We start from the raw sequence: 144179 nt of genomic DNA, 5'->3' as shown, positions 1-144179 counted from the left end.
GGAGATATGTAAGACGCTCGGACTCGGAATCGATTTAATGGCGCTACCAATTAAAAAGTGCCCTGGTGTGAGCGCATTGCAAGAATTTACATCGTCATGAAGTGCGGCGATCGGGCGCGAATTCAAACATGCTTCGATGTTACATAAAAGCGTGGTGAACTCTTCGACCGTAGGTGTGCAGGAACCAAGTATACGTCGCAAATGGTGCTTAACACTCTTAACACCTGCCTCCCACATGCCCCCAAAATGAGGGGCAGAAGGCGGAATGAAATGTCATTGAACTGGCTTTGACGCGAACTTCGCCTGCAGATCTACGTCGGCTTGAGTCTGTCGGATCGCTGTAACAAGTTCGCGATCCGCGCCTTGATAGGTAGTCGCGTTGTCGGAATAAAGATCGGATGGAATGCCGCGACGCGCTACGAACCGTTCGAAAGATGCGAGAAACGCAGCCGTGGAATAATCATGAACGAGCTCTAAGTGTATAGCTCGTGTAGCGAAACAAACAAATAGCGAGATGTATGTTTTGTGCGACTTACGTCCGCGGCCGGAAGCGTCTCGAATTGCGAAGGGGCCGGCGTAATCAAGTCCCGTATGGCAAAATGGACGGGACGGAATTACTCTAAATGTAGGAAGGTCGGCCATAAATTGTACGCCGGTTATGGCGCGATGCCGAGTACATGTCACGCAATTGCGGATACAACCTTTTACCATGCTTTGCGCCCCCAGAATCCAATATTGTTCTCGCAACGTGCGAAGCATTAATTGTACACCGCCGTGAAGTGTATCCTTATGAATTTGATCGATAATGAGCCTAGAAAGGTAATGTTTTGGAAGTAGAATCGGAAATTTACGATCATATGAAAGGTCAGACAGTTGAAGTCGACCACCCACGCGTAGGATACCGGAGGGATCCAGGAACGGATCGAGAGAATGGATGGAGCATCGAACTGATAACCTCGACTTGGCTTTGAAAGCGACGATTTCTTTTGAAAAGTATTCCGTTTGCATCTGTTTAATCCAGAATCTGTGCGCGGTTTTTATTTCATCGACTTGCAAAATAGAGAGACCTTGAGCAACATCTGGGACTCTCGTTCGAAACTTGAACCGAAGGACGTATGCGGTGACCCGTAGTAAGCGTGGCCACGTGGAGATATGATTGAAGGATTCAAAAAGTTCCGCTCGATTTGAATGATGCGAGTGGACTGCATTTAACGCTTTCAATTCGGAATCATCTTCGGTGCAACTTATCGTAGATTGAACTGGCCAATTATCCTCGTTAAATTTCAGCCATGCCGGGCCGTTCCACCAAGAACTGGAAGGCGTTAGCTGAGCTGGATTTATGCCGCGCGATGCGCAATCTGCGGGATTATCTTCTGTTGGCACATGCAGCCATGTCGCCGGAGGAAGCTTCGTTTGAATAGAAGACACTCTGTTAGCTACAAATACTTTTAAATCTGATGGAGCCTTTTGCAACCATGCTAATACGATTGTCGAGTCACTCCAGCAAAACACAGGAATGTTTTGCAATTTCATCGCGTCAATAGTAAACGAAATACAGCGTGCTAGCAGCTGAGCCGCACAGAGCTCGAGTCGTGGAATCGAAATCGTTTTAATCGGAGCAACCTTGGTTTTTGATAGAAGAAGTCGAACATGACTATCGCCAGAATTCGTGACAATTTTTGAATAGACTACCGCTGCATAGGCTTTAGATGAAGCGTCGCAAAAGCCGTGTAAATGCAAGCACTGAATGTTACGCTCGAAGCCTAACCAACGAGGAACTTGCAGAGTCGTCAAGTGTAACATCTTTTCGCAAAAAGCATTCCATTCGGTTGTTATTTCCGCAGGAAGAATATCATCCCATCCGTAGGAAAATTTCCACAGTTTTTGCAGTAGAATTTTGAGAGATATCGTGATCGGAGACACCCATCCGAGGGGATCGAATATTTTCGCTATCGTCGAAAGGATTTGTCGTTTCGAAATGTCGGTAGATGGTGGACGGAATTTTATTTTAAAGGAAAAATTATCATCGCAAGGTGTCCAATGAATACCGAGTATTTTTAATTGTTCACCTTCTTGGAAAGGCTTGGAACTTGCTAGACCGTGATTCGCAGGATTTATATCTTGTAGAATTTCAAAATCGTTGCTGGCCCATTTTCTGAGATGAATGCCTGCGCTTAGTAAACAGCCGATTAGTTGGTCGCGTTTTTTAATCGTGGATGGTTTATCATCGCCTCCGGATAGGACATCGTCAACGTATATTTCATTTTGCAAAATTGCTTGAGCTAGTGGAAAACGCGAACTCTCGTCGATTGAAAGTTGTTTGAGCACGCGTTGGGCGAGATAAGGCGCGCAGGCAGTACCATAAGTAACGGTATTTAATGAATAAGTATGGACTGGCTCGTTCGGAATCGTACGCCACAATATTAATTGATATTGGCGATCGTCTGAATGAATCTGTATTTGTCGAAACATTTGCTGAATATCAGCGGAAAAAACGTATTTGTACAAACGCCATTGAAGAATAATCGCCGGAAGATCGGCTTGCAACTTTGGACCAATCATAAGATGGTCATTCAAAGAAGTGTTATTCGAGGTATTTGCCGAGGCATTAAACACTACACGAAGTTTGGTTGTAGTATTGTCCTCGCGAATAACTGGATGATGAGGTAGAAACGTCGGTTGAAAGAAGCGTTGCACGTTTTCGATTTTTTGCATATGCCCGAGCTCTTCGTACTCGTTAAGAAAGTCGACGTATTGCCCTGAAATTTCCCGAGAATTGGCTAAACGTCGCTCTAGTTGCGCGAGTGAACGCGTAGCTACTGACCTTGACTCGCCGATTTTTATCGGAGGACCAGACTTGAAGGGTAAGCGGACAACATAGCGCCCTGAAGAATCGCGCATATGTGTCTCTTGAAAATGTAAGTTGCAACGAAGATTTTCCTCTGAGAGAGCGTGTGTCGTTGGAATTTCTTCCAGCTCCCAAAAACGTCGGATTTCGAAATCAAGATTGCCAGAAGTTGCTTGGTGAACGTGAATTCTTTGGCTATTTTTTTGGTTTGAAATAGGACCCGAAATGATCCACCCGAATATCGTTTCTTGCGCAAGTGTAGCATCGTTAGAAGCTTTCATTAAGCCACCCATCATAATTGAACCGTATAATTCGGCCCCGAGAAGTACTTCGATTGCATCATTTGAGCTTGGATTTGGATCGGCTAGATTCAATTTGGAAAGAAACGGAATCTCTTGTAATTGGAAATGAGGTGAAATGTACGCTGTAATTTTTGGAACGACCAATGCTTTGGTATGAAGAATCGTATCATTTTTATTAGTCGCACTGATAGAAATAGAGACGGCATGTTGAACGCAATTAGACGTAGTGTCACCGATGCCAGATACCTTTACGCGTGTTGAAATTAAGCGAGCTCTCAACATTTGAGCGACTCGTGACGAAACGAATGTGGCATCGGAACCTTGATCGATTAGTGCTCGCGTGTAAACATGTCGACCGTTTTCTGATCCTATACAAACACGTGCGGTAGCCAGGAGCACGGGTTTAACTCCCGCGTTCACGTGTGAATGTACGTTGGACGCGTTATCGCATTGTCCAGAGTCTGTTGTTGTCGTTAAACTTGACCTTGAATTCTCGTGTAACAAAGTATGATGTTGTCTTTTACATTTCAAGCAAGTAAAGGAATTACGACAATTCGAAACGTAATGACCTTTGGTCAAACAATTTTTGCATATATTATTTTTTTGAACAAACTCTAGTCGATGCGAAATGCTTAACGCTTGAAATTTCTCGCAATGCATTAAACGATGTGTTTCGGAACAAAGAGCGCACGTACTCGCGGTGTTTGTATGGTGAGAACGCACTATATTATTTTTTCGTGCCGCATTTGGAATCGAGCGAGCACCGGAACTCTTTTCGGATGAATTTCCGTTGGCGGACTTCGAGTTATCTCCGTCCTTGGATACAGCCTCAAGCGAACGAATTTGTGTATCTAGAAACGCGTATAGTTTTTCCATCGTAGGATATCTCCTCTCTGAACCTAAGCTGACTTCCCAATCTTTTCTCGTCAATTTGTCTAGTTTTTGTACAAGAATGTAGACTAAAATCATATCCCATTCATCTACAGAACATTTCAAGGCACGCAGAGCATTTATCGATTCCGATGAATTGGAGCGTAATTGTTTTAACCCGAACAGATCGTTAGACGAAACATTAGGAATGGTAAATAAACGTTTGAAATATGCGTCAATAATAACGCGTTGATTTTTGTAACGATTCGTGAGTTCCTTCCATGCAACATCGAAATTACTATCGGTTAGAGAAAGATGGGAAATCAACTTAGCAGCGTCGCCAGTAACCGCGGATAATAAATATTGCAATTTCTCGACTTGCGATATGGAACGGCGATTTTTAACGAGCGCAAGAAACAAATCGCGAAACGTTAGCCACTCGGTTACATTACCGGAGAAAGAAGGCAAGTTGATCTTCGGCAATCGGATCTCGTTGATGGACGTCGTTGCGGCCGCCGTTGGTACAGGAATGGAAATTGAAGCGACGTTGAATGCCTCGAGTTTTTCTTGAAAGAAGTCGTAGGCTTGCATGTACAAGACCTCCGCCTTGTCTAGCAGCTTGCTCTTGAAGAAGGGAAGCTGTGCCGCGTCTGCGTCGGTTGCTATTGCCTCAATGATAGCGGCATTCTCCTGGCATTTATTCCAGTAATTTTGCAAGAGTTGAAATCGTCCTTTAGTGATGGCATGAGTTTGATTATCAACTCCAAGCTTTTGGAAATTCGTTATTGAGTTCGTTAAATAACGTAAATTCGTATCGAACGCAAATATTGCCTTGTCCATTTCGATCTATTGTCTTGCAGAGCTCGACCTTGTAAGGTAAACACGGTGTTGAAATGGAGAACGTATGTACGTGAGTCGAAATACTTCCTTGTCGTACGGAAATTTTTACTTGGAATGTAGCGCAATTGTTGAATGGCTCACTTGAAGTAGTTGCACTGCTTGCACGTGTATCTTGTTTGAATCCATCCGTTAATTTCTCGACACAGATCCGGCTCGAAGGACCATGTTTTGTATATTTTCTCCTTTGGGTTTTATCGGAGCTATCGCCTAGTTCTCTCTTGTGGACTGCGTCGATAGGCAAGGATAGATAGCAGGAACTAGTCTCTTTATTCTAAGTAAGAATACGTAATTTTTATTCTTCGGATCACAAATGTTCTTCTCGGGTTTACCGGACGGCTCGTCGTACCAGACTCGCCTTCCGTGCCGCATCGCTCCTTTTTAAAGACGCGGAAACTCTCTCCTAATTCGGCGCTTCGCCCTTGTGGACGCAATAACAAACTGTCGATGTACACAATTACAGAGAGCTCTCAGGAGCGTATATCGAAGGCGCGCGGGGATCACGGAAATTTAATTTTTTCCCAAACAAGATTGAATAGATAATAACACTATTATTATCAAAACAGAGCAGTAGTTAGATGAGAATAAATCATATAAATCATTTATTTATTACAAAAAATTATACACTACAACTTTATAATCAATTATATTCATAAAAGATTTTTATCTATTTTTAGATTATAAATTTAATTATTTTTATTTTGGTAATGTAAATTATATTTAAAAAATTATTATATACGTGTGCATGTATGAAAGAATGTAATGTAGAAGAGAGAAAATAGACAGAGAGATCGAGACAGATAGATCGATAGATAGATAAATAGATAGCTAGATAGATAGACAGACATATAGATAGATAGATAGATAGATAGATAGATAGATAGATAGATAGATAGATAGATAGATAAATAGGTAAATCGATAGATAGTTCGATAGATAGACAGACAGATTGCTAAATAAATTGATATATATGTGTATATATACATATACAGGGTGTTCCAAAAGTATACGTTTTACAGAAAAAAGTTTCAGACAAAAATTGTAAAAAATCTATTAATTGATCTTATCAGTTTGACCTTGGATTGCGTTACCAAGGTCAGAATAAGGTCACCTTGAATTTCTTAGATGAAATCCTATATTTTTTATTACATATTCTTGTAGCTTATCTAGAGAGCATTCCAAAACACTAATAACATTATTTTTTATGGAGTATTTTTTGAGTTACAAAGGCTAACAATTTTTTGACATATAATGAAAAATATCTTTGTAAAATATTCCATTTTCGGTAATCATATCTTTTTTTGCACGGAATAATGAGACCAATGAATTAGTGTAAAAAAACACAGTTGCTTATAAAAAAAGTATGGTTGCTGCATATTGAATATTACATATTTTTTTTAACAATTATCTGTTTTTTTTATTGATCTTATTATACTGTGCAAAAAAGTAGGTATTGTTATGTATTCGGGAAAGTGTGGAAGGTAGGAAATAGAGAATTACACCCGTGCCGTAAATTCACTAATAACGATATATATATTTGTGACTCAAATATAATACTTGCGGTTCCATCGCAAGGCTAAACGCAAATGGCCAAGTCAAGTCGGCCAGACGCGCGCAGTTCGGGGGCCTGAACCTGTCCCGATTCGGCGCAGAACGGTCGACTGCGCCAATGCTAGACGCGCAAGTAGTACAAGACGGCGCATCCTTTTGAAAACTTATGAATATATCTAACACTTCCCTTCCTTAAGAGCATTCTCCTGCTTGTAAATGAGTTTGAAAGGGAAACGCGAAACGAAGAAGAAAAAGAAAAAAAAACAAAAAAAACGAACTAAAAAGGAACGCGTATTCTATGGCGTATGCTGAACAAACAAAAAAAAGAAACAGAGTGGGAAAACGGAACTTCTATTTGACTGCATAACCCCATCGCTCTGGTTCTCTCCTTTCCCTCGCTGAACGCCTAGGAGTGCCGTTCGGTGGAAAAAGGAGATCTGGCTCCGCTTGCGGTTCAGGGTCATTTGTCGGCCGTCTTGTTTTTCGTACATTCGGTACTGTGGCGTTTTCGTCGAGTGGTCCCGATTCATCGAGATTTGGCTCGCTATTCACCCGCTCTTTCCGTCTTACGGATTTGGTCGATATGTCTTTTCACTATCCTACTACAATCTAAAACAATCATGTAATGTAATATGCCTATTTTACGCTGTATGTGTCCGAAAACCCATTTTTGTTTTCCTATGTAGTTTCGACACTGGACTCTTTCTCTCTCGCGTAAAATTCGCCGTTTTATACTCGCATTTACAAAAGTTTTTGGTTGTTCGCTTGGATGTATGAGATCCAATCTTGTTTTTATTTGGCGATTAAACATTAACTGAGATGGTGACACGTTCGTTCCACTGTGTGGCATAACCCGGTATTGTAAGAATATTCTTTGTAACGCGGCATCCAAGTCCGCGTGGTTCGCGTTGTGCATTAGGTAATGCTTTCTTCAAAATTTGGACGAATCTTTCAGCTTGTCCGTTAGTTGACGGATTGTACGGTGCTGTCATTTTTTAAATAATGCCATTTTTCTTTAAATATGATTGAAATTCATTTAAAACGAACGTGCGACCATTGTCTGTGATGATGTATTTCGGTATTCCGAAATTCGCGAAAGTTTCTCTACATTTCTTTATTGTAGATGTAGCGGTTATATTGTGTAATATATATACTACCGGCCACTTCGTGTACGCGTCCACCATTACTAGGAATTGCTTACCCATGAATGGCCCAGCAAAATCCAAGTGTACTCTTTCGAATGGATATGTTGCCGGTTCCCAGACGTGGGTTTCGACTTTTGGTGGGTTGTTTCGCGTTTTGGTACATTCTTCGCAACTAGCTACTAAACGCTCAATGTCCTGGTCAATTCCGGGCCACCAACAATGCCCTCTCGTAAGACCTTTCATTTTCACCACCCCGAAATGTCCGGTATGCAACTCGTTCAGAATCTGGCGTCGTTCCGTCTGTGGCACCACAACTCGGTGTCCACGCATAATTACGCCCGTATGTAAGGTAAATTCCGACATTGGAATTTGAAAACGTCTGTTTGCAGTTACTCCTTTGCCTCTCTCCAGGGCTGTTTTAAGTTCTCTTAACGTATTATCTTTATCCGTCGCGTCCGCCAGATTCTTTGCGGTTGTCGGTAGTGTTTGAAGTACATTATCCTGGAAACTATCTATTACATCAATTTCTAATTGTTCGCCAGCTCGGATCGGGAGTCGGGACAAACAATCCGCGTTTGCATGATGCTCTGATTTTTTGTATTTAATGTCGTAAATAAATCCTTGTAGGAACAACGCGTAGTGTTGCATGCGTAGTGTACTGTACAATGGGAGGCTTTTTGCGGGTGAAAAGATTTGAACAAGTGGGCGATGATCTGTGTACAATGTAAATTTGTTCGCGTATAAACACTGGTGAAAATTCTTTACTCCAAAAATGATAGCAAACGCCTCCTTATCGATTTGAGAATACTTTTTCTGAGTTTCTGAGAGTGTTTTAGATGCGTATTGAATGACTCTCTCCGATCCGTCTGGATACACGTGTGACAGTACTGCCCCGACCTCGTACGGGCTCGCATCGGTGGCGAGTATTAACGGTAGCTTTGTATCGTAATGAACCAGGAATTTGTCGCTTTGAAAAGCCTTTTTTGCAGCATAAAAAGCGGTATCGCACTCTTTTGGCCAAATGAACGCAGTATTTTTCTGTAGAAGGCGATTTAGCGGGTACAGAAGTGAACTTAGATTTTTAATAAATCTACCGTAGTAGTTGATTAGTCCGATGAAAGCTCTGACTTCCGTTACATTTTTTGGTTTTGGCATATTGTTCATTGCTTCTATCTTTTTGTGTTCTTTATGAATTCCCGCGCGATCAATCCTGTACCCGCAGAATTCTATGCTCTCTTTAAAAAATTCGCTTTTTTTTCCGTATTTATCCGCAAATTGTAGTTTTGTAAACGTTCGAACACTTTCTCTAGACGCTCTAAATGTATCTCGTCCGTAGGTCCGCTGACCTTTATATCGTCCAGGAATACACTGACCCCGGGGATATCTCGTAAGATATTCTCGATTTCTCTCTGCCAAATCGCGGGGGCCGACGCGATACCGTACATCAAACGCGTCGGACGATACAGTCCTTTCGGAGTGTTTAAAGTCAACGCTGGTCTATCTTCCAGATTTACTTCTAATTGTAAATAAGCTTGTTGCAAATCAATCTTTGAAAAGGTAACCCTCCCCCCCCTCCCCGCCAAGGTTGAGAACAACTCATCGACGGTTGGTAAGGGGTGCTCATCCACTACTAGTTGCGGATTTACTGTAACGCTGTAATCGCCGCAAATGCGGACTCAATTATTCTTTTTGAGTACCGGAACAATCGGTGTTGCCCATTCCGATGAATTTACTTTTTCGAAAACTCCGTTTTCGACTAACTCGTTTAATTCTCGCTCTATTAGCGGTAGAAGTTTAAAGGGAACGCTTTGCGACTTTAAAAAAATCGGTTTTGTATCTGGCTTGAAAGACAGGCGGGCCTGTAATCCCGTAATCCTCGAAAGTCCCGGGGTAAGCGTATTCTGGTATTTGCTCAAAATTTCCTGTAATTTATTTTGACGCACTGTTGCTAGGGAATGTACCGTATTTGTATTCGCCTCTCAAAGGAATGTACTCAATGGACGTTTACCCAAAAATTTACGTAACCATTCTCGCCCTAACAACGGTTCTTTGGTTAATTTTGTTAAGTAAATATTTAACGCGTAACAAACACCTCGATAGTGTACTGAAACCGTAATATAACCTTCTATTTTTACCTTCTGTTTAGAGTACGTACTCAATTGAATGTCTGTTTTATGCACGGCAACTTTAGTAAAAAGGCGTATCGCTTGTTCGTAATTCATGATCGTTACGGCTGCCCCCGAGTCTACCTCGAACGTAACCCGGATGCCGTTTACCTTTACTGTCGTGTAAAATTTTTTACGGTTCTCGGTGTGTTCCAAAGACAGGATCTCATTTAACTGATTTGCCTCACGGTTACAGAAACAGACGGCCTATAAATGTCCCTTTATTCCGCAACCCTTGCACTCAATATCCCGGCTGAGCGTGCATTTGGTGGCCAGACGTCCTTTTCCACACCTGTAACAATTTACATTTGTATTTGAGTTAGCGCGTACATTTGGTGCCTTAGGTTTATTGAAGTTTTTCCTTGTATTTGTGTCCTTCGTTGCCGGCTTCTGCGATCTCGCCCAAGGTCCTCTTTGTTTTGATGCTTTGTTGTTGACGTAGTTCACCGCGACCTCGGTCCTGGAATGTAGTTGGTCGGTGTCTCGTTCCGATAATTCCATGCCGGTGGCAACGAACACTGCCTTATCGAAGGTGAGGTCCTTCGTCTCCAAAAGCCGAGATTGTATTCGTTTACTTAATAAACCGAACACAAATTGATTCCGCAACGCAGTTTGCAAGTAGTCCCCGAAATTGCAGTTGATGCTGAGCTTATGCAGTGCGGCGACGTACTGTTGTATCGTCTCCTCGTCCGCCTGCTTTTGTTGGTGGAAACGGAAGTTTTCTGTAATCTCGAGAGGAACCGGCGTGTACACGTCCGCCAATAATCGCTTCAATTCGTTGTACGTTTTTGTGTATGGATCGCCTGGCTCTACTTTATTGCTCACTATGTCAAACGCCGTCGGACCAATGTAATGTAAGAGGTACGGCACTCGAGATGCTTCCGGAATCCGGAAAAGCGTGAACGCCTCTTCCAATCGTTGTAGCCATCGACGCCACGCGCCTTGTTTCGGATCAAAAGACTCGATGGTGAAATTTGCCTGTACCATCGGCTGTATTGCCGTCGGCGGGTGCGTCATCGTACTTAACGTTCAGAACTTGGTACTGTTCCACGCTCTTCCGCCGCAAAAAAAAAAGAGATGTACGTACGTGGCACGTGATCGGTTTGCGTCCGAGATTTATTCAGTCTTCACTGGCTTCGCACACTCAATCCCATCCTCGTCGCCAAAATTGTTATGTATTCGGAACAGTGTGGAAGGTAGGAAATAGAGAATTACACCCGTGCCGTAAATTCACTAATAACGATATATATATTTGTGACTCAAATATACTTGCGGTTCCATCGCAAGGCTAAACGCAAATGGCCAAGTCAAGTCGGCCAGACGCGCGCAGTTCGGGGGCCTGAACCTGGCCCGATTCGGCGCAGAACGGTCGACTGCGCCAATGCTAGACGCGCAAGTAGTACAAGACGGCGCGTCCTTTTGAAAACTTATGAATATATCTAACAGGTATGATTACCGAAAATGGAATATTTTACAAAGATATTTAACATTTTATGTCAAAAAATTGTTAGCTTCTAACCTTTATAATTCAAAGAGCACTTAATGAAAAATAATTTTATTATAGTGTTTTGAAAAGCTCTCGAGATAAGCTACAAGAATATGTAATAAAAAATATAAGATTTCATCTAAGAAATTTGAGGTGACCTTATTCTGACCTTGCTAACGCCGTCCAAGGTCAAATTGATAAGATTAGTAAATAGATTTTTTTCCCTACAATTTTTGTCTGAAACTTTTTTCTGTAAAACATATACTTTTCGAGATTGTTCAGTATTCCGATCTTTTTGGGGCACCCTGTATATATATATATATATATATATATATTTATATTTATATTAGAATATCGCAAAAAATATATAGGTGGAGAAAATATTGAGAATTTCAAAATTATCTTTATTTTTAGAATGATCTCAAGAATACAAAATTTCACTGTAGACATCAGTTGCAGGACACCCTGTATATATGTACATACATACATACATAATATATATATATATATATATATATATATATATATATATATATTGTATATATGTATATATAAATGAAGAGTTTAACAAGACTCTATCATATAAATATATATTTAAAGTATAAGACAGGCGATAAGAGCCGATCGCGGAAGACAGTGCGTTATCCCAACGAAACTAAATTTTTCGTTAGAATTAAATATCTGTGCACAAGGCACCAAATTTTACTTGGTCACTGCCAAGATTTTAAAATATGAAATAATCTCATATTTGAGATTTAATTTCAATAATCCTTTAACCCCCCTACGGAAATAAATAAATGCAAGAGAAAAATATAGATTCGAAAGTCGCTGAATCGAGAATCGAACCCGAGACCTTTTGCTTGCCGGGCGACTGCTCTTCCATCTGAGCTATTCAGATCCTTTTGATTCTACACTTTTCTCTGATATATATAATAATGTTGATAAACAAACGCCTTTAAGCCAGCGTGTATAAGTTAAGAGTTTAACAAGGCTCTGTCATATAAACATATATTTAAAGTATAAGACAGGCGATAAGAGCCGATCGCGGAAGACAGTGCGTTATCCCAACGAAACTAAATTTTTACTTGGCAGTGACCAAGTAAAATTTGGTGCCTTGTGCACAGATATTTAATTCTAACAAAAAATTTAGTTTTGTTGGGATAACGCACTGTCTTCCGCGATCGGCTCTTATCGCCTGTCTTATACTTTAAATATATATTTATATATAAATGTATGTATTATATATATGTATGTATGTATAAAGGTGTCCTGCAACTGATGTCTACAGTGAAACTTAGATTTGTATTCTTGAGATCATTCTAAAAATAAACATGATTTTGAAATTTTCAAGATTTTCTCCATCTATAAATTTTTTGCGATATTCTAATGATACCCCTTTCATTCTTATTCAACATTTATGGGGTTCAATTTTTATAAAATTTTTTTACATAAATAAATATATATATATATAATTTCGAAAAATAACAATTTCTGAATAATAAAGCAGTCACTTGCTTATTTTATACTAGCTTTTCGGACCGCGCTTCGCGCGGTCCTCATATAGCCTATATTAATTCCGTTTTAACAAAAAATTAATTCTTTTTTTGTAATACCGCGAACTACTTCCACATTTGTTATCCGACTTTCACGAAATTTATACCAAAATAAATATTTAAATTTTTTTGTGGATGACTACTATATTATCTATTTCTTTCTCCCAGATATTTTATTTTACACCGCGTTTTGCTGTTCGAAAATCGAACGTCTAACGCAAGCTGAAAAGGCTTAAAACATTATTGCGTTAAAATTCATGCAGTCTTTTCATTCACATGCAACATGCAGCATGCTTAATTTTATATTAATATTATTTCAAATAGCGCTCGGCCGCACAGGTATACGTATACCCCGCGCCTGCGAAAAGGAAGCGCTTACGTCAAATCACCGATAATGGTAAACACCGCGGTCGCGCGAGAGGAGATACAATTTAGTCCCGATAATAACAAAACGACTATTTTTCTGAAAGTAAATAATTACACTAAACGCTCTTTCGACCTCAGCCGAACGATAGAATAAAGAGAATTGTTCTCGACTGTTCTAGAAACACGGGCCTATAAAAACCTCCTCTCTCGTGATCGCGGGGCTCTTTTCCGATTGCTTGTCGCGTCAAGAGTGTGCTTCTACTGTACGAAAAAGATCGCTTGTCTTTTTCGTTTTTTCACATCTAATTACCGTTGCTTGCGGAACATTTAGTTATTAATTACCGACTCGGCTATTTCTTTTGGTTTATTCTTATTAGTTAATTCTCGGGCAATTTCTGTGCGGTTTAAATAATTGTAATTTTTGTTGTTCGTAGTTTAAATATAATTTTTGTTCACGTTACGCGTGTGTTGAGTGCAGTGCTTCGCTGTCTTTTCGCTTCCGACCTTCCTATCCTGCCTTCCGTCGTGCACATTATTTGGTCCTTCGAGCCGGATCCTCAGGAACCTCCTTTGAATCCGGTGCCACGGAAGCAATAGTGAATCAGTCGGTGACCAGTGCTTCTGGAAAAAAGAAACAGTTTTAGAGATGACAGACACTAAGGCAATCATTGCCACAGCCACAGTGCTATACGGCAAGATCTCGCGCGCGTACGAGAACCTTCGGAAGCTCGGCGAGGCCAATATCACCCTCGGCGCGGTGGAGGCCCGGCTTCAAAATCTCGAGAAGCTGTGGGAGAAATTTGACGCGATTAACGATACGTTAGCCGATCGTGTGGACGAAATACGACATGAGGTTTACGCCAAACAAGATATCCCTTCGTTGGGCGAGGAGGTTTACCTGCAGAACAAGGGCCTCATGCTCGATCTGAAGAGCGCTCTTCAACGACAAGAGCATACATCCAGATCAATTTCGGCAGCGACACCGGCCGCCGCTTCTCGGACCGCATTGCCTAAAATTCAGCCGCCGACCTTCGCCGGGAAGTACGAAGACTGGCCTTCCTTCCGAGACCTCTTTCAGTCCATCATTGGCAGGAACCAGGCAGCCAGACCTGTTGAGAAATTGCACTATCTCAAACTCTGTGTCAAGGGTGATGCGGAGCTACTAATACGCAACCTGAACACTACAGAGGAAAATTACGAAATCGCCTGGAAGACGCTGAGCGATTTTTACGAAAACACAAAGTTGTTAACCCGAAACTACCTCAACAACTTCCTGGCGCTTTCTAAGATGAAAAGCGAATCCGCAGTTGAACTGGGGCGACTCTTCCACGGCGTAAAAACAACAATCAGCTCGCTGAAGAGCATCGATCGGCCCATCGATCGCACGGAGGACCTCTTTGTGCATCTGGTCGTTGAGCTCCTCGACAATCGTTCTCGTCGAGAATGGGAGAGCGTCATCAGTCACACGACCAACCCGCCTACCTACGCCGAGCTGGAAGCCTTCATCGAGCGACGACTTCATACTTTGGAGGCACTGTTTCCAGTCAAGAACGACAGCCGCAACCACAGCAGTGCAAAATCAACCCGGAGCCATCACGTGAAGAAAGCTGAACCGAAGGATAGGTCCAGAAGTCGGTGCGCAGATTGCCAGGACGATCACTTTATAATGTTTTGTGGCAATTACAAGGAGAAAACGGCTATGGCCCGCAGGCAGTTTGTCAACGATCAAAATCTCTGTTCAAACTGCCTGGGTCGACACCAGCTTACGGAATGCGCGTCAAAAAAGACTTGCACTACGTGCGGCAGTCGGCATCACTCCTCGCTGCACGACGCCTTCTGCAACGCCCAGATCGCCACGACATCACACTTAGCGCAAGGATCGCACCCTGCCTCTGTCACGGTGTTGCTCGCCACAGCTCGAGTCCGCGTCCTCGATTGCCACGGATCCTGGCATTCCGCCCGAGCGCTGATCGACCAGGGCTCAGAGTCGTCCATCATATCGGAGCGATTAGTTCAACGACTGCGACTGCCTCGCCTGCCCGCCGCCGTCAGCGTCTATGGACTCGGCGAGAAAAGGACGGGAGTTGCCAAAGGCAAGGTTCAGCTTACCTTTCGAGCGCACAACGGTGACCAGTCCAACTCCGTCGCCGCCTTGATCTTGCCGAAGCTCACTCTCTTCGCCGGAGGATGCCGCCAAAGTCTGCAATCCTGGACCCATCTTAAGGACCTAGAGCTCGCCGATCCAGAATTCCGTTCCGCGGATCCAGTAGACCTTCTGCTGGGCGCCGACGTCTACGTAGTAATCATCCGCGAGGGCCTAAAAAAGGGGGGTCATCAGAAACCGGTGGCACAGCAGACCTCTCTAGGATGGATACTCTCAGGCACCATCAATGAGAATGCACGCGGCCAGCGTGTTTCTACTCACCATTGCCAAATCGAGGAGGACGAGGACATCACCTGCTTGGTGCGGCGGTTCTGGGAGCAGGAGGAAGTTCGTCGGCCATCTCCGATCCTCACCAAGGCCGAACTTGAGTGCAAAGAGCACTATCGCCGACATCATACTCGCTCTCCAGACGGCCGGTATATCGTGCGCCTGCCCACGATTGACTCTCTGCCGGACCTCTCAGGAACAATCCGCGCCGCCCGCCGAGCTCTGCAACACACTGAGAAAAAATTTGAGAGAGACAGCAAATTTTAAACCATGTACGTGGAATTCATGCAACAATATTTGAACCTGCGACACATGAGGCCTGCTCCGTCGTCAACTAAATCGCATCCAGGGGCTTGCTACCTGCCCCATCACGGGGTATTGCGTCCGGACAGCTTATCAACCAAACTGAGGGTCGTCTTCAACGGTTCGAGCTCCTTGCCAAACGGAGACTCCCTTAATAAATATCTCGCAACTGGTCCGAATCTGCTGCCTTCGCTAGCCGACATCCTGCTGCGCTGGCGACGTCATCGCTACGTCTTCGCGACTGACATCGAAAAGATGTATAGGCAGATACTGGTGCACCCCGACGATCAAAACCTGCAAAGGATATTGTGGAGAGAGAACGCCAACGACGAAATCAAGGAGTACTGGCTAGGTACCGTTACTTACGGTCTATCCTGTGCTCCTTATCTGGCGATCCGCACTTTACGCCAACTGGCCGAGGACGAAGGACATCGCTACCCGAAAGGAGCCCTCATCCTGCTGAGCGACGTCTACATGGACGACATCCTGGCCGGTGCGGAGACCATGGAGGAAGCCGAAGTAATGCTGCAACAGCTGATTGATATCTGCAAGGCGGGCGGCTTCTCACTTAAAAAGTGGTCGGCAAACCACTCGCTACTGCTGAACGAAGTGGAGCCCGACGACCGTCTTCAACGAGAGGCCAGATGGTGGCTGCCCGGCGAGAGTCACTCCACTCTCGGTTTACGCTGGCAACCACGTGACAATCGCTTCGCTTTCGCAACCAAACTGACCACGCTATCAACCTTCACCAAAAGGTCGGTACTATCTTTGACGGCGAAATTGTTTGATCCACTCGGCTGGTTGTCTCCAACTACCGTGCTGGCCAAGATCAACATTCAAACATTCTGGCTGCTGGGCCTTGACTGGAACGCGTCTCTACCAAGCGAGGAAGCGAGGAAATGGCTGCGGTTCCAGGACGAGCTAGCTGCAGTGGAAAACCTGGGCGTGCCTCGATGGTTAGGCAGCGTGGCAGACTTCCATAAGGAAATTCACGGGTTTGCCGATGCCTCCGAACGTGCCTACTCCGCCGTCCTCTACCTGCAAACCAAAACAAATGGAAGTAGCAGAGTGACGCTGTTGGCTGCGAAGACCAAGGTGGCTCCATTGAAGCAGGTATCCTTACCTCGTTTAGAATTATCGGCCGCCAATCTTCTCGCTCGACTGGTCGCCCACGTTGTCCCTCTTATTGGCGCAGAGAAGGCACCTCTACACCTGTGGTCGGATTCCACTGTGACTCTCGGTTGGATTCGGGGTCACCCCTCGTCGTGGGTCACTTACGTGGCTAACCGAGTAAGCGAGATCCAGACGCTGATCCCGGACGCCCACTGGCATCACGTACCAGGTCGAAAGAACCCAGCGGACTGTGCTTCCCGGGGACTCTATCCGAGCGAACTGGTTGACCACCCGCTCTGGTGGCAAGGTCCCGCATGGCTGACAGAGGCGAGCGGTCCTTGGACGACAAACAGCAAGGAAATGTCAGCGGAGGACCTCCTAGAGAGACGAGTCCGGACCCACGTCGCCACCGTTACCGAGCTGACGTTCGAGTCGGAATTGCTGCTGCGCTACTCCTTGCTGAAGCGATTGCTGCGGATTACGGCTTGGTGCCGTCGCTGGTTGCTGATTCACCGTCAGCTCCGCCACGCGCAAAGCCAGCCTGGCGTGATCAGCTCCGACGAACTGACGGAAGCCCGCCTCTCCTGGGTAAGGTTGATCCAGGCTAGAATATTTACAAAAGAAATCAGAAGGCTGCAAAATGGAACGCCTCTGCCGTCGCGAAGCTTCCTGCAGAAACTGACTCCATTCTTGGACAGCGAGGGACTTCTACGAGTCGGCGGGCGCCTCAGAAACGCTAACCTGCAGTACAATGCCACTCATCCGCCAATACTGCCCAGCGAGTCGACATTCACCCTCCTCGTCGTAGATGACCACCACCAGCGAACTTTACACGGCGGTACTCAGATGACCGTGTGCTCCCTGCGCCGGGAGTATTGGGTCCCTCGAGGTCGGTCTTTGGTGAAAAGACACATCAGCCGATGTATAAGGTGCACTAGATGGCGAACCGCCATCCCACAGCCTCTCATGGGCGATCTCCAATCCAAGGGTCACACCAAGCAGGCCGTTTCTCCACACCGGCGTCGACTACGCCGGTCCGGTTTGGCTGAGAACCTCGAAGAGCCGCGGACACAAAGCAACTAAAGGGTTCATTGTAATTTTTGTGTGTTTAGCCTCTCGAGCCGTTCACCTCGACGTAGCCTCGGACTACTCCGCCGACGCCTTCATCGCAGCCTTGCGCCGGTTCATCTCAAGGCGAGGGGTCTGCATCACCTTATACAGTGACTGCGGTACCAACTGCGTGGGTGCTGATAGGCAGCTAAGCGCTCTCTTCTCCGCCGCCAGTGCCGACGGACGCCGCATCGCCTCATTCGCCGCACAGGAAAAGATCCAGTGGCATTTCAATCCACCGGCGGCACCGAACTTCGGCGGCTTGTGGGAAGCCGCGGTTAAATCGATGAAGCACCATCTGCAACGAGTCATAGGTGATGCGACCCTCACCTATGAGAAGCTGGCGACGCTACTTTCGCAGATAGAGGCTTGCCTCAATTCTCGACCGCTGCAGCCCTTGTCCGACGACCCTGAGGACGTAGCAGCTCTCACCGGGGCACTTCTTGATCGGTTCCGCTCTCTCCACAGTACCGGAACCGTCACTCGAACGAGAGCCGTCGGCCCGACTATCACGCTGGCAGCTCCTGCAACAGATGAGGGACCATTTCTGGTCCCGGTGGTCCAGCGAATACTTACACACGCTGGCCCATCGTCCAAAATGGTCCCGAGTTAACCAGGAAGCTCGCGTCGGTCGACTGTGTTTACTCCGCAGCGAGAACACTCTACCAACACGGTGGCCGCTCGCGCGCATCACGCGATTGCACCCCGGATCCGACGGCCACGTGCGCGTAGTCGAAATCCGTACCGCGAGTACTAATTTAACGCGCCCCGTCAGTAAACTTGTTTTCCTGGGGGTTGACAACGAAACTGCACGATAATCAGGCGTCAAGTGGCTCACATCCTTCTTTTCTTTCTTTCACATATCTTCATCGTTCTTCTCTCATCAATTGCACGCTCACTTTCACTTCACCAGCATACTGTCACATCAATCATCACTACATTCCTTTCATTGCTACACCCCTCTCATCGCTGCACTATTCTCATCACCAAACTATTCGCCTCATCATAAATCACGATTGACTCATTTATCTAAAATGCCCGGTCTTCGCGACACAAGAACCGACACGCGGCTATACTGTTACGCTCGCAATAAACAGCTGACCGATTCAGCATTCCTTTCGCGATCTAAGTTGGAGCACGTGAACTCCACGTGTCCGGAACTCGCGAGCGCGTGAACAGGCGCGCGCCCCCTCTCTCGCACTACTTAGTCGATTGCAGGTATACGGCAAGGCGGGCGGAATGTTCGAAAATCGAACGTCTAACGCAAGCTGAAAAGGCTTAAAACATTATTGCGTTAAAATTCATGCAATCTTTTCATTCACATGCAACATGCAGCATGCTTAATTTTATATTAATATTATTTCAAATAGCGCTCGGCCGCACAGGTATACGTATACCCCGCGCCTGCGAAAAGGAAGCGTTTACGTCGAATCATCGATAATGGTAAACACCGCGGTCGCGCGAGAGGAGATACAATTTAGTCCCGATAATAACAAAACGACTATTTTTCTAAAAGTAAATAATTACACTAAACGCTCTTTCGACCTCAGCCGAACGATAGAATAAAGAGAATTGTTCTCGACTGTTCTAGAAACACGGGCCTATAAAAACCTCCTCTCTCGTGATCGCGGGGCTCTTTTCCGATTGCTTGTCGCGTCAAGAGTGTGCTTCTACTGTACGAAAAAGATCGCTTGTCTTTTTCGTTTTTTCACGTCTAATTACCGTTGCTTGCGGAACATTTAGTTATTAATTACCGACTCGGCTATTTCTTTTGGTTTATTCTTATCAGTTAATTCTCGGGCAATTTCTGTGCGGTTTAAACAATTGTAATTTTTAAAAATAAAATCTCAACGGCAATCGGAGCCTGTGCGGACGACATGCACAAAATTAATAAATTAAAATGAGATCTCAAATCAAACTCATTTATCAAATTCTAAACGTTTCGACCCACTTCGGGTCTTCTTCAGTAGCTGCAAAATACAAAGAAACAAAAATAAAAGATAATCGGTACAAACAGAAAATTATAAAACTCATATACATACAATCCGCAAATAAATTAAATATCATTCTCCTCCCTATTCAAACCGTCCGGCCGTCGGAGCGTCTCCCTAACGGTGACCATCGTCAGGAAGGAAGCAGAGCAGTGACTCCCTTACCAACACTAATCAACATAGTATAGATTAAACGTAGAAAAATCCACAAAAATTAAAAATTAAAAACCGGGAAGTACACTCACCCCGACAGTAAAAACAGAGAGAAGACGATGCTACACGTGACACATCACTCTAACGACTGTGCGGTATTCTACCTAGACCCAGTTGATACATATATACGCAAAAAACAAATATAAAAAAATAAAAATAAAATATGAAAATAAAAATAAAAACAACTAAAACTTATCGGCACTCATGTCAAAGGTCTAATAAAAAAACCGGCTATGTATAATCACAAAGCTAGATTTTGGTAAATTTTTCTATTAACAGATCAAAATTCTCGTTTAATTTATCAGTGTCGCTATGTAAATTTAAACTATTCCTCTGCCGTTTTATGTGGATCATTTCGGATATCAAACGTTTACCTAAAAAAGGCTCCTCGTCTAAAACTTTTACATCCTCCCAATTAAATTCATGGTTCAATAATCTATGTTCCGATATGACTGATAATTGTGACGCGTTTCTTTTTATGTTGTTGCGATGTTCTTTCATCCTAGTTTTCAACAATCTACCCGTCTGCCCTACGTACGACGCATCACAATCCATACAATCAATTTTATAAACTACATTGTTATGGAGTTCCCTTGGTAACTTATCCTTGTGTACTTTAATGAATTTACGGAGACTGTTAATTGCTGTATAGGATGGAATGACATCCAAATCACGTGTAATGTCCTCAATTCTCTTCGATACATTATTAATATACGGAATATTAAAGTACGAAACTTTTTTCTGCGTAAGGATCTTGTCATTGCATATATTTGCTCTATTGTTATGCAACTTATTATTGTAGCGGAAGAACAACTTTTTTAACCGCGCTTGTAATGTTTGAAATATCAAATTGAGAGGATAATTATTAGACAAAAGAACTCCAATCATAGACTCAAAGTTACCTTTATGGAATTTCGGATGAGATAGCCAAAAAACTCTATCAATGAGGCTGATAATGGTGCCTTTTTTATGACAGAGAGGATGCTGCGATTCAAAATTTAAATATCTGCCTGAATACGTCGGCTTATGAAACAAATCAAACTCAATGCTCCCATTATTTATAATAATGGTGACGTCTAAAAAATTCAATCGGTTGTCAACCCCCTCCTCCATGGTGAACTGCAATCTAGGATGGAAAGAATTGAAAGTGTTTAAAACAATTTTAAGCATGGAGGGTGGGGCCGCCAACGCGATATCGTCAACATATCTAAAATAAAATGGAAATGACATTGGAATCGCAGCAATCGCTCTACTCTCCAAATCTTGCAACGTGATATCCGCAATGATCGGTGAGAGGGGGGAACCCATAGGCGTGCCAAAAGTCTGTTGATAACATACATTATTAAACATAAAATAAGTCGAATTCATAATAAAACGAATTGCCAATAAAAATTCATCTCGTGGAATAATACACTCTTTTTCAATATACCCCCATCTGTTAATTAAACTATCAATAGCCATATCCAATGGTACATTGGTGAACAATGATGCAACATCTAGTGAAACTAGCTTCACATCACTATCCACACATAAACCATTTAATTTGTTCACTAATTGGAAACTATCAGAAATAGCCAAATCAGGTTTCGGAATTGCCTTATATATTATCTTATGTAAAAATTTTGCCAAGTAATAAAGAGGTGTATTCCTAGATGACACGATGACACGTAAAGGGCAATTCGGTTTATGCACCTTCGGCAGACCATACGCTCTCGGTAGAACCCCGTCCGTGCAGTTCAGGGATTTATATGTTGTTGAAGAAATGTAATTCTTCATTTTCCATCTCATTAAAATTCCGTGTAATTGATTAATTAGGTTCCTAGTCGGATCTTTTTTAACAACAGTATAAGTATCCCGGTCAGCCAGCAAATCACACATTTTGTCCATGTACATATCTCTGTTCATCGCAACCGTGATGTTACCTTTATCCGCCTTCATAAATAAAATATCGGGATTGTCTTGGATGAATTTACCCGTCAATTTGTAAGCCTTACAAAAACTATTTTTTGTGTGAGCTTTTTCAGACATGGAAATATGGAATTTATTTATTATGGGAAAGGCTCTATTTCTGACTGCAGATCGTTTTTCCACAGGGAGTTTAAAAATATTTTGTTCTACATTCTTCAACAACTCTATGGTGGTTTTATCTTTGTCAAATACTGGCAGACAGAAGTTCTCTCCTAACCGCAACAAATCTCGAATTTCAACCGGTATCGATACGGATGATAAATTTAAAAACCATTTATCTCTTTTGTCAGCAACATCAGGATTTAAAGAAACAAAGGAAGTCGGGTTCAAGGAAACGCTGAGAGACTGAGACGGCCCTGACTCACATGGCCTTGAAGAAAATTCTTTCGTACATGTGTAATAATATTGGATAGGACGAATATTTCTATTATTGAATTTATTTTGTTTATCTAAGAGCCATCTAAATTTATCATCCAGTCGAACCCGCTCCTTATTATAAAAATAATGTAATGATCTGCTTTGCTCACCGAAAAACCCATCGCAATAACACACTGGGAGATCTATCATGATGTAACGAACGATTTCATAAATATCTAATCTAACTTTGTGCCTCTGTCTATGAGCATCATAAATTTCATTTCTTAAAATGTCTTTAATAGTACGTTTAATAATAAATTTGTGTTTCAATGCAGACTTATAATGATATAAATTATTAACATAACGAGAAAGAAATATAAGATGAGACGGTGTAACATTCTGATTTAAACAATCTTTTAAAAAAAGATATTAGATTTTTTATTAGATATTAGATTTAGATATGTTGACGATATCGCGTTGGCGGCCCCACCCTCCATGCTTAAAATTGTTTTAAACACTTTCAATTCTTTCCATCCCAGATTGCAGTTCACCATGGAGGAGTGGGTTGACAACCGATTAAATTTTTTAGACGTCACCATTATTATAAATAATGGGAGCATTGAGTTTGATTTGTTTCATAAGCCGACGTATTCAGGCAGATATTTAAATTTTGAATCGCAGCATCCTCTCTGTCATAAAAAAGGCACCATTATCAGCCTCATTGATAGAGTTTTTTGGCTATCTCATCCGAAATTCCATAAAGGTAACTTTGAGTCTATGATTGGAGTTCTTTTGTCTAATAATTATCCTCTCAATTTGATATTTCAAACATTACAAGCGCGGTTAAAAAAGTTGTTCTTCCGCTACAATAATAAGTTGCATAACAATAGAGCAAATATATGCAATGATCCTTACGCAGAAAAAAGTTTCGTACTTTAATATTCCGTATATTAATAATGTATCGAAGAGAATTGAGGACATTACACGTGATTTGGATGTCATTCCATCCTATACAGCAATTAACAGTCTCCGTAAATTCATTAAAGTACACAAGGATAAGTTACCAAGGGAACTCCATAACAATGTAGTTTATAAAATTGATTGTATGGATTGTGATGCGTCGTACGTAGGGCAGACGGGTAGATTGTTGAAAACTAGGATGAAAGAACATCGCAACAACATAAAAAGAAACGCGTCACAATTATCAGTCATATCGGAACATAGATTATTGAACCATGAATTTAATTGGGAGGATGTAAAAGTTTTAGACGAGGAGCCTTTTTTAGGTAAACGTTTGATATCCGAAATGATCCACATAAAACGGCAGAGGAATAGTTTAAATTTACATAGCGACACTGATAAATTAAACGAGAATTTTGATCTGTTAATAGAAAAATTTACCAAAATCTAGCTTTGTGATTATACATAGCCGGTTTTTTTATTAGACCTTTGACATGAGTGCCGATAAGTTTTAGTTGTTTTTATTTTTATTTTCATATTTTATTTTTATATTTTTATATTTGTTTTTTGCGTATATATGTATCGACTGGGTCGAGGTAGAATACCGCACAGTCGTTAGAGTGATGTGTCACGTGTAGCATCGTCTTCTCTCTGTTTTTACTGTCGGGGTGAGTGTACTTCCCGGTTTTTAATTTTTAATTTTTGTGGATTTTTCTACGTTTAATCTATACTATGTTGATTAGTTTTGGTAAGGGAGTCACTGCTCTGCTTCCTTCCTGACGATGGTCACCGTTAGGGAGACGCTCCGACGGCCGGACGGTTTGAATAGGGAGGAGAATGATATTTAATTTATTTGCGGATTGTATGTATATGAGTTTTATAATTTTCTGTTTGTACCGATTATCTTTTATTTTTGTTTCTTTGTATTTTGCAGCTACTGAAGAAGACCCGAAGTAGGGTCGAAACGTTTAGAATTTGATAAATGAGTTTGATTTGAGATCTCATTTTAATTTATTAATTTTGTGCATGTCGTCCGCACAGGCTCCGATTGCCGTTGAGATTTTATTTTTATTGTAACACAATAATTCGAGCCGAGATTAACTGTTTTTAAATTGTAATTTTTGTTGTTCGTAGTTTAAATATAATTTTTGTTCACTGTTACGCGTGTGTTGAGTGCAGTGCTTCGCTGTCTTTTCGTTTCCGACCTTTCTATCCTGCCTTCCGTCGCGCACATTTGCATATATTTAAATATTTATTATATTAGGAGACGCGGTAGTGTTTCCGGCCATGTTCAAACCCTAAAAGACCTTAAAAGACACTACAAGTCTCCTTATCCTGCACCATCAAAGTCCATTTTTTGGGGGTGTAGAACTACTAAAATATAAAAAATTTTGAATTGCACGTAATATAACCTGAAAGGCGGCATCGCCACGAGTAATTTGAGCCAAGAAAAAATAAAATCGGTCAAGCCGTCCTGGAGATACAAGCGGTCAAAAAGTGACGTTTTTCATGAAAAATGAAGTAACGTCGTTTTCTTCTTCTTCTTCTTCTTCTTCTTTTTCTTCTTCTTCTTCTCTGTCCGCGTCCGCTGACGTCATCAGGATTATATATATATATATATAAATCTCTTCTCACCTTTCACTCACACCTCCCTCAACTTCCACCCACCCCTTTCCCTCCCACATCCCGCCCCGCCCCCACTTCCACCCCCACTCCCACCCCTCTTTCCCTCTTCGCCTCTTTCACCCTCTTTCGTCCTCTCTCACCCTCTTTCGTCCTCTCTCACCCTCTTTCGTCCTCTCTCACCCTCTTTCACCCTCTTTCGTCCTCTTTCACCCTCTTTCGTCCTCTTTCACCCTCTTTCGCCCTCTTTCATCCTCTTTCGTCCTCTTTCACCCTCTTTCGCCCTCTTTCACCCTCTTTCGTCCTCTTTCACCATCTTTCGCCTCTTTCACCCTCTTTCGTCCTCTCTCACTCTCTTTCATTCTCTCTCACCCTCTTTCACCCTGTTTCGTCTTCTTTCACCCTCTTCATTCCCTCTCACCCTCTTTCGTCCTCTTTCACCCTCTTTCGTCCTCTTTCACTCTCTTTTGTCCTCTCTCACCCTCTTTCATTCTTTCTCACCCTCTTTCATTCTTTCTCACCCTCTTTCATTCTTTCTCACCCTCTTTCGCCCTCTCTCATCCTCTTTCGATCTCTTTCACACTCTTTTGTCCTCGCTCACCCTCTTTCGTCCTCTTTCACCCTCTTTCGTTCTCTCTCACCCTCTTTCGACCTCTTTCGTCCTCTTTCACCCTCTTTCGTCCTCTCTCACCCTCTCTCACCTCTTTCACCCTCGTACGTCCTTTCTCACCCTCTTTCGTTCTCTTTCACCCTCTTTCGCCTATCTCGTCTTCTCTTACCCTCATTTGTCCTCTCTCACCCTATCTCCAAAAAATCATAAAAATGAAAAGGTCAAGCCATGTTCAAAAGAAGGTCCTCAGAAATTTAAACCTAGTCTGTACAATGAAAAATAATTATTCGTAATTCCAGAGTTCCAATTTGTTAATATCGAATAATGTATTTGTTTCAAGTAATGGCAGTAGAGTCAAATACATACCTACGTATATGCAGTTTTTGCTGTTAATTGTACTTGAACGAAAAAAATAATTAAATGATTTAAATATAGCACATTTTAAATCAAGGAAGAGCAGTCGCCCGGCAAGCGAAAGGTCTCGGGTTCGATTCCCGATTCTGCGACTTTCGGATCTATATTTTTCTCTCGCATTTATTTCTTTAGGGGGAATAGGGGATACATGGAATTAAAAATCTTTTGTAGAGATTATTCCAATTTTATATCTTGGCCGTGTCCAAGTAAAATTTGGTGCCTTGTGCACAGGTATTTAATTCTAACGAAAAAATTTTTAGTTTCGTTTAGGATAACGCACTGTCATCCGCGATTTGGCTCTTATTGCCTGTCTTATATATGTTAAATTTATAATTAAATCAAAAAACTTATATAATCGAACTCTGTTTAGGAAAAGATAGAACATTTCATTTGCCTCTGCCTTTACAAGAAACATTGGATAAGGTATGTCCTCCGGAAGATCCTATAAATTTGAATCACGAGTTACACATTCTCGTTCGAGGTATACCCAAGAAATCTAAAGTGGTTTGGGAAAATTTGGTAGATATTAATAAAATGTATAAGGCTTTACAATGGTTGAAAGAAAATAATCCTCATTACTCAAAAATTCGTCTTCCAGCGTCATCTGATGATGGTTACTAACCCACGAGAGAGATACACTGCTGGTAGATACTTGAACAAATTGAAAGGTTACCAATTAGAATCGAATTTAATGAGTATTTTTGCAAAATTGAGAAATACGGATCAATTTTGGCGACAACCGTCCAATAATGTAAAATGCATGACTTTGCATTACGGTCCAGCGACGTGGTTTTTGACTTTGAGTCCTAGTGAATGGAAATGGTCCGATTTGGGTGAATATTTACGAGATATGAATCCCGATAAAGCGAAGTTAGGCATCAGCGAACTAATCGCATACGATCCTGTAAGTACTTCTAGATTCATGTGCATAAAATTCAAAGCCATGATTGATTTTATTTGTTCGTCCGATAATCCAATAGGAAAGGTTATTCATTACTTCTGGCGACTGGAATATCAACGTAGAAGTATCCAGCACATGCATTGTATGATTTGGATAAAAGATGCTCCAGTATTAGAAAAATCGCCGGATGAAGAAGTTGCTACGTTTATTCAAAAATACGTAACGTGTGAAATTCCAGATGAAAATGTTTCGCCAACGTTGTACGATACGGTAATAAGTGATCAGAATCATAAACAAAACTCGTATTGCATGCGTACGAAAAAAACGGAAACTAATATATACAGAAAGTGTCGGTTCGATTTTCCTCGGCCAGTTACTGAGAATTTCGTTTTAAGAGACGTTATCACTTCGATAGTCGGTAGAAAAAATTTACGCAGTAAGAGCAGATTATACGATCTTCCTCGCAAGGAGTCGGAAAGGTTTATAAATGATTATAATCCGTCTATCAAATTAGCCTGGGAGGGAAATATGGACATACAATTTATTAGAGAAAAATCAAAGTTTTTAAACTCATATTTAACAAAATACACGACAAAGTCGGAAAAATGCAATACAGACTTTGAAGTGATAGATTCGAATAAGTCCTTGGCATCGAAACTGTGAAATTTTGCAATGCGTTCATTAAATAACAGAAAATGCGGTGCTTTAGAAGCTGCGGATACACTATTAGGGAATCCCTTGTACGGTACGGATAATGATACCATGGTCAAATGGATCGATGTTAATGAGGTGAGAAATAAAAAAGTTAAAACATTTAATGAAATTTAAGCTCTCGATGAAAATTCTACGAATATTTACTGTTTGTCACTCATCGATGATTACTATCCAAATAGACCTCAGGAATTAGAATCATTGAATTTGTACGATTTTGCTAGATTCTGGGAAATTACGAAACAGATGTCAAATAATGACGAAGTCAAGTGTTACAAACTGGCATCGGGTTTATTTTTAAAAAAACGAAAAAAGGGTTATTTAATTAACCATTATCGATTTAATATAAAAACTGAGCCCGAAAAATACTTTTACTCGCTGCTTCTTCTGTTCAAACCATGAAGAGATTTCAGTGAACTCAAAGGTACATTCGAGACTTACACGGATGCCTTTAAGAATTCAGAGTCTGTTTTAACGAAGGCAATGAAATATCATGAAAGGCTCGAAGAAATACAGAAAGCTTTTGAGAACGTTGCTGAATTAATCGAGAAGCGCGAAAATGATCTGAAAACAGCAGACAGAGACAAATCCGATGACGATGAACTGGATTGTAATCCGATAGAAGCTGACGACGCAATGAAAGATCTGGAAGATTTTGGTAAGATTGACGACCCGATTGATTTATCGCAAATGATGTCGCAATTGAACAAAGACCAGAAAAGAGTCTTTGATGGAGTATGCCAAGTCTTACAAGATAAGAATCAGATTCTGCGACTGTACGTAAGTGGCGAGGGTGGTACAGGTAAAAGTTTTCTAATTGAAACGATTAAACATTGGATCAGAATAAATTTGGAAAAAACGACTGCCATATCTGCTCCCATGGGTATCGCAGCATTCAATATCGATGGCTTGACAATCCATAGAATGTTTCAATTACCGGTTAGTCATGTATCTACACCAAAATATACGCAATTGTCAGACATGGTCTTGAAAACTTTGAGAGACAAATTAAAGAATGTCGAATTATTTTTATCGAAGGAATTACATGTAACAATGCAATGATGGATTTAGGAACGACTGTATTCAGTGATGGTCAAGCCTATGTAGGTTTGTCACGAGTAAGTAAATTGGAAGGCCTACATTTGATAAATTTCAATCCAGCATCAGTTAAAGCAAACTCGAGAGCCATTGTAGAATATAATCGACTGAGATCTATATTCAAATCTGAACTGCCACAAATCAATCCGTCCGAGAAAAAGGTTGTGAAAATGTACGATCGTCGATGGGATATCCCTAATAACATTGATGATATGCAGAATTATGATTGTGAGGAACCAAAAAGTATAGTTACGTGGAAAATATATGGCCTTTGCAATAACGATGCTGTTTCGTGTTACGCTAATGTAATATTACAATGTGCGTTTCATTGCGTACGTATTAGGCAACAAATACTGAAAAATAAAGCATCGAATGCATTGATTGATGCTATCTGCGCGTATGGTGAACGTAAATATTGCAACATTCAAGCGGTTAGAAGATCTGTCGGAAAACGCTTCGAAGAACGAACACAACAAGATGTTTCGGAATTTTTTACGGCTCTAATGTCGACGTATTCCGACATCAATGATGTATTAAAACTCGAATTAAAGCACGTAACATGTTGCTCGAATGTCAAATGTAATTACAATGTAACTAAGCTGGAAAGCAGTAGTTTGTTAATATTACCTATACATTCGACATTAAAAAGGAAAAAAGGTGTCACTCTACAAAGTTTGATTAATATAGAATTTTCTAAATGGGAAACGATAAACGGCAATTGTAACGAATGTAAGGGCACCGTGTTGAAAAAGAAAACCGTAATCGAATCAACTTTATCCGTCGTAGTAATACAGCTCAATTTATATACTTTTGTAAACGGTGCTTCTAAAAAAATTATCAACAATCGGATTACCGCCGTGCCGACGAGTAATATCACGATTAATACTCGTAAAAAAAAGTACAAGCTAATAAGCGCTATATTTCACGAAGGTGAAGAAATGAATCGTGGTCACTACACGTGTATGTTGAGAGCTGACACAAAATCGGAATGGTATTACTCTAATGATATGGAAGTGTTCAAGAAAAAATGGCCCAAAGGAACACAAGGGGCATACATATTGTTCTTAGAACAGATTAAATAATGGCGCTGTATAAAAAGGCTGCCGTAAACGCTACATTAAAACATCAACTGTTCTAGCGCTGTATAAAAGTTGCCGTAAGCGCCAAAATAAAATATCGGCTGCTCTGGCGCTTTATAAAAGCTGCTGTAAGCGCTGCATTAAAACGAGTGCAATAAGTTTCTAATTTGACCTAAGATTCATGACATTTCAAAAAGTATCATCAAGAAAAAAATTATCAGACAGAAATATGTATGTCGTGTTAAAATCGGAGAGACGAAGAAAAATATATGGTTGCGTTTTCACGAGAATGGGCGATGGAGGGGCCCATTCTTTATTTTTAATATTCATACAAGAATATAAATTCATTCTGTTGCAATTGAAATAAATGTGCAATGTATCGTTAAAAGTTATTACAATTATACAAACATTTACATATATGATTAAATAAAATATATATGTATACTATAATATAATTATATATTTTATATATGTACATATATACCATATATTTCAATTATTTTGAACTGTATTGCATAAATTGTTACTTATACAAAGTTATGTGATAAGAATCGAAAATACATATATTTGTGATACTTGAATTACTAGAAAGCTGCTCTATATATCTGTACTTTAAAAAGTAAGTGATATCCTAAAAAAATCATAAAAATGAAAAGGTCAGGCCATGTTCAAAAGAAGGTACTCAAAAATTTAAACGATCTAATAATAAATTATCACGAAAAGTAACTGATATGTTATTCAAGGTGCCAGTTCAAAGTGAACATACGTAAAGTGTATATTATCTAAATTTAGTAATAATATATTACCATAAAAAGTAACTGTGATATTTTATTTAAGGTGCAAGTTCACATTGAATATACATACATATAAGTAAAACTGATTACAATTTGATTCTAGAAAATAAGTGCGATATGTTATTCTTAGTGCACAAAATATAATAATCGTTTATAGAGATTTGATTTGAAATTCATACTAGCCCGTACAATGAAAAATAATTGCTCGTAATTCCAGAGTACCAATTTGTTAATGACTCAGAAAAATAACATGGCGGCCTGCTCTCAAAAAACTTTCGATGGGTAGAATAAATAATTGAAATAAGAGTTGTGAAAATTGTATAAATTAAAAACCTCCAATCTTTCTTTAGTAAAATTTCGAATTTTCGTATCAACTTCCGATTTGTGTTATACCGTATTTTCAGGGAGTAAGTTATTGATCAGAAAACTTTGCCTTGTTGCTCGAAACGGGTGTATATTAAGTAAAATTTATAAATGTACAATTCTCAGGTCAACTACAATAAAGCTATACGCTTAAAAAGTTTACTGATTATTTGTCGTAATATACAATAAAAAATTACATATTAATTATTCAAGATACAAGTGAGAAATAGATATCATTAAAATATACAAAAAAAATTTATCAATTTGACTCTGAAAAGTAAGTGACATGGTTCTCAAAGTGCAAGGTTTCATTTGACTTACAATTTTCTTCAGAAACACAGAAGAAAAAGGTATTTGTATATAGTTTTGTATATTCACTTCGTTGTGTGTGTAGAGCTTTTAAAAATACGTTGAATCCTTATTCTAATCTAATCTTCTTCTAATGTAATACTTTTCGTATTTTAAATGTTGTAGTAATTATTCTGTAAGAGCTTCGACATTATTTCTAAATGGACATCGAGAAACATCATAGTTTTTTGAGAGCAGGCCGCCATGTTATTTTTCTGAGTCATTAACAAATTGGTACTCTGGAATTACGAGCAATTATTTTTCATTGTACGGGCTAGTATGAATTTCAAATCAAATCTCTATAAACGACTATTATATTTTGTGCACTAAGAATAACATATCGCACTTATTTTCTAGAATCAAATTGTAATCAGTTTTACTTATATGTATGTATATTCAATGTGAACTTGCACCTTGAATAAAATATCACAGTTACTTTTCATGGTAATATATTATTACTAAATTTAGATAATATACACTTTACGTATGTTCACTTTGAACTGGTACCTTGAATAACATATCAGTTACTTTTCGTGATAATTTATTATTAGATCGTTTAAATTTTTGAGTACCTTCTTTTGAACATGGCCTGACCTTTTCATTTTTATGATTTTTTTAGGATATTTTTATTTTCTTGTTTATTTTAATTTCCACACAATTTCATATTTTTTAAATATAAAAAATTATTTTAGTTATTATATACTTTAAATATTTTTTTATTACTTAATTATTATATCTTTTTTTAAATTTTACTCAATTTTTTTTTATTTCTAATGTACCCACCGCTAACCCGCTATTATTAGCTCTCATACAATTTCATAATTCTTCAATTTACAAAATTTCCCTGTATATTACATTTTTTGTAAAACATTTTTCATTTTCTTCAATTAAATGTCCTTGATTGCTAAATTCATCAATTTTAATTCTTACACTTTTTTTTTGTTGCTCTAGAAAATGCCACATAAAGTTAACTATAAGCAAATACAGGATGTGGCAAATAAATTCCAAATTTTTCTAAACTTTGTCCTTGTGATTTATTTATTGTCATAGCAAATGACACTCGAATAGTATCGGTCCATAAATGCGCGCATGCGTGGATGGACAAAACTAAAAAAATCAAATATTAGCCATTTCCGAAAAATTAGCGAAATTTTAGTACCAATTTCGAGAGAATCAATCAATTAAGACATAAATGCATGGGTGGGTGCGTGGGTGGGGCTGTAAAATTAAAAAAACCACCGAGTAGTCATCCTCGAAAAATTTGCAAAATTTTAATAATTTTTGGTACCGATTTCAAGAGAATCGGTCAATTAAAACGTGAATGCGTGGGTGGGTGCATGAGTGGGGATGTAAAATAAAAAAAAACATCTAGTAGTCATCCCCAAAAAGTTTACGAAATTTTGGTACCAATTTCGTGAAAATCTGCCAATAAATGTGTAAGTGCGTAGGTGGGTGTGCGTGGGTGGATGATAAATAAAAAAACACCTAGTAATCATCTTCGAAAAATTTGCAAAATTTTGGTACCAATTTCGTGAAAATCTGTCAATAAATGTGCAAATGCGTGGGTGGGTGTGCGTGGGTGGATGGAAACTTGAAAAAACCACACAGCAGCCACTCCCGAAAAATTTGCAACATTTTGGTACCAATTTGGTGAAAATCGGTCCATAAATGTAAAAGTAGTTCGCGGTCATACAGACAGACAAACGGTACTTACGGTCAATAAATGTATGAGCGCGTGGGTGGGTGGATGATGATGTAAAACTTAAAAAAAAAACCACATATTAACCATCTCTGAAAAATTTTCAAAATTTAGGTTTTATAATAATTTCTAGGGAATCGATCCATTAATGTAAAAGTGCGCGGGTGGCGCGTGGGTGGATAAGTAAAAGTATAAAAAAAATCATTAAACTTTAAAAAATCTTTTTTTGCAATATTTCTGAACATTCTAAACACATTGGCGTAAAAATTTGAAAAAAAAATTTTTTCGCAAAAACATACCCTTCTCTGAGGAAAAAAAATTAAAAAAAACTCCACAGCAGCCACCCCCGAAAAATTTGCAACATTTTGGTACCAGTTTCACGAAAATCGGTCCACAAATGCGAAAGTAATTCGCGTACATACAGACAGACAGACGGACGGTACTTATATACCATATATATAGATAGTTATTAGTAATAGAAATATTATAGTAATAATAAATAGTAGTTACAATAGTACAATAGTAGTAATAATAGTTATAAAGTTGCAGTAGTAACAAAAAAAGATATTTTATTCCAAAGACGATATATTCGTCTGCTAGTTGCTTTTAAAAATATCTTCTCCCAGAACGATTTGCATGTGCGCTCTGGAAAAAGATATTTTATATCAGAAACGATATATTTGCCTGCTAATTGTTTCTAAAATATCTTCTCCCAGAACGATTTGCATGTGTGTTCTGGTTATTAAAATTAGTATCCAATCGTTAGTACCTACGATGCAATGCTTGGAGTCAAATTCAAATACAGGTACGTGTAGTAAAAATGTCGAACTTTGCGAAGATAACAATCATTTTGTTATCTGGAGAATATCCCTCTGAATATAAATCGTATCCAGGAAAGCATGCACTCAAGGGCGTCGCATTGTCGACTCTTCTCATATGTGGAATGAACTTCAAAGATCATTCAATAATCATATGAAAGAAATAGAGTGCCAATTTAAAGATTGGAAACTCATAAAAACTAAAACCGAAGGCCAAGAGGAAAATGGCTCTAGGAATAGCACATATAAGAATACTAGCAATGAATCCATCGATTTTCAAAAATCGGTGGAATTATTTTCAGATACAATGGATTCTAAAGTTAGTATTTAAAAAGTGTCGCCTTTTCCTAAATAATAAAAATTTATCAAATCAATAATTTCTTATATTCCCATACATATTGTTACAAAAAGACACCTCAATGCAAATGTCTCGTTTGCTATAATCGGAGAGACGAAAAAAAAAATATTTTGTGGCTGCGTTCTTACGGGAATGGGCGATAGAGGGGCCCATTTTATCCTTGATATTTAAAAAAATATTATATAATATTTTTTCATTATCGAATTACATATAATTATCAATATAATTACTTATCATTTACATGTGTGTGTATGAATATATTTACTGAGCATTCACATGTGTGTATAAATATATTTATTGAGTGTTCTAAATAAAACGTTACAATTTTTTATTTCTAACAGTATAATTTTTAGAAAATAATGCTGCAAATAAAAGTTGCAGTATTTCAACGGAGATATACAAATTTTGATGTTACAGAAATGTTTGTAGAAGGCAATTTTCAATATTATTAGTCAACTTGATTATTTTATAAGTAATAATCCTTAAGGTTGCCAGTAATAATTAATAAAAAACCACACCTCAACGTTTAAAGTCGACCAGACTGGCGATATCGCCAGTCTGGTCGACTTTAAACGTTGAGGAGTGGTTTTTTTGATTATTTTATATTGATTAGTCTAAATATTTATGTAAATTGATTCCTTGTAACATATTTTGCATACAGGGTAAAAGTCAATAATTAAACGGTTTACGAGATATTTTACATAATCTAACATATTTTGATATAAAAAATAAAAAATATTTCGAAAATAAAATATTTAGTGTTCGATAATATTTTTATGTATAGAATAATTATAGACAAATAAAAAAAATTCACAGTAAAAAAAAATATACAATTTGCTACATGCAGCTATATATATTAGTAGGGATACTAGGGGAGTTCTAACTCAGGGGCAATGAGGGGGGGTGAGGGGCGGGGGGGAATCGGGGGCGAGGGGGGTGACGTCACGCGGGGGGAGGGGGTCTTATCAGTAGATAAGCTTATCTTTTGTTTATAAACATATCAGATAACCTGATAAGGGGATCATGTTACCTGATATATTTATAAACAAGATAAGATAAGGGGATCATGTTACTTGATATGTTCATAAACAAGATAAGATAAGATAAGCGGCGTCTTTGAGCGGTATCAAAGTTTTCATAAATTTTCTCCGAAAATCCAAGATAAGATAAGCTAAGTTTTCGAATCCAAGATAAGCGGCGTCTTTGTAAGGTATCAAAGATAAGCTTGAGCGGTATCAAAGTTTTCATAAATTTTCTCCGAAGATAAGATAAAAATTCTGCGAATGGCTGCCGCCGTTTTTTTAGGCTGAGCGCCGACAATCAAGGGGGTTGCGTTTCTTCATCTAAGTTTGATAAGATAAAAATTCTGCGAATGGCTGCCGCAAAATCCAAGCTTGGATCGAGCGCCGACAATCAAGGGGGTTGCGTTTCTTCATCTAAATTTGATAAGATAAAAATTCTGCGAATGGCTGCCGCCGTTTTTTTTAGGCTGAGCGCCGACAATCGGATATCTAAGTTTGATAAGATAATTCTGCGAATTACTAAGAACAAAAGGTTTGCCGACAATCAAGCAGGGTTGATCCGTACAGGTTGCGACATGTTAATCCGATCCGACGTGTCGATCCGACGGGGTGAAATTTATCTATGTATTTCTAAGAATTATCAGCGATATCTAAATTTTCTCCGAAGATATCACACAAATATTTCTCGCGAATTAACAATTGCATCATCATCCCCACGAACAAAGGGATGATCGGGATATATAATGAGGACCGATGCAGCTGCCGGGCCATAGTACCACTGGCGAGCGCACGCTCTCTTCATTCAGAATGTTTGTAATACTATCAAGTGCTTCCGACATTCTCAGTTTAAGTGCCGAACAGTTACAATATATTCCGAAGATTGTTTTACTGCAAAAGTGTGGATATTTCGTAGAGCATTTGTGGGACAAGCTTCCGGAGCATATCAAGACGGATCCGGAGGTTCAGACATATCGTCGCTGCCTCGAACACTACAATCGGCCGTGGATGCGAACGCATATTGACGGTCCAGCACCGATGATCAGGGATTGCAGCGACTGTCAGCGAAAATAGGCTGAGGTTACAAGTGTAACACGTGTGAAAAAGTGATAGACATCGAAAAAAAATGGAGAACGCGGTAAAAGATCATTCGAGATGTTTTGAGAATGTTGAGAGATGGTATAAGCATCTCCAGAAATCAGATTCGAACCAAGAAATGGAGGAGTCAGATATGAGGAACCGAGATTGTAAGTATATATATATATATGTCAAAATATAAAAAAATAGTATAATAATTTATTATATTTCTATGTGCAGGCACAGTCTGACAGCGATGGTTGACGCGACCCCTTCTCTCGCAGTCACCGCAGACCCGCTGACTCTCTCTCTCGCCGGCTCTCTCGCCGCACCGCTGAATCCCGAGCCGCTGAATTCAGGCTTAGATCCCTCTCTCGCCTCCGACCTTCTTTTATTTTTATATATTTTTTATATATCGTTTTATATAGTTTTATATAATTTTTATTTCATACATCTTTTTTTTTATGTTTGTATCTTTTCATTATATATTTTTATTTTATAAATTTTATATAATTTTATATAATTTTATCTTATATAATTAATATATTTTTTATATAATTAATATATTTTTTATATATCGTTTATACATTTTTTATTTTATAAATTTTAATACATTTTATATAATTTTATTTTATATAATTGTATATAATTAATATATTTTTTATACTTTTATATATATATTTTTTATACTTTTATATATATTTTTTATATATTGTTTATACATTTTTTAATTTTATATACACACACACACACACACACACGCACACACAAATGTAAATTTACACATATTTTATAGATTAAAAAATATATTATTATCAAATAAGTATTTATTTTAGATTAAAATGTCCTCTTGTTCCCTTTTAAATTATAAGGCAATATATAAAGAAATTATTAAAAATTATTTTAAAAGCTCTCTCCTTCGCGTCTTATTTCGCCGGCTCTCGCCACAAAATCCAGGCTTGGATCCCGAGCCGCCGACTCTCTCGCCGCGCGCTACCTCTCTCTCTCTCTCGCTCCGATGGGAGAGCGCGTATACCGCCGCGCGCTGCCGCATCTCTCGCCGCCCGAGCCGCCGAATTCTCTCTCGCCGCCGCATCTCTCGCCGCCCGAGCCGCCGACTCGCTCGCCGCTGCATCTCTCGCCGCCGCGCGCTACCTCTCTCTCTCTCTCGAAATGCGTGCGTCTTCTCTCTTACTATCACGCTGCATCAAATGCGTGCTGAATCCAGGCTTGGATCTCTCTCTCTCTCTCTCTCTCTCTCTCGAAGGCGTGCGTCTCTCTTACTCATAATGTCGCGTGCGCCTCGTAAGATAAAATTATCGATTCTGCCGCAGCATAGATGTCTTATCTCGTAAGATAATAATATCGATTTTTTCTCGCTGAATGCAATGTCCTTGACAAAATAATTATCTCTCGCAAAGTATGTAACGGGTGGCGCGCAAATAAAGTACACCATGATATATACATATAAGTATTTATTCATCTTATATTTAATACATAATTATATATAGTTTTATTACATATTAAAAACTAAAGCCACCAGCTCGCAATCGACAAGTTGGTGCATGTTGAAGGCATTGCTAGCGCGTATCGCATTCGACAATTCTCTCGCATTCGTTACAGTGGATGCAATATTGGAGAATTGAGTATATTTGATATCAACTGTTGCGATGAGCCTCGTCAATCGATCGTACATTATTTCGATACATGAATCGAGCTCGAACATACGATGTAACGTCGATTCGACCATCATCATGCGCACGTCCGCTGATTCGAGACTTATGAGCTTGGTGCCGTTTATCTTGTGAAATCGCACTGTTAGCGGCCCGACACTTATGCAATTATACACATCGTTGTTGGAGGAGGAGTCATTGTTCAGGTAATTGTGAATAGCGTGGCGTTGCTCGTAGAGTCCTTTCCACGTTTCGAGAGATAGTAATAGCTGTTTTCCCCGATGATCTCCTATGGCGATCTCCACGTAACTCGGCGGATCCACTCTGATGCCGATTTCGAGGAATTTGAATTCCGTTGCCGTCAATGCGTATCGTCTTCCAAGTATGCGAACCGCACGAGGCTCCAGCGAAACGCTGTAAAAATTAGATGAAAATTATAACTCATAAAAAAATATAGAATATAAAAAAAAAATATATAAAATAAAATTAAAAATATAAAATATATAAAAAAGTTATACTTACTCGTCGCATTTCTTCTCGCACGTTTCTTCATGTCTCGGCATGTAGTAATTCATGCTGCTGCTTCTTTGAACCGAGGGTATTAAAAAGTGAACCGTCAGTTAGAACGGTCGACGAAAGACTGATTGTATAATAAGGTACTAATAATCGAGTAACGGTCATTTTTAAAATATTAGGAGAAGGGGATTCTTAGAAATATATCTGGAGGGAAAGAACAAAGAGAAATATTTAAAATATTAGGAGAGGGGGATTCTTAGAAATATATCTGGAGGGAAAGACAAATTATTAAAAGTAGTGGGGGTAAAAGAAATTCTTAGAAATACGATTGCGTGAGAAATTTTTAAAAGTAGTGGGGGTAAAAGGAATTCTTAGAAATACGATTGCGTAAGAAATTATTAAAAGTAGTGGGGGTAAAAGGATTTCTTAGAAATATCTGGTTAGGAAAAATAATAAAGAGAATAGTATGTAAATAATATGTTTATTCAAAAAACGGATGATCGTCGCGATTAGCCGACCACCAATTGAATAATTTAAATACATTTTGTAACGCGCAATTTTTTACATGTTTATTACATCGTAGAGTATATGTGGGATCTAATTTATTTAATGCAGGCACATCTTCATATATGGCATCCAAGGTCTCAATCATGAAACCGCTGCACGCATCGTCCACTATTTCGGCAAGCCACTCTCGCTTTTCGAGTCCTTTTACATACACGAGAGAGGACTCTTCTTCTTCGTCCTCGTCTTGTTCATTTATGCCATTGATAGCTGCCGTGATCAAGCGCTGAGCCATGCAGTATGGAACATTTCCATCCTCCCATTGCAAGCTGTGATGATGCTGAGTTATCCATGAGGCCTGGCGCCTTTCCGACTTTATAAGCACGCTCCACGGCACAGAGCATGCGAAGAAATAGTGTGACATGATATATCCTCTTCTCAGGATTGCCGCTTCCTTCACGATAAATCGCTTGTTTAAGATAAATCCTTGCAGGTCGACAAACGTTGGTGCGGACATGATGAGGCAGTACGCAGTGGTATTATTAGGTATATTCTCCTTACATTCAAATTCCAATCTCACATCCACCGTTGCGCTCTTGACCGATTCGTTTTGTCGAGAACAATCGATAATCACAAACGGACCGTTTTGTAAAAACCGTGTGATGGTGAGGCTCGGCTCGAGATACTCGTATCCGTAATAATTTTTGCAGAAACGCGCATACGTGTCATACAGAATTGACCATCTGTTTCTATCGAAATCCAGATTCATATCGTCGTACGGATAACATTCCGAGTTCAGATAGAGTTTCACGTTGGTTAATTTACAGTTGTCGAATCGACTCGTATCCTCGGACATGACATTTTTACGCCCTGTCTGCAGAGCAAAAATTACATATCGCGGCTTCTCCAGTTGAGTCGCGGTCTTAATGGCCCACGAATGCTTGGTCGTACGCTGTAATAGCGGAAATTCGTATAGATCCCACAAGCGGAAACCCATGCTGAGGTAACGTCCGCTTTCCAAAGCGCGCAGCATCGACAGCTTCTTAATCTCGCTCAACAACACGTGTGGCATTCGCCATTGTATCTTGAATATGTTGATCACAGGCTCCAGTGCAGAATTTCCATACAGACAATTATTGTCGTTGCGCGCTCGTATTAGGATCAACTCATGACGCGCATTAATAACCACGCGTTTGTAATCCTCGCAAAATCCCAGCAACATGTGCAGCGGTACGCAAAAATTAAAGTATCCATTCACAGTAGTCGGGCTATCCCAGCCTGCATTTCGCATAATCACGCTTCTATCGGATGACATTGTCACATAGTTTTTCAGCAGACTTGTTATTCCCACATTCCTGTTGCGATCAATCTCCACATCATCGAGCTCGTAGCGAATTTCGTCAAACATAAATGCGACGCAATTATTTCCCAGCATCACATTGGATCCCTCAACTGGATGAGTTATCCGCAGTTCACCCTCGATGTAGAGGAAACTCTCATACGGCAACGTATATAAATCCTGTTGTTGTATGGGTATTCTTATCTCGTCGCTGTATCCAAATGTTGTGTTGGCAAACGGGTTGTATGTGTGAGTCTCAATCTTGACGATGCGATCGTCAAAGACTGGCTCTTCCTCGATGTTGAGAATCTCAGTCATTGTTCAGATGGCGCGCACCGCAAATCCCAAAGATTGTAAAAACGCAACGTTTGACGAGGTGAGTCTCTTCTTCGCGGTTAATTTGATATTAGCGAATGATGTTGCTGCTGGCCCGATTGTGTTCTTCGTGTCTTTATTCAACACGAGCATCCCGTTGCACGAGGGTGGCCCGCCGTCGTACGTGCAATCTAATTGTTATCTCTTCACCTCGAAAATCGAGCAATCGTCCCTCCTGGTCAGTAACGCGTAACACTAAATCAGTAATGCTCCGTACGAAGACCGGCAGGTAAATGATCTGCGCCGGCGTTTCCGATATCTTATATCCTGGTAGTACCCTCGGTGAAAATTCATGTATCGTGTGAACGAGTTTATCGTTGCAGTATGCACCCGCGGTCACGTTACACTCTATGCGGATAATGTTCACGTTGATAATATTAATCGCCATGTTCGATTTGTGCCATTTTCGCGGTTGCAGTATACGATTCGAGAATCCCAGCAGCGATCCAATGTTGTTGGGCATGCTAAAGTTTATTCTGTAGGCACACTTAATCTCGCTTCTCATCGTATTGTAATTAGCGCGGAGCACGATTGGGTAATCTTCATCGTCGACACCTTTATCACTAACAGCATTATGTTTTCGGGAAAGTGCGCGTTTCAAAAATTCATGTATCGCTTGCAGCTCGTACGATCCCTCGGGAATCGTAATTTCCGCGTCGTCTTTGCCGTAGTAAAATTTATTATTCGAGGAATTCACATTCGATATAGTGTGATAAGTTTCAAAATCCGTCAGACCGAGCTCGTAGTCCGCGTCGCTCAAATCTATGGGCGGAAAGTAGGTCGCCGCGAGGACGCTACTTTTCCCAGTCAATGTTAGTGTTAGCGACATGTTGACAAAACTGAGTGAAATAGCGCAATGTCAGTCTTTAAATTCGCTGCAAGTTGAACTAAAATTCAATCTCTCGGAGAAACTGCAAGCACAATTGTCCACAGATACTCTGATCATACGTTTGATAAGAGGTGTAATTGTATTCCAATTTCGGCACGTTTAAATATCGCACCAATTCCTCGGGTGGTCGAAGATTGCCAAAACTGTCGAAATAGATTGCGCGATTTCCCCTTTTTGCATACGCCACCCAATGGGACCGTCTGTGCTGTCCAGATTGACGATACCACTCAAGTTGTAGCAATTGCACATTTGTAGTTACACCTTGCGGCATTTTTAACGTTTTTTTGACGTTTTTTTTTTCCTCGCTCCTCGTCCATATTTGTAAGGGGCGAGATACAGTCCGCGGCCTTCCATGGCGCGATTGTGGCGTAGTATCTCTTGCAACTGACGTTGCGCGGCTTTATTGTCGTTTACCGCTTTTGCTACGCCAGCCGCTCCGCCGACCAGGGATCCGAGCGCGCCCAGCATTGGTAAAATCGGCAAAAATCCGCCTCGTTTTGCTGCCGAAAGTACCCTCCTCCTCCTCTTTTTCGTCCTCTTCTTCAAGCCCATGCCGAGCTTCGTCTTGGCCTTCATCGCTGTCCAGACAACTGCGGCCGCGGCTCTCTCACCGAGACTCGAGTTTTTCGCGACGATGCGAGTTTTCGCTTTCTCGGCGAGTACCTTATCCGCCGCGTGTCTCTCGGCGAGTTCGCTGCTCCGAGAGTACGCTATATCGTGTTCACGACACGCCGCGTCCAATGGGTTGACGCCTTGATCACCTCTAGCCAATCGCTTTTCCAAACGAGTTCCCGGGCCGCAAAATTGATAGCCGGGGATATGAAGCTCGACCGGAAGTGCGTTTATCGCACGATTTAATACACCTGTGCCTATTTTTGTTGACATCCGCCGCAATCTCTAGACGATACTGAGCAAAGCGCGAGTCCGCGCAGCTATAAATAGGCGGACGTTGGAGGTCAAATCGGGAGTGAGAAAATGAAATTCGTGCGACAACCTCTGACGATACGAGTGATGAATTACGACGACAGAGTACGCTGCAGCGTGAACGAAGGTGTGCGCAAACACGGTACGATGCTACCGACAACTATACGCGCGATCGTTTGCGGCCCCTCAAACTGCGGTAAAACCAACGTGTTGATAAGCCTGCTGGAAAGTCCGCACGGTGTGCGTTTCGAGAACGTGTACGTGTACTCGAAATTGCTGCAACAGCCGAAATATCGCTATTTGGAAGATTTATTGACGTCGATTGACGAAATCGGCTACTTTACATTCTCAAATAACAGTGACGTCATTCCACCGAGCGAGGCATGTCCAAATTCAATTTTTGTCTTTGATGACGTGGCATGCGACAAGCAAGATACGATAAGAGAGTACTTCTCAATGGGGCGCCACTCGAACATCGACTGCTTCTATCTCTGTCAGACATACGCGAGAATACCGAAACATCTTATACGCGACAACGCGAACCTGCTAATCCTATTTAAACAGGACGCCATTAATTTGAAGCACGTGTACAACGATCACGTGAATACCGACATGTCGTATGAGGATTTCGGGGAGTTATGTCGTACATGTTGGCAACAAAAGTATGGATTTTTAGTGATAGACAAGGACGACTCGCTTACGAACGGGCGATACAGAAAAGGATTTAACGAGTTCGCGATACCGCGGAGCCATTAGTCGTCGACAGCACTCTCTAGAGTTTAGGATGGCTGATAATATTCGCGAGCGTGAAAAGGTTGCCATGGAGATTGCGAAGACGGCCGAATCGATCCGCAAGAAACACCGCGCTCTGAAGACCGGAAAGATCGATGATGATATCGCCGTCAAGACTCACTTTAAACCTATTATCAAGCCGCTACAAAAGATTGTCGACAACGCGACGATTTTGGTAAAAAACGAGCCTAACACCGACGACGACGACGACGACGACGACGACGGTGTGAAGATCGAGACACGGTATGAGGGGGAGACACCGAAAAAGAGTAAACATAAAATTATCAAGCGATATAAAGAGGAGGAATTGAAAAAGAGAAAATATGATATTTCGAAGCCATTGGACGCTTCACTGCCGACAACATCTACACCGATAAGCGCACAACCTGTGATACCCAAAGTGCTCGTAGACGAAAATGTTTTCGAAACCACGCGTAACCCGCCCGAAATATTCCTTCGACACTGGTTACGATCGTCGGAAGGTCGACAAATGATGCGAAAAGATTGGGGGCCATTAGGACAAAAGTACATGGACGCTCTCCTCGGTGCTGATGAGAAGAAAGAAATTGATAATGTATACGGAGTCTACTTTAGTGAGAATGAAATGCGGCTCGGCAGCAAGCGATTTGTGATTGACAAAGATGACAATATAATCATAGGCGACACGCGGTACATTGGAACGCCCGGATTGTACGAGTTGATCTTCAAAAAAAGACCCGATTACCGGGATGACGATTTGCAAAAATACAAGCGCATATTATTGGCGACAAACGTGCATAAACGCAATTTTGATGCGCAAGGTCGTGTGAAGGGTAGCAAGGGGGACAAGTACAAATATATAATCGCGCCGTCGACGCGGGTGGAGAGCCCAAAATCTGGCACTGGAATGCCTCGCGCTATGACGCTAACCGACAATAAGATTGATTACGTGCACTGGGACGACCCCAACAAGCTAGTGGATCGCCTACGATTGCTCGACGCTTCGCGCCAAGCTGGCAACAACGCGCACGACAACGAGATCCTGTCGATCATCGAGGAACTGCGGGAAGCGGGCATTATTATAAATTAAACAAGGGTTCCGACAATCTATTCAGTCCATCGCGTGACACTCTACAAAGCATTGCAAAAAATGTCTATCAATAAATTTGGATTATTCGAGAGGAGAATTGATACAACCGGCGATCATTGGCACACATTGATGAGAAGATGTGTGCGTAAAAACGCTCTATGTCGCGTCGCTATAGATTATGACGCGAGATCGCGCAAGATTCGCCGTGTAGCGCAACCGGAGGCGGATACCGATGCCGTCAACGAATTGTACCTGGAAGAGTGTTTTAAAACATTGATGGTCCAACAGAAAGAGTTAGATGAGAAGCTGGCTGCGTTAGAGAAGGATGTACGAGCGTTGGAGACTGCGATAAAAGAACTTTTGCGTGCACCAAACACTACCTCAGACATCTAATGAGCGGTTGGCTCGGAAACGTCCATCAAACAAACGTCTAGAAGAAGTGGTTACGATCGACGTGCTACCAAACAACAATGAGTGGCAACAATGAACGACCCGGAAGCAGCAGTGACCGACCCGGAAGCAGCAGTGAACGACCTGGAAACGGTGGTGAACGCGACCGCTACGATCGAGGTTACGAACATATCAAGCAGGGCTGCGAACGAGGCTACGAACAAGTCCTTAAAGGTTAAATACAAGGCTATCACCAACTCAGTAAGGGTTGCGAACAGGTCAGGGACGGTTACGATCGATTCAAAAGCGGCTGCGAACGGATCAGAAACGACTGTGAAAAAGGTTGCAAACGAGTCAAAGACGATTTTCGAATGGGTCAAGGACGGGAGTGAACAACGCTATAACGACTACCTAACCCGAAAGAACCTCGAAACAACGTGAACGAACCCCGAAACAACGTGAACGAACCCCGAAACAACCCCGAAACAATGTGAACGAACCCCGAAACAACGTGAACGAACCCCGAAACAACGTGAACGAACCCCGAAACAACGTGAACGAACGTGAACAAACCCCGAAACAACCCCGAAACAACGTGAACGAACGAGAATGAATAGTGAAAATAACAACGAGCAACATAGTTTGGAGAGAAGGCAGTTGGTAAACGAGTTGCACGCGTCAGCGAGAAAAAATTTCCCTCGAAGGCATGTCATAGTGCGAGGATACGATGATCTGTGGCAAGCCGACATTGTCGAGATGCGTCCGTACTCCCGTTTCAACAGAGGTTACCACTACATACTCAACGTCATCGATGTGTTGAGCAAGTATGCGTGGGCTGTACCACTCAAGAGTAAAGGAGGAAGCGAGACAGCTGACGCAATCGCTGAGATAATTCGAGACAGCAAGAGATGTCCGAAAAACATGCAAACCGATAACGGGAAGGAATTTTACAACGCCGATGTGCAACGACTTATGCGAAAACATGACATTAATCACTATTCGACATATTCGATATTGAAGGCGTCGGTCATCGAGCGATTCAATCGCACGCTAAAGAACGACATGTGGAAGATGTTTACGCTGAATGGCACTTACAAGTGGTTCGACATACTGCCACGCCTCGTATCGGATTACAACGGACGCAAGCATCGAACGATTGGTATGCGACCCGCCGACGTTACCCCCGCGATCGCCGAAAGACTCTTGGCTACCGTGTACAATCGTGTAAAAATCGCGGGCCCGGCAAAGTTCAAAGTAGGTGATCAGGTACGCGTCAGCAAGTACAAACAACTTTTTGAGAAGGGTTACACACCAAATTGGACAACCGAGGTGTTTAAGATTGTTAAAGTGCAGCATACTAATCCCGTAACATATCTACTCGAGGATTATCGCAAGACATCTATCGCTGGAGCGTTTTACGAGCACGAGCTGCATCGCGCAAATTGTCCGAATGTGTACCTCGTGGAGAAAATACTGCGCAGGAGGGGTGACGAGGTTTACGTGAAATGGCTGGGATTCGACAGTTCGCACAACTCTTGGATACATAAAAACAATGTTATTTAATGTATTTTATTCAATCATTGTATAACATAATACATATTATGCCATATATATAAAAATATATAACAAAAAATATATACTTCTCATTAATACATCCTCACAATATAATACATATAATAAATATAATAAATATAATAAGTATAATAAATATAATAAATATAATTTACAACGGTATTCTATAATGTCCCCACGGCAAGGTGTCGGTCGACTCAGGTACGACATACCGTTTGTCGTCGTAGGGACTTAGAGCAATTTTTGTCTCGCTGATGGTATACACTTTATGCAATTTCGATTTTATGCATGACTGCTGACGCGTCATTTCAATTTTGTCATTAAGGCAACGCGTATAATCGTCGAATGTTATATTACGCGCTACGACGTTACTTTTGACACCTTTTGCCTTTTTAGTGTCCTTTTTACCGTCCACCCGCAAAGCATACATTTTTGCTCTAAGCCCGACGAATTCGGTCATTATCGCGCCGTTATTCTCATCTTTCATCAGACCTGGCACCTTTTTATTCGCGAGTGGTATACCGTACGCATTATTCGCGGCGTAGTCGCTGGTATCGAATCGAGCGATATCGCGTTTCAAATTTTCATAGACATCCTGACATTTAATTTGATAAATTAAACTGTCCGTGTCGGTGTACATTACTCTACAATTGTCACGATAGAGCGGTGACATGTATTCGTGATGAAATTCATAAAGACATACTTTTGATATATCGAGTATGCACATGCCGACGTAGATTGGTTTGTAGATTTTAACTTCGAGTTTGCGTAATTCAATTGCAACTAATTTTTCCGAAAATACGCTAGTACTATGAAAATTTGGTTTCGCGATCATTGCCTCCGCACCGTACCGTCCGTCCCATTTTGTTAATAATTTTACATCAACATGATTGCGCACATTTTCCATCGTCTTGCCGAATACCGCATTATTCATCAATTTATATAAATTTTTTTCAAAATCGTTTTTCGCATGTGTTCTAAACTGCGTGTTGAGTTCGATGTATTTTTGCAGCCACGCTGACTGCGTGAATTGTAGTATGCGGTATATTTTTGTTATGCGTAGCCCGTGGCGCGTGCACTGCTGTAGATTACGATAGTGTATCACGTAGCGCTTTTTATCGCAAAGCGTTGCGAGGAGTTTATACTCCCGCTTGCCGGGCGGCTTATCACGCGTCGGGCAAAACGGTAGGTCAATGTGCGCGTCATGAAGATGCCGCGGATACTCTAAATCTACTTCGAGAACATAGCCTATAGGCGAATCGAACGCGATAGATGATACGTCAAAATTCGATATATCGTCGACCCACCAAAAATCGGCATACGGCAATGGTTGACACATTGCCCATCCGTACAAATTATTTACATCGAAATACATGAGGTACGATGAGGGTTTCGATGGGTCGTACGATTGCATGTACTTGTTATTAGCCTGTGCGTATCGGCCTGAACATTGACTAAGGCCGCCGCGTATACCTCGTTCGACAAACATAACCATGTCAATATCTGTTAATAATTCAAATTTTATATTTGTATGTTTTAACATGGCGTCCCATGTATATCCGGGGAGAGTATAATAATATGCGGGATCGAGTCCGTAACTTTTTATACAACTATCGCGAAAATTTTCAAATATATCGGCCAATAACAAGACATCAATTTTTAAATATAAATCGCTATATTCGCCTAGCGTTCGAAGGGAGAATCGGCTCCAGATGGTCTCAGCGTGCGCGTAATCACTCTCGGATACTGTGTCGCCGGTTAAGGAACTGTAAAATGAGTCGCGCGGCGGTAAACGTGTGTCTTGTAATCTGTCCACGCAGTCAATGTATTCGTACGGAAAGACGCCCTTCCGTGTCAATAAATTGAATTTTTCACTAGTTAAATTTTGATATTCCGAATGTAAAATTTTTAGTTTTTCTTTATCCAAAAATGACGCTAATTTGTCGAGACTAGCACTGAGAAACTTGTACAAATCGATAAACCGTAATTTGATATAATTTTTCGAATTATTATCTTGTGTCAATCTAACAGTCTTCGAGAATGAAATGTATTTTTCCTTTGTTATCGGCAGTAATTCCATTTCCCCTTCGAACGCTGTGGCTATGTCCTCGATAATAAAATGCGCGTCGTAGCCGGACAGATTGTGAAAGACTATAGGGATACAAAATGATTCTTTGTAATTTAAGTTACAATTTGAATGCGCAGGACCCCTGTACCGCCCAGTGAGGTGGCAATGATCGCGGACGCGTGTATCGTCTTCGTCAAACGGTTTTTCACAAATGTGACAATGCGTCGCGGTGCGAAATTTTAACCACTCGTCAGGCGTTAAATTTACCATGGGGACATTGGTCGTTAAAATATTTTTTACGCGGATCGCTAAATTTTTAAGCTGTTCGGCGAACCATGCGACGCAATCGACACTACGGCGGGAATTGTACGCGGACAACGAACTGTCGTACGAACACTGTACATAGTATGCGATGCTGAACACTTAATGGTGTTGATGATTTTTGGCATCTTCGGTCTTTGCCAAAACACACTCGAGGTCGGCGTACACTACAAACGGCAGCCGCTCCTTCCTCGTGTAATTTTCGAAGCTGAGCCACTTGTCATTCTCGCTCGGCAACCGGATAGCGCAGTCGTTCAGTTTCCCGCAATCTTCCATATGTGCCTGCAATTTATCCACCGCTCCGAAATAATGTAGGCATCTGTAAAAAATTTAATGAAAATTTAATTAAAATATAATTTACGTGTAATAAATAAATATATATATACTTACCGATCGCATATAAATTTTTGACCATGTTTTTTGCTCAGTTGTGAGCTGACGAGGCGAGACAGATTTTTAATGCATGTGAAATGCCCGTGTTCGTCCTCCACGTACAGCAGATTAACGTGCCTGTCCTTCTTTTTTTCCGAAAGACGCAACGGGACGATGTTCTCGTTCTCGATGATGTACACGTTTACGGAGATGTCGTTTGCAAGTTCGAATTTTTTAATTTGATTCACAGTCACTGGAAACTCAATGTTTTGGAGATTCAGCACTGTTGTGTAATGTGGATAAGAGGATTCTCGACCCGTGTTTCTTTCAGCAGGGTAAAGAGCGGCCACCACCGACCATGCGAAACACGCATTGTCCGCTGATTGCACATTAACCACCGCTCTCTTTGCCATAATTTTTTGCGGTAATTTGACATGACATCCCGCGCGCATTGGATTGTACTTATTTACATTCACTGTCAAATCTATTATCCGCGACAATGCCCAGCCGCTATCGCGTTCCTGGAACTCTTCTAGCGATGCTAGCGTGGGCTCGATTACGCGGCGCTCGTACCACTCGCGTACATCGGACGTGCGAAAGAGTTCAAAGTTTCTCGTGTTAATACTTTTATTGGCGCGCTTGTCACCGGACACAAATTCACCGTTGAAAACAGTGTTCACTTTTACACTAATGTGTCTCTGCAGCACATTCTCCACGTTCTCGACTACAATGTCTGCGGCATTTTCCAAAAACTGACGCGGTTCGATGTAGTCTGCGTTAATTACCGCGCCGGTCAGTATACGGCTATCGAACGCCGTATCGATTTCGCGCCAAACGAGTCTTTGCGCGTTATTGCCGCCGCCACTGAATCCGCCGCCACTAGGCATGGATTCACCGACATACCGTCTCTGCAAGCGCACCTTTGCACCCTCGAGTCGCGCTATTCTCGCCACCAGAGATTGTCTATGTCGAATCGAGAGACGCGGACGCTTGGCACGGCTGCGTTCTTCCACCTCTTCGATAAATTCTTCGCACTCTTGCAGCCATCCGAAATATTCCTCCAAGTTAGCAACTTGGCGGGAACGCTCCAACATGTCGCGCTCAACGTTCTCCATTTTTTGTAAAAAATTCATTTTTTTCACACTTATTACAAAAAAAACTTCTTTGCACACTAAACTTTTTTTCTTGCACCTCGAATGAAGCGTGCGCTCGCCAGTGGTACTATGACCCGGCAGCTGCATCGGTCCTCATTATATATCCCGATCATCCCTTTGTTCGTGGGGATGATGATGCAATTGTTAATTCGCGAGAAATATTTGTGTGGTATCTTCGGAGAAAATTTAGATATCGCTGATAATTCTTAGAAATACATAGATAAATTTCACCCCGTCGGCAAGACACGCCGGATCGGATTAACATGTCGCAACCTGTACGGATCAACCCGCTTGATTGTCGGCAAACCTTTTGTTCTTAGTAATTCGCAGAATTATCTTATCTTGTTTATGAAAATTTAGATATCCGATTGTCGGCGCTCGATCCAAGCTTGGATTTTGCGGCAGTCATTCGCAGAATTTTTATCTTATCAAATTTAGATGAAGAAACGCAACCTCCTTGATTGTCGGCGCTCAGCCTAAAAAAACGGCGGCAGCCATTCGCAGAATTTTTATCTTATCTTCGGAGAAAATTTATGAAAACTTAGATACCGCTCAAGCTTATCTTTGATACCTTACAAAGACGCCGCTTATCTTTGATACCTTACAAAGACGCCGCTTATCTTGGATTCGAAAACTTAGCTTATCTTATCTTGGATTTTCGGAGAAAATTTATGAAAACTTTGATACCGCTCAAAGACGCCGCTTATCTTATCTTATCTTGTTTATGAACATATCAAGTAACATGATCCCCTTATCTTATCTTGTTTATAAATATATCAGGTAACATGATCCCCTTATCAGGTTATCTAATATGTTTATAAACAAAAGATAAGCTTATCTACTGATAAGACCCCCTCCCCCCCGCGTGACGTCACCCCCCTCGCCCCCGATTCCCCCCGCTCCTCACCCCCCCTCATTGCCCCTGAGTTAGAACTCCCCTAGTATCCCTACTTATATTTTTTCGTAAAAACATGTTTGTTGTTTATACCAATTGTTTCGTCTAATTATTCTATACATAAAAGTAAGACTATTGAAAACTAAATATTTTACAAGATATTTTGTATTTTATATCAAAAATATGTCAGATTATGTGAAATATTTCGGAAACTGTTCAATTCTAGGCTACATTTCCTTATATTTTTATGCAGAATACTACAAAAAATCTATTTACATAAACGCTTAGAATAATTCTATATAAAATAATTAAATTGACTAAATAAATAATCTTGAAAATTGTTTCTTACAAACATTTCTATGACATCAACTATGCCTTCCTTAAATACTAAAACTTTTTTTTGAAACATTTTTAGCGATATAAATTTGTAACGCTTATTGAAACACCCGGTACATATTTATTACATCTCTATTCTTCCTATATATAATATATATATATATATATATATATATATAATGTTAGATTATGTAAAATATCTTGTAAACCGTTCAATTATTGACTTTTATTCTGTATGCAGAATATGTTACAAGGAATCAATTTACATAAATACTTATTATTAGACTAATCAATATCAAATAATCAAGTTGACTAATGATATTGAAAATTGCCTTCTACAAACATTTCTGTAACATCAAAGTATGTATATCTCTGTTGAAATACTGGAACTTTTATTTGCAGCATTATTTTCTAAAAATTATACTTTTAGAAATAAAAAATTGTAACGTTTTATTTAGAACACTCAGTAAATATATTTATACACACACATGTAAATGCTCAGTAATTATATTCATACACACACATGTGAATAATATATATATTATATATATTAGAATTGCATGTAATATTATAAGCAAAAAAAACAAATATATATATATATATATATATATATGTATAATATTATTGTGTTCAAACTATGTGATAAAGATAGACACAATTATGTATGTACGTTTTACTGTCATTGACACGCTTACAAACGCGTGTGCGAGATGATTCAACAGTAAAAATATATTATGTTATCTAAAAAAAATATAATATGTTAAACACAATAAAATTATTTTTTTGACATGCATGTAAATTTTTAATATATGGAAACTGCGATAATAGCGAAATTAAAATTGTCGGTAATTATCGACAATTTTAGTTCCGCTTAGATGAGGGCGCTAACCCGTCGGAGTTCGGCCAACGCTCCAGCATCTCCTTAAGTTGATTCGGGAATGGGTTAGCAAGAATTTGGAGGAAGCTCATGAGAAGCAGGCGACGTACTACAACCTTAGGCGTCGGCCTCGCAATTTTCGCCCGGGTGAACTCGTCTTGCGAAGGCGGCACGTTCTTTCGTCGGCCGCAGATAACTTCGCGGCAAAATCGGCACCCAAATTCGAAGGTCCTTTTCGGATCGGGAGGAAAATATCCTCGGTCGTTTACGAGTTGACCCGTCTGGACGGGTTAGCCGCCGGAAGGATTCACATTCAAAATTTAAAAACCTATCATTCCCCCGACCTCGAATAGTATACCGAGCAAAAAAAAAAGAAAAAAACCCGGTTTCCGTGAGCATGGAGCAGGCCAGAGAGGAGTGGCGGCGCTTCATCGAGCGATATAGCCATCTCGTGGACAGGACCGAGGAAGACTACCCCGAAATCTGGTCCGATATGGCGGATGTAATGGAGGCTGTCCGGCGCCACACCACCACCACGCGTGGCGCGGTGGTCCGCGAATTCCCAGAGACCAAGGAGGAGGAAGCACAGACCACAGTATCGGGAGCGGACGGTAAGGTCCGGGTGTGCCCTCCTACGAGGGAGTTTGGACAACAGGTGAAGATCGTGGAAACCGTGACCAACCGAACCACACAGACGTATTTTGTGCTGCGTTGGGCCCGCACCCATCGTCAAACGGCCGAAAGGGCCACGTCACCTCACCGCCCCAGGACTCCCTCGCCGCCGCGGACCAAGGAGAGGACACCCTCCCGCCAGAGATCCCGAGCTGCAAAGCCGATAGAAGAACGAAGACGGCACCTTAAGTCATCGGGTTTATCAAAAACCAACACATACGGATCGTTACCTCCATGCCACCTCTCATCATTACCCGGCTCAGAAGAATTCTGTCATCAGTTCATTAATATACAGAGCCTTAACAATTTCTGAACCAACTTTCCTGAATGAAGAATTAGAACATCTCAACCAAGTCTTGACCAAAAATGGGTACAACAGCAAAGACATCCATCGAACAATTGAAAGGCTGAAAAAATAAAATCTCCAGTTCTACAAATATGAGTACATCAAGTGAAAAAGTAGAAGAAGAAGAACAAGAAAATAAAAAATAGACGATCCTTCCGTATCTTCAGGGTACAACAGAACGCATTAGCAGAATCCTGGGTAAACACAATATCAAAGTAATTTCCAAACCTCAAAATAAGATTGCGCAACTACTTCCTAATTCCAAGGACCGGAGACCACACTTAGAAACACCAGGTGTATACAGGATTCCTTGCTCCTGCGGAAAAGTGTACATAGGAGAAAGTGTACTGGGAGAAAGATCAGTACACGAATTAAGAAACCCCAACGGAGTGCCAGGTACTGTCATTTTAGTCAATCAGCCTTGGCAGAACATTGGATGGAGACGGGACACTCGGTACAATACGACAAAGCAACCAGACTAGCCTCCTCGCAAAGCTATTTTGCCAGGAAACATCGTAAAGCCCTAGAAATTCTGAAACATCCCGACAACCTCAACCGCGATAAAGGTTATCAAACAAACTGTATGGTAGAAACTCTTGCGGTTCAAAAGTCCCACTGTTCCGGAACCATTGAATATACTTGAGTCTCCGCGAAACGTTGAATGTCGCGCGATCGAACATATTGAGAACCATCAATCGTCGCATTAGCAAATCACAAATTTCCACGCGAACGAGGCATCGCGCGTAGCCAATCCTTGTCACGCCTCGGTGTAATTCGCATTCGCGGTCTTTTTTCGCCAACTCGAGTGCGCGGTGTATCGATTATGATCTGTCGCACACCCTCGTTTTCTGCCTATCTGAGTCGCTAATATTCTACTTCTTCCGTTTCTTCTTCTCTTTCTGGCTCTTGGTGTATTAACACGTCATCTAGTTACTAAAAAATCGTATTCCGCGTTGTTAAAAATAATCCGTCGAGCTACGAAAGTGATTCCTTTCCGCCGGACATCGGCAAGATTTGTATAATATTGTGCCCGCGATATTTTCAGTCAATTCTGTTCAATTTTGTGAACTACACGCATATTTCGGCTGCAATTACGACCGCACGTGTCACCACGTGCTCCGACATTACAGCGTTACGGAGACTCTCCAAGACCTTGATCTCGCAAACGGTGCGTCGTGCATCCGCGTTCGGCTCTTGATCGCTGCGATCTTTCGTTAACATTGTCGCAAGAAGATTTCCGTCGCGTTCGGAACTACAGCATAGTTCTGCCCAAGATTTCCGCCGCGTACGCGCGCCGATCAAGCGCAAGATGTCCGTACGTCCTCGTTGAATTTAGTTTCCACCGTTCGTTGAGTGTGCTTAATTGTTACATGTGAATTTTAGTTATCAGTAAAAAGCCGAATAAAGTTTTTATAAACGATATCTCCGCTGTTAACAGTTAATCCTCTCTTCCTCTCTATTCCCGATTAAAATTATATAATCAGCCCATTCCGCAACACCCACCGTTTTTTTGTTTTTCCTTTTTTCGGGATTTAGTATTTAGATTTTATAAAGAAATTAAACTACACCTTTGGTGGGAAAAAGCCTGCGCGGCATAAAAAACCCATTTATTGAAAAAAAATTCACATATCATATACGGATGTCGCTCGCCTTTCGTGTTCGGCACAAAAATCATCTGGAACGACACCGTTGCAAGAAACTTATTCACTCTTGGAATTTTGCGAGTGATTATAAATTAACGTATAATACAAAAAACGTATGATATCAGATCACGCAATGATATATAAGAAACGTATACAAGAAACGCATAATATCAGATCACGCAATGATCGCTACACAAAGAAAGAACGACTCGCACGTGTGCACACGTTGGAAGCTACTTCTCGAATAAATCCTGCACGTACACGACACACACACACACACACACACACACACCGTTGCGCTGTGACGCAATTGTTTTTTTTTTATTGGCGCTGTCGTGCTAGCGGCCGAGAGAGCTATTCATTTATACGCTCATTAGTTACCGACCGTCTTACATTAGTACAGAACGAAACCCAAATAAAATAAGATTGCGAATATTCATTGTATCAGATAGGGAAAATGAAATTAAACTTAATCATTAGACTCGTGAATATTTCACATAAATATATTCGCCATTCACCGAACATCCTCCTCCCGTTGGGAGTGCAACAAGCAAAACGAATTTGTCTAGGTGTGCGTATGTGTATGTAGTGGACGCTCGATTCTTGACAATAACGCTTGTTACAGTTGTCGTATAAATTTCAAACAACAAGCCGACTCTTTAGTAAAGCAATCGCTTGCTGTTACGCATTGTCGCTTAAACATTAAACGATTTAAATCGTTGAAAAGCAAATAAAACATTACGTAAATCTTCTCGATTACATAGTAAATGAAATTAAATTCTTAGGCGTCTGTAGGTAACGGACAGAGAGAAGTCGCATTTCTTTTAAATGTCCCATGTGAGGTTTTAATCGTGACCACTCTGACCACGCCGTCGTCCCCCGGATGTAGCTCGACCACCCGTCCCAGCCTCCCCTGCATACAGGGTTGATTTTTGTCAATTAGTAAGACAATAGAGTCTAGTTTCAGATTAACATCCCTTTTAATCCATTTTTGTCGTTTCTGTAATTCCGTTAAATATTCTAATTGCCATCGTCGCCAAAATTCTTGTCGAACCTTTGTAATCAATTACCATGATGATAAGCGATTATCTGCAACACAAGAGAAATCATTTTTCGGCAGCATTGTGAAAGGTCTGCCGATAAGCAAATGGGCAGACGTTAATGCAATTGGATTGTTTAGATCTATAGAAAGAGAACATAAAGGTCTCAAACTCAAACCGCTTCGATTTCTACCGCTAAAGTCAATTCTTCGTACGTAAACAAGAGATCGCGCATTACCCGTTTTAAATGGTGCTTGCTCGACTTCACAGCGGCCTCCCAGAGGCCGCCAAAATGTGATGAATTCGGTGGATAAAATGCCATTTGATCCTGTTTTCTAAGATAAACTCATGCAATTGAGTACAAAATTCCTCGGATCCCATTAGTGCGTAAAGTTCGCGGAATTGATTTTTTGCGCCTACGAAATTGATTCCATTGTCCGAGTAAATATGCGCCGGAACACCGCGACGACTGACGAATCTTTTCAGAGATGCTATAAAAGCATCTGTTAATAAATCGGTTACGATTTCAATATGAATAGCCTTGGTTGACATGCATATGAATATACAACCGTAGACCTTGATGCTATTGCGATTACGATGCTTTTTTTCCTTGACGAGAATTGGGCCAAAATAATCAATGCCCGTGTGATAAAACGGAGCTACGTTATCGAGTCTTGATTTTGGCAAATATGCCTTTTTATATTTCGCGTTCTCGAAACGAAAACGTGCACATCTGACGCAACGACGAATGACTCTACGCACTTGATTGCGACCGTCAATTATCCAGAAACGTTGTCGAACGTTATACAGTGTCGATTGTATTCCTGTATGATAAAATTTTTTATGAATGTACCGAATGTAGAGATCCGTGACGTAGTTGCAAGACGGTAAAATAATTGGGTGTTTCTGATCAGACGGTATGTTGGCCTTATGAATTCGTCCTCCAACGCGTAATAAACCGTGTTCGTCAATTATTGGGTTTAACAATCCAAGCTTTGTGCATTTTATCTCTCCGCATGTTAATAAACGATTTATTTCGTCTTGAAAATGAGTCTGCTGTATGAGCTTCACGATGCGTCGTTCGGCTTCCTCTATCTCGTTGACTGATAAAACGCCGGTGTTTTCGTTGGAACTCAAGAATTGTAAGCAATATGCGACTACTCGTATTAATTTAGTATACGATGAAAATTTTTCTAATATTTCTTCGGAATGAATTTGTACCCTTAGACATGTTGTTTTCTTTATTCCGGGCAATTCGTCGGTATGTGTTGCGAGAGAGCGTGGCCATTCGGCTTTCGGTCGCGAGAGCCACGATGGACCTTGAAACCACGTTTCGTTGTTTAAAAATTCTTGAGGTAATTGACCTCTTGATAACGCGCCCGCAACAATTTGTATGGTAGAAACTCTTGCGGTTCAAAAGTCCCACCGTTCTTTTGCTTTTCTTTTGTTAACTTTCTGAATTTTTCGTACTCGATTTGCTTCAAATTGTTTTAATTCGCTAGGATGCTCGTTTAACCATGATAACGCTATCGTGGAATCCGACCAAAATATGATCTTATTAGGCTTAGACGTGAGTATCGCATGTATTTTGTTGTAAAGTCGAGCGAGCACTAACGCTCCGCATAATTCTAGACAAGGCATGGCCTGTCCCACGGGTGGTGCGACGCGACCCTTAGAACACAAAAACCGCACGAGAATTTCGTTATTTTTATTACTTGAACGTACGTACATGCAACCTCCGTAACTGGTCTTGCTGGCATCTGAAAATCCAAAATGAAATTGAATATCGATTGCATCGTCTATAAGTACATTTCGATTTATTTCTAAATTATCAATTAATGCGAGCTGTTCCGAGAAGGACTGCCAAGCAATTTGTAATGCGTGGGGAACGGATTCGTCCCAATCTGTTTTTGCTTTCCAGCATTGTTGCAAAAGGATTTTAAAAATGAGCATGACCGGACCAAGTAGGCCGAGAGGGTCAAAAATCTTAGCAATTTCGGATAAAATGAATCGCTTAGTAATCCTCTCGGGACGCTCAATAGTTTTAACCGTATAAAATAATTCATCGCGCTGCGCATTCCAGGAGATGCCTGACGTTTTTCAAATCGGATTTTCATTGATAAGAAATTCTAGATCGTTAAGTCTTTTCGGTAGATTTTCTAAAGCTCGCGGATGATTTGATGCCCATTGGCGTATATCAAAACCACCGCGTTTCAATATTTCAATGACTTCATTGCAAATATGAATAAGTTCTTCAAGCGTATTTGCGTCTAATAGTAAATCATCTACGTAAAAATCATTGTGCAAGATCTTTGCTCCTATCGGAAAATTTGAGCTTTAATCGCTCGCGAGTTTTTGTATTGTCCGAATAGCTAGAAATGGCGCCGATGATACACCAAATGTTGACCGTATTTAATTGAAAAACTTGAATTTTATTCGCGTGAAGCCAAAAATTCGTTGATATCTACGTGTCGGCGGGACACCGCTGGCACCCTAGACGTCGTTGACTCGGTGACCGCAATGCTTCCGGAAGGTTCGCGTCCCGAGCCATCAAAAAAATTTTTTGGTGATCGGTACACATCGCCGGCGATTGCCTTTTATGGTCATTTTTCGGCAATGTTTGCGAGGGCTGCGGGCCCCTTTCCCTTGCGATCGAGTGGATCGAGGAGCTCGAAGCGAGGGAAGGAGGCTCTCGACATTCTTCTTCGCAGTTCGAAGAGTCAGTATAGTCTGGCACGACGAGCGGTACCATACGCATCGACCGACTGAGATATATAGCGATATACCCTTGTTTTTTTGTTGTAATTTTGTGACGTCTGTGTCTATTAACGACGGCACGGATTCGCGTGCCGGGAATAAAGAAACTAGTACAGTCAGTGTCGTGTACAGTGCTCGTCTGATTCTCCACTCTCTAATCCGCGCAATCCACCGGCGAAAAATCGCACGGCGAGACGCCAACATTTCTGGTCCTTCAAGCCGGATTACGAGGGTGAGACAAGACTCTGAGACTTTTACGGTAAGTAACCGCTCGTTAATTATATCGCGCCTACAGTGCCGCTTACCGCGCCGTGCACCCTGCCGCGCTCACAGTGCCGCGTACCACACCCCTCGCCTACCGACTCTACGGCCACGAGCCACGATCAGCTGTACGCGTCTTCTCTCTCTCGCTCTTTCTCTCTTTAATTCACGCAGTATATTGCGCCTCGTACCGCGCTTGTCAATCTTGCCGTTTTTTAACGCTCCGCGATGGATCTCGCAATTAAAAAGCAGATGAACACTGCCGGTTATATTGAATGCTTCTGGGACAATCTAATTAAAGTCGGCAAGAACAAAATGACACGCACGTATCTCACTACGCGCCTTGAGTTGCTCGAGTCATATTGGATGCGCTTCCTGGATGCGCACAATGCCATCCTCTCTTTCGAGAAGATAGACACTTCCGATTACATGCGGCAAGACGTTTACACGGTGACCGAGGACAATTACGTAGTCGCGAAGTCGCGTATCACATCCTTTATGCCGGCGTCAAAATTCGCGGACGGACAAAGTGCCGCGAGTTCAGTGTTGCGCCAGATCCAGCTGCCAAAGATAAGCTTGCTGAGGTTTTACGGCGATCAGCTGGCGTGGGAAGGCTTCCGAGACCTTTTCAAGTCACTGGTCCATGATGTGGAAGGACTCACTCCCTCGCAGAAGCTGCAGTATCTGAAGGCCAGCCTCACCGGGGACGCGGAGACCGCCGTCACCAATATCGAAATCTTTTCCGACGGATACGCGTTGGACGTGGGACGAGCTCGTGACGCGATATGACAATCAGCGAGTCCTCTTGGCGACTCACATGCGCGTGCTACTCTCTGCCGCGCCGGTAACCAAGCCGTCATCTGCCGAAATCAACCGCCTGATTAGCGCGGTCAACCGGGCTTCGCGCTCTTTCCAGGCAATGGAGGGCTCCGCCCGGTGGAGCACTGGAACGACTGGTTTGTCCATATTCTGGTCGAGAAGTTGGATCGTGCCACCAGATTATTATGGGAAAGCCATTGGTCGAGCCGGGAGTTCCCTATTTTCGAGGAACTCAAGGAGTTTCTCCTCACGTGAGCTCATGCGTTGGATACCTCCAATCTGCGGACACCACCGATGACCTCCAGTTCCGCTTCCAAACAGAAGCGTACTGCCCGCACGACGACGTCGCGTCTCACGCCATGGCTGCGAGTGATGACAAAGGCACGCCGTGCCCCCTGTGCAGGGAGCAACATTACATGCGCTCCTGCCCGAGATTCAAGGCATACTCGACGGAGCAGCGCCGCGAGCAAGTGCGCAAAAGGAAGGCCTGCTTCAACTGCCTGGGACAGGGTGACGCCGCCGAAATTTGCTCTTCAATTCATCGCTGTTGCCACTGCCAGGAAAAGCATCATACGCTTCTGAACACGGAACCGGAGACGACGCCACGACCTGCCGCTTGGGAGACCATTGAACCCGTCGAATCCGCCGACAAACCGAGTACCGTGGAGACGACAAAGGTCTCCGCCTTGACCAGTTCTATCTCCACGACAGTGCTACTCCGCGGTTATTCGAGTGTTCAGTGAATCGGGCCGATCGGTGACAGTACACGCTCTCCTGGACTCAGGATCGGAGGCATCTTTCGTCTCGGAACGCGTAGCCCAGCAGCTGAGGCTGCCCCGCCGCCGAGTGAACGTGACGGTTTCCGGCCTTCAGGGCGCGACGACCGGGCAAGTGACTCACGCGGTATCGATGGTAATCGGCACGGAGCGATCGCCGACAGTACGGATTACTTTGCCGAAGGCTCTGGTCCTGCCCCGACTCACCGCCCTCACACCCGGGAAACAGATCCCGAGAGGTAATTAGCCGCATCTACGGGGCCTCACGCTTGCCGACCCGGCCTTTGACAAGCCGGCGGCAGTCGACGCCGTCCTAGGCGTCGATATCTACGGCGTACTACTTGACGGAGGAGTCAAGCGTGGACATCCGGGGGAACCAGCCGCTCACTCCACCGTGTTCGGTTGGGTGCTGATGGGTTCCCTCATCGGACCTGCCGATCCTGTACCAAGCCGAGTCGCCATTCACCATACCACCACGCAGCCTCATCTTCACCAGGAACTCCGACGGTTTTGAGAACTCGAAGAGGTGGCCGCCCAGCCGATGCTCACGCCAGAAGAGTCTTGTTGCAAGCGGCTCTTCGCTGAGATTCACACACGTGATTCGAAGGGACGCTACATCGTGCGGCTCCCTCGCAAGAAGAACCCGTCGACGGGACTTGGGGCTTCCCGCCACGAAACCTTGCGAATGCTCCTCAGCACTGAGCGCCGTTTGACGCGCGATTCGTAGCTCAGGGAGCGATACCAAGACTTTCTGGCGACCTACACCTCCTGCGGGCACATGGAACCGGCACCCCACGGCAAGGCAATCGGCGATCAATACTACCTGCCGCACCATGCGGTGGTGAAGGCGTCAGACCCGGAAGGCAAGATCAGGGTCGTTTTCAACGCCTCCTTCCGGACCATCACGGAAGTCTCGTTGGAGTCTCTCCAACGAGACTCCCGTGATAATCCGGAAGGAGGCGTTGAACGACGTGCTGATCCCGGGACCGAAGCTGCAGGCGGACCTATGGCTGGTCCTCACACGATGGCGTCTGCATCGATTCGCCTTCACGACGGACATCGTGAAGATGTTCCGACAGATCCGGATGACCTTGACCTCCAGCGGATCTTATGGCGGGCGGATCCAGCGGCGGTGGTGCAGAACTACCGGCTCACCACCGTCATCTATGGCACGGCCTCCGCGCTGTACCTGGCTATAAGAACTTTGTTACAGCTCGCGCAGGACGAGGGCCATCAATTTCCACTCGGGGCAGCTGTACTCCGGGCCAACACCTACGTGGACGACATCCTCGCGGGAGCAAACTCGATGGAGAAAGCGCTCGAACTCCAGCGGCAGACTGTGGCTCTCCTCGCTTCCGGCGACTTCCAACTCAGCAAGTGGGCAGGCACTCATACCGTGTTGTGTCCGGTCGTGGGCAGAGCCGAACGACTCATCTCCGGAGTGGACAACGTGGGTGCCCTGGGAGTACTCTGGATTCCGGCGCACAATGAGCTTCACCTTCGAGCGGTCCCCGCGCTGACGAAGGTCGGGAATCCGACCAAGCGCACCATTCTTTCAAATGTGGCCAAACTTTTTGATCCGGCGGGCTGGACGGCCCCCGTGATCATAGGCGCCAAGATCCTCATCCAGGACTTGTAGATGGCCGGCTTGGATTGGGACCAAGCCATCCCGCCGATATTGCGCGAGCGGTGGTCGCGCCTTCTTGCTATGCTGCCAGACTTGGATCAGCTCAGCATTTCGCGGTAGACAGGGACCTCGAGCGAGCGACACGTGGAGCTCCACGGCTTCTCCGATGCCTCGGAAAAAGCATACGCCGCTGCGGTGTACATTCTGGGTATTCACGCCAACGGCATCCTAGTCTCCACCCTCTTAGTCGCAAAAACCAAAGTGGCCCCGGTGAAGCCTGTTTCTATGCCGCGACTGGAGCTGTGCGGTGCCTTGTTGACAGCGCGTCTACTCCGGAACACCGGCGCTGGCCTAAGGGTGCCCCTCTTGCACCTATACGCCTGGACAGACGCCAAGGTCGTGTTGGCATGACTGCGAGCTCATCCTTCCCGCTGGAAGCCATTCGTCGCTTATCGGATCGCTGCAATCCAAGAGACGGTGCCGACCGAGCGCTGGCATTACGTCCTTACGTTGGAAATCCCGGCGAATGCCGCCACGCGAGGATTGACCCCGACCGAGCTGTCGCAACTTTGCTTGTGGTGGAAGGGACCGGGTTGGCTGGAACAACCCAAGGCCATCTGGCTGACGGACCGGGGTCAAAGCATGGAATTGCCCAAGGAGTGCCGAGCGCACGCGACAGCTACCGACGAGGACAAGGGAGCGGTCAATGAGCTTCTCGTACGCTTCTCCTCCCTTACCAGATTGGTACGCATCACCGCATTCTGCCGTAGATTTCTTCGCCGCGGGGCTCGACCGAGAACGGCTCACCTGACCACCGCCGAACTCAACGACTGCCGGCTCAGGTGGCTGCGGATCGCGCAGACAGGACTTTGCGGGAGAGCTGAAATCCCTCTTCCGCAATGCGCCCTTCCCGCGCCGATCACCTCTCCTGACGCTGAGACCCATTCTAGGACCGGATGGACTGATACGGGTCGGGAGGCGACTTGAGCACTCGCCCCTAACCTATAGCGAGAAGCACCCGATCATATTGGCCAAGGGCAGCCATTTAGCGCTTCTGCTGGTCCGAGACGCGCATCAGCGCACTCTTCATGGCGGCTATCAGTTGACTCAAAGCGTTCTGGCACGGACGTACTGGATCATTCACGCCAGCTCACTAATCCGCTCCGAGATTCATCGCTGCGTCCGATGCGTCCGCTTCGGAGGCGGAGCGCTACAGCAGCAGATAGGTCAGCTTCCGGCTAATCGCGTCCGGGCGGGACGTCCGTTCCTATCCGCCGGCGTGGACTACGCAGGCCCCATCCAACTCCAAGCCTCGAAGGGTCGAGATCATAAATCATTCAAAGGATACATCTGTCTATTCGTATGCCTGTCCACGAAGGCCGTGCAGTTGGAGGCCGTATCAGGCCTCACCACGAAAGCCTTTCTGGCGGCATTCCGGCGCTTCGTTGCAAGGCGAGACCACTTCGCGCGTCTGATCAGCGATCACGGAATCAACTTTCGAGGCGTCGATCGGGAACTCCGCAGGATGTTTCGCGCCGCAGCGGAATTCAGCCAGGAGTGTCGAGCTTTCCTTGCCACCGATGGGGTCGAGTGGAACTTCATTCCCCTCGCGGTTCCGCATTTCAAGGGACTATGGGAAGCAGGTGTCAAATCGACCAAGTACCACCTACGAAGGGTTCTGGGAGATCAGCTTTTCACTTACGAGAAACTATTGACGCTACTCTGCCAGATCGAAGCCTGCCTCAACTCGAGGCCACTCTACCCACTGAGCGCGGATTCGACGGATTTTGCGGCGCTCACCCCCGGTCACTTTTTAATCGGGGAAGCCCCGAATAATGTGCCAGAGCCATCAACCTTGGAGGATCCGCCGAATTAGGTACATACGCGATGGCGACTTCTTTTTCACATGCGTGACCACTTTTGGTACAGATGGTCCCGAGAATACCTGCAGCATCTTCAGCAGCTGGGCAAGTGGAGGGACCGCAAGGTCAACCTCCAACCTGGGACCTTGGTTCTGCTGAGGGACAAGCTGCGGCCGCCATCAAAGTGGGCCCTTGAGCAGGTTCACGAGGTGCATCCAGAAGTCGACGGCCTAGTTCGCGCCGTCATCATCCCTGGAGAAAATAAGAAGTTTCATGAACGGTTGTTTGGCGTTTACATAAGCGTTTGCGGAAGTTTGTTGAGAGTTTAAGAACGGTCAGTAAAGAGTTTGTAGAGCGGAAATTGCAACGCTGCGGCGTTTGAAAGACGTTTATATATAGCGTTTTTGAGAGTTTGCACAGCGTTTACATGACATATGACGTTTGCTGAGAGTTTTTTAAAACATTTATAAAATCTCAGTTAAGCGTTTAATAAACGTTTATTTTCATTATTGGAAACTGTGTGCAGCCTCTATTAAGCGTTTAATGGGCGTTTACTCTTGTTAGAAGAAACGGCGTAAAGAACGTTTGCTATAGATTTGTAAACGTTCAGTAATAATTAAGGCTGGTTTATAGAGGCCGTAATTGCTTTCTGTAATCGTAATTGTAATTGTAACATAAAAATTCGATTAATCGTGTTGCTTGATTCGGCATTATAGACTGCTGAATCAAGCAACGCGATTGATTAAATCTTTATGTTAAAATTACAATTACGATTATAGAAAGCAATTACGGCCTCTATAAACTAGTCTTTAGTCTGAAGGAAAATCATTGAAAAAAGTAAGACATAAAAATATGCCAAGATCAATCAAAATTAATATTGGACGCTAGTGGTAAAAATAAACTTGGCAAACTTGATTTCGACGTAACTAGCAATTTTATTTAATTCTTTTACGACGTTTCGAAAAAAATTACATAAAAATCCGATTACACGTCTGACGAATAAACTTCATACGTTAGTAAAATCATGGCATAATAATGAGATCATTGATGATCAAACATATAAATTTTTGAATTGCACAAATGGTAATTTGCCACGGTGTTATGGGCTCCCAAAGATCCATAAGAGCGGGTATCCATTGAGAATCATTGTGTCATCGTTGGGCAGTCTTTTTTATAATATTGCCGGTTACATTCACGATATGCTAGTTAAATCTGTTAAGAAACCGGATTCAAATGTTAAAGATGGTTGGACGTTTGTGAATTATATTAAAAATACAAGGGTTAATGACGATGACGTAATGATTTCCTTGGATGATTGTTCGTTGTTTACAAATATTCCAAAAGATTTAGTTTTTTCCGCAATTGAAAGTCGTTTGAGTGACATAAGTCTAAGAACTAAATTTAATTTGCAACAGTTTCTATACGCTTGTAACGAAGCACCTTTCCCGACGCCACGGATCGGCTCGTCGGTGCCAGGATTCGGGAAGAGGGGAGACTCAGATTTGCAATAACACGCGGTTGTTCTGGTAAAAGTATAGTTTATTCGGGCCGTCTTTCAGGGGTTGACCCGTGATTCAGTCTATCAATACATAGTATCGTATAACGGACGAAACGCGACCAGATGATACGGACGCGGACACGACTTATTGCTAGAATTTACAGATAAGAATATTACGGACGAGACGCGACCAGATTATACGGACGCGGACACGACTTATAACTAGAATTTCCAACGTAGACGCGCGTACGGGCGCCCTGAGAAGGGCGGACTCCGTCGAGCACCGGTGGCTTACAGACAGGATCCGGTGACCGAGAACACTCGGCCTACACGACGAAGACGCTCGTCGCCCGGGATGACTTACGAACAGGACCCGGTAATCGAGAACACTCGGCCTACACGACGAGAACGCTCGTCGGCCGGGATGATTTACAGACAGGACCCGGTGACCGAGAACACTCGGTCTACACGACAAGAACGCTCGTCGGCCGGGATGACTTACGGACAGGACCCGGTGACCGAGAACACTCGGCCTACACGACGAGAACGCTCGTCGGCCGGGATGACTTACGGACAGGGCCTGGTGACCGAGAACACTCGGCCTACACGACGAGGACGCTCGTCGGCCGGGATGACTTACGGACAGGGCCCGGTGACCGAGAACGCTCGGCCTACACGACGAGGACGCTCGTCGGCCGGGATGACTGGGAGTGCGGATTTGAGGAGTGATCCCTGAGTACGCTCGAGGGACCAGGACGGGACTGGCGGCGAAGCTTCGGCTGCGCCACTCTTTAAACCCGACAAGCCACCCCACTCCAAGACTAGCTTCGAGGGGGTCGAGTGACGGGTGGGGGCGAAAAGGCGGATTTCTAACGTGTTCATGTGGTGGCCCCGAAAGGGGCCGTTTACATGAGCGCGGGTGGTTGGTTGGCCATGTGTGGCTAGTGACGGCTAATCGGGCCGTCACACGCTATTGATGTAATACTTACTTCAATTAGTTTTCAATTTAATGAGCAGTACTATGAACAGATTTATGGAAGCCCTATGGGATCCCCCCTATCACCGATATTAGCAGACTTAGTAATGGATGACTTAGAAACAAATTGTTTAAATTCTTTAAGTTTTAAAGTTCAGACTTTCTATAGATATGTGGATGACATTTTTGTTATTTTACCTAACTCTAAAATAAATGAAATTTTAAGTACATTTAATAATTATCATGAACGATTAAAATTTACGCATGAAATAGAGACCAATTTTTCTATTAATTTTTTAAATTCTACAGTTATCCGCAATGGGAATGAATTGACAACTAATTGGTTTAGGAAACCTACATGTTCTGGTAGATACATCAATTTTCTTTCAGGTCATCCTATTAAGTATAAAATTAATACGATTTACAATTTAGTAGACCATGCAATTTTACTGTCAAACGAACAATTTCATAATACGAATATTGAGATTGTAAAGAACATTTTAATTAATAATTGCTTTCCGGATCGTATTATTAATAAATATGTAAATGAAAGAATTAATGTACTAAATAACAATAGGAATGTTAACCGTCACAATGCGGATAATAACGACAATTTGAGTAATGATTTGGATAATAACGATAATGTGAATTAGGCTCAAGATAAGAATTATGTAATTTTACTTCCATACGTTGAAGACGTCAGCGACAGTATTAAAAGGTCACTTAAAAATGCTAACTTAAATGTCGTTTATAGTTTGCCAAAAAAGTTGAATAGACTGATAAAACGAGGTAAAGATCTAATAACTAATGATATAAAAACGAATGTAGTATACAAGATCAACTGTGAAAATTGTAATGCCTCATACATTGGACAAACGAAAAGACATTTACGCACTAGAGTGAAGGAACATGCCAGCAATATTAAATTACATGAGTCTAATCATTCGGTTTTGAGTAAACACAGATGTGATTTTGGACATGACTTTGATTGGAAATCACCGACCATTTTACATAATGAAAAACATGTAAAAAAGAGAGAGATTGCTGAAATGTTCTTCATAAAGAAGCATGATAATACGGTTAACCTACAGAAAGACACTGAGAATTTGACAAATGTTTACGACAAAATAATAAAGATTGTTTAGTGGTGCGTTTCAAATTTAGTCGTTGACAAAACATCATAGCGATGAGACGTGTTCCTCTTTTAACTTTTAACTATTAATTTTAAATAAGACCGGTGTGATGTTGCGTTAATCTCAGTTTAATTGATGGGTACGTTTATAAAATTTATATTTATATTATTAACTTAACATTTAGATAGTTTCTTGTATGTTTCAACATTGGTAAAAACGATTGTGTAATATTATGTTATAGAATTTTCACTTGATAAGGACCACAACCAAATGGTCGAAACGTCGTGAAAGAATTAAATAAAATTGCTAGTTACGTCGAAATCAAGTTTGCCAAGTTTATAAAAATAATGCCATTATTATATATAAAAAGTCATTTATTACATGGCAATACATTGTAAACCAATGTTTACAACCAAATTATAATACAACGCTAGAAAACAAAAATTTATACAATATAAGTTATCATACATAAAAAATATTTCAAAGAAAAAAATTAACAAAAGATGCAAATTGTATTGTATGAAAAACATTTCAAAAAAAAAAGTTTTCATGGAATAATAACAATCAAATACGAATAATAATTAAAATTAACAGAGAAATGGGTCTTAAGAATTGGTGAATGTGGCTGCTGTAGTCCTGAAAACAAGAAAAAAATGTTAAACTCAAATCACTAATAGCGTTTTCCAATGAAGCAGGTTTGATCGACCCGAGGTCGATTAATGATGTCATTGGCCAATCACAGCTATTTCTCTGAAGAATAAATAGCTGTGATTGGTCAATGACGTCATTAATTGACCTCGGGTCGATCAAATCCGCTACAATTAAAAACTGTTCAAAAATTGAACGTCTAAAGAAAGCTGAAAAGTATTAAAACATTATTGCATTCAAATTCATGCAGTTTTCTCATTTCACATGCAACATGCATCATGCTTAATTTTATATTAATATTATTTTCAAATAGCGCTCGGCCGCACAGGTATACGTATACCCCGCGCCTGCAAAAAGGAAGCGCTTACGTCAAATCACATATAATTGTAAACACCTCGGTCGCGCGAGAGGAGATACATTTTAGTTCGTATAATAACAAAACTACGATGTGCTGGAAAGTAAATAATTACACTAAATGCTCTTTCGCCCTCAGCCGAACGATAAAATAAAGAAAATTGTTCGGGAATATTCTAGAAATACGGGCCTATATAAACCTCCTCTCTCGTGACCGCGGTGCTCTTTTCCGATTGCTTGTCGCGTCAAGAGTGTGCTTCTACTTTACAAAAAAGATCGCTTGTCTTTTTTCGTGTCTAATTACCGTTACTTGCGGAACATTTAGTTATTAATTGTGACGACCTATTAATGGTCGTCACTAAGTGCGCCGGGCCGAACATCTGCCCGACGCTCCTGGCCGACCATCCGCCGGGCGCGTGATCCATCCCCTCCGGGGGGATGCCCAACGCGTGAAAATAAACGCGTGGGGGGACCCGCACCAGTATATAAGCCGGCTCGTCCGAAGAGCCGGCACCAGTTCTGTCCTGAATCCTGATCCTGACACCAAGCCTCTGGGTGTACTCGAGGCTTCCAAGACCAAGATTCCTGACAGTCGACGAAGACGGGTGTACCCTCTTCGTAGCCTGGGAGTTCCCGGCGTTCGACTTCCTTCTCTGTGACCGACGGAGGTGGGTTTAACCCCTTCGCTGCCTGGGAGTACCCGGCGTTCGGTTCCTTCTCTACAACCGACGGAGGTGGGTTTAACCCCTTCGCTGCCTGGGAGTGCCCGGCGTTCGGTTCCTTTCTCTACGACCGACGGAGGTGGGTTTAACCCCTTCGCTGCCTGGGAGTGCCCGGCATTCGGTCTCCTGTGTCCGGCCGACGGAGGTGGGTTTGACCCCTTCGCTGCCTGGGGGTACCCGGCATTCGGCTCCTTCTCTCCGGTCGGCAGAGGCGGGCGTGCCCCCTCTGACGCCAGGGTGTACCCGGCATCCGACTCTTCCGCAGCGCGCCGCGCCGCCGCCCGCGGCTCCGCGACCGCGAGACATATCGTCCGTCCGCGCGTTAGTAATAAGTTTGTACATAGACAACAGTGTGATCGTCCGCTAGGTTAAGCATATGTATATGTATTGTAAATAAGACTCGAATAAACCAATTGTGAAGCTTAATCACGTGTACGCAAGTTTGGCCTTCCGACCTCGTCGAATCCTGATCCCGGCGAGCCGTCCGAGGCGATACGAAAACCGTACCGTTACATAATTATCGACTCGGCTATTTCTTTTGGTTTATTCTTATCAGTTAATTCTCTGGCAATTTCTGTGCGGTTTAAACAATTGTAATTTTTGTCGTTTGTAGTGTAAATATATTTTTGTTCACGTTACGCGAGTGTCGAGTGCAGTGCTTCTCTGTCTTCTCGCTTCCGACCTTCCTATCCTGCTTTCCGTCGCGCACAAAAACGCTATAAAATATTTCAAAAAATCGTGTTCAAATTTAATAGTACATACTCAAAATTTTCATATGTCATTGCTGATGTTGATGTTGATGGATTAGCTAACCAATCAAATGATTGGTATTGTGAGAATTGTGATGATTGTTGCTGAGGTGGCAGTCCCTGATGTGATGATTGCTGCGGTAGTGATTGCTGAAGTGGGAATGGCTGTTGGTATTGTAATGAAAACTGTGATGATTGTTGCTGGGATGGCGGTTCTTGATGTGATGATTGCTGTTGTTGTGGTAATAATTGCTGAGATTGTTGAATATTGGATTGTTGTGGTACTTGTTGGAGTTGCTGCATTTCAAGCAGCGACTGACCCCTTCTTGTATATTTGCGCTTTGGATCGGTGGATCCACTTTGCCTACGCTTAGGAGCATTGAGGTCGAGGTTTCCATCTCTGTTCTTCGCGTTAGCACCCCGAGGGCCCTGCATATCATAGGCCCGATCTGCGAGATAAACGGGGAGTGCATTCACATACTTCTCCACTTCTGTGGCAGAGTATTTTGAATGCAGCTGTCCATTCTTATCCCGAATCTTCTGTTTTACTAACCATTCGCGATGTAAGACTGTAAAAAAATCAAGTTTTTAATATAATCTAAAATTATATGATTTTAAATAAAATAAAATGAAATAAGAATTATATGATTTTAAAAAATCTATGTGAAACAATACCCACATTTGGCCACCATGAGGAAGTTCGAAAGGAATCTTTTGTTTCTAGTATGTTTGTTGCTGATTCGCATCTTCATAAGATGCGCTTTCTCACCGAAGACTCCTTTGAGAAGAGCATATGCCCAATTGGCGTGGCTGTCTTCCACATTTATTAATTTGTTATATGCTGCTTTGGAGCAGAAAATTCCATCTCCAAGAGATACCTGGTAGGGGATAACACATGAAATTAATGAAATTAGAGAAATAGGAAGCAATAAAAAAAGTGTTGCACAGAACTCCTTTAACCTCACTCACAAAGTGGCATTCAACTTACCTTCTCTGTGTCTGATGAAATCTCACTGGTGGAAACTGAACTTTCAGAAGACAGTGGTCTTATTTCTACAACATAAATAGACACCATGAATAAATAACAGTAATCACCATTTCTATTTCAGAGACATACATTTTTTTACAATCATGCAGTCACACAGAAACAGCTCGGAATTGGTTTTAATATAAAAAGTCTTAACCCTTCATATTTTTACAAGCATGAAAAGATATATAGAAAGAGGGAATGCACTCGAGGACGTTTCCAAACGCAGCTCAATGTGAGTGAAAATTAAGAAGAGGTTTATTAGATGAATCACCACGACACAGCGCGTCCTCAGGTTGCGGATAGAGAAACGGCCTCTCTGTCCTGGTTAGGGATAGAGGCTAGCTGCGAATAAATTAAATAAGCAGTCGCGGACAGCCGATTGGATAAGGCCCTTCTGTTTGGGGGTTGGTCGTAGGTTTGATAAGCTCACACCGTAAAACGACTTTATCTTGTAGCAACCAAAGCTCGTCATGGATTCTTCTGAAGTAAAATATTCCGGAGGTAAACTACTCCCCCGTTCGGATCTCCGGGTGAGGACTACCTCGGGGAACTCATGTCGCATAAAGTCAAAAAACGGGAGGAATATCAAAGTGGGAACGTGGAACGTCCGAAGTCTTTACAGACCTGGGGCGTTCTAATCGATGGTCGGGGAGGTCGAAAAGTACGGGATAGAAGTCGTCGCGTTGCAAGAAACAAAATGGACCGGGGAGGGTTCACTTATCGCGGGTTCATATACGTTTCACTATAGAGGGTCGGAGACCCATAGTTTTGGCGTCGGTTTCATGATTAATAAAAAAATTTTGTCGGCGGTAAAAAACGTTAAATTTATAAACGAAAGACTAGGATTGCTCGTTGTGCAAGGCCGATGGTACAAGATCGTGATAATCAATGTGCACGCGTCGACGGAAAATAAAGATGACGAAATTAAAGACGGATTCTACGAGGAACTTGAACGCCTCGTGGACCAATTGCCGAATGATTACATGAAAATAGTCTTGGGGGATTTTAACGCGAAGATCGGTAAAGAGGACTTTTTTAGACTAACGATCGGGCTTGAAAGCTTGCACGAGGAAAGTAACGATAACGGAGTAAGGGTGATTAACTTTGCTACCGGCAAAAATCTTATCGTCAAAAGCATATATTTTAGACATAAAAATATCCATAAACAAACTTGGATTTCCCCGGATGGAAATACGCGTAACCAAATTGATCATGTTCTTGCAGATAAACGGCGCCACACGAACGTACTTGATGTTAGGTCTTATAAAGGGGCGGATTGCGACTCGGATCACATTTTGGTAATTGCCAAAATCAGAGAATGTCTTTCGTTAAACAAAACTAACGGGCAATTAATTGGTTCCAAACGTCTAAATGTGCAAAGTCTTACCAAGGGAGAGAACGGGACAAAATACGCGGTCGAAGTAACGAATAAATTCGCGGCCTTAAAGGAAATTAATGAATCGGAGAATAATGAGGTTGACAAACAATGGGAAAACGTACGCGACGCGATAGTAAAATCGGCGGAAGCCACGGTTAGTTTTTGTAAAAGACACAAAAACAAACCGTGGTTTGACGAAGAATACGTAAAAACTGTTAAAGTACGAAACAAAGCGCGTATCGCATGGTTGACTCAAAATACGGCTGAAACTCGGAATCAGTTTCTTAATATTAGGCAAGCGGCTCATAATATGTTTAAAAATAAAAAGCGTCAATACTTAAAACGTAAAATTGAAGAAATAGATGAAAATTGTCAAAGCAGTAACGTCCGCGGTATGTACATGGGAATAAATAATTTTAGAAAGGGATTCCAAGCTAGGACGGAAATAGTAAAAGATGAGAACGATAATTTAATTACGAATTCAACGGGAGTACTAAATACTTGGAAAAATTATTTTGATCAGTTATTGAATGTTGAATCTGAAAGCAACCGGGAAATAGAGAATTTTGAGTTTTACACGGCGGAATCTTTGATTAACGAACCGACAATTTCAGAAGTAAAAAGCGCGATTAAAAAATTAAAAAATCATAAAACACCGGGCATCGACCTGATTCCGGCGGAATTAATAAAATGGGGAGGAAGTAGGTTAATAGAGGAAATTCAGAAATTAATTATCTTAATTTGGAATAAAGAAGCATTGCCGGAACAATGGAAAGATTCAATTATAATTCCGATTTTCAAAAAGGGTGACAAAATGAGTTGTAATAATTATCGGGGCATCTCACTGTTACCTACTTGTTATAAAATTTTGTCGAACATTTTATTGACGAGGCTTGTACCATATGTAGAGAAAATAAGTGGGGATTATCAATGCGGTTTTAGAAGAAATAGATCGACTACAGATCAAATCTTTACTATTCGGCAAATCTTGGAGAAAAAATGAGAATTTGGTCAACCGGTATATCAACTTTTTATTGATTTCAAAAAAGCGTATGATTCGATTAAACGGGAAAAAATGTTTGAAATTTTAATTCGGCTGGGGATTCCTAAAAAATTGGTTAGCATGGTTTAAATCTGTTTAAAAGATTCTAGAGGTAGAGTAAAAATAGGTAATCAAATATCGAAAACTTTTAACATTCATAGCGGATTAAAGCAAGGGAATGCATTGTCACCTCTTTTGTTTAATTTAGTATTGGAATATGCTATTAAAGAAATGCAGAAAAGTGAAAATGGTCTGCGGTTAAACGGTATAACACAGCTATTAACATATGCGGACGATATTGCTTTGCTTGGAGATAATAAAGTAACATTAATTGATAACACTAAAACTTTATTATTGTAGATAAAACAAAAGAATTTGGGTTGCAAGTAAGCGTTGAAAAAACTAAATATATGGTCACTGATAGAATCCAGAGTATTCATAATTGCGGAAGCTTGGTCATTCGAGATAAAATGTTTGAGCGGGTCAGCAGTTTTAAGTATTTGGGTTCGATTTTAAACCAAACTAATGAAATAAGAGAAGAGCTTAAGAAAAGAATTAATTTGGGGAATGCTTGCTTCTATTCAGTTAATAAATTACTCGGATCGCGAGTGTTGTCTAAGCGTTTAAAAATTAGAATTTACAGAACGATTATTTTACCGGTAGTCCTTTATGGCAGCGAAACGTGGTCACTTACGTTAAAAGACGAGAAAAAATTTAGAGTATCCAAGAATAAAATACTTCGAAAAATCATGGGTGCGAAGCGCGATGAGGAGACGGGCGAATGGAGAAAACTGCATAACGTAGAATTACATCGATTATACAATAGTCCAGATATAATTAACGTCATAAAATCAAGCCGATTAAGATGGGCAGGCCACGTGGCGCGTATGAGTGAGGATCGAACCGCATATAAAATACTAATTGGTAAACCTAATGGGAAAAGACCATTGGGTAGACCAAGACGTAGGTGGGAAGATAATATTAGAATGGATCTTAACGAAATGGGGTACGAGGGACGCGAATGGAAGGATCTTGCTCAGGGACGGGAACATTGGCGAGATCTGGTATTTGCGGCAATGAACTTTCGAGTTCCGAACGCCAGTTATTAATTAATTAATTTTATTAGATGAAACATTAAAAGAGACGTCGTTATCATAAAAAATTCAAGCCGTACTGGCATGAGCTACGCAATTATATTTCAAACAGCAAATGAACACAATAAGGGGCTATATATCTACAGCATTATCAGAACATTTATAAACGTCCTTCATAAAAGTGTTTTTTAGACGTTTCTAAACAGTTTGCATAAACGCTCTACAATTTGTCGCATTGGAAGAACGTTTGCTAAATAGAGAGGAAACGCTCGTGTTCCAGCGTTAGGAAAAGCGTTTTTTAGACGTTCCCAAACCGTTTTCGTAAACGTCCTACAATTCGCCATACTGAAAAAAACGTTTGATAAACGAAGAGAAAACGTTTGTCTTACGGCATTGGAAAAAGCGTTTGCTAAACGTTTGAAAAGTCTGACAGCAAACTCTCTTCGTGAAGGTGTATCAACGTTTACTGAACGTGCTCTGAAAAACGTTGCCTCAGCATTGCAAAACTTTAATGAAACGTTATATACAGCGTTTGATAAGTGTTCAGAAAGCATTCAAAATCTAATAGCGTTATGTAAACGTTCTTACAAAGTTTGAAAACGTATAAACTCTCAAAAAACTCTTATTAAACGGTTGTCAACGCTTTAAACTCTCAGAAAACTCATCAAATGGTTGTCTACGCTTTATAAAACTTCTTATTTTCGCCAGGGATCGACACGGCTCACGCGACCAATCGCGAAGATCTGCCCGCTCCCGGTCGCCCCGGACCACTAGAACATATCGAGCCTACAGGAACATACAGGACGCCTGGACTTCAAGCGAGTGTCGTACGGCGGGCGGCGAGCGTTTCTATTTCGACGAGGCGGGCGGAATGTTGAAGTGTCGGCGGGACACCGCTGGCACCCTAGACGTCGTTGGCTCGGTGACCGCGATGCTTCCGGAAGGTTCGCGTCCCGAGCCATCAAAACAATTTTTTGGTGATCGGTACACATCGCCGGCGATTGCCTTTTATGGTCATTTTTCGGCAATGTTTGCGAGGGCTGCGGGCTCCTTTCTCTCGCGATCGGGTAGATCGAGGAGCTCGAAGCGAGGGAAGGAGGCTCTCGACATTCCTCTTCGCGGCTCGAAGAGTCAGTATAGTCTGGCACGACGAGCGGTACCGTACGCATCGGCCAACCGAGATATATAGCGATATACCCTTGTTTTTTTATTGTAATTTTGTGACTTCTGTGTCTATTAACGGCACGGATTCGCATGCCGAGAATAAAGAAACTAGTACAGTCAGTGTCGTGTACAGTGCTCGTCTGATTCTCCACCCTCTAATCCGCGCAATCCACCGGCAGTCCTCCAACCGGCGAAAATTTACACGGCGAGACGCCAACAACGTTCGTCCGGATATATCCAGACTTGTCGATATATCTTAGCTATGTCGGCCGTCAATACGTATTTGAACGTACAAAAACGCACGAGATGTTTGAATAATTTTAATTGAATGGTCAGACCGACCATCAAAGTATTGTTTAAGGAAATGCCTTTATTCGATTTCGCGGAGGCATCGAAAACTACTCGCGTTTTTGTAGTTGCGCTTGTGGCCTTTATGACTGCATGATGCGAAAGATAATAACCGCTGAGAGATTCGTCGGTAACTCGCGATATATGACCTAATTTGATGTATTCGTTTATGATTTGATAATAATCGCGTTTGAGTTCTGGATCAGAATCGAGTCTCTTTCGTATTCCAACGAAACGTCGTAGCGCTATTGATTGAGAATTTCCGAAATCGGGATTCTGTATACGAAATGATAGACAAACCGTGTAGCGTCCTGAACTATCGCGTGTAACGTTTTTCACGAAGTGCATTTCGCATTCGTTATTTTCTATCGTTTTGATTTGACAAGCGTTCGCGTCGTCGAGCAGCCAAAATTTTTCAATTTGTCTTTTTAATTCAGTTAATTGACAAAACCCTCGATTGCCGTTTATGGTTTTTGCCGTTCCGCCAGCGATTGTCCATCCGAGCTGTGTTTTCTGTAGAAACAGATCAAGACCGTCGCGTGATAAATCAATTTGTCCGATTGATAATAACGACATTGTGGCTCCCGAGCCGATAAGCATGTCGATTTTTTGTGGCAGATAGAATTGTGGATCAGCCAAATATATATTTCGCGGTATGTTAATTGATTTGCGAGGAAACGTTTCGTTTGGAGTTCTATCGGAAATTTTAGGAATCACTAAAAACTCAAGAGTTTTGTTAAAGTTGTTAAACCGTGAATAGAATGTGCACTTGACAATGCCTCTGGCAAACGTATTTATGTTATCGATCGCGCCTACAGGAAGAACGCATGAACGTATCGATAATTTCAATTTTGTTGCAAGATCTGTCGTAATAAAATGTGCCGTGGAGCACGTGTCTAATAATGCACGGCATGTTACGAAATTACCGCTTGCATCTTTAATTCGTATTTGTGCGCTTAATATTAATTCCGATTGTAAAGTTTGCGCCGTAAAGCTATGAGCGATTACGTCTCGTCATGCCGATTCGGTTTTTATCTCCGCAATGTTGTCAGACGCGCCGTCTTTCTTAAATTTGGTTGATGTCGTTTCCGACTTGGCGAATTTCTCGTGTAAAAGGGTATTATGAAATTTCGAACATTTTCTGCAATGTGAAAATGAGCATTTGCCGTGACGTGTACGCAAACAATTTCTGCACAACAATGTCCTTTTCGCGAAATCTTGACGTTGTCGTATCGACATTTTCATGAATTCGGGACACTTGTATACGTAATGCATCTCTCTTTTGCACAGCGGACAACTCGCATTATTTGTTGATGTTTTAGTCATTAATGTACGCGCGCCTTGATTTGTCCTTTGCATTTTTGATGCTTTAAAATCTTTTCCGCCGAATGGTCTTTTGATTTCTTCCGATTTAACGTGTGATTTATCTCATTCAAATAAATACCAACAATATGCAATTTCCGAAATAAATTTGTAAATTTGATCGAGCGTCGGTGTTAAATTTGAATTAAGCGTTTCTTCCCATTTCGCACGAGTGTAATTCGGTAATGCCCGTTCCAGTATTCGAACTAATAAATGTTCGCCGAGTTCTATATTTAATGTTGCGAGCATGTTTACATGCTGACGCATGTCGTCGACGAGTTTTGATAGACCCTTATGTGTGACCCTCGTTTGTACCGGCAAATTTAATATCGAATCGAGATAGTTAACGATTAAAATGCGTGGTTTGTCGTATGAATCGAGCATTAATTTCCAAGCTGTTTTATAATTTTCTTCGCTTACGTCGTAAATAGAGATTTTATTTAACGCGTCGCCCTGTAAACAGCCCTTGAGATAAGCGAATTTCTGTAAATTGGTCATATCGGTACACGAATCAATCATCGCGTCAAATGTATTTTTAAAAGATAACCATTTGCCAAAATCGCCATCAAATTTAGATAAATCGGCATGCGGAAGTCGACGCGTACCTTGGTCGATTATTAATGCTGTAGTATTTAATTCATTTGCGCGTTGCGTATTTGTCGACGGATAAAGCGACTCAAATTTCGCGACAAGCGCGTAATAACGATCTTGTATATCGTCGAATTCTAAGAGAGCATCATTATCTGACTTAATTAATAGCGCGAGCTTATCATGTAAATCCTCGTACGCGGTAAACAATTCTTTTATGCGGGAGAAACGCGCCTTTATATTTGCGGGTTTAAGTTTTGCTTCCGCAAGAATTTTTTCCAGGTTGGTTATCTGCGTTTTTAACGTAATACGTTTTCGATTTATTATCTTCACGCGTTCCGTCATTTTACTGACTTGTTACAAAGAACGCGCGAGAACAAAGAGTAATAGCCGCTACGTCGATTCGGCGTTTTTATAGCTGTTATGGTAAACACGCACGAACCTGTATCGACTTGCGGGCGCGATGTCCTTTGTCGTCGCCTGTGAGACAAACACGTAATGCCTCTTAATTATAAGTATCGTATAAAATCGCTGATGCGACTGATAATAGCAAATCTATATGTAATATACTCGTAGAAAATATATTTCACATGAAACGTATAACAAACGAACAATGCAAATATTCATGCAAGAAAGTACGTTTACTGAAGGAATAATGCAAAAATGCTCGTGTGTAAAATATGTATTGAGTACTTATTTTTTGGTTCTGTTGACCTTCGGCAGCGATATGATGATGCTGGGGGTGGCGAGTCTGAGAACGGCTGATGATAGAGATTTCTCGTCAATGTGGTCGTGGTTTCGCATCCGATACTTCTGACACCAATTTGTATGGTAAAAACTCTTGCGGTTCAAAAGTCTCACCGTTCTTTTGTTTTTCCTTTTTTCGGGATTTAGTATTTAGAGTTTACAGAGAAATTAAACTACACCTTTGGTGGGAAAAAGCCTGCGCGGCATAAAAAATCCATTTATTGAAAAGAAATTCACATATTATATACGGATGTCGCTTGCCTTTCGTGTTCGGCACGAAAATCATCTGGAACGACACCGTTGCACGAAACTTATTTACTCTTGGAATTTTGCGAGTGATGATAAATTAACGTATAATACAAGAAACGTATGATATCAGATCATGCAATGATATATAAGAAACCCGCACAGACAATCGTTCCCTTTCTTCTAGGGTCCGCTATCCCTTCTCTTGCTTATTCTAATGACGCCTCATCAGCCCGCCTGACCGCATGTTTAAAACTATTGGTTTGTCTTCGGCCAATTACGTTGGCCCTGTCCTGTGTTTCGGCATCCTTAGATGTAACGCGGATCGCATCGTTTACTTGATCGCGCCGCCGAGCCGATATACATATTGATATTCTCGTGACGTATTTGTATAATGCCGTTGACCGCCCGCACGTCGGAGAATCCGTACGTGTACATTATAACGCTTTGTTTATTATGATCGGGTTCGCATACATATAAGTCGTGCACGATTCGCATATCTCATCGCCACTACATCGACGATAAAACAAATCTTATCGCTTTTATAAATTTATCCTGTGGTAATAAAGAGAATTTACCTATATATTCCCATCTATTCACAATACTATCAATCGCCATATCTATCGGAACATTAGTGAATAGAGAAATAACATCAAAAGAAACTAAAACTTCGTCATTTTTTATCATTTTACCCGACAGTATGTTTGCCATGTCAAAACTATTAGCTACGTGACTTTTAGCTTTCGGAAGACAGGAATGTATTGTTCTATGTGAGTAGGAAGCTAATTAATATAATGCTGTGTTGATTGATGAGACGATAATTCTGAATGGTGTGCCTTCTTTGTGAATTTTAAGCAAACCGTACGCTTTAGGTAAGAGGGAATTACTGGAAGATAATTTTAAATAATCTTTTTTTGTAATTTACCCCATAATGATCCATCCTTTCAACATGCTATTTAATTCTTTTTCAATTTTTAAAGAAGGGTTTTTGTCTATCACAATGTATGTGTTCTTGTCCTTCAACAAGCTTTCAACTTTGTTCAAATAATAAGCCCTATCCACCGTGACATTGCCTTTGTCTGCACGTGTGAATATTACATTCGGATTTTTTTGGCAGAAATTATCAATTTTTTTTTTCATTGAATCAATTTTTGTTGCAACATATCTTTTTTATGGTTAGTGTTTAAGAAAGTTGAAAACTGTGAGATGGCAAAGTTTCAAATTCCTGTTAAATTGATTGTTATTACGTTTTCCATTGCTTTTAATGTCTTTGATGAATTCGCGAATTACTGTTTTTTTATTAATAATGGGAAGTCCAAAATTACTCCCTAATTGTAAAAAATTGGAAACCGATGTCGGGATGTTGGTATCAGTTAGATTAACAAATTTTTTGTTTGTAATAGACAATAGATGGTCAGTCATCTCAAATTTATTGGCTTCAATTTTAATACTAATAGGATCATAGTTGACAGGTATGAGTGCCTATGTGAAAATTTAACTGGTTGAGAAGTTTTCTTATGTAAACCACAATTTGACGTGATTAGTTTTATACTATTGATGTAATGTAAAATTTTTTTATTATATAACCAATTGAATAAGATTGTATCATTATATTTAACGGCAAAACTAAGGAACAACGATTTCCACGTCGTCAAACGTTGGAATTGGAAGATGATCCCTTCAAGTCAGGTCTCTTACACAGTTTTGACAATTATGACAGAAAAAATTAGTAATAGTTTATATACCCAGATAGCCACAGTAATTATTATGACATCATTTTGATGACATCGCTTTAATGTGTATTTCTTATGTATTTATTATTTCGTTTAAATGTGAATAAATGATCACTTCTTATTTATTTCTCGTTCCGTTCAAATGAAGTTTTTTAATATCAACTGACAACTTTGTTATGTTTAATAGCTCTTATAGCCCTTCTTTGTTTACAATTATTAATTTAACAGAGCTAATTACTATTTTTAATCAAAATTTAACATACAAGACTTTGGAACTGAGCCATGAGGTTAAACAAAAAACCAAACGAAAGATAAAATTTCTTGTTTTTCCGTATGTCATCACATTATCTTACCCAGATAGCCACAGTAATTATTTTAACATCAAAATGATGTCATAACATTATCTTACCCAGATAGCCACAGTAATTATTATGACATCATTTTGATGTCAAAATAATTACTGTGGCTATCTGGGTAAATTCATCACATTGATATTACCCAGATAGCCACAGTAATTATTTTGACATCAAAATGATGTCATAATAATTACTGTGGCTATCTGGGTAAGATAATGTTATGACATCATTTTGATGTTAAAATAATTACTGTGGCTATCTGGGTAAGATAATGTGATGACATACGGAAAAACAAGAAATTTTATCTTTCGTTTGGTTTTTTGTTTAACCTCATGGCTCAGTTCCAAAGTCTTGTATGTTAAATTTTGATTAAAAATATTAATTAGCTCTGTTAAATTAATAATTGTAAACAAAGAAGGGCTATAAGAGCTATTAAACATAATAAAGTTGTCAGTTGATATTAAAAAACTTCATTTGAACGGAACGAGAAATAAATAAGAAGTGATCATTTATTCACATTTAAACGAAATAATAAATACATAAGAAATACACATTAAAGCGAACGTTTCGGCTGACATTTCGAGCCTTCCTCAGCGCAATACAAATATTATATAAATTGAAATGTAATATTGAACATTAAAGACGGCAATTAACGATGTCAAGATAATAAAAAGTCAGTTTTTTGTCTCGTTACATATGTTTCTAAACAAGTCATCGCGTGTGACAAGTGCAAATTGTTGATACATACTGAGATCGAGCGACCGTGCCGTGTAATCACTATGTGTATAGGCCTCCTAATTTATTGGTCAAGGGAGATATCTTGATTGAATCATCATATTGAAATGTTGTTAGACATTAAATGGAAATCTAAATAAATAATATCCAATTATTCACTATACTTTTGACAAATAAAATGCACTGTACACTCACTCAAACAAAATTGGTGATTATTTTATAGAAGTTTCAAGTATCAGATACGAAATCTTATAGACACAGTTTTTTCTAAAGACAAAAGTTTACTAAAGACAGAACGTTTTTACCGACTCAACTCTCAATCCCAAATGAGGCAGTACTTGGTGTTTCACCTTTATTATACATATCAAGGTCTGTTTACAAACCTTGGCAATTTTGGTAAAGAATCTATAACATTATTGTATATATCAGGCAAAAATTCAGTGTCATTTTGTAGATTCAATCCATTAGTTTGTCTTTTTATATATAACATTTCTGATATAAGTCTTTTATTATAATATGGTTCTTTATCTAAAATTTTTACTTCACCCCAATCAAATTCATGGGAGAACTCTAATCTATGATCAGTAACAACTGATTTATTGGAACACTTTCTGTTAATGTGTTTTTTATGTTCAGTTATCCTAGTATTCAGTTTTCTGCTAGTTTGACCCACATATGAGGCATCACAGTTTTTACAGTTAATTTTATAAACTACATTCGTATTCGCTCCTTTAGGTATTTTGTCTTTATGTGTTTTTATAAATTTACCTAATTTATTCATGCTTACGTAAGAGAGTTTAGTGTCAACTTTTTTTGTAATACCTATCAATTGTTCTGTAGCATTCGGTAAGTAAGGCACAGTAAAAAACACAGGAGAATCCTTTTTTGTATGTTGATGACTTAATTAATGATTGCTCGTTTTAATTGACCTAATTATATAATAATAGTATTTTCAACATACTCGAGCTGAATGTAATATTTATTTTATTTCTTTTTAATTTTTGATTTATTTTATTGATTATTATAATATTAATATTTATAGTATTATAATATTAATATTTATTATATTAGCTAACAAGTGCGAGGAATCGTAAATCGGCCGAGAGTGCGGAAGTTTGGCGCACAAGGCAAAGCCGAGTGTAACAATCCGCACGATTGGCCGATTTATGACCCGTACGTTTGGCTACGATATTTTGTGTGACCGTGCGTAGAAAGGGAGTCCTTTCTAAAATCCCATCATGTGCGTAAAGGGCGACTTTTCGCGCGCCGGTTGCACAAAAGATATTTAGATAGCGGATTTTCAAACTTGTGATCATATATTTGTATTAAATGTTTCGTTGCTAATCGTGCAAATCTTTAATGAAACATTGTTGTGATAAGTAATGACAAAGTTATTGTTTAAAAACGCCCTAGTGCAAGTCGAATTTAGGCAAAATTACCGCGGATTATTTTTGCCAATCGCTACACCACGCGTATACAGTCCAAAGCGCCTATAGCAAGCGCTAATAGGAGAACTGTAAACAACAACAGTCTGTCTACGAAAAATAATACGCTAATGTCCTTCGAGATAATTCTAAAATAATAACATGTTATTCTAAAAGCATCTAGAATCCTCTCGAAAAACGTTGCTATAAAAGGGCACCCCGAGATCGACCGGCATATAGTCGCTCTTAGAATTAGACGCATATCTGTCGCAAGTGCAAGTACGATTTCGGCGCGTTTTTGACTTTACGTAGCTCGCGTTTAGCCAGCAATTAACGCAACGCCTTCTCCGTAGCTCGCGGATGCACGTGTTAAACCACGGTTTATTTAACCAGTGTAAATAGCCTGTAAATAGTGTCCGTCTTAAATATACATTGTATGTGTCTAAAAATCGACTCTCTAATTAATCGCTATTTCGAAAGCGTCCCTTTCCTTGTCGCGCACTTCTCTCTTGAAACTTATCGCTCGCGTTTTCGCTCTGCTATCGAACAGTTATTGTAAAACTTACTAATGCATTTCTTCTGAAATTGCACGTTTATTCGTCATATATTTATCGCTCTCTTATCTCGTGTGCATATCCTCCGTGATACGAATGAAGAAAAATTATAAACATGGATCTGAGGTATTACAAATCTTATATTATATCTGGGATATTAATAATTTAAAACTCATATTTTTTTATATCTAGGAGCCGATTTCCCTAAGCTATGCGAAAATTTAAGACACTAGGCCAACGAAAGCGCGCGCTATGTGCGCGCCATTGTCTGATCTTGTTTTATGATTTATTTAATTTTATACATAATTCTATTTTAAATAACTGTTCCAACAAATCATAATCCCAACAAACAGAAATCCAGCCAAACCAAAATATCGACAAATCAAAATCTCGACAAACCAAAATACCGGCGACAATTTAATATCCCGACAAACCAAAATACCGACAATTCAATATTTTGACAAACCGAAATCCCGACAATTCAATATTCCGTCTTTAATCTAGAAATGCCCTGTATACAGGATGTCCCATTTTAAATGCCTCACGAAAATATCTCGAAAACTATGAAAAATACAAAAAAATGTTTTAAATAACAGTTGTTTGACTCGAAAGTAGATATAAGATGATGCCATTTATTTGACCATGGAAAATCATTTGAAGGTTACATAAAGGTCAACTTCAATTTCTTAAATGAAAGTACCTATTTTTCATTGCATATTCTTGTAGCTTATTTTAAATACTTTCGAAACCCCTAAAGTCTTTTTTTATAGAGTATTTTTTGAGTTATAAAAGTTTGAAGTTAACAATTTTTTGACATAAAACAAATATCTCGTAAAATATATTCAGTTTTCAGTAATCATACCTTAATACTTTTTGGACGGAATAATAAGACCAATCAATTGGTGTAAAAAAAACACATAGTTGCTTATAAAAAAGTATGCAGCTGCAAGTTGAATATTACATTTTTAAAAGAATTATATGTTTTCTTTATACCAGTTGATTGGTCTCATTATTATGTGCAAAAAAGTATTAATATTTTACATTTTATGTCAAAAAATTGTTAATTTTAAACATTTATAACTCAAAAAGTACTCAATGAAAAAATACTTTATTACAGAGTTTTGGAAAGCTCTTGAGATAACCTACAAGAATCCCTACAGTAAAATCTCTGTGATACCAGGAAGTTTGCCGAAAATCGCGATCCCATTGTTGCCGCTTTATTCCGATCGTGATTGGTCGTGGCGACGCGATCGATCTCGCGAGGCAAGTTGACGTGAAGTGCGTGACGATGAGCGATGCAATGTTCGTTTGACAGCTTGCAATTTTGAATTAAAAATAATTAACTATAACTATAATTATTATATAATGTTAACTACAAATAAGATATTATATAATCTTAACTACAAATAAGAACGTAAAAACAATGTAGAAAATGATAATCTTTTAGTATTTAAAAAAATATTTAAAATATTAACATTTTTTTATAATTTTATAATAATTTATAATAATTTTATGACTTTAGCATAATTTAATCAATAATTTTAGCAATAATTTATAACTTAAAATTTGAATCAATATAGATATTTTAATTTTATACTGTGCGTGTGTACGTACATGTGTGTGTATGTGTGTGTATATGTGTTTGTATTTGTTTGTGTGCGCGTGCGTATGTACGCGCGTATGATAAATAATTATTTAATTAAAAATTAATTATATATTTTTTGAAATTTTATCAAAGATTTGTAGCATTTTATCAATAAATACATCATATTTTACACACATAATTGTTCACATTTATTTACTATTTATTTAATTTGATTATACGTAATTACAACTAAAATAATTTATAACGGACCGCTTTCCCGGTGCGGCCGGATCGCTCAATCGGGATCACAAGGTTCGAGAAAGGGTTAAATTCAAGAAGCGTGCGACACGGGGTATAGATTTAACAAAATGTTTATTTTTGTGTGCTATTTACAAGTGTGTGTGTGTAGGTGTGGGTGTGTGCGTGTCGCGTAATATATGTATATCGCGGTGTGTGTGACGGCGTGGATGATTTTACAAAGGTGTGACGTGTGTATTTGTGTATGAAAATGAATGCGTGTGTGATTGATCGGCGCGGGTCCGGTTGGCGGTATGTGTCGGCGTCGTAGTTGTGTATCGATGCTGCAACAGATGCGCCGATTATAATTTCCGTGGCATGCAATACACGGCAGAAATAATATCTTTATTTGGCGTCGCGATCGTAATTCGGAACTTTAAAGGCACGGCCCTTTAAAGCCTCACGGTCGTGTTTATATTCGATTGTCGGCGCGGCGCGGTCCGGGGCGCGGTGTGGTCCCGTGTTGTTATTGTTGCGTATCCGCTCTCTCTCTCTCTCTCTCTCTCTCTCTCTCTCTCTCTCTCTCTCTCTCTCTCGCGGCCGGATGAGAGAGTTGACGCTCGGGTTTTCCTTCGGTGAAATTGATGTTTATTTCGGAGTATCCGCGTCGCGGGGATTCTGTTATGATTTTCTGGTCGGAATAGGCGATCGGCCGCGGAAGCTCCCGACAGAGGCGGAGAACGCCCAAACTCTGGTTTTCTTGGCCGATCGTGTAGGAGGATAATGCAAGGAGCGGGCTCAGAGAGGAAACGCTCGGAGCAGCTTAGTAAGTGAGAACGCACCCACACGAGACAGGGCACCCCCGATCTCTTTTTTCTAGTTTGTCTTGGCGTTTTTCCGAAGCGGTAGACGTCCTAAGACGGTACGGAGCGGAATGTCTCGTTTCGATTTTTCCCGGTCTTTTTATACGGCCGTTCGTGTACGTTCGGGATTTTCCGTCTGTCGTCGTGATCTTTCGATATCTTTTTAATTAGTACGGATCGTGGGGGAAATTATTATTCGAACGTCCTTCTCCGCGCTATTTATCGGGTGTTTTCGTATCGTCGGCGCGGGCTGTATCGTTATAAATTAAGTAGAATTATTATATATATAATTTTAACTACAATTTAGAATGTAAAATACAAAAAATACGTCTTTTAAATATTACAAATATTGATAGTTTTTATAATTTTATATTTATAGTAAAATTATAATTTTAGCAATAACTTATAATTTTTAATTTTTATTAATTTATATATTTTAATTTTATTTAATTAAATATTTCTTTATTTTAATAAAATAATTTTTTTTATTATAGCGAAATAACATATTATGTCATTATTCAAGTAATGAAAGAAATTACATTTTATGACTGTATTATTGATACTCTGAAAAATATAAGTATAATATAATATAATGAATAACTTTTTATAGTCGCATATTAGCTAGAAAGATATTCAGAATTTAAATAAGATAAAATTATGGAGATAATTATTTAATTGAAGATTATTTATTTATTCTTTTTCTGAATTTTATTTGTGTGTGTGTAACATTTTATCAATATATATATACACATATATATATATATATATATATTATTTGCAAATAAGAACGAGAAAGTAAAACATAGTAATATTAAATATTTAATATAAAATACATATAATAATACGTATAATAATGCTAAATATTTAAAATATAATGTTACTTATTGTAAATATTTAAAGTATTTAAAATATGTTATTTATTACTTTAAATATGTAAAATATTTGTATTTTTAAAATCAAATTGTCTCTTCGTAAAAAAAATAATTTTGTTAAAATTTATGAAATAGGATGATATCCTTTTAAGGTTTGCAAAAATGACATTTTTTTGCCGTCAATAATTGCACATTTTCTACTGACAAAACTGAAAGATATGGAGGTTTATCTTCAGGTACTTGCATTTTTCCTATTACTTTAATTGGTGAGCCGTAAGTGAAATTATCTTCAAATTCTCTATTACATGTTATTAAAACAGACAATTTATAACAACCATCTGTAATCGCTCTGATGTAAAAATTATTATTAGATGATTTTTCAAAAATCATTTTTATATGATTTTTATATGTTCGCGCAAAATGCTGCCGAGAATATATGTCGGTCGATACACGCCGGCTGATTGCTCCGATTCAATGATGCGAGTAATCAGGAGTGCCTATAGATGGCCCATTAGGACAGACTGTACGAATTTCTAGTTTTTTCGCCTCGCACGCATGTAATTCGCGAATGTCGTTACCAGTCTCGCCTAGTCCTTAGCCCGATCTAGTCGAATTAATCTCGTCAATATATATTAGTCTAACAATTTTCTTGAACCGTCGCAAGCGATTTTCAGTCGATTTCAAGCACGACGCGATTTCAATTATATTAGTATTAGTTTTGTTAATTAAGTGTTTATTTGCCAAGAATTAAATAAACTGCAGTTCACGCAGATACACGCGAGTGCTGTTCGTTTTCCGGTACTATTTTTCCTCGTTCCTCGGCTGCCTACTATTACACTTAAACCCTTGCAGTTTTAAACGCACATGTTGCCGACTTCCAACAAAAGGAAATCGCGCATTCATATTTTTGGTCCTTCGAGCCGGATTTCCAACGGCGTTGGAAATCCAAGCGAGGACGATTGAGAAAAGCCGGTCCTTTTGCCACGTGGCATTTCACACCATTTTGGCTACCGAAACGGCATACGGCGGACATCTTGGTCATTTTGTGAACCTTTTCTTTATACATCGTGTTCGAGGGTGCGTGCGGGCTTGCAAGTGCACGTGCATTGAACCGAGACTTAGAGCGCTGCCATCTCGATCACCACGAGATTGTCTCCAGGTCATGCTCTTGACCAGTCGCTGTGTTAATGCGAGTAAATAGACTTATCGGGCTTGTAACGACTCTACAGGAGGCGTATCGTCCCCCTCCCCCCCCCCCCCGGCAGACTTAACTCGGCGCGTCAACCAGGAGGCGTTGAAACGTGGACATCATCCGCGAGCACACCCTCTCCCCATCTAACATCGTGAGACACGAGCAGCGCGCGGGAGCAGTGACGCGGGAGAGAGGAAGAGGGGATCGGCACGGCGAGAGACGCTATCGGTTTACGCTTCATACATCCATCTGCCTCGCACAGCTGACTCGCTCACTCACCGCATGCGTCTTGATCTCTGCATCATGCCTGGCGATAAGACCGTCGAAGAACTCCTGTCGCGTCAAAGGCGAGATCACGAATTGATCGTGAATTTTCAAACAAACACGTCTAAGCAGAAGGCAGTAAAGGACATGATCTTGAGCGATTATGAGGCTCGCCGCAAACTTCTCCAGGATTATTGGAATGCGTTTCAAACGAGAGATTATGATCTTTATCCCTTCGGAGAAGAACTCAAGAGTCGCACCTATTTCAAGGAGAACTTGTACGAGTCGGGAAGGTCCGCCTATCTGTCGGCTGAGTCCTGGCTGTCGGAACGTATCGCCGCGCTCTCCCTGTCAGTGCCAGACTCTAGATCGTCAGATCGGACTGCTCCAATATTTTTATCATCACAGTCCGCATTGGAACGTGTCAAGCTTCCAAAAATTAACGGAACGCAGCAAGAGTGGCAGAGTTTCAAAAGTAAGTTTCAAGCGCTTGTCTTAAATGACCAGAACATGACTCCGGTCATTAAATTTCAACACCTTCTGAATGCCTTAGAAGGAGAGGCTGAGAGTAAGCTCAAGAGACTTGAAGTCACGGGGGAGAATTTTCTTACTGCCTGGGAAACTCTTCGCAGCAGATACAACAACATTTTCCTTCGCTTTTCCACGCATTTTAATGCTCTGCTCACGCTACCTTTGTCAACCAAGGAGACTAGCGCACATTTAGCCAGTCTTTTCAACACAACTAATGAAAGCATCAACGCCTTCAGGTTGCTGAAACTTCCCGTTGACACTGGGACATGGTATTTATACAATGTATTGAATCTAAGCTAGCTCCTGCATCTCGCATGGATTGGGCGAAGCAGATCGAAACTATCCAGGATGGAACCTTCCCAACGTTTGATCTCTTTAAAAGGTTTCTCGAAGACCGTATTCAGACACTGGACAGGGTTGAGACCGTAAGTCAGTCGGCAACCGATTCCAAGATCAAGCTTTCCAGCGGTCAGCATAAGAATTCGTCTGGAAATCAATCAAAGAGAAGGCGCACAGCAGTTCATACAACGATTTCAAATTCTCCACGATCGCCTTCTTCAAGGTCTCAGGACCTTGGTTCCTGCATTCAATGTCAAGGATCCCACTCGCTCAATAAGTGCAAGGGTTTTGCCACTCTCTCACCAGGCAAGCGGAAACAGCTTGTTGTTAGCAAGGGTCTTTGCACAAACTGTTTTAGCAATCGTCACAAGATTGATAATTGTAACTTTCCAGTTCGTTGTTACGTGTGCGCTGGCTTCCATTACACGCGACTTCATCAGGATGGATCTTTCGGATCTACAACGCAATCTTCGGGAGAAGCCAATACTCATCTGATTACCTCCAGCTCTCATCAGATCTTCAGTGGATTCTGCGGTACTGACCAGCTTCTGGCAACGGCCGTGATCACCTTGCAATCTGCGGCTGGGGTTTCTATGACTGCACGTGTGTTGTTGGATTCTTGTGCAGAGCAGTGCATCATGTCGGAACATGTTGTCCAAGCGCTTAATCTGAAGCGCAACCCCGTTCACGTCATTGTTAATGGCACGGGTGGCACTACCAATGCCGTAGCTCAGAGTCGAGTCCGACTCACCCTCAGCGAGATACTAATTTTTCTCTTGAGTTTACAGCGCTGATGTTAAGAAGGGTTTCCAATCTTTTGCCGAGGAGGCGGATCAAGCCTCGGGAAAGTTGGAGTCATTTTGACGACCTGCAGCTAGCCGACCCTCACTTTGGGGTGCCTAGCAGAGTAGACTGCATCCTCAGTTCAGCGGTCTTTGGCGCCGCATTGTTACCAAGGATTCGGAAGGCTGTCAATCCTCTTAAAGCTCCAGTTGCACAGGAGACCGTCTTCGGCTGGGTTCTCTTAGGCAGCCCTGGTCCGAATGACGACCCTGAGGATGCCGCATCAGTGCATCACATCTCGATTAACCACGAGCTCACGGAAGCCGTGGCAAAATTCTGGGAAACGGAGGAGATCCCGCGGGTGGCTCGACTGTCACCAAGCGACCAGCAATGTCTTGAACATTTCAGGAAAACGTGCTCTCGCAATCGAGAAGGTCGCTACGTGGTGCGGCTTCCCTTCTCCGGAACACCTCAATTCTCCGGCATCGACTCGACTGCTCGAGCTTGCATGGGCCGTCTCGAACGTCGTCAAGCAACCCGACGTCGCAGCTGCTTACTCCGCATTCATGCGCAAGTACATTGACCTCGGCCACATGGAAGTGGTCCCGGAGGACGAGACTAACACTAGACAATTCTATTATCTGCCTCACCACCCTGTCTTCAAGAGGGACAGCGGCAAGATTCGTATCGTCTTCAACGGTTCGCAGAAGGACGCCAGGGGAGTTTTACTTAATTCCTTTCTTCATGCTGGTCCAAAGCTACAAGAGGACCTCCTGGTCGTGCTCCTGAGGTGGTGTTTCTTCCGATATGTGTTCACCTGTGACGTGGTGAAGATGTTTCGACAAATGTTGGTTCACCCGGAGGACTTAGACTGGCAGCACATCTGCTAGAGGTTTTCGCCCGGATCGCCGTTGCTTTCATACCGTTTGCTCACGGTGACTTACAGTACAGCCTCTGCCCCCTTCCACGCTAACGCTTGTCTGCTAGATCTTGCAGAAAAGGAAGCGCATCGCCTTCCACTCGGGTCTAAGTTGCTCGAAAAAAATCGCTATGTGGATGATTTTTTGGCGGGGGGAGACACGCTCGAAGAAACCGCAGCGGCAAAAACTGAACTTATCAGTATTTTAGGTATGGCTGTGGATAAGTGGGCTGCCAATCATGTCGATCTTCTAGGCGCAGCTGAGCCGCTTCAGCACAGGAAGTTGAGTGAGATCGGCACGGTTTCGACACTTGGCTTAAAATGGCTACCCCACTCGGATGCTTTCAATTTTGATGTGCGGCTTCCACCATCAACCTCAGCAGTAACGAAATGCACAATTCTCTCTCAGGTTGCTACACTGTTCGACCCGGTGGGCTGGGTTTCTCCAGTGGTCATACGGGCCAAACTGCTGCTGCAATGTCTGTGGCTTCAAGGAGCGGACTGAGACGCTCAGGTTACAGGCGAACTCAAACAATCCTGGATCACGTACCTGACAGAACTCATGGATCTCGAGGCCATAATGATGTTGGCTGGGAACTGGCAGAACGGTGGAGTGGCATCTTCACGGCTTTTGCGATGCGTCCGAACGCGCCTTCGCAGGCTCCATCTACGTCGTAGTACCAATGACATCGTCATCTCGATTCCTTGTGGCCAGGTCGCACCCCTGAAGGTCGTTAGCCTTCCTAAGCTCGAACTTTGTGGAGCGTCTCTTCTGACACGGCTGATCACCGCCATCCTTCCACAACTGGAGACTCCACCGACACAAATTCATTGTTGGTGCGATTCTCAGATAGTTCTGTCATGGCTACAATCACATCCTTCTAAATGGAAAACCTACGTGGTAACCAGAGTCAGTGAAATCACCACATCCCTACCAACTGCTACTTGGCGCCACGTCAAATCTAGTCACAATCCTGCGGACCTGGCTACGAGAGGGTGCTCGCTGCGGCAGCTACAGGAATCGGAAATCTGGTGGAAAGGTCCTCACTGGCTGACTCTTTCACAAGCCGAACGGTCTTCTAACTTTAAACTTAAGACCACTGAGTTGGAGTCACGCAATTGAGTCAATATTTGGCTGAATCAACTCGGTTCTCCATTCTCGAATTGGCTGATTAAGTTCTCCTTTTTTGACAAATTGTGCTCCATTCTTGCCTATGTGCATCGCTGGCGGCTGAATTCGAAGCTGGCAAGATTTGATCGACGCACTGGGTTTTTGTCATCACAGGAACTATCCTTCGATTCGATGACGCTGTTCAGACTGGTGCAGATGGAGGCGTTTCCGGACGAGTTTCAACGTCTCGCTTCAAAGGGGGAAGTTCAAGCTAGCAGTCCTCTTCGCAAACTCCTGCCCTTTGTCGACACTCAAGGCCTGATTCGTGTCGGCGGCAGACTTCAGAACTCCTTTCTCTCGGAATCCGAGAAGCACCCTGTGACCGTACGATCCCTTGTTTTGGTTGGGACCCAGTTTATAACGGCCTCAGGCTGCCCGCTTTCGCCATATACGTGGTCGCCAGTTGTTTTACCATCCAAACAACAAGGTTGATTTACAGCTGCTGGTCCAGGTCGGGATGTGTCCTTTGATCGTCTTTGTCGTCGCCACGCCTCTGGTTTGGTGCGCTTTGACACGCCGACTGATCCGACTTTGTCGAGGCAATGATTCCTTGATCTGGATCTCCTACGCTGTGATTTTAACGTCTGTTTTTTTTCAGTCTTTGCGGGATTCGGGATACTTTCGTGATCTGGGATATCACCGTAGACTGTGGGACTACGCTGGACTGATTCGTCTTGGAAGGACGAGGACGGGTAAGTGACTTTACACGTTTGATTTAACCTTGATAAATATAAATATTTATTTTTTTTCAGGTCACGCACTGAGTCACAATTTAATCCCGTTAACATTCGATTGCTCGTTACGGTAATTTTTGTTCTGCCGATCTCGTTATACTTTTTATCGCCGCGTATCGCGTACAGTGATTTAGATTAATCGACGTGTTACTACCGCAATTGTTACCGAATTGTCTTTGTCCGCGTTATTCCAGAATATCTTTTCTGAAAGTCCTCTTTGTGAATTCTAGGTGGAGATAGAACTCTCGGGCTCTCTCGGCGCCGGCTTATATAGCCGCCGAGGCGCTCGCCCCACTCTTGGCCCACCAGCCAATTGCGTTTCGCCGCCCCGCCAGGACTTCACGCGCTCGTGGTATGCTAAGCTCGACTCTCTGAGAGTTCTTGTTTTTTGGTTTTTCTTGTTTTATATTATAAATATATTTTGTACATATCCTTACTATCTATTTTAACCTATTTATTGTTATTTTTGAGTATTTTATTTATTTGTAATTTTATTTGTGTTTTTATGAATAATAAACAAAACCGATATGTAAGCTTAAATTAAATTAACTTGTGATATTATATTTACACAAACATTTTGACAAAATAATATTTCTCATTGTAATTAAACTGTAGTTCGCGTTGCTTTATTAGATATCTTAATCGCAGCTATTTATGCTCCTTAATTGTAATATGCATTATTTGTGATGTTTGACTAGTAACTTTAATAAACCAACGTAACTTAACTTAAAATATTTGAAATACATATCATTTGTTTGTTTGAACGTACTTTTGCCATATTTCGTAAATTAAGACTAAAATTATGAAAAATGATTTTTATAACATAAAGATGTTAAAATTACATTTCTCTTTGTTATTCAAATGTATTTTATTGTGCTCGGAAACCTATACTTAATTTTTGCCGATTTTTATGATTTTTCTCTGAATGTGCATAATTAAACTAAAAATGTCTAAAATACATATTTTTTATTTGTTTGATTGTATATAACATGCTTCCTGCATTTACAAATAGTTGTAAACATATTTTTAATATTTGTCATTCATTATAATTAAATATTGGGTTGTTCAAAAAGTTATTGCGTTTTTTTCATTTGATTTTCAGGTGCGTTTATTTAATATACGTAATGAACATTAATCAATAATATATTGGCCGTTTTGTTCAATGACCTTTTGCCATCTCTCGGGCAATTTCATAATACCGCGTTCATAAAACTTCCTATCTTTCTCTGCGAGAAACTTGTCAAGGTGCTGTTTGATGAGGTCTTCAGAAGCAAACGTTTTACCGTTCAAGGAGTTTTGCAAGGAGCGAAATAGATGGAAGTCTGATGGCGCAAGGTCTGGGCTATATGGTGGATGTGGCAACACATCCCAACCAAGCTGCAATAATTTTTGCCGAGTGACCAAACTTGTGTGTGGTCTCGCATCGTCGTGGTGAAACACCACACCCTTACGATTGATCAGCTCGGGACGTTTCTGTGCGATGGCATTACTTAATTTCTGTAGCTGCTCACAGTAGACATCGGAATTGATCGTTTTATTCTGTGGAAGCAGCTCATAGAAGACTGGTCCCTTCCAATCCCACCAGATTAACAGCATCACCTTCTTTTGGTGGATGTCCGCCTTTGCTTGCCTTTCCGGTGCTTCATCTCGCTTACTCCAACTCCTTTTTCGGCTCACATTGTTGTAGACAATCCATTTTTCGTCGCCCGTGATCATACGCTTCAAGAACGGATCGTTTTCTTCGCGTTTGGTGAGTTGATCGCAGACGTTCATACGCTTTGTCAGATGAATTTCTTTCAACTCATGCGGTACCCAAATATCGAGCTTCTTCACGAAACCAAGCGATTTCAAATGTCCATGAACACTTCCAATGGACACTTTTAGAGCGGTAGCAAGCGCCCGAACCGTTGAATGCTTATTTGCTTGCACCAATGCCTTGATTTTATCGTCGTCAATCTCGGAAGGCCTACCGGAGCGATGAGCGTCTTTAACCGAAAAATCACCACCACGGAATCGGGCGAACCAGTTCTGGCACTGACGTTTTTCAATGACATTTCTGCCGTAAACTTGACGCAACTCTTCCCTTGCTTCAGTTGCTTTCTTCCCTTTTTTAAAGTAATAAAGCAAAATATGGCGAATATGCTCTTCAAAATTCTCCATGTTTAAACTACAATTGCAAGCACAAAACTCGACTAAATTGCGTCAACTTTTTTTTTGGTTTTTAGGTTAAGTGTCAACAACAAAATGTGCATAAACATTTGACATTCATGGCACGCTCAGATACAAATAAATGTGGACAGCGCTATCTATTGGAAAAAAACGCAATGACTTTTTGAACAACCCAATACATAAGATAAATATGTAATAAATTTAAGTGTTCAATAGACTTTTAAAGCAACCATATTTTCAACTGTATAAATAAATTTCGCAAATCTTAAAATAAATAATTACTCTTTAAGTTAATATTATCTTATGTCATTTTTAAAAATTAATTTGACAAATCAATAATCTTTAACAATACAAAAAGGAAAATTTACTATGACTATTAGCTTAACCTAATACTTAAAATTAAATGCTATTATGGTATTTATATTTTGGCGGTCGACTCGCTCTGCTGCTGGGTCGCCGCTTCCCTCGACTTGGGATTCTCTTCCGGACTGCGACTCTCTGTGGTTGGTCGCAACCCCATCATTCTTTCTAAGAATCATCACATCACTATCCTCCTCATTCGAAAGGCTCACATTTCCACTCTTCATGGGGGTTACAGATTAATACATAGTTATTTGTCGCAGAAATTCTAGATACTGCGTGCTAACACCACGATCCGACGCGTCGTGCGGAGCTGTGTCACATGCACCCGTCACAATGCTATCACTCTCGAACAGCAAATGGCGCCGCTACCAGAATTTAAAACAGGTATTCCGAGCGCCATCGCCGCCAGAAGTGGTTTCGCATTAGCTGAAGCAGATGCCAGCCGGAACATAGTTGCCCAGGTTGATTGACCTCTGTGTAAGGCTCTGGAAGAGCGACGAGAGGCTTTCCGATAAGAAAGTGTCCGGGCGTCAGCGCCGAGACGTCGTTTGGATCACGCATGTAATTCGCGAATGTCGTTAGCAGTCTCGCCATTCGAACGAAGCCCGCTGTACCGTTTGCGCATTCTGAAGTAGACTCTGCCGGCTACTTTTGGCTGAAGGCCTCACCTGGTCGAGGGATAAAGACTTCCAAGGGATATGTCGCCGTATTTGTGTGCCTCGTCGTGAAGGCTATCCACCTGGAAGTAGTCTCCGACCTAACGACGGACGCCTTTCTAGCTGCCTACCGGCGCTTCGTCGCTCGGCGCGGTCTCTGCCAAGTCTTATACAGCGACAACGGCACGACCTTGAAGGGCAGTGAAGCCGAGCTGCACAGATTCTTTTCTGAGACATCCGCCACCGGGCAAGCTGTGGCAGCTGCGGTAGCCTCCGACGGAGTGGAGTGGCGCTACATCCCGCCCCGCGCTTCAAACTTTGGGGGCATTTGGGAGTCCAACGTTAAATCAATGAAGCGTCATCTTTACAAAGTCATCGGCGACTCTAAGCTCACGTACGAGCAATTTTCGACTGTGCTGGCCAGCATAGAAGCCAGCCTCATCTCTCGACCAATCAGCGCACCAAGCTCTGATCCAAACGACGTCTCGGCGCTGACGCCCGGACACTTTCTTATCGGGAAGCCTCTCGTCGCTCTTCCAGAGCCTTACACAGAGGTCAATCAACGGAGGAAATGAAACGATGTGATTGGTCGGCGTAAGTTACCGCAAGTTAGGCGTACACAAGTTACGCCTCATGTGACGGCACCCTTACATAGCAACCATCGTTATTAGGACTAAAGGATATCGCACACAAATTGCATAAGCTGCATATGCATAGCATAAGACCTTATGGACCAATGAGCATCAAGCATTGAATCACATGCTCGATGTTCATTGGTCCATAAGGTCTTATGCTATGCATATGCAGTTTATGCAATTTGTGTGCAATAGCATTAAAGGCCGCCGCACACACTTTTGCATGACATATAATGTAAGTGTATAAAGAATATGATAGGTTGAATTTCATTATGCATGTGCTGATGGACCAATCAGTGCCCTTATATATGTTCGTTATGAGTTATGAAAAAGTGTGTGCGGCAACCTTATTGCATATAAATTGCATAAGCTGTACATGTATAAAATAAGATCTTATAGACCAATGAACATCGAGTATTGTCGATGTTCATTGGTTCATAAAGTCTTATATGTATATGTACATGCAATTCATGTGCAATAGATCATAAAGCTATCGTACACGCTTTTTCTTTAACGCATAAAGGCCGCGTTTCGTTTCACGTATATACGCGCATTTATCTATAGTATACTATATATTACGTGCACTATATATAAAATAAACGCATTATGCGCATTATGCGTTGAAACGGAACACGGCCAAAATATGCATAAAGAAATTGATTGGCCCATTAGCAAATACATAAGAAATTCAATTAATCGAATTCTTTATGCATGTGTGTGATAACCTTTAGGGTTTAAGCGGGGAGCACACACTTTTGCATAAGCGCATAAGCATATGCATAAGAAATTCGATTGGTTGAATTTCTTATGCATACGTTTATAGACCAATCAAGATTCTTATGCTTACGCTTATGCGCTTATGCAAAAGTGTGAGCTCCCCGCTTAATCCAGACAAATTTGCATAAAAGCATAAACAGATGCATACAAAATTTTTCTAAAGATTAGTTCATAAACATATGCATAAAGCAATGGACCAATCAAATTTCTTATATATGATGTATATGCTTATACATTATTCATACAAATTTGTCTAGATAGGTCCTTAAGTCTGTTTTATTAATTAAAAGGCTTAAGATTTATATTTCGCTTTTATATTTAAGACTATGTTTACACGTCAGGTTTAATAACACATGATTTCTAAAACTGGCCAATTACAGCTATTCTTCTGAAGAATGTAATGATTATATAATTGATCAGCTCTAAAAGTATAGATGTTATTAAACTTGATTTAGACTGTCATATAAGTGTTGTCTAAGATCTTCTTATATTTAAAATCATCTTTAAGCCTATATCAAATTATGGATTAAAGATTAAAAATTGGAATTTAACCAATCAGGATAAAGAAATTTTAATCTTATAATTTCTTTATCTTGATTAGTCAAATTTCAACCTTATTAAATGTATGGATTAAATTTATACAAAATTATATCACAACTGACTATATCACAATTTTAACAATTGTAACAATTTTTATTTGACGATTGACTTTAGGTAATTGTATGACACAAACATTTATAAAAGAAAAATTTATTACACAAGAATAATTTAATCTAATAGTATAGTAAAAATAAATAAAAATTAAATATTTTTATTAATTTAATTTTTTTACGTTATTAATAAAAAATATGTATATTATTAACGTAGCAATTTACACAACTAATTTTTTAGTTTTAAAGATTAAAATACCAATTCTTTTATATTATTATATTATTTATTATTATATTTATATTATATTATTATTATATTGTTATATTATTATATTTATTATTATTTATATTATTATTATCAGCCTTAGTGTATCATTACATTTGTACGACAAATTTTTCAAGTATCGTTAGAGTGATGTGTCACGTGTAGCATCGTCTTCTCTCTGTTTTTGCTGTCGGGTGTTGGTAAGGGAGTCACTGCTCCGCTTCCTTCCTGACGATGGTCACCGTTAGGGAGACACTCCGACGGCCGGACGGTTTGAATAGGGAGGAGAATGATATTTAATTTATTTGCGGATTCTACTGAAGAAGACCCGAAGTGGGTCGAAACGTTTAGAATTTAATAAATGAGTTTGACTTGAGATCTCATTTTAATTTATTAATTTTGTGCATGTCATCCGCATAGGCTCCGATTGCCGTCGAGATTTTATTTTTATTGTAACACAATAATTCGAGCCGAGATTAATAGTTTTTTTATTTTTCAAGTATGTTGATTGACTATGTAGAATAGAAATGTCTAGATTCGAAAATTTTTCTATGCTACAGCCAAGCAATACGTTTGAAAAATTTATTCTACGACAAATGTAATATCAACTGAATATGTCAACTTATTGCACAATAAAATTTTTAGTTTTAAAGATTGGTAGAAATTGATTTGGAAGTAAATAGTAGGTACACTACATACTCTAATTATGTGTGACAACTTAAAAGGTTATAGATGTCGTTACACCTTAAAAGAATTCTTAAAAATTCTTGATTTCTCGTCGAGCAGCGAAGAAATTATTTGTTTCAATAATATATGAAGTGACAGATATAATAGTAGTAGTAGTAGTAGTAAATAGTAAGTGAGAGTGGTTCCATGACTTGGCCCCCGACGGCACCTAGATCTGGCGAGATCCATTGTGTCTCCTCACTCTTGTCTTTAAACTGGGTGGTGTGTACTCAGCCCAGAGTTCTCCACTAGGCTTATGAGTTCCACCACCCTTGTTTTGTCTAATTCTTGGGATTTAAGAAAACTTTGTCCCCAGATCCTGAATCTCTTTCTAGCCAGAGCCGGACATTGGCACAGAATATGTATGCTGTCCTCACAGATATAATAGACAGATATAATAACAATAAGGTAAATTATTTTGAAATATAATATATCATAAGATTATTAAAGAAAATACAAAATCGCATTTAAATATAAATACTGTTATATTCTAATAATTGATTATGTAAATATATAACTTTAAAATACATATGCTGGGTATTGGACAATTTAAATATATTTAAAGTATATATATATATATATATATATATATATATATATATAATATATATATATATATATATATATACAGCGTGTCCCATAATTCGCGAATTACCTTTCATGGTTAGATAGAGCGTGTTAAACTGAATAGGAAAATCCTGTATCATTTTGCGATATTCGCAATAATTATTGAGTTATTGACTAAAATATCTAAACGAATGAGCGGGTAGAAAGCGGTAGGCCGGACTGGGTGTGCATGTCGGATGACTTATTTGTTATATGCCGCTTAGTATCAAAAGTATCATCTTACTTTTCGGCGCTCTACACTGGTCGCCGCTCGCTGCATGACGCCGTCTCTCGATCAAATAATGCTTTCTACCTGCTTATTCGTTTAGATATTTTAATAAATAACTCAATAATTATTGTGAATATCGCAAAATGATACATGAATTTTCTATTCAGTTTAACACGCTCTATCTGCCCATAAAAGGTGATTCGCGAATTATGGGACACCCTGTATATTATATGTAAATATATGAGGTATTCCATTCCAAATCGTGCGTGCGTGCGTGTGTACGTGTATAGTTTATATATATAAAACCAGCATTGAACAGTGTATATAAATTTTATATAAATTTAATATTGTATGTAGTTTTTAAAAAATTTATGTAAAATTTATATTAATTAGTTTGTATAAAATTTATACAAGATATAGTATAAAAAAGATGGGATCGGTAAAATTATATATATATATATATATATATATATATATATGTATATATATATATACATATATATATACAGGGTGTCCGGTAATTGTCGCCTCAATCGTCGTGTGCAAGTAAAGTAAGTTAAACCGAATAGGAAAGTCCTCTACCGTTTTGCGATTTACGTACTAATTATTGAATTATTAAATAAGAAAGATCGGCCAATCTACGCGAATAGAAGCGCGCAACGAGAAGAGACGTCTTACAGTAACACGATACACGAAGATTTTTTGAACACAATTCGTAGACAGTCATCGTTCCCTCTCGTTGTCCGCCACCTTGTCGTGGTGAGAGGGCTCACCCTTCGCAAGAGGATACTCTTGCGAGGGGTGCTAAGAGCGGACCGTACTTCCTGTAGGGAGGTACACCGGGATGCCGTCAAAAGAATTAAGAAGGGGAAAGCCCCTGGACCGGACGGCATCCACGGAGGAATCTGGGCCCTCGCCTTTAGAGAGCTGGTGGAGCCCATGAGGCACTTATACAATGAGTGCCTCAGGGAGGGCTCCTTCCCCCAGGAGTGGAAGAGGGCAACTATAGTCCTAATCCCTAAGGAAGGTAAACCTAGGGATTCGCCCTCGACGTACAGACCTATATGTCTGTTGAACGAGGCGGGAAAGATTCTGGAAAGAATCATCGCTGCCCGCCTCGTCCATCACCTGTCCCGGGATGGTCCGAATCTGGATGATAGACAGTACGGCTTCCGGGCCGGGCGGTCAACTATTGACGCAATCTTGCGTGTCCGCTCGGTCTCGGGGGCCGTCGTGAGGGAAGGCGGGGTGTTGTTGGAGGTCTCACTAGACATTTCGAACGCCTTCAACACCCTGCCATGGCACCGGGTGGGGGATGCCCTAAGATACCACAGGGTTCCCCCCTACCTGGTGTCAATAATCTCGGACTATTTTCGGGACAGGAGCCTGGTCTACGTGGACCAAAACGCCAAGGAGCACAGGGTCGAAGTGTCGTGCGGGGTTCCGCAGGGGTCAGTATTGGGCCCCCTTATGTGCTACCTCGCATACGACGTGACCCTGAGGACAGCCCTCCCCTCTGGCTGTGATGTCATCTGCTACGCGGATAACACACTGGTCATGGCCGAAGGAGACTCCTGAGAGGAAGCAGTAGCGCGTGTTAATATCGCTGTGGCTCGCGTCGTGCGCACAATAGGTGGAATCGGGCTGAAGGTGGCGCCCCAAAAAACGGAGGCCGTCTTTTTCCACGACGGCTCCCATGGGGCGCCCCCCAAAGTCCGAATATTAGTGGGAAACACCCCTGTGGAGGTGAGGACCCAGATCAAGTACCTGGGTCTCCACTTGGATGGCAAATGGGCCTTTGGCGAGCACTTCCGCCAATTGACCCCGAGGGTTGGCAAGGCAGCGATGGCGCTATGCCGGCTGCTGCCGAACCTTGGGGGACCGGACGGAAGGGTTCGCCGATTGTACGCCGGAACCATACATTCCATGATTATGTACGGAGCCCCCGTATGAGCAGAAAAGGTGGAGGCCACCCGCAAACTCAGAGATGTTTGCACCAACTACAAAGGCGGGTGGCCAACCGCATATGCCGGGGGTTCCGTACTGTAAGCTGGACGGCCGTGGGGGTGCTCTCAGGAGTACCCCCTATAGAGTTATTAGTCCGCATGTACGCCGAGGTATATAGGCGTACACGCGGGCTACAAAGGCAAGGAACGGCCGTCACTGAGAGTGTCCGGCGTGCACTGAGGACCCACACCCGACGGCAACTTATAGAGAGCTGGTCCGGCAAGCTGCAAGACCCGCGGCTGCCGGGACAGTGGACCGTCGGGGCCATCCGGCCCTGCCTGGAGCAATGGCTAGGCAGGGCCAAGGGGGGTGTTTCCTACCGCATGACACAGGTGCTCACCGGACATGGGTGCTTCGGTGAGTACCTGTGTCGAATAAAGAAGGAGCGCACGGCACGATGCCATCACTGTGGCTGCGAGCGAGACACTGCCGGGCACACACTCCAGGAGTGTGTGGCCTGGGCGGACGAAAGGGAGGAGCTCGCAGCCACAATAGGAAGGGACCTGTCGCTACCGACAGTGGTGAAGGCGATGGTGGAGGACGAAGAGGCGTGGAAGGCGTTCTCCTCCTTCTGCGAGAGCGTGCTCTTGCAGAAGGAGGAGGCAGAGAGAGAGAGAGGGAGAGGGCTGGGAGAGGTAACTCCCAGCCTTCGGAGGAGGAAGAGGGAGAGGACGATCCGGAGGATGGGGACAGGCCCCCTCTTTTCCCGCCGTCGGCGAGCTTGCTCGTCCGTGGCGGCGGGAATCGGGGGGGGGGGGGCGCGCCCCCGGTGGAGGTAGAGGTAGCAAGAACAAGGGCGGGCCCCCCCTGTTTCTCGCCATCGGCGAGTTCGCTCGTCTGTGGTGGCGGGAATCGGGGGGGGCTCGCTCCCAGCGGCGCAAGTAGACCTTTGCGCCGCCGCGCCACGCCGCCGCCGCCGATAAATTATTATTCGCCGATTTCGCCGCCGCCAATTTTGAAATTTTTGCCGGACGCCGCCGCCGCCGCCGCCGAAAATTAATATGACACGCCGAGAAAAAGCAAAATGCTATATATAGCTCCCTTATCCGGATAAATTTGTAAAATCGCATAAATATATGCATAAGGAAATTGATTAGCCCATAAACAAATGCATAAGGAAATGGACCAATCAATTTTCTTATGTATATGTTTATGCGACTATGCAAGTTTGTCTGGATAGGCTCTTAAGGCCATAACATGTACAAAAATTTTAGTCGTGATCGTAAGGGTGCCGTCACGTGAAGCGTAACTTGCGTAAGCGTATCTTGTGTTAGCCAATCAAATTGTTCAGATACTATACGCAAAATTTTGCATATAATAGCTGAATGATTTGATTGGCTGACATAAATTACGCTTACGCAAGTTACGCCTCATGTGAAAGCAGTCTAAGAGTGAAAAAGGAATGAACGAAGAATTAGCGGGATAGCCGTTTAACTATCGAATCAGTGATGAAAATTGATGGGCGATTAGTTTCCTTAATCCAGCACAATCAGTTTTCGCCGAAAAAGTGGACGAAAAAGAGAAAAATTCTACGTAAGTAATAAATATACTTATATACTTTACTGTATCAACTAATCATAGTCAAGCAATAAAATAGTATAAAACAATCACTGCCTTACTATTGTATGTTTGTGCTACTTAATTTAGATTATTCTGTTATGAAATTATCAGACTTATTGGTATTTTATTGTTCTCAGATTGTTTATATGCAAAATGTCATTTTTCAATGAAATTGAAGAATCAGCTGAAATACAGGATATCGATGAATTCAAAGAAAATAGAAATCTGGTTGTGAACATCGAGAATTCCTCTCGTACTCGAAGTATTGCTAGAGAATATTTTGGAATGCTAAAAGATAATGAGAAAGGTGCTTTCGTTGACAAATGTCATGTATATTGTAAAATATGCTTTATGCATCCTGATGGACGAAAAGTTTATAGATATAAAAAAGCAGTTAGCACAGGAAATTTACTTACTCATTTAAGAGAAGAGCATAATATAAAAACAACACATTTATCAAATGAAAGAATCAATATTAAAAGATTCTTTGAACCTAAACAATCTCAACAATCAAGCAAATCTTCAAAAATTACTGACAAACAAAAAGAATTATTTGATAGCATGACCATCTGGTTTTGTAGAGATTTTATTCCATTCTACGAAGCTGAAAAAAGTGGACTAAGAGATTTTTTAAAAATACATGGTGTTATACAAAACGAATCAGATCTACCACATCCAAGTACACTATCTCGAAGTTCACTCTCAAGAGTGTACAATGACTGCGTATTTGCTGTTAAAGCAAAAATAAATGAAGACAATCCAAGTGCAATTTCTATAACTATGGACGCATGGACTGACAATTATCGTCATATTCCATTTATGACTTTTACATTACATTGGATATCACCTACAGAAACACAGTTGAAATCATGTACGTTACAAACAAGTTTTTTGCCACATCCTCATACAGCGGATAATATTGTTGAAGAATTAAAAAGAGTGCTAACGCAATTTAATTTAAACAACAAGATTATAACTCTCGTAACTGATGGAGGAGCAAATATGGTCAAATCTGCAAAAGATATGAAAGTTGACAGAGTACCTTGTGTTGCACATGGACTCCACAATTTAGTGACAGTAGACACTCTTTTTAAATTACCAGAAATTAATAGTTGTATAACTAAAGCTAGAAGTATTATAAAAATTCTTGCTTTTAAAACTCAAGAAATTGAAAAAACAAAAGAAATTATACAGCAAGAGGAAATAAACAACATACTTGATAATGTTGAAAATCTAGAAGAGATGTTAGAAGCTGATGTAAGATTTAATTCCACACTTAATAGTAATAACGAGCATTCCTATGCGCAGACTTTTCCTTCATTTATGACATCTTCAGGATTACATAAAGATGTATCAACTAGGTGGAATAGTACACTAGAGATGCTAGCGAGTTTACTTAAAAATAAAGGTAAGTTGAATGTGTTAATGCATATATTCAAATGCAGATATAATTTATTTATCTGAATTTGAATATTGCACTTATAATATTAAACTTTTTTGTAAAATATTATTTAATATAATTATATATATTTACTATTAAATATAATTATAATTTATTTTGTAGAAATAGTAATACGCTGCTTGGAAATGCAAAAGCGTTATGATGCAATTCTCACAAATAGTGAATGGAAGAATATTGAAGATATAGCAAATTGTTTAATAAGTATTAAAACAACAACAGAAATTCTTTCTGGAGTAGAATATCCTACAGTAAACTTAGCACTTTTATTTAGGTTTGTTATTTTATTTAGATTTATTAGGTTTAATATATTTTTATATTTTATATCATAAATGTATCTTATTATAAATTTAAAGAAGTTAATTGTTGAATGTGTTGCATAATTTTTTTTTTAGGGCAGAAATTGAAAGCAATATGTGTGAAAATGAAGATGATTCATTTATAATAAAACAATTTAAGAAAACTATTTTACAGAACTTAAAAAAGCGATTTCCAATACACGAAGCCCATGTTTGCGGAGCACTTCTAGATCCGACTCTTCAAAATGTTAAAGGTGTTGCAGAATATCTTGCAGATAAGCAACAATCTGCTGAGGAATTTTTAGTATATATGATCCACAAGATAGTTCCTTTGAATATTAGAAATGAACAGGTAAAATTATTTTAATTAACATTAAGCGATATGTTATTAAACAATATTTAATTATTTAGATCAAATTAATTAGATCAAACAATATTTTAAAAAATTTTTATTAAAATAAAATCATATAGTTTACTAATAAATATAAAATTATTGTTTTTATAATATAATTATATTTTCATGTTTAATTCTGCTTTTTTACAATAGGTATCTAAGAGAGAAACAGATATTTATTCTAATAAATCATGTCAGCTTCTTGGAGTCAAAAAATTACGTTTGGAATTAGCTGCGAAACACGCAAATATTATTCCTCCTGAAGATCCTATTCTTATTGAAGTTAAGAAGTATTTACATATATCAGAATCTATCGAGGATCCTCTACAATGGTGGAATAAAATGAAGTTATCACTGCCAAATTTGTACAAATTGTGGCTGCATTTATGCTATTCCGATCACAAGTTCAGCATCTGAGCGTGCATTCTCTTCTGCAGGTTTACTTATCACAGCAAAACGTTCTGCGTTAAAACCGTCAAAATCTAACAAAATCCTATTATTCATGATAATTTTAAATTAATAAAAGATATATATTAAAATCTATAAAATAATAAGTTATGTATAAGTTTATCCAAAAAACATTGCTACAGTTATATAATTATTACTTGCAATTTCTTATTAATTAATGTATAATTTTTAATGAAAAAGTCTTTCATATGTAAAAAGTTAAAAAGTGATTGATATTTTATTTTTGTTACATATGATATTAATGATTAAAAAATGATGTTATTTTGTGTTTTCACGAGTTTCACAGTTTTTTCACATTAATAAATATATTTTAAAAATAAATATTGTGTTTCATCTTTATTTATCTTATAATCTTATTATAAATGTTATAATATGTATTGTTATATGTACGTAGTTGTACGTAAGTTATATATGTATATGTATGCATAATTATATATTGTTTACTATTTTTATTTATTTATATTATCTGTACTTATTAAAAACAAAAATTAAAGTTTATTCTAAATTAGAGAAATGTAATTAACTTTGAAATTTAATATATAATTTCTATCATTATTGAACATAATAAACAATTAAAATAATTGAAAGGTAAAAGATTTTGAAATGTAAAAGTTAAATAAAAAGAGAATAAAAATAAACTAAAGAGAACAATATAAAATAAAACATATATTTATGTTTCTTGATAATTTTTAAATATTATATATCTATAATCAGTCTGTTTATTAATTATTATAGTTTAATTCCTTTATTTAAAAAAAAAATATATATATATATGTTGACGCCGTTATTCGCCGCCGCCGCCGATAAATTATCATCCGCCGATTTCGCCGCCGCCGAAAGAAAAAATTGTCGGCGAATTCGCCGCCGCCTAACTATTTAGTATCGAACGCCGCCGCCAATATAAAATAAAACGGCGCACAGGTCTAGGCGCAAGAGATAGCCGCGGAGGAGGGGGCGGGCCCTCTCTTTCCCCACCATTGGGGAGAGTGCTCACCCGTGGTGGCGGGGAGCGGGGAGGGTCCGCCATATTCACACCCGCGTCATACAACGCGGGATAAGGTTGCCGGGGGGGGGGGGGTTGGGGACGACTAAGTCCCTGGACTCCCCCCCAAAGACCTCTCGAGAATCGGGGGCGTGAGTGCGCCGCCTTGCCTAGGCGAGGCGGGCGCGGCCGCGCCCCCGAAAGGGAAATCCCCCTGATTGCGGCCGAATCCTAACTCCCAAGGGAGCGGAGGGAGCCGTAATTAGGGGGACCGAGGGGGGGCCACGCGTCTTTGGCGGGCGGGCGCTGCCTGTCCGCCTGGGGCGCCTGGGCCCCCCTCAATGACGGAGACGTGACGCGCGGGGCCCTCTCACCGGGAGCCATAAGGCACCGGTGGGAGGGCAACGTCGTCCACGGAGAGGGTTCCTCTCCTTCTGAGAGGAGCTTCCTGGCGAGGGCTCCCCTAGTGGAACGCCGAACCGGATCACCCCTTTTGGGGGTTCGGGGGATGCGTCCAGCAAGGGAGCGGGGGGCGATGGCTCGAGCGAGAGTTCTCGAGCCATGGCTCCGCCCCTCAAACTCTTTGAGAGGGCGCGGCGTGGGGTCGATGTCGCCCTGCGCCGCAACCGCGAGGTACCCGTACAATGACGGGGGGAGGGTGTCGCCTTCCGCGGCATCCTCCCAAGGAGGGATAAGGCGGAAGGGCGGCCAGTCGGCATGGGATACCAGCATCCTGGCCGTCCCCTGTATAACGCCCGTGAAGGACATTCTCTGGGGTTTTAGTGCGGTAGGTCCTGTCCCGGCTCTCCGGTTCGCCGATTCCGACTCTCCGGCCCGCTACGGCGGACCGGCCAGACGGAGGCGCGGGCCGACCAGGCGGAGCAGGGAGTCCCACATAACCCTCACCTCTACCCGGAGGTAAATGGTACCATGAGGTTCCCCCAGAGTCAAAAAAAAAAAAAAAAAAAAAAAAAAGACAGTCATCGTTCGCTCCTCCTTCCGCTTTGCGGCGCGCCGTGTATCGTGTTACAGTAGGACGTCTCTTCTTGTCGCGCGCTTTTATTCGCGTGGATTGGCCGATCTTTTTTATTTAATAACTCAATAATTATTACAAAAATTGCAAAACGGTAGAGAACTTTCCTATTCGGTTTAACTCACTTTACCTGCACACGATGGTTGAGGCAACAATTACCAGACATCCTGTATATACGAGGGCGGTCCGATAAGTACTTAGCCTACAAAAAAAAAACGAAAATTTTGGAAAAGTGGCGATTTATTTCTCAACATAGTCTCCTTTTAGCTCGATATAATTGACCTAGCGATGCTCCAACTTCTTTAACCCATCTGAAAAATACGTTTTCTCAAGGTCTGCAAAGTAGGCCTCCGTGGCGGCGATGACCTCCTCATTCGACTCAAATTTCTGCCCGGCGAGTGACTTTTTCAAGTTTGGAAACAAAAAAAAGTCGCACGGGGCCAAATCTGGAGAATACGGTGGATGGGGCAGCAGTTCGTAGTGTAGTTCGACCAATTTGGCCATGGCGACGGCGGAGGTGTGAGCCGGTGCGTTGTCATGGTAGAAGAGCACTTTTTTCTTCGCCAAATGGGGCCGTTTTTTCTGCAATTTGGCGTCGAATCGGCCCAATAATTCGGCATAGTAAAGCCCTGTGACCGTTTTGCCCTTCTCCAGTAGTCGATGTAGATCACACCTTGTGAATCCCAGAAAACGGTGGCCATCACCTTTCCGGCCGATAGGACAGTCTTCGCCTTCTTCGGAGCACGTTCGCCGGGTGAAGTCCACTGTTTCGACTGTTCCTTGGTCTCTGGTGTGTACCAGTGGATCCATGTTTCGTCGACGGTCACAAAACGACGCAGAAACTCCTTCGGATTGCGCTTAAACAGCGTCAAACACTGCTCTGAAGTGATCTCATAGTTGCGCTTGTTGTTCGGAGTAAAAAAACGCGGCACCCATTGCGCCGACAGCTTTCTCATGCCCAAAATTTCATGCAGGATATGACCCACGCGGTCTTTTGAGATGCCTACTGTTTCAGCTATCTCGCGCACCTTCAATCGGCGGTCTGCCAATACGAGATCGTGGATTTTTGTCACGTTATCCTCCGTGGTAGCCATTTTCGGGGCACCTGGGCGTGGCTCATCAAAAACCGACGTGCGACCACGTTGAAACTCGTTAAACCAATTTTTGACGGTCGCCATCGAAGGAGAAGAGTCACCGTACACAGCATCCAAGCGCTCTTTGATTTAGCTGCGCGATTTTCCTTCCAAAAACAAGAATCGAATCACCGACCGATATTGCTCTTTTTCCATTTTTCTAAAATCCGCGGACACGCCCGCTTCCACACGCGGTCAAAACAAAACTACAAGTCCAATTCGGCTGAAATTTTGACAGTAGCCGTCTACGAGAATGTACTACACGATAGTAAATCTCTCTTGCGATATTGGCACCATCGGGCGGTGAGGCTAAGTACTTATCGGACCGCCCTCGTATATAGTTGTCTTAAAGAAAAAACTATATTTTATTTACATTAATTGATTTGTCTCATGTGCATAAAATATTAAGTATACGATGTATATAATATTATGTATATATAAAATGTTAAGATTACACAAAATTAAACATTTTACGAGATATTTTGTAATGTATGTCAAAATACTGTTTAAAATATTATAACTAAAAAAAGTATTTAATGAAAAAATATTTGTTTTTAATATTTTGAAAAGCTCTCGAGATAAGGTATAGAAAAATATCAAATAAAAATGTGGGTTTTTATTTAAAATTTTAAAGTTGACTTTGAGATTTTCTTTATAACTACACTTAAGATCAAATGTGTATTACCATTTCATACATTTTTTATATAATATATTTGTTACTATATTCTTGAAAAGAAATAATATCACTGCCAAAATATTTGCTGAAAATACAAAATAATATCAATTGATAATATATAATATATACCTATTAAATACATTGTCATATACATATAGATAATATGAAAATTTATTTGTTTTAAAGATGAAATAATAATTTTAAATAGTTTTATATGTTAATATAATTTTAATTTTTTTTACAGTGGATTGATATTTGATTTTTATCGTTGAATATATATGATCCAACTGAATATATATGAGCAAAATATAGCATATTCAGGTATTATTTTATTTTTTATTTCAATTAATAATAAATATTTCACATAATAAGACAAATATATATAAATAATAAATAAGCTAATATATATAAATAATAAATAAGCTAATATATGTAAATAATAAATAAGCTAATAAAAATATTTTGTTTCAGGTTTGGTAGCCACTTATATTTTTTGGCTAAAACAAAGCTCCAATCCAGCTTTTGTAATTTGACAATTAGACATAATTGTGAAAATTTAGATAAAAATTTGACATAAATATTTGACATTATAGTTGTAACACTACAAGTATTATTTGATATTTTAATTGTTGATATTTGAAATTTGTAAGAAATTAATGAATGTTTGATTTACATTTCAATATTTTATTATCAAGAACACTATACATATACTTGTTACATAACAACTATATTCGCTATATAAAATTAAATTAAATTTTCATTTAAATGTTAAATTAATATTATCGTGTTATAGTTATTTATTATTAAATTGATATTTAATGTAAGTGCAATATTGAAATTTATAATTTAACAACTGTGTAAAATAAAAACAGTTATTTTATGTAATATTTTATTTAATTTTAAATCATCAGTGTGCTATTTTTATTTAAATAAAATTTAATAAAATTATATAATAGTCTGTTATTTAATTTATTAACTACAAATTTATTAACTAAAAATTAATTTAAAATTTATATAAACAAATATTTTAGGGTGAAATGGTAGACCAGTGGGTTAAGTCGTAAGACAGTATGCCTTAAGGTCCCAGGTTCGAATCCAATTCGGGCCATTTACCCCACACGCCTGCCAGAAAAAAACGAAGAAGGAGGAGATGGAGAAGCGAGGAAAAAAGGAGGGAGGCAGGTTCGGCTGGAGGGAGGAGGAGAGGATGGAAAATAGGAGGGAGAGGAATTGGAGACAAGGAGTAAGGAGATGGAAGAAGGAGGAAAGGGGAGAGTAGGTGCAAATGGAATAAAAGGGATCATAGAGGTTTAGAAACGCTCCTATCAGAAAAAAGCGCCAGAAGGAAGGGATATGGATTTGTAATGAGTGGTCAGAGGAAGATTGTAAAGGTTTGGGAACGCTCCTCAGAACGCTTATCAGAAAAAAGCGCCGCATATGTAACATATTGTAACGAGAGAAGGAAGATGTAAGGAGTTTGGCGGTCCCTTGAAAACGCCCCGGCAACCTACAGAGAGTCCAGAATAAACTTGAATGAATAAAAACAAATATTTTGTTTGTATATACATTTATATTCGTCACATTTTATAATATTTAAATTTTAGTTATCTATGTAAACATTTAACAAAAAAGATTTAATTAAAATAATTTAAAAAATGGGTAAACGTAAAGCTATTCGTACTCGAGAGGAAGAAGAATTTCAGCGATTAAAGAGAGAACGAAAGGCTTTAAATCAACAAAAATACCGCGAGAAAAAGAAAGAAAATGCAACAAACAATATAGCTAAGTCATCTAAAGTTTGTGAATCAAGAAATTTATTAAATAATAGTTCATCAGTTGCAGTGTCTAAATCGCAAAATTCTTTGGTCACAAATAATATTTATCTTGCTTCATCAGTAATAAAATGTGTTATTACAACGTCGACTTTGAGCAATTCTGTTACTACAATTAACAACTGTATATCAAAGTTATCGAGCAATAGTGCTTTGATAACTTCAAATTCAAAACTTGATAACGATAATGTTAATATAATTAAAAAAACTGTCAACCATAAACAAAGAACACTTACAAGTGTTGAAAATACTACAGATTCAAGTCAATTAATTTCAGTAAATATAAATGATAATTTTTCCGAAATTGATAATATACAATTACAAAATATCACAGATAAAAGAAAAAATGCAAAATTGTCGAGCCAATTATAAAGAATTTCAAAACATAAATTATCTTAATTTAAATCAACATTATATAGGAAAAATGGAAGTAGAGTGCAAATATTGTAAAGCACAACATTTTCACGCTGAAAAAGTTTATAATAAATGTAATTCATTCAATGATTGTTGTAGTCATGGAAAAGTTATATTGGAATCTCTATCACCATTTCCTGATGAACTACAACAGTTATTTTTTGGAAATCATAAAAAATCTAAAGTTTTTTAAAAATCTGTGAAGATATAATAGTGCATTTTCTTTTGCCTCTTTTAATGCTAACTTGGTTAATTTTAATGCACAAAGACGAAGTTCTTCTTCCTTCAAAATTCAAGGTCAAATTTATTATCAAATTAATACTACATTATATCCTGCTGCACAAGAACAATCAAGTTATGGACAGCTTTTCATTCTTGACGCTAACGAAACTACAAAATGTCGTTTAAATGTAAATACAAATCTTGATGACGAGTTATTACATACATTAGATGGTATTATTCTCAGCAATAATATGTTTGCTCAGTCATATCAAATAATGCATGAAGAAGTTTGTAATCAAGAAAACTCAGGTTTAAATGTGCCTAATTTAAAAATGGCATTCTTAAATAAGAAAACAGGTATTGATCGCGGAAGATATAATATTCAAAGAACTAACGAACTTGCTGCAATTTTTTCAACTACTGCAGATGGAGATATTCCTGATTGTTATGTTACAATTAGAAACAAACGTGATAAAACTTTAAAATACGTTCAATGTAAGTACAATAGATCCAAATGTTGAACCTTGGATTTATCCAATGTATTATCTTCTATGGTACGCCAAGTTGGCACGATAATATTAAACAAATTAATGGAAAACGTGTAACTAGATCTATGTACATTCAATATCGAATAGCTATTCGTGACAATACTAATATTTTTTTAATGGGTAAACGATTATTTCAACAATGGCTTGTTGACAATTATGTAAAAATAGAAAAAGACAGAATTAACTGGTGTAAAGAAAATCAAAAACAGTTGAGAGTGGAAAAGCATCAGGGACTAATCGATTATTTAGAAAAAAAAATGACTGATGCTAATGCTCGTGTTAGACGAGTAATGATACTTCCATCAACATTTATTGGTTCACCTCGAAATATGATGCAAAATTATCAAGATGCGATGGCTATTGTTCGTAAATATGGTAAACCAGATGTTTTTATTACAATGACTTGTAATCCAAATTGGCTCGAAATTAAAGAAAATTTACTTTCAAATCAACAAACTGCTGATAGACCTGATATTTGTGCTAGAGTATTTGATATAAAAAAAAATATTTGATAGATTTGATTGTTCGACAAAAATTTTTTGGTGAAGTAAAAGCATTTGTTTATGTAATCGAATTTCAGAAACGTGGTTTTCCGCATGTGCATATATTAGTAACTTTAAAACACAATGCAAAATTATTAATTCGGAAACCGTTGATAAGTATATTTCTGCTGAAATTCCGGATCTTGCTATTGATCAAAATTTGCATAAAATTGTCATGAAAAATATGATTCATGGATTATGTGGTGATTGGTGTATGGTAAATGGAAAATGTTCAAAGCATTTTCCAAAATATTTTCACGAGGAAACAACTATGGATGAAAATGGTTATCCACAATACCGTCGAAGAGACATAGCATTTTGTATGAGAAACCTGGAGGATTTGTAGTAGATAATCGATTTGTTGTTCCTTACTGTCCAATATTATCAACAATTTTTAATTGTCATATTAATGTTAAAGTTGTTTCAAGTATCAAGTCAGTAAAGTATTTATTATATTTACAAAGGTCACGATGCAGCATCTGTAGTTATAGAAGATGTGAATAATATGGAAATTGTTCATGACGAAATCAAAGATTTTATTGAAGCACGTTATGTAGGACCAGTTGAAGCTTATTGGCGTATTGTAAATTAAATATTGCAAGAAAAAAGTCATGCCATCATTTGTTTACCTGTACATTTGCCAAGTAAACAAAATGTAATTATCTCTGATCATTTAAATGAACAAAATTTACAATTTGCTTTAGAACGTATAACAATGTTAATGGATTATTTTGAATTAAATAAACGAGATGTTGATGCACACCAATATGTATATACAGATATACCTTTATATTACGTGTTCAAGAAAGTAATTCTTGATGGAAAACAAATTAGTCGTTGGGAAAAACGTCAGAGTAAATTTAATTGTATTGGACGAATGTACTCAGTTAGTCCAACTGAAATCGAATTATTCCATTTACGTATTCTTTTATTGAATATTAAAGGAGCAACAAGTTATAATGCTTTAAAAACAGTTAATGGTGTATTACATCAAACATTTACTTCTGCATGTTTGGCTTTGGGTTTAATTGAAGATGATGATGAATAGAAACGTGCAATTAGCTTCTATATGGACGATGCCAAGACAACTTAGGTCTTTTTGTTCGAATACTAATGCATTGCCAACCATTGCATCCAAAAGAGTTATCGGATGAATTTCAAGTTGCAATGTCCCAAGATTACATACGACGATTTGGACGAGTCACTGGAATAAAAAAAGCTTATGCTCAAATCAATCAATTACTTCGCAAAGAAGGTTGGAAACTTAAGCAATTTCCAGAAATGGAACAAATAAAGATAAAATATGAAGAAGAAGATGCAGAACAATTGCAAAGAGAAGCTTTATGTGGTCAGCAACAATATAGCCAGTTAAATTATGGTCAAAAAAATGTTGTTGATTATGTTTTAACTCTTTTGGCAAAAACTAACAGTCAACAAAAAAAAATGCTTATACATTGACGGTCCAGGAGGTTCAAGTAAAAATTTTGTTTACACAACATTATACTATTTACTCAAATCTCAAGGCAAAGTTGTTAATACAATGGCTTTCACTGGTATCGCTGCAACATTACTACCAAATGGAAGAACAGCACATAAAACTTTAGGTTTGCCCGTACCTCTTTTTAATGATCCAACATCGAATATAAAAGTTCAATCCAAAGAAGCTGATTATTTAAAAAAAAACAGATGTTTTTATTTGGGATGAAGCACCAATGGCACCGCGATATGCTCTTGAAGTAATGAATTGTCTTTTACAAGATTTAATGCATAATGATATACCATTTGGAGAAAAAATTGTTATTTTTGGTGGAGATTTCAGACAATTATTGCCAGTAAAACAAAATGCCACACGTTCTGAAACTGTAAATTTATCAATTAAATTCAGTTCATTATGGCAATATTTCAAAATTTTTTCATTAACAGAAAATATGCGTATTTTACCACATAAACAGAAATTTGCTCAATTTTTATTAGATTTGGGTAATGGTTCTCTAAATGATCAGTCTAATAATATTGAAATTCCATTAAGATGTGTAGCAAATTTAAATGCAAATATAACGAAAGATACATACGAAGAAATAATCAAACACAATCAGTATAGACTTGCAGCAAAACGTGTTATACTTTCTGTAAGAAATGTTGATGTGGATGAATTAAACAAACAAGTTGTAAATTTACTTGATGAATCAACAGAAAGAGTATACACAAGTATAGATACTACTGAAACTACTGATGATAATAATGATATTAATGAAGCTATTTTAACAGAATATTTAAATATTATACTTTAAATCCAACAAATCTTCCAATTTATGAACTCCGATTAAGAAAATATACAATTATCATGTTGATTAGAAATCTTGAAATCGCGACACAACAGGATAAGTCACTTTTTTTTGTATCAAAAGGTTTAATTTCAACACACCCTTAATTACAAATACACTTGAACAAGACTTATTATAACAGTTAATTATTTCAGAGAAAACGTAATCGAAAACAAAGTGCGGAATAAGCGGCGGTCGTCAACGAGAATTTTTGCGGATTAGCTAATATGCGGTTTGCGTTATGCGGTCACTGCGAAAGGCGATAAGGCGCGAATTTCGGGTGCGAGCTCTCTTTTATGGTTTCCCGAAGAAAACCCACCCTCTCGGGAAGCGCCAATTATTGTGAGCAATTTAAATTGTGCTCGAGGTGACTCGAGGACACAGCTCATAATTGGCCGCTTCGCTAAGGTGCGCAAAGGACTCGCGTTTTGCCATACGCGCGCAGCCGCTCGCTATTTCTAATTGGTGATTGAGGCCGCGTGGCAATTTTGCGCATGCTTTTAGCGCGATAAGTATGCGGCGAAAACGGTTGCGATACCGCTAAATGTATATATGCAAAGAATGTTTTGTGATGACAGGTTTTAATTTACGACATCTTTTTACCTTGACAAACATACAAAAAAGAACGTGACTTTTATTATTGACGCTGATCGATGATTCTAGAATTTACTAAAAATTTACTTTGCATCTCAAACAAATCTGAATATCAGCGAAGGTTTGTGTACTGGAACAAGATTATTAATTTTAGAATTAGGAAATAATTTGTTAAAATGAAATTCTGATGGTGATAAAAGGGGATACTGGTGATAAAAGAGGAGAAATTATCTTTTTAAATCGTATAACTTTATACTGTGAAAATGTTTACCTATTTGTATTTAAAAGAAGACAATTTCCAATTAAATTAGCTTTTGCTATGACCATAAATAAATCACAAGAACAAACATTTGATAAAATTGCAATCAATTTAAGAAAAGATGTTTTTAGTCACGGACAACTTTATGTTGCATTTTCACGAGTTAGATCTTGGGAATCATTAAAAATTTATTTAGGACAAGAAAAACAAAGTAGATTGGTTAAAAATTATGTATATACAGAAATATTTCAATAAGAATGCTAGTATTTTACAGTGTAAATTATAATTACTTTAAATAAATTATAATAGTAAATTTTATATTATATACATATTTACAATCTTTTAATTTTATATTATTATATATTATATATTTACAATTACAAACATTGTAATGATATATTTATCATTACAAACAGATATAAATTTCAATATATTATAATATAATATGTTTTATATATTTTTATTTCTTCGAAAGTGCATCCTGTGATGAAAAATGCTTTTTGAAAATGAATTATTCCATATTTCTTCAAGCATAACTCTGAGGATGCATTTTTACAATAGTAATTGTCGAATTACTTTTACAAAAGTAATTGTCAAATAAAATAATAAAAAATAATTTATTTTGTACATATATGACAAGAAAAATTATTGAAACAATAAGTTAGAATTCAATATTTAATATAAAAATATCTAAAAGAAAATAACAAAAGTATTTTAAAATTATATAAACATAAATTAATTTAAAATTATATTAAATATTATTTAATTAATTATTTATAACACATGATATTGTAGTATTTGTAAAATTAATAGAAAAAAAAAGAATATAATGATACAAACTTTATATGTCCATGTTATATACAATTAAAATCAAAATGTTAAAAAAATTAATTTTTTATAAAAAATATTAAATTTTAAATAAAGAATTTAACATATATATAATAGTAAGGTATAAATTATAATATTGATAAGAATATTTGTTTATATTCATGATATAAATAATATACATTAAAATATATATAAGTTTTTAGATTTACAATTGTAATATATAAAAATTATATTTAAGATTATAACAAATAGAGGAATAAAATTTAATTAACGTTTTAAAGTAAAGCAGATACAGTGAGTATCAACAGATGTAAAACATAATATTAATAAAAATATTTATTTGCTCATGTATATATATAATAATACATAGATCAAAATATAAAATTTCAGTTTTGCAATAATATACAAATTATATGCTGTAAAAAAAATAATAAAATATAATGTAAAAAAATGGAAGATCATAGAAACACATAATAGAGAAGATGAGAAAGGCAACGATAGCAATAAAGATGACATAGAGCGTAGGAGAAAGGTTAAACAGGATTTTAAACAGGAGAAGATAAATGAAAATGTTTGAAACCTTAATAGCAAGCATAGCATATTATGTGGAGCAGAGATCTGGATATGGAAGATGGAAGAAAAACTAGACAAAATAAAGAGGAAATATGTAAAATGGAGATTAGACAGAAGATTGGACAGAAGAACGCCAAATTACATAATAATGGAAGAGACGAAAATGAAAGAAATAAAAATGAGAGCATTGAAAATGGAGATCAAGTATGAGGAGAAAGCAAGAAAATCGCTTCGCGCGCGCTTGTGCTGCTAGTATACAATAACAAATAGGTAGTTCTATTTAAGAAATGCAAGACCTTCACGGGACCTTCAAATGACTATATAATGTCTAATTAATGGCACGATCTTATGTCCTCCTCGATACCCTACAATTTTTGTTTGAAACATTTTTTTGTATCCAAAACCGCTTTCAAAATAAAGATCTTGGGTCGAATTTTAGAAAATATGTATATATATATACTGTCATTTTGACGTTTAATATGACGTCAACTCGCTACATGGGAAGGGTATTAAAAACTGTTGAGAATGCTGTCATACATATCTAATATTAAGATTATCAATTATTAATGTATTATAGTCTGAAGAGAGAGAGGGGGGAGAGAGAGAGAGGGGGGGAGAGAGGGAGGGAGAGAGAGAGAGGGAGAGAGGGGGACAGAGAGTGAGGGAGAGAGGGGGACAGAGAGAGAGGGGGGAGAGGGGGAGGGGGGAAGAGAGGGAGAGGGAGGGAGAGGGGGAGGGGGAAGAGAGGGAGAGGAGGGAGAGGGAGGGAGAGAGGGAGAGAGGGAGAGAGAAAGAGAGGGTGGGGAAGAGAGAGAGGGGGAGAGGGGGGGAGAAAGGGGAGAGAGAGAGAGGGGGGGCCAAATAGATAGTCGAAACGTAACGGAATAAAGTTTGTCATCACTGGCCAGTTCGCTGTTAATTAATATCACCTTGATAAAAATAAGTTTTATATATTCAACAGATACATTTCCACTAAACTTTGTTTGAAATAAATAAAATTAAAATATGTGCAGAATAACATAAGATAATTTATTAAATATGATATACATCTCTGTATACATATTTACTATATATATTTTTAACAACTTTCATAAAAGTTAATAATTTCTAAATGTGGTCATCATATTTTCTGCAACATAGTGCAGTTGTATTATTTATTATAAATATGTATGTACACATGGTCACCAAAAGGTGTTAAAAATTTAGGTTAGTATCGGTTTGAAAAAAATTTTCAATCTTATTTAATAATGCGGTATAAAAAACGCAAATTATTATAATTAATTGAAATTACTAAATTGATAGATTAGTCTTCTCATCTGTAAACAACATAAATATTTTATACTACTTTTTTAAAAGTTTTGAATAATGTTGGTATAACATTTTAAATTAAATCAATTTTACAACAATCTTGATAACAATAATACATAAATAATCCTTTGTATGTTGTTATTCTATTTGAAGTAACATTTCTGAAACAAAAAGAAAGAAAATATATCTCAAAAACTGAATTTGAGTCTATAAATCATAAAGTTATTTTTAAACTATATAAAAATGTACTTTGAGAGATATAAAATTATGATATAACATTTACATTTCTATTAAATAAGGAGCAGCCTCTGTTTGCCCATATAATTATTAATATAATAATTGTGCACAATTACATAACGACTAAATTGTTTAGATTTTTACTAGATTTATAATGAAACTTAATCAAAAGGTTCAGTGGGCAATTAAGTATCATTCTTTAAATATAGATTAATAATATTAAATATTTGAGAAATTTTATTTACCTGTTACTTGTGCCGTTCGAATTACTCAATTGATAAATCAATAGCGATTTAATAATTACAGAAGCATCGTTGTCGGATTCTCTATAAAATCCTTAAAAGCAACTAACCATTGTGCACCTACCGCACCATCAATAGTACGGTGATCGCAGCTAGCAGTTACAGACATATATTGGGCAGTTATGAATCTGTAGAAATAATTACATATTAATAACACATAAGTCATATATAAATCACATATGTCATATAAAATTTATGCAGAAATATTTACCCTTTCTCATTTTTGGCAGGTATCAGTCTAGTCTCTGTGGTTCCTACAGCAAGAATAATAGATTGCGGAGGATTTATTATAGCAGCAAAATTTTTAATTCCAAACATGCCTAAATTAGACACAGTAATTGTTCCTCCTTGAAATTCTTGCGGTTGTAATTTTCCTTCTCTTGCCTTCGCAGCTAATGCCTTTACTTCTTTACTAATTTGTGCTATACCTTTTGTATCAGCACCAAACACTATCGGAGTAATTAGACCACTGTCTGTGCTTACTGCTACACTAACATCTACATTATTGTATCTAAAAAAAAAAGTAATTTGTTCAATACAACATATATTCAAATATATATATTATTACATTTGTAATAACAAATGTTATAATATACTTACTGTCTAATTATATTTCCTAGCCACGCACTGTTGCCTTCTGGAACTTTTTTACAAGCCATAGCCATTCCTTTAATGATAATGTCATTGACACTCAATTTTACCTTATCTTTTTCTAATAATTTATTAAATTGTTCTCGCATTACTAATGCAGCATCCATTTTCACATCTATCGAAAGATAATAATGTGGAATTGTTTGCTTGCTTTCTAACAAACGTTTAGCAATAACAGCACGTATGTTTGATATAGAAATATCTAGTCCACCAGGTGCCCCAGTTGCTGATATTCCTGGTTGTACTGTAACAGCACCTTCCAAATCTTTGGACGTTACAGAACCATATAAGCCTGTTCCTTTTAGACCCTATAAAAAATAGAATGTATGATTTTTATTTATATATAAATATAATATATAAATTAATAAATTATTCATAAATTTTAAATAATTAAATTAAATAATATATTAATTTAGGTACAACACACACACATAATTTTTAAATTTATAATTAAAAATATTATAACATAAAACAAATTGAAAAAATAAAGACAAGTTTATATTTTTGTCTTCATTCTTTTCAGTTTCATTTATAAATTAACAATTTTGTGGCACCTGTAAACTAAGTCCTTTTTCCACTGCTAATCTTCTCGCTAATGGACTAGCATATATTCTATCCCCAGAAGGGGGTGGACTAACAGGAGCTTTTGCCACAGCTGGTGCTGGTGATATTGTAGGTGTCAGTGGTGGTGCAGATGGTGTTGGAACTGCTGGTGAAGGCAGTACAGGAGGAGCAGCCACTGTATCATCTTTAAAGTCTTTAAATGCAGCTATGCTAGATTCATCCGATACAATAATGCAAACCAATTTGCCTATGGGCACATTTTTTGTTCCAGCAGGTACCAGAATTTTGGCCAGATAACCTTCTTCAGGGGTTTCAAATCCCATTGTGGCTTTATCTGTTTCGATCTCTGCTAGTAAATCACCTTCATTCAACTTATCACCTAAGATAAAAAAAAGATTAAATATAGAAAGTTTAAAAACTGTAAAAAATAATTCTATTCTTTTATCAAAATTTTATCATGATTCTATACTTGTTACATTTTTATATCAATAAACAGTTCCGTTTACCTTCTTTTTTCTGCCAACTAATTATTGTTCCTGTCTCCATGGTAGGAGACAATGCTGGAAGAGGGACTTTGATGTGACTGGGATAATCCACATAAAACCTTAATTGTTGTTGCCATGGTGTTGATGTATCATATAAAACACTGTGATGCTGAATAAGAACTCTAAATAATGCAAAACATTATTTTTTGCATACATTCTTTTACATATAATGAATGATAGTTATAAGAAATATTTATAACTTTGACATTGCTACCTTGACATGATTAAAATACAAATAATTACATAGTAAAAGGGTTTGCATTCCCTGTGCTACATTACATTAGAGTTAATGTGAAACTTTAAGGACAGTTTCCAAAATGTGAATAACCTACAATAAAAAATTTTAAAGCGAAGATGATTCAGGATCACAAATTAAATACCTTTGTTGATGTTTTCTGTGAAGATAGCGAATAACTATAGATCTCACGGTGTTGGTTCGTACAGAACCACGAACGATAGCGCGGGCCATCCGTATGCTCGATATGGTTCGTATCATATTTGTATCAAAATTTTTAACGATGTTATGAATCGATCTAAAACTCTTGAAGAGTCCAATAATTTTGAACTATTTTAAAGATGACGATAATCTAATCGTTAACACGAATCTATGTTTATCATGAAATCACAAGAGCAAATGACCAAATGACGGACGATATTAAATACCAAACCAGAGGTCGTCAGCAAGGTCACGTGGTTTTTAACATTAAAGCAGAGAGCACACACTTTTGCATATGCGCATAAGCATAAACATAAAGCGGGGAGCACACACTCTTGCATAAGCGCATAAGCATATGCATAAGAAATTCGATTGGTTGAATTTCTTATGCATACGTTTATAGACCAATCAAGATTCTCATATTTACACTTATGCGCTTATGCAAGAGTGTTCTGACGTCCTGCCATTGGTCGAAACCCAAATTTTTTCGCGCTAACATTTCTTGCGAGAATCTACATAATTAACTATTTTAAGAATGATCTAACTTAGAATTAGACGTTTTTATCATTTATCGTTAGTAATACCGGCATAGGGAATCTTCTAGTTGTAATTAGCCTAGGGACTAGTAACGCGACCAATCCAACACAACAAGCGCAAACCTATAAGTTACTAGTCGTCGCCATCTCTTACAACCCTAACGGTATGAACTAAAGTCACTAGATTACAAAGTAACGCAATTCATAAGATACATGGGAGTCAAGATGGTGTCGAAAAGTGTAGATAGTGTATACATTGTGTAAATCATCTCTACTTTAAGTGCAGTCTTTATAATCTGTTATAACCTTTTTCGCACATGAAGAGAAATAAGAGGTATCAAGATGCCAGGTTGTTGTGTTAAGGGTCGGCAGGCGACATGGTGGAGACGCCTATCGGCCGGCCGGGAATTAGAGATTCTTATATTCCAGATATTAGCGAAACTACTGAATGAATCTTATTAAATTTATGATATTCTTAATCAGTAAGCTCAAATGCAGTCCGCCAAAGAGTTATTTATTGAAAAAAAGATTAAAATAAAATTTATAATATAACTTGGGGGAATGCGCAGCTAGTAACGGGTAAGGTTGGGTTAGCCAGGAGTCCGTATTTTATTTATTATAAATTTTTCAGAGCAAAAATGCAAAATCCGACTCTTTGGCGGACTACTTTATTATATCAAGAATATATTAAAAAAAAAAAAACCAAAGTTATGTCACTTATTTTATGAAATATCTGGACGATAAGATTCTCACTAGATTCATAAGGAGCAGGGGAAATTTCCGTGGTAACATACTGACAGCTAACAGCTTGACAAGGAGAGACTATCATTCAGTCCTTGTCTCTCTTACATCGCATATGTAGTAACATCCATGTAGACACAAACACTAATGCGTTGAACGAATGCGATTATTGGGAGATATCAGCAAGAACCGGTTTTCGTATTATCATTGTTTCTCTGTATATGTATATTATATGTAAAAGAACAATAAGAATAGCAATAATTCTTGCCTAACATTATCTTCCAATTATCGTTTCGTGTACGCAATATATATTTCACATTATGCATCTGTAACAAATAATCGAATGATTTATTTAAATATTTGCATATAATCTATATAAATCTATATAATAAATAAAATGTGTAATAAATTATCGAATGATTTATTTAAATATTTGCATATAATCTATGTAAATAAAATATGTACAAATAAAATAATATTTATGCAAATATTATTTTATTTGTGTACATATTTTATTTATATACCCAAACAACACCAAGTCCAAAATTGGCGCGTAAGATATCTTTATAAGATGTCTTTTTGATATCATATCATAAGATAGCTGTCTTAAAGATTTCTTAATGCTATCTTATGCGTCAATTTTAGACTTGGTGCTGTCTGGGTAGATAATATGCAAATTAATATGTTTATATATATGCACACACATAGATATGACAATAGCGTTATCGTGATTTTTTTCGATTATTAAAGTTATATTGTATAATCTCTCTCTTATCTCTTTCTCTCTGCTACATAAATACTATTATAACGTAAAAGAACTTACGAGTAACGTATGATGGCTCAATGCAATAATATTCAATCACGTAAAAAACTTGTTCAAATATATCAATATCAATTTTTTTACAATATATTAGAACCCATACAGCACCGATAGATTGCAAAGACATTACAACAATCTTTCACCGCAATATTGCAATATTGCAAATTCACTGCAAAATGTTGCTACATCATTGCTGTTGAATTGCAGCAATGTTAAAATGTCCGCTTTTTGAAGATTGCAACAAAATATTACAACAATATTGCAATATGTTATGAGTTTGCAATAATGCTTGTTATTGCAACCATAAACTAATGTTGCATATACAGGTATATAAATGTAAATAAATCATTAATGAAAATACGTTGTAGTTTATTTATATATATTACAATGTATAAATTATAGAATTTGGATTACATGCAATATTTCCGAAATATTAATGTCATGTTGCTACAAGTGTGCTGGAATTTTGTGCACTTATATCTCTGCAATGTCTTTATAATGTTGCATTGCAACTTGCAACATTGCAACGTTGCTGCAATATAATTGCAATAATCTGTGCTGTATGGGATTGATTCTTTAATAGAAGAAGCACTTAATTATTTTGATCTCAGAACTAATTTCCCAGAGTTATCACCAACCTCAGACAAGGGAATTCCCTCTGACTCCGGAATAGAATCCTTGTTAAAAGAACCATCTAATACATTTAGTTCAGAAACCGATTCTTCAGAGCAGTTACTAATCACGAAATTACACGAATTAGTATCACAAGTAGAAAGAAATAATTTACCGGAACAATTTTATCCTACGGACGAAGTATAACCAATAAAGGACCAATTCTCAGAACAGTTACTAATCGCAGAACTGTGTGATTTAGTATCACAAATAGAAAAGGATATTTCAGAAACAAACTCATCGTAAGGATTTGATACAATCATTAATTTAAAAGATCAGTGTCCAGACAAATTACTTGAAATCGATCAATATGCTAATTATCTAGATATTTAAATATTTAAGGTATTTTTCAAATGTCATCAGAATTTACTATTGAAGAAAATAGAAAATTAATTAACGAAGAAATTCATACAAATAATAAGTATAATTATCACCCTACTAACAGACGTTTTAGAGGGAAACATCGATTTAGACCAACTTCTCGTTTGTTTAGATAACATTCCAGATCCATTGCACACGATAAACGCGAGACTTCGCGAAAATTGATAATTCGCATAATTTAATAATTGTTTAATAATAGGACCCCATGAGGGATTCTCAAGACCTTAGATTTGAGAGTTATATTATATTTTCGTTATTGAATTTACTAATTAACAACTATTTAAATGGGGAAATTACAGTCGATCAATTGATAAATTCATTAGATAGTTTAGAAAGAATTGCTAGTAGAAACCTTAGAACATATAGATATGGAAGGAGAATAGGAGCGCAAAACTGTGTCCAAGTTGGGTGCGAGAGAGAACTACGTTTATAAGGAAAGAGAAGGGTGGATTGTTACCTCCGTTTGCAATGCGCAAACACGAATTAGCGAAAGCACCAATTACATTTCCAGTTTCAAACGGCGCGGTGAGCGTGACGTCACCGTGACGTCATCTACGTTTGCGCATTGCGGATAAAGGTTAAAAAAACTATCTTTCTCTCTCGCACCCAACTTGGACACAGATTTTTATAACGGAAGACAAAGCAATTCTTTTTCCAGGTATATATGCAGGTAGAAACCTTTTTTTCACTAGTAACTAGAATTCCTCATCCCCAACGTCCCAACACCACAGATTAATAGACAGATCGCCAAAGGCCTGCCTAAAGAAGAGACCGCCATCTTCGTGCGATAGACTTTGCCCCTTACCGACACACTTTGCCCCTGGTTCGAGTCCGTGCTAAATTTCGTAGACTTGAACCAAAAGACTTTGCCCCTGGTTCGAGTCCGTGCTAAATTTCGTAGACTCGACCAAAAGACTTTGCCCCTGGTGCAAGTCCAGGCTAAATTCGTTTGACATTACCAACAGACTTTGCCCCTGGTGCGAATCCAGGCTAATTGATCATGAGACCAATTTGAGAGATTTGGCCCCCGTTGTGTGTGTGTGTGTGTGTGTGAGAGAGAGAGAGAGAGAGAGAGAGAGAGAGAGAGAGAGAGAGAGAATATTTTACATATATGCATATATATATATAAAATTTATTAAATATAAAAAATATATTTTTTACACATAAAATGTTTTTTTATTGAAATAATCACGATTTTAAATGTGATATAACACAGTGTTCAAAAATTTTTTAATTAAAATTTTTAATTAAATTTTATTAAAGAAAATTACTTGAAATTTTTTACATTAAGAATTTAAAGGCTCCTTATTCTCTTGTAGAAATTTATCACTACGCCAATTAATCACTTATTTTGAGTATTTAAAATACTATAATATACAGTAATTTAAGTATTCGAAATAAAAGTGATTAATTACTCGAAATAAGTGATAAATTGGCGTTACTAGTAATAAATTTCTATAAGGGTTGAAATAAAGTATAAAAGATAAATAGGCTATATGTGAGCCGTATGCGAAATGTGAGATGTAAGACGCATATTGAAATTTAATTTTTCGATATAACTTTCAAAAATGTACACGAGGTACAAAAAATTAGCTTGGACATTTGTAAGACTTAAAATTGGGATTAATTCTCAATTCTATTAATTAAATTTCGATATAACACACCTTACATCCGCGCACGGCTCACATATATATAGCCCATTTATTAGTGCAATTTTTAAGTTCCTTATTTTTCAAAGTTCACCTTTTTACGTTATCAAATATTTTTACGTTTTCAAGAATTTTATATTTTTACTTACCGCAGTTTCTTATCCAAATGTAAAATCTTTTATCGCAGTCTATAAAAAATTGAAACAATTTACAATTTTATGATATAATATTATTATTATTACAATTTCTATATATATGCACATCTGTCAAATATTGTGATTTATTTCACATTATTATTATCTATTTTAATAAAAAAAAAAAGCAAAAACACTTGCAACAATCAAAAATAAACCGCCTGCCGCGAACGGAAAATGCCAAGAAAGCACGCAATTTCCGCGAATCTCGTAATTTTTTTGAAAAATCAACAATTTCAACGAAATTGTAAATTCTTCAAATCACTGCACAAGTATAATTGACAATAATAATTTTCAGTAACTACGATAAAAAATCGTATACTGAAAACCGCAAACGAAAGTGTAATGGGAGTAAGAGTAAAGTCTGTGATAAAATTAATTGGCAATAGAAAATTAATAATTTTCAAATAGAAAAAATTTTGAAATTACCGAGGATTTACAAATAATAAAGTAAAAATATTAAATAATTTATGTTTTCGAATTTTGCTCGCGGAGAGGATCTTTAAAACAAGATTTTTAGAAGAGAGGACCTTTAAAATATAAACAGGCAAAAACGTTGGAAAAATTAAAGCGCGCGTTTAAACAGATAAACGCAATGAAATAAATACGCAATTGTTTTTACTTATCGCTGTAAGCTCACAAGCTTCTGACGTGCTATACACTTTTATATAATATATACAAGGTGTCCGGTAACTAACGGACCAATGATTAAGGGCGGATTCTCTGGCCAATTTGGAGACGATTTTTCCTTAGCAAAAATGTTGAGAAGTCAATAATTTTCGAGTTATAAGCGATTGAAAAAAATAGGTTTTTTGAAAACTAAACGTTTTGGAGTTAAAAGTCTAACATAATTACATTCTTCAGTTAATTTCAGGTAGAGTTTACTATAATAAAATTTTAATTTAAGGCTTAGTTATAAAGATACATAATGACAAAGATTGGAAAGTTGTAAAAAATGATGACCTTTTTCGACATTTTCGCTGAGGAAAAATCGTTCCCAAATTGACCAAAGAATCCATTTGTAATCATTGGTCTGTTAGTTACCGGACACCCTGTATATTGGACACGAGTTTCGTTTGTTTCAGATTCTCGAGAGTTGAAGTAGGAACATACGAGTATCATATATCGTTTGTGACTTGCCGAATGAAAGCAAGACAGAGAGCGAACGAGATGATGAGCTTAATAGCTCATAATGTTATAAATAAATAAATAAAAAATTATAACCTGACCTACTAGTTATTGAATCTTTTTTTAATAAAATGTTTCATTATTATTATCATCTAAGTCTAAGTCGTTTAATTACTTTTTAGTTTTTTAATAATTAATTTAATTTATTCTAGTCATTTTTATATGAGAAAAATAATATCACGTATACGTTTTATAATGAATTAATATATTTCGGGAACCGAATTATATATTCTTAATAATATAAAAGTGTTCAAAAATTATATTTGACTTTTAATTTTAATTATTTTATAGCAAAGAGTTCCGAAATCTCTTACACACATAATGGGGATTTTTTTCATCCATATAATTCGCAATTAAGTATATATGTTAATTATTAATTTTAATAAAATAAAAATTAAAATTAAAGGTCAAATATAATTTTTAAACACAAATATATTAAATTAATTATAAAACGTATACCCATGATAGTATTTTTCTCGTACAAAAATAATTAGAGTAAATTAAATTAATCATAAAAGATTAAAAATTAATTAAAGAATTTAAACTTATATCTTATATAATAATAATAAAACATTTTATTACGTCAAACCGTCGTGAAATAATTAAATAAAATTTGCTAGTTACGTCAAAGTCAAGTTTTCTAAGCTTATAAAACATTTTATTAAAAAACAGATTCAATAAATATAAGTACATGTTATATATATACTTATATTTATTGAATCTGTTTTTTTTAATAAAATGTTTTATTATTATCATATATAATATAAATTATTTAATTACTTTTTTATTTTTTTATGAGTAATTTAATTTGTTCTAGTTATTTTTGTACGAGAAAAATACTATCACGGGTATACGTTTTATAACGAATTAAATATATTTATGTTCAAAAATTATATTTGACCTTTAATTTTAATTTTGTATTTTATTAAAATTAATAATTAACATATATACTTAATTGCGAATTATATGGATGAACAAAATCCCTATTATGTGTGTAAGAGATTTCGGAACTCTTTGCTAAAATAATTAAAATTAAAAGTCAAATATAATTTTTGAACACTTTTATATTATTAAAAATATATAATTCGACTCTCGAAATATATTAATTCATTATAAAACGTATACGTATTAATATTTTTCACATATTAAAATGATTAGAATAAATTAAATTAATTATTAAAAAACTAAAAATTAATTAAACGACTTAGACTTAGATGATAATAATAATGAAACATTTATTAAAAAATAATTATAATAGGTTAGGTTAATATTTTATTTATTTATTTATTTATTTATTTATATATTTATAACATCATAAAATTCTGTCCTTTCCGAAATACGCGAACGCTACGAAAAGATAAATCTCGTACATGCCGCCGGACGAGTTCATGAGCATGAGACGCTCTTATCTTGGGAACGTATTAATAGTTACTGCATTGACCACTACTACGATATGGCGCTGAAATCAGTGAGAAATGCTGGTCTCTCCTTCATCCAGACCTTTGGCGATCTGTCTATTAATCTGTGCCAACACTCGGTCCTTAGCAGTGTTGTTAGACGGGCTAGGTTTTTTCGCGCATGCGCATTGAATGTAGTATTAATGAAGTAGTCACTCGCATGAAATGGGGTTCTGATTTCCCCCTCTGTTTAATTTTTCTTAAATTATTGAAAATTTTTTAAAATAATTAATGAATCGTATAATTTTTATTATAAATATAATAAATTTAATTAAAAATGTTAAATATAAACATACAATAAACAAATAATGAAATTATAAAATATATACATATACGTGTACCTATGTTATAACATACGTAAATTACGAGTTTAGTTTTTATTTATACAATTTATAATTTGAATTATTGATTAATTTTAATATACATAAATTATAATAATACACTTTTATATTACATATATTGTAATAATTTATTTATTTTTACGTACGTTCAATTTATCTGTTTCCTGCGATTCCGCCAAAACTCCGTGGTCCAGGGTCTTGGTCCGTAGTTGCGCGCGCAAACATCATACGTTACTGTAGTCGTCATGGTTACGTCACGGTAATACGCGCATGCGCGAAAAAACCTAGTCCGTCTAACAACACTGGTCCTTAGTTCCACAGTATAGTCCGTGCTCTCGGCGTCCCTGAGGTATAGCCGGTGTAAGCAGGTTGCCTCATAAAAATAGAGAGCGCCCCATTCTTTCTAGCCTAGGAATAAAGAGAGTAGGAAGGTCACTAGGACGTGACATGATACTGAAATGAGACGATGTGATTGGTCGGCGTAAGTTACCGCAAGTTACGCCTCATGTGACGGCATCCTGTTACCGCCCTATGGCATAAATAAACGCACCCGTCTGTCTGAATCAGGCTTAATAGCGTTCATTGTGCTCTTCTGTCGAGTACCTGTGTGTGAGTATGTATGTGTGTATTGCTACGTGACACATATTCATTTTCATTCAGTTTCAATCTAATTTCAGAGAAAACGTGTGATAGATACAATACCTAAGAATTCACAGATTTCATCTCGATTAGTGATATATTTACCGCTTTGTAATTTGAGAAAGGCAAAGGAGAGATAAAGTCGCATTACATTGACAGCTAGTAAAAGCAACTAAGTGTTGACGATATATTTTGACATTACATTTTTTAAATTATATATACGAATGGAATATCATTACTATCATGTAATACAATGATGTATAAAGATCAGGATACGAAGAATTTGTTTTTTTTTTCGACCGTTATCATGGGATCTCGACTAAGGTAAGTCCTTTGTCTCATTTCGTCTTTGTGTAATAGAGCTATCTGATTTTGTTTGAGCGAAATTGAATACGATAATATATCCCATCTGTAAAATTTCACTCAGATAACGTCACAGAATGTTTTTTTGATTAACAGAATATATTTTATATTTTTTAAACGTCATGTATTTTTTTTTATTTTTTTGTATTTTTTATATATCATATTTTTATTTATTAAATATTGCGTTGATGAATATAATAATAACTGCAATTTACAATTGTATTTCATTATTTACTTGAATTATATAAATATTAATTTAAGTAATATAATCTTCAGGGAAAATGTCAAACAACTGTTTGAATGTTTCTGCGAGATAGCTGCACCAGTAGGAGAGAAACCAGCTTGGATACTTCAAAAATATCCTAGCTCTTTCTCAGATGAAGAAATACTTAAATCTGTTCCTAAATTTGCATATCCTTGTGAATTTGAAAAGTATGTTGATATTTAGCACAGAGAAAAATATGATTATATTTTTGTATATCTTATAATATTTTTCTATTACATGTTATCATTTCAGTTTGCTGGTACAACATTTTTCATTCGTACTCACTAGTATAGATTCAAAATGGACTTTTGGCTTTTGCCGTCATGATCCCAAAACAGAAACAGCTTTGATAGTTTTAAGTGCACTTCCATGGCACGAAACATTTTACAAGTTAGTAAAAAATGTGTAAATGTGTTTAGAGTCAAAATTTATATTATACTGTATTTTCATTATAGGTTATTGAATCATATTGCATCTTTAACCAGCAATGGCAGTGGAGAGGATTTATGGAAGTTTCTTGAGAACATATATGCCTGTGGAGTTCCAATTCCTGGAAATTCCATATCGATCTCTTTACCAAATTCTACAACAGTAAATTAATTGTTTTTAGAATCTATAAAATATACATGTTTATATTTTTTACACATATACAGGGTGTCCGGTAACTAATGGACCAACGATTACAAATGGATTCTTTGGTCAATTTGGGAACGATTTTTCCTCAGTGAAAATGTCGAAAAAGGTCATCATTTTTTACAACTTTCCAATATTTGTCATTATGTATCTTTATAACTAAAGCCTCAAATTAAAATTTTATTATAATAAACTCTACCTGAAATTAACTAAAGAATGTAATTATGTTAGACTTTTAACTCTAAAACGTTTAGTTTTCAAAAAACCCATTTTTTTCAATTGCTTATAACTCGAAAATTATTGACTTCTTAACATTTTTGCTAAGGAAAAATCGTCTCCAAATTGGCCAGAGAATCCGCCCTTAATCATTGGTCCGTTAGTTACCGAACACCCTGTATATATTTTATATTATATATTTATATTATAGTATATTTTTTACACATATTTTTTATACAAATTAACATGCATTTTTTTCATATAAAAATTGCTTTTTAATATATTTTTCAAGGGGTTTACCGCAAAAAATACATCTATTGCCAAAAACAGTAATAAATAATAATAAGTTCCATATTTTTGCATTAAACATTATTCTTTATTTCTGTCTGCCTTGTATTGTCTACTATTGTTTTTTTTTTTTGCCTAATGTCACATTTTCAATATGTTTAGTTATTCTTTTGTTATTGCCGTTTATTGCTTAAAATATGTACACTTATTGCTGAGTGGTAGACTCCTTGATATTTTTATTAAATCATTTTTATATATACTTAAACATATACATACATTTATACATTTAAAATATTTCAATATTTTCAGAATTTTATTTGTCAAAGTCCAAAACAGTTTCAACTACCTAGCATCCCAGAAAACGTAAGCTTAACATCATAATTGAATATATTAAAATAAATTTGTTGTAAAATTTTATTATGTATAAAATTATAATGAAGTATTTTCCTAAGTGACTTTACTATTTCAGAGAAATTTGACTGAATATTATAGCGCTGTTGATTCAAACAATATGATGATGATATTTGCATCTATGTTATACGAACGTCGTATTATTTTTATTTCAAAGCGTTTATCTAGATTAAGTGCGTGCGTACAAGCGTGCAATGCTTTAATTTATCCAATGATTTGGCAACATATATATATCCCTGTTCTACCTTTGTCGTTAATAGATTATTTATTAGCTCCTATGCCATTTCTTATCGGGGTTCCCACATCAACGCTTCAGGTATTTAAAGCAAAAGTTTTTAAAATATGTCATTATGTATGTACAATATATATTATTTTATAATATTCTTTGCAGAAAGTACCCAAAAGTGATTTAGGAGAAGTTGTTATTTTAGATGCTGATAATAATGTGATAGAGTCACCATTTCAAGATTTGGAGTCTTTACCTCAAGATGTGGTGTGTATATTATGCATTATATTTTAATCATGAAACTATAAATATACAAGATGTTTTATTTTAATATAATCAAATATTACTAAAACTATGACTGTAATGAGAAAATATTTATACAAAAGATTTCAAGAGAGAAAAATGTTTATAATCTTGAATTTTAACTAATAAATCAATTTCTCGTAATATTTGTAAGTTGCAATTACATATTGTTTTAAACAAATTTTGTGTAAACAAAATACTTTAAGCAATATATTTTCTTTAAATAATTATGAATTTTCTTTGTACTAATTGGTTATTTTTTTATTTTAATTATTTTGTACATAAAAGTATTGAAATAAGATTATCGAAAAATGAATATTTTTACGAAATATTTTATAATTTATGTAAAATTATTAAAATATAAAATATTTTAAATAATTAGATAATGCTCGTTAAAATTAACAATGTTTAGGGATGAGGCTTACGAGCGAATGCTAGGATAATAGTTGCAAAAATCAGTCTTGATGCACAAGAAAACTAGTATATTTCAAGTTTACAAACGTTTCGGTCCTCTACGTGACCATCTTCAGTGGTTACATTAGCAAAGATATTAATAAGTTCCTTGCGTGATGTGTAGGTCAAAAAATATAAAATAACATGAAACTGAAGTTTCAATGCTAGTGTAAGTGTAAGTGTAAGTCTCCTGCATATCCTGGCCCGACAGTAATGTTCGTAGTCTGAACGTTCTTAGGAGACTGTCAGTCTCCATTGAAACTTTCAGTTTCATGTTATTTTATATTTTTTGACCTACACATCACGCAAGGAACTTATTAATATCTTTGCTAATGTAACCACTGAAGATGGTCACGTAGAGGACCGAAACGTTTGTAAACTTGAAATATACTAGTTTTCTTGTGCATCAAGACTGATTTTTGCAACTATCATCCTAGCATTGGCTCGTAAGCCTCATCCCTAAACATTGATAAATTATTTTATATAAAATATTGAGAAGAATCAATTTATATAAAATAATTAGGATGGTTGCATTTTAAAAAAACTAACAAGGGGACACTACACCCAGTACATCGAGAATCAGGATGCCAATTTTTTTTGGTGATTCTAGAGGTTAAAAAAAGGTATACGTGTTTCGGCGTTTTGTCGAATGCTCCGTAGTTTTCGAGTAAAAAATTTTTAAAAATCGAAAAGTGCAGCAGCGATTAAGAGCTAACTCGTAGGTCGCAAGTTCGAGTCCGTGTCTTGTTACTATTTTTTTGTTTTATCTTGCTAGTTTTGAAAAAGTGTTGTTGTTTAAATATATTTATTTATTTATTTAATTAAATTATTACAATAAAAAAATTTTTTTTTTCAAATATTTTGTTTTTATATCTTATTTTTATTTAAATTATATTTGTCATTACACATTATATATATTTAAATATATTTAAACAACAACACTTTTCAAAACTAGTAAGATAAAACAAAAAAAAAAGTAACAAGACATGGACTCGAACTTGCGACCTACGAGTTAGCTCTTAATCGCTGCTGCACTTTTCGATTTTTTTAAAAATTTTTTACTCGAAAACTACGGAGCATTCGACAAAACGCCGAAACACGTATACCTTTTTTTGACCTCTAGAATCACCAAAAAAATTGGCATCCTGATTCTTGATGTACTGGGTGTAGTGTCCCCTTGTAAGTTGAATGATTTTAAATAATTTTAAAAAACTTAAGAACGTAGATATTTGAGAATCGCCAGACAGAATTTAAAAAAGGTAAGAATCTTCTCTCGACCGTAACTGGCAAATATTATTTATTCAATCACAACGTTTCGAGCCTTCTTTGAGTCCTTTTCAAGTGATCTAGATATACTTGACAGAGATTAATACAATAAAAAACAAAATTACTTCACAATATTACAAAATGATAAAAAGAAGCGAAACATACTTGTAAAATAAAAATAAAATTATAATTTTAAGATGTCAAGAACGAACATAGTGTCAGTTTGACAACACGTCAAGACTCTTAGACGAGTTATTGGAGACCTAAACGACCTTTATTATTTTGTCGTAGATATTACTTAGATTGTCGGTATCCTTGAAAAGGACTCAAAGAAGGGTCGAAACGTTGTGATTGAATAAATAATATTTGCCAGTACGGTCGAGAGAAGATTTCTTACCTTTTTTAAAAAAACTTAATTAAAATTTAAAATTATTAACTGTTTTTCCTTGGAAATTTTTTAACTTTTATGTAAAATATGTTCGCATTACAGCCATAATTTCAGCATATTCGACTATATGTATTAAAATGAAACATCCTGTATATTGTATCATATTGCTGTATGTAATAAGGTAATGCATTTTAAGGCTTCTGGTTCCTAAAAATGTCATCTAAGAATTTTCAGTGTATACTGTCTCGTCTCTGACGTCACAATCTAACATGGCCGCGGCGAGGACCTAGGAGCCTTAAATAATGAAATAAAATAAAATTCTTATATTGTAGGTGACAAATTTGAAGAAAGCATTACGTAATAGATCAACTCTTCTTGGAGATGGTGTGTCAAGAGCATTCTTACGTGCATTAGTGCAATTAACTGCAGGTTATAGAGAAGCATTAACTCTACAACAGGGTGAGCGTATTACATTCAATGAAAATGCTTTTGTCGAAAGTAGACCATCTTCCATGCAACCTTTTTTACGAAAAATGTTGGAATTACAAATTTTTCAACAAGTAAGTTTCTTATATGTGTAACGTTTATAGCTATATTTAATACTATATAAATGTTCTGGGTTATATTTTCAGTTTATAGAAGAAAGATTAAACATGCTTAATTCAGGACTTGGTTTCTCAGACGAGTTTGAAATGGAGGCTTGCAGTTATTCAGCCAAATCGAATAGGTAAATTTATGCAGCAATACAGAGAATGGTCTTATACTATGCGAAAAGAAAGCTCTGCATTTTTCCGTAGTGTAAAAGATAAGGTAATAGCTTATTTCAAATAATTTAAACTAGTTTAAGGTGTTATGTAAATTAGTTTCAGTATTATGTAGTTTATTATATAAAAGTTATTCCCAGAACTAATTTTTATATCTAATATCTTCATATTTTTATATGCAGAGTCTTTCAGGAGGAATGGTTAATATTTAGGACATGATGGTGTGCATTATTTTAGGCAAAAAGTTCATATAAACATGTGTCCAACTCTGAATAATTATAAAAATATTATACATGTTCAATCTTAAGAACAGATATACAGAATGTCTGACACAGGTTGTCCACACCGAAAATATACAAGTAATCTTGTTATTTGGAGACAAATTTTTTCTCAGCAAAAATATTGAAGCATCAATAATGTTCGAGTTATAAGCGATTGAAAATTGAGGAATTTTTAACAAACTAAGCCTTGTGGAAACAAAACAACATTCTCCAAATTTCAAATAGCGTTTATTTTAATAAATTTTAATAAGAGTAGTTTTAAAGATACATTATGGCAAAAATTATGTGAACATGCAAAAAATGAAACCTCCCTCGACATTTTTGTGAGGGAAAAATCATCTCCAAATAACGAGATCTACTTGTATATTTTTGGATGTGGACACTTTATGTCCGACACCCTGTATTTATAAATTTAGTAGAATCAAATGTTATGAAACAATTAGTTATACATTAAATTTTCGTCGTTTCCTATTACCATGGTTGCAAATATAAACATTAGGTCATGTTTTATAAGTCTTGTGTTTAAAAATTTTTATTTTTGCTGTAATTAAAACACTTTAGATTACTTATGTCACAAATTAGTATTAATTAAAATTATTGTTTATTAATTAATATAGTCATTCAAGTTTATTATAAGCTTAAAATTTGATGTAATTTTCAAAGAATTTGGTTATATTAAGTTAATAAATGTATTCGTTTATAAAAGACTAAACATGCTGCATCTTTACAATTGTCCAGAATAGGATACATGATTATATAAACTTTTTTGCTTAAAATGATGTGTCCTAGAATGCTAACCATTTCTCCTAAAATACCTTTATATATATATGTATATGTTATATATTTTTATTTAAAAAGTTAGAGTATTTTATTTTCTTATTTTACAGGCCAATCCAGCAGTAAAGTATGCCGTTAAATCAGTAAAGTTTCAATATCAAAATTTAATCAAATTGTACTTTATATACTAATAATTAAATATATTATTATATATCTCTTATATTTGCATGTACTTTTTTAACATGTTTGAACATTAAATTATAACTTTTTGTCTGACTTGAAAAGTAATGGCCGTTACAAAAGTTTTGTTTGCAATAGAAACAAACAATTTTGTTACATTCTTCTTTATAACAAATATTGAGAATTTATAAACAACAGTTACCTTTATCACTTTTTCGAACCTTTATAATTTTTATGTAATAAATATATTGATCAAAGAGTGTTGATATAGAATTACATAACTATTGAAAATTTTTTCATATTTTGTGTTCTTTCTAATTTTGTAAAAAATATTTAGTTAGATAACTTAAGAGTTCGAATTATGAAAATTAGCACAGTGTCATTATCTTAAATAAAATAAAGACAAATTATCAATGTGGAATTTATGAATGGAAAGAAAAATAAAAAATTTTTCTTATTTTATTTATTTTACAATTTTTAAAAAATTTTTAAGAATTTTTTTTCCCACTTTTTTAAAGTTTTTTTTTTTTGAAATATAAAAATTATTATACTAATAATAGTGATTAATTATAAAATTATTTTATTATTTTGTTATTTATTTTTATTAAAATAAGATTAAAAAATATATAATTTTGAGTGTTTAACCTTCTTACAATTGGTCCGAACATTTTATTAAAATTAAATAGTAATAAATTACTTTTCAAGAGAAAAAGAAAAGACAGTAATGAGTACTTCTGCTAAAATAATTTTCTCAATTTGCTTCTTTTTAAATTATTTTTATTATAATACGATGCTAGTATAAAGATTAATCCCAAACAGGTGAAAGATAAAGGGAGATATGAAACGGAATAAAAGACAAAAGGAAAGGTATGCTTCTTTTGATATTGATATATTTATTATCATTGCATGTTAAATAGTATAAATATTGATTTATAAATAAATTTTTTTTTGTGAAAAATAGGGCGACCTAATAGAAGTGAAACTAGTATAAGATTACCCCAAACCCCGATCAGTCCTAGCTCACCCACTTTTGAAGATCTGTTGGTTTACATCTCCACCAAAATCTCCAAACGGATAGCAACGACAGTTATCGAAAAAAGGGAAATTTCATTTGCGGACACTAATTTGAGCAAGGTATGTAAATTTATATAACATGTTTGTTAATAAAATTATACAGGGTGTTATAAAAATACCGGGCAGCAGAATAACTCGAAAAATATAGTCCTAGAAAAAATGTAAGATACTGATTTTTATTATTTTTCCTGGCTTCTGAACGGTAAAAGCAGAAAAAATCTAAAACCCATATTAACATTTTTTCTTTAAAACTCATATTTTTCGAGTTATTTTGCTGTTCATTTTTTATAATGCCCTGTATATATATATATAAATAATATATAATTTTAGGGAAAAAAGATTTGAAAAAATTTTATTAAAATTCTTTTCGAATAAAAATGAATATATATTTAAAAAAAATTTTTTTTTTTTTTGGTTTAATTTTTCTTTTAAAATTCTTTTTTCCTGTTTTTTGTTTTTTCGTCTTTTTCCCAATAATTTTAACTTTTTAAAAATTTTTGAAAATACACAGGGGATACGTGCATAAAAAAAAACCCAGTTCTTTTGTTTGAAAAAATTTTTTTATATCTTTTTTTTAGATGATATTCCTTGAAAAAAAAAAATCCGTTTTTTTTTTCATTTAAAAATGAATAATCCTCCCCAAATCTTCGATTTGGGGCCGTATAAAAATACGGTTACCTTAAATGTATTTTCTTTATAATATTTCAAGGAAAATCAAATCGGCGTCGGTTTCTGTAATGTTTTTTTATACGATAAATAATTTCTTATATGTTATGCACAGACCGTAAAAAAATCCCGGGAAAAAGTAAGCAATCTCTCGCAAAAAGTAAAACAAGGGAAAAAATAACTTCATTAGGTCTTTATATTTGGGTTTAAAATTACATGTTTTGATAAGCTACGATTTAAGAAAACTTTTAAATAATTTCTATTTAGATTCTGAAATCATGTACAAGTGAAATGAAAATTATTCTTGATTTCAACCCTTTAAAAAAATAAAATAAATTTTTTCAATAAAAAATAAACTTTTGTTTTTTCAAAAAAATTAATTTTATATATTCATTGAATGTGTACTTTGCTAATTACAGTTTTTAAAATTTTGTGTATATATATATATATTATATATATATATAATATATGTACATACGACAATCACTGGGCTGTGATAAGGGTGTCTGCTAGAAAATTAAAAGAGTGAGGCCAAAATGGGCCTGTTCGCCCCTTTGGAAATCCGATTTGAATTCGGTTTGCTAACCAGTTATATATATAAGACATATTTCTGAAAGTTTAAAATTGGCCCACTCTTTTCTCCAAGTTTATGATGATTAAAATTCTCATACTCATTAAATCTTTAATTTTTTCCCTTATAGGTAGCCAGAGTGGATTGCAATTATTTTAATAAATTTTCGCAATAATTAATCTCGATAATCATTCTCGTTTAAAATCTTACATCCCGTAGTCATTCTGCAATCACTCTGGGTTAAACCTATGGGAACTAAGGGATTAAAAACCTTGCTCCACATATTTAAAAATTTGGGTTTCCGAGTTCTCAGGCGAGAAATGTGTAGCAATTTATGCAGTTTTTACGCAAAGGCAGCAATTCATTGGCTACACATTCCGGTCCGAGACCGGAAAATTTCTAGTTTCGTGACACAAGGCCTTAAAAAGTAACCCACCACCAGCTATGGGTACATGTGTAAATCTTTTTTTCATACATATATTGACCTAAGTTTTTTGCATCTGGGATAAAAGCAGGGAAAGGCACAAATTGAAAAAACTGTGAACTTTGACCCTCTTCTGAAGAAAAAAAGTGGGCTCAATCCATGTAGAAACCCAAAAATTCAAATCTATTTTAGGGGGGCAAAACACGTTTTTTGGCTTTTTTTTGGCGTCATTTTTTAATTTTTATGTATCTAAGTTTTTTTTAATGTGGCAAGTGCGGAAAAAACGAATAACATTAGCGCGTGAAGTTGCCCCCTGGCCGAGGGCTTATGATGCTTTTCACTGAGTACGAGCTAATGGGGCCCCAATTTACGCGGATGTTTTTTTCTTTGTTTTTTCCGAATTCAACATATTTTTGAAAATGCCTATCGCAAAAGTTCGTTTGAGGTTTACTCATTACTTATCCTTGATTTTTCGGTAATAAATTTCTGGCAGATTCAGGTTTTCTAAGTTCTAACGGCCGTGGAGGGGGTCTAGAATAACTCGTTTTTTTTAATCCATTTAATCCTCTTAAATAGTGAGTTATAACAAAAGTGAGTTTTGTATGGCGTGAATTTCGTTAATTCAAGTTTGTTTGTCAATCGAGAGAAAGATGATTTTTCGACACGTGCGGTTAAAGTGTTACTCATAGGAAACAATTACAGCCTAGGGTGGTATAAAAGTAAAGAATAAAGATTGCTTTCTCGCACTAGTGTGTAAAGTTAAGGCATACATTGAATCGTTGAGAAATAAGCCATTTACGGAACGCTAAAAGCAATCGAAAATCGGAACTTTCGCACAGGCGTTGACAACAAAGATAGTATATGGGGCCTGTGTGGAGGACAACGAATACATCGCGCGTAAAGTTGCCGGCTTCGCCTTCGCTTATGATGGCATTCACACTCGTATCGTGTGAATGTAGTTCATAAGCCTTCGGCTAATGCACCGGCAAACTTACCGCGATGTTTTGTAATTCGTGATTTCCGCACTTGCCACATAAGATATACTTTCTTGCTTTATTTATATCACTATAATCAAGATTATATATACATAAGTCAATTATTTGTTTATGAATTAATAAACTGGACATGCTCTAAATTAAAGTACTATAAATGTTGCTTTAATACTTCCTTGTTTACGTCATTGATGGCGTTATTTTACATTATTATATATATTATTTTATACTATATATATTTATCAAAATAACATCATTTTCAAAATACTACAAATACTTCAAAGGTTTTTATCTGTTATTGTTTTAGGTGCCTCAAAATTTTATACATAAAATCTATTAAGCATATAATACTACGGAATTTTTTTTAACAATTTAATCTACAAAAATGCGGGCTTATATATTGTTTATAGATATGATTTTTGAATGTTTTTCTCTTTTCATTGGAATTTAAAGTCATACAGAAGAAGACTGAGGTTAACAAGTCGAAAAGTTTATTTTATACTTGCGGAATTTTGTAATAATTTAAAAGTAAAAATATAACGTGTGTTGCATTGAGTATTTATAGTCGAGATGAAAACATTAAGGAAAGTGTAACAAGAATACATTAAAGACATACAGTAATTTCATTTGACATTACATTACAAACATGTTCCATTTTTGATTAATAAATGAGTCAAAATGAGTAAAACAAACTCATTAGTAATACATGTTATGTTAATAATTTCGGGATTTATACTGTGCTTACAATTGAATTGTCAGTTTTCTTCGTGGAATATCAGTATATCACACTCACACGCAAAAAAATTGAGCCATTAAACTTTACCATATTTTCATCTTGAATGTGCGATAATCATTAAAAACTCATCATATTTCAGATAGATAAATTGAAAAACTTGAATATTTCCGTAAAGGACAAAGATCAAAAATTGAATTACACAAAATGTTTACAAAATGGTGGGATGTTGTAGATGTTGAAGAATTGGAAAGAAAAGAAAACTGTCTGTCAAATTTTGTTTAGGGAATCTATGCCTCTGTATAAAAAATATGAATATTTAAACTTATCAATTTTCTAAAAAAATCAACTTTTTTAAAGGGAAATTTTTTAATTTTTCTAAAAATTTTTTTTTTTTAATAGATTACATCTTTTTAAAAAAAAGATAAAATAAATTTTTTGTAAAATCTACAATTTAGAAAAAAAATTTATCATGAAAAACTTTTTAAAAAAGAAATTAAAATTATAAAAAGTTTAAACTTTTTTGGCAATAAAAAAAAAAATAACAAAAATAAAAATTTGTTTAGAATGTAACGTTTAAACAAAAAAATCTTAAAAAAAAATGTATCATACTGTTTTTTCAAGAATATGTTTTTTTTTTAAGATATAAGCAATTTTTGGTTTTTTCATTATTGGCAAAAGTTTTAAGATTTAAAAAAAAGTTTACATTTTAATTTCCTTTTTGAAAAAATTTACATGATAATTTATTTTTAAATTGTAGAAATTTTTTAAAAAAGGCTATTTACCCAAAAATTAAAAATTTTTTTTAAAACAGTATAATTATATCAAAAAAAAATCGTTTGGGAAAAATTTTTTTTAAAAATGATTTTTTAAGAAATAAAAGAGCTTAAAAACTTATACAAATTTTTTTTTCCCCCCGGGGCCGATTACCTAAACTATGCAAAAATTAAAATAAAAAATTCTTTTTTTTATTTTTCAACGTCTATCTTCAACCCTAGCTATTTTGTTAAAAAAATTTTGTTTTTTGTTTTTTTGTTATTAAAAGAAAAATTTAAAATACTTCAATTTAGCTATGGTTTACCTCAATACGATGATTTTTTACTGAGTTATTGCGATTCAAAAATGTCAAAAAATTGTGGGAAAATTTAGTGACCTATTTTTTTTATGTGAGTATATTATAAGCGCCTTTTTAAAGCGCGTGATAAAACAGGGGGGTCCGGTAAAAACGGACCCAAAAAAT

At 38.3% G+C, this 144179-nt stretch overlaps 16 protein-coding genes across 16 annotated transcripts in view; 9 read left to right on the top strand and 7 right to left on the bottom strand.

Annotated features, from left to right (window-relative positions):
* LOC146724228 (uncharacterized) overlaps positions 1 to 237 on the bottom strand; it is a 558-nt gene extending 321 nt beyond the window's left edge. The window contains exon 1 of the mRNA XM_085480316.1: positions 1 to 237. This exon is cut by the window's left edge and continues 321 nt beyond it. Coding sequence (XP_085336442.1) covers positions 1 to 237 — 237 coding nt within the window.
* A 9748-nt stretch (positions 238 to 9985) lies between these two features.
* LOC146724227 (uncharacterized) lies at positions 9986 to 10795 on the bottom strand. The gene has a single exon (XM_085480315.1). The coding sequence runs from the start codon at positions 10793 to 10795 to the stop codon at positions 9986 to 9988; it is 810 nt and encodes a 269-aa protein (XP_085336441.1).
* A 3676-nt stretch (positions 10796 to 14471) lies between these two features.
* On the top strand, positions 14472 to 15881 carry LOC146724226 (uncharacterized). The gene has a single exon (XM_085480313.1). The coding sequence runs from the start codon at positions 14472 to 14474 to the stop codon at positions 15879 to 15881; it is 1410 nt and encodes a 469-aa protein (XP_085336439.1).
* A 3-nt stretch (positions 15882 to 15884) lies between these two features.
* LOC114928270 (uncharacterized) lies at positions 15885 to 18753 on the top strand. Its single transcript, XM_029299351.2, has 2 exons — positions 15885 to 17919; positions 17969 to 18753. Exons 1-2 carry the CDS (start codon positions 15885 to 15887, stop codon positions 18751 to 18753), a joined length of 2820 nt encoding a protein of 939 aa, XP_029155184.2.
* A 1793-nt stretch (positions 18754 to 20546) lies between these two features.
* LOC146724225 (uncharacterized) lies at positions 20547 to 22735 on the bottom strand. The gene is made up of 2 exons (XM_085480326.1): positions 22037 to 22735; positions 20547 to 21667 (listed from the first exon to the last, which is right to left on the bottom strand). The coding sequence occupies exons 1-2, from the start codon at positions 22370 to 22372 to the stop codon at positions 20594 to 20596; spliced, it is 1410 nt and encodes a 469-aa protein (XP_085336452.1). The 5' UTR covers positions 22373 to 22735; the 3' UTR covers positions 20547 to 20593.
* A 15322-nt stretch (positions 22736 to 38057) lies between these two features.
* LOC146724224 (uncharacterized) lies at positions 38058 to 39098 on the bottom strand. The gene is made up of 2 exons (XM_085480325.1): positions 38737 to 39098; positions 38058 to 38628 (listed from the first exon to the last, which is right to left on the bottom strand). Exons 1-2 carry the CDS (start codon positions 38787 to 38789, stop codon positions 38058 to 38060), a joined length of 624 nt encoding a protein of 207 aa, XP_085336451.1. The 5' UTR covers positions 38790 to 39098.
* A 4447-nt stretch (positions 39099 to 43545) lies between these two features.
* Positions 43546 to 44622, top strand: LOC146724223 (uncharacterized). Its single transcript, XM_085480312.1, has 2 exons — positions 43546 to 43779; positions 43891 to 44622. Exons 1-2 carry the CDS (start codon positions 43546 to 43548, stop codon positions 44620 to 44622), a joined length of 966 nt encoding a protein of 321 aa, XP_085336438.1.
* A 4737-nt stretch (positions 44623 to 49359) lies between these two features.
* LOC146724222 (uncharacterized) lies at positions 49360 to 50460 on the bottom strand. Its single transcript, XM_085480311.1, has one exon. The coding sequence runs from the start codon at positions 50458 to 50460 to the stop codon at positions 49360 to 49362; it is 1101 nt and encodes a 366-aa protein (XP_085336437.1).
* A 9094-nt stretch (positions 50461 to 59554) lies between these two features.
* LOC146724221 (uncharacterized) lies at positions 59555 to 60115 on the top strand. The gene has a single exon (XM_085480310.1). It carries the CDS (start codon positions 59555 to 59557, stop codon positions 60113 to 60115), a length of 561 nt encoding a protein of 186 aa, XP_085336436.1.
* Positions 60116 to 61699: 1584 nt separating this feature from the next.
* Positions 61700 to 62560, top strand: LOC146724220 (uncharacterized). Its single transcript, XM_085480309.1, has one exon. It carries the CDS (start codon positions 61700 to 61702, stop codon positions 62558 to 62560), a length of 861 nt encoding a protein of 286 aa, XP_085336435.1.
* A 630-nt stretch (positions 62561 to 63190) lies between these two features.
* Positions 63191 to 64424, top strand: LOC114941361 (uncharacterized). Its single transcript, XM_029316338.1, has 2 exons — positions 63191 to 63314; positions 63391 to 64424. Exons 1-2 carry the CDS (start codon positions 63191 to 63193, stop codon positions 64422 to 64424), a joined length of 1158 nt encoding a protein of 385 aa, XP_029172171.1.
* A 4198-nt stretch (positions 64425 to 68622) lies between these two features.
* LOC146724219 (histone-lysine N-methyltransferase SETMAR-like) lies at positions 68623 to 96117 on the bottom strand. Its single transcript, XM_085480307.1, has 4 exons — positions 95381 to 96117; positions 71170 to 71368; positions 70504 to 71059; positions 68623 to 68653 (listed from the first exon to the last, which is right to left on the bottom strand). Exons 1-4 carry the CDS (start codon positions 95939 to 95941, stop codon positions 68623 to 68625), a joined length of 1347 nt encoding a protein of 448 aa, XP_085336433.1. The 5' UTR covers positions 95942 to 96117.
* A 552-nt stretch (positions 96118 to 96669) lies between these two features.
* Positions 96670 to 97544, top strand: LOC114941360 (uncharacterized). Its single transcript, XM_029316337.1, has 2 exons — positions 96670 to 96697; positions 96949 to 97544. Exons 1-2 carry the CDS (start codon positions 96670 to 96672, stop codon positions 97542 to 97544), a joined length of 624 nt encoding a protein of 207 aa, XP_029172170.1.
* A 6403-nt stretch (positions 97545 to 103947) lies between these two features.
* LOC146724218 (E3 SUMO-protein ligase ZBED1-like) lies at positions 103948 to 107113 on the top strand. The gene is given in 7 exon segments (XM_085480324.1): positions 103948 to 104397; positions 104562 to 105832; positions 105989 to 106157; positions 106279 to 106534; positions 106730 to 106953; positions 106955 to 107070; positions 107073 to 107113. Coding segments are annotated over 6 exon segments (2061 nt in total). The 5' UTR covers positions 103948 to 104397; positions 104562 to 104577.
* A 12899-nt stretch (positions 107114 to 120012) lies between these two features.
* Positions 120013 to 123322, bottom strand: muc (dihydrolipoamide S-acetyltransferase muc). Its single transcript, XM_029316335.2, has 7 exons — positions 122992 to 123322; positions 122573 to 122733; positions 122057 to 122445; positions 121452 to 121810; positions 121063 to 121362; positions 120795 to 120979; positions 120013 to 120473 (listed from the first exon to the last, which is right to left on the bottom strand). The coding sequence occupies exons 1-6, from the start codon at positions 123105 to 123107 to the stop codon at positions 120850 to 120852; spliced, it is 1455 nt and encodes a 484-aa protein (XP_029172168.1). The 5' UTR covers positions 123108 to 123322; the 3' UTR covers positions 120013 to 120473; positions 120795 to 120849.
* An 8366-nt stretch (positions 123323 to 131688) lies between these two features.
* LOC146724217 (DENN domain-containing protein 1A-like) lies at positions 131689 to 139331 on the top strand. Its single transcript, XM_085480306.1, is given in 12 exon segments — positions 131689 to 131989; positions 132305 to 132460; positions 132546 to 132683; positions 132749 to 132884; positions 133740 to 133793; positions 133900 to 134157; positions 134233 to 134334; positions 136810 to 137037; positions 137110 to 137202; positions 137204 to 137287; positions 138410 to 138442; positions 139299 to 139331. Coding segments are annotated over 12 exon segments (1386 nt in total). The 5' UTR covers positions 131689 to 131918.
* The last annotated feature ends 4848 nt before the right edge of the window (positions 139332 to 144179 follow it).

This window comes from Nylanderia fulva, unplaced genomic scaffold (assembly GCF_048542155.1).
Source record: "Nylanderia fulva isolate GAGA-0341 unplaced genomic scaffold, ASM4854215v1 Scaffold142, whole genome shotgun sequence".
NCBI classification, from domain to species: domain Eukaryota; kingdom Metazoa; phylum Arthropoda; class Insecta; order Hymenoptera; family Formicidae; genus Nylanderia; species Nylanderia fulva.
This window is presented reverse-complemented; position numbering and strand designations above follow the sequence as displayed.

Excerpts from the sequence above, each read along its gene's own strand:
- LOC146724219 (XM_085480307.1), bottom strand. The coding sequence starts at position 95,941 with ATGGAGAATTTTGAAGAGCATATTCGCCATATTTTGCTTTATTACTTT. Across the intron at positions 71,060-71,169 it reads CTTCCTCATGGTGGCCAAAT|TCTTACATCGCGAATGGTTA; the intron begins GTGGGTATTGTT and ends ATTTTTTTACAG. Across the intron at positions 68,654-70,503 it reads ATGACATATGAAAATTTTGA|GACTACAGCAGCCACATTCA; the intron begins GTATGTACTATT and ends TCTTGTTTTCAG.
- LOC146724225 (XM_085480326.1), bottom strand. The coding sequence starts at position 22,372 with ATGTCTGAAAAAGCTCACACAAAAAATAGTTTTTGTAAGGCTTACAAA. Across the intron at positions 21,668-22,036 it reads GAGCGTATGGTCTGCCGAAG|ACTTTTGGCACGCCTATGGG; the intron begins GTGCATAAACCG and ends TGTTATCAACAG.
- LOC114941360 (XM_029316337.1), top strand. The coding sequence starts at position 96,670 with ATGGCGCCGCTACCAGAATTTAAAACAG. Across the intron at positions 96,698-96,948 it reads GCTACCAGAATTTAAAACAG|ACTCTGCCGGCTACTTTTGG; the intron begins GTATTCCGAGCG and ends ATTCTGAAGTAG.
- LOC146724226 (XM_085480313.1), top strand. The coding sequence starts at position 14,472 with ATGAAAAGCGAATCCGCAGTTGAACTGGGGCGACTCTTCCACGGCGTA.
- muc (XM_029316335.2), bottom strand. The coding sequence starts at position 123,107 with ATGATACGAACCATATCGAGCATACGGATGGCCCGCGCTATCGTTCGT. Across the intron at positions 122,734-122,991 it reads CACAGAAAACATCAACAAAG|AGTTCTTATTCAGCATCACA; the intron begins GTATTTAATTTG and ends TGCATTATTTAG. Across the intron at positions 122,446-122,572 it reads TAGTTGGCAGAAAAAAGAAG|GTGATAAGTTGAATGAAGGT; the intron begins GTAAACGGAACT and ends TTTTTATCTTAG.
- LOC146724220 (XM_085480309.1), top strand. The coding sequence starts at position 61,700 with ATGGAACCGGCACCCCACGGCAAGGCAATCGGCGATCAATACTACCTG.
- LOC146724224 (XM_085480325.1), bottom strand. The coding sequence starts at position 38,789 with ATGAATTACTACATGCCGAGACATGAAGAAACGTGCGAGAAGAAATGC. Across the intron at positions 38,629-38,736 it reads TGCGAGAAGAAATGCGACGA|CGTTTCGCTGGAGCCTCGTG; the intron begins GTAAGTATAACT and ends TAATTTTTACAG.
- LOC146724221 (XM_085480310.1), top strand. The coding sequence starts at position 59,555 with ATGGATCTCGCAATTAAAAAGCAGATGAACACTGCCGGTTATATTGAA.
- LOC146724222 (XM_085480311.1), bottom strand. The coding sequence starts at position 50,460 with ATGGAGAACGTTGAGCGCGACATGTTGGAGCGTTCCCGCCAAGTTGCT.
- LOC114928270 (XM_029299351.2), top strand. The coding sequence starts at position 15,885 with ATGTACGTGGAATTCATGCAACAATATTTGAACCTGCGACACATGAGG. Across the intron at positions 17,920-17,968 it reads GGAGTATTGGGTCCCTCGAG|ATGGCGAACCGCCATCCCAC; the intron begins GTCGGTCTTTGG and ends AAGGTGCACTAG.
- LOC146724223 (XM_085480312.1), top strand. The coding sequence starts at position 43,546 with ATGGCTGATAATATTCGCGAGCGTGAAAAGGTTGCCATGGAGATTGCG. Across the intron at positions 43,780-43,890 it reads ACGACGACGACGACGACGGT|CCATTGGACGCTTCACTGCC; the intron begins GTGAAGATCGAG and ends GATATTTCGAAG.
- LOC114941361 (XM_029316338.1), top strand. The coding sequence starts at position 63,191 with ATGGAATTGCCCAAGGAGTGCCGAGCGCACGCGACAGCTACCGACGAG. Across the intron at positions 63,315-63,390 it reads ACGCATCACCGCATTCTGCC|GTGGCTGCGGATCGCGCAGA; the intron begins GTAGATTTCTTC and ends CTGCCGGCTCAG.
- LOC146724227 (XM_085480315.1), bottom strand. The coding sequence starts at position 10,795 with ATGACGCACCCGCCGACGGCAATACAGCCGATGGTACAGGCAAATTTC.